Source organism: Oncorhynchus gorbuscha, linkage group LG09, assembly GCF_021184085.1.
Source record: "Oncorhynchus gorbuscha isolate QuinsamMale2020 ecotype Even-year linkage group LG09, OgorEven_v1.0, whole genome shotgun sequence".
Lineage (NCBI taxonomy): Eukaryota > Metazoa > Chordata > Actinopteri > Salmoniformes > Salmonidae > Oncorhynchus > Oncorhynchus gorbuscha.
This window is the reverse complement of record NC_060181.1, coordinates 45304915-45413314: the sequence shown is the minus strand read 5'-3', so window position 1 is coordinate 45413314 and position 108400 is coordinate 45304915. Positions and strand designations below refer to the sequence as shown.

The window sequence follows — 108400 nt, the reverse complement described above, 5'->3', positions numbered from 1 at the left end:
GTTCTTTTGAGGGTGCTTGATAGCGTTTGACAGTGATAACAGCTTGATGGTGCGACGTGGAACAAAATTATAATCCAGCAATAAAAATGACAACGCACTGGGAACTTCGGACACAGGTTGGCCATTCACCGTGCTTTTATGGGATCACTTCAGAGCAATCAAAGTTGTATAAATACTCAGTGAGCGTCTGTCAGTGTTGACTTACCGTAACATCACCACAGAGGATCTCGAAGGTCAGTTATTTACTTAATGTATCTTATTTTTTAATCACCCGATCATTGTTGTTTACCTTTCAAGATAGACAAAATTATACGATTCGTACCTCCGTAAACAAGAAAAGTGTGAATACTACTAATATTCATTGATTCCATGTTGTGTAAGTAGTGCTCGGTTTGTTTTTGTAAACTAAGAAAGTTCCAGTGCATGAATAAGGGCATTTATAAAGTCCTGTATATCATTGTCATAAATCAGTGATTCTGTATATAACACAAATCAGTGATCCTGTATATAATATTGTTATAAAATCACTGAATCAGAGTGGTATATTACTGTTGTATAAACAGATATTCTCCATTGTGTTCACAGGTGTATTGTCAGCAGATCACCATGAAGGTTGTCGCAGTAATCCTGGCTCTAGCAGTCCTCTCAGGTGACCTTTTACTTCTACTGAGTGTGTCCAAAATACCACACTATTCCCTATACAGCCTGGTCAAAAGTAGTACACTAAATACGGAATAGGTTACCATTTGGGATGCCGCCTACCTAAGATAATCAATCATCAGCTCTAGAAAAACATATGTTTTCTGAAACATTACTCAACAGGATAATTGACAGGGGCAATACAAATGACAACTGGTTTTAATCAATCGATTGCTCCATTCTCTTAACTATAGGCTGCCATGCATGGGTGCTACCCATGCAGGATGAGCCCCAAACTCCCTGGGAAAAGACAATTGACCAGTTTAAGGACTACATGGCAGATCTGAACACTAAGGCTGATGAGAAGGTGAAGAACATCAGGTGGTCGTATCTCAGCAGAGAACTGGAGTGAGTTTATTTCTGTGCCAATTTACCTTTACTTTCCTACAGTTGGCCATTAATCCTGGCAAAAACATTTTAAGAAATATGATGAAATATCTCCCTGATGTGCATTTAGCTTCAAGCCTTTTTGCAGATGTCTTCAATACTATTGTGGATAATCATGCTCCCTTCAAAAAGTTAAGGGTTAAAGGTAGATCAAATGCCTGGTACATTCTGGAATTATCATTCAAGTAAGAGATGATGCTTGGGTCAAGGTCAAGCACACAGGTTTAGGCCCGGACTGGCAAGCTTTTAAGCAACTGAGGAATCATTGTGTAAGTCAAATCAGAAAGGCTAAATGATTATGTAACCGCTCTTTCGGATTTTTATGGGAACCTGGCTAAATTCTGTAAAACTGTCAATCCCTGAAGAGTTCTACTTCCTCCTCTGCAACAACAAATTTAATTCAGAAACTGGCCTTATTACAGGACAAAAGGGATGCATATTGTCACCACTTTATTTCAGGAGGCTCTTAGAAGTTATTTCAAAGCCTATTCACAATGATGCTGATAGAGGAAACTTGCTGAATGATCAGAGAAATTATAGTCAAAGCTTTTTTTTTTGCCTATTTACAGAAAAAGAGGTCCTGGATGCTTTGCTAGCAATAGACAACAAGAAATCCACCGGGGTCGAAAAATTGGATCCTGGTCTGCTTAAGTGTGCAGCGCCCATTATTGTTGGCTCAATAACACACATTTTCTATTTATAACATTATCAGGAAATATTACAAAATTATGGAAATCAGCTCTTGTGCTGGTCGGGAATAGTAGTGTTCCTTGTCTAGCTATGATTCTTGAATCCTTGGTAAATGTAGAACTTTGCTCTTTTTTTATCTGAGAAATGTTTTTGAATGTAAATCAATCAGGGTTTATGCCTGAGCATTACACTATTACAGCAACCAATTTAGTTGTTAATGATCTTTAGACGCAAAATGAAATGTGCTGCTTTGTTTTTGGACCCGTTGAAAGATTTTGATACTGTTGATCATGATTATTGAATAAGTTGTCCTCAATAGGCCTAAGCTCTCACACCTGTTCATGGTTATCTTAGTGACAGAACTCAGGCCATCGTGATTGATGGGGTTAAGTCTGAATTTCTTGTACATGAAGGTGTACCACAGGAGACGATTTTGGGACCTGTTCTCCACTATTTATATAAACACCATTGGTCAATCTGTTAAAAATGTTAAACTTCATCTATATGCAGATGATACTATTATGTATGCTATTGCCCCGGCTGTTGATTTGGCTGTGTCAAAACCTAAGTCAGATTTTACAACTATGCAGGAATCCCTTAATGATTTAAAACTTGTGCTAATTACAGACAAAACTAAATACATGTTGTTTTCAGACTTTCGTAAGGATGCTTCAGATGAACTACATGTTGACTCATTAGATGGTTCTCCAATCGGACGTGTTCCCGCATATCAATACTTAGGCATTTGGATTGATATGGATTTGACGTTTAAAAAACATCTAGATGAGTTGAGATTTAGAGTTGTCTTTTTCTACAGAAACAGATATTGCCTTTCTCTAAGCAGTAGGACGCAGATTATTCAGTCAACCTTTTTATCTGTTCTTGATTAAGGTGATATTATCAGCTGCTACTACTTTTAAACATTTGGATGCCATCTTCCATAGTGCCCTTTGTTTTGTTACAAGTGACAGTTTTGATACTAATCACTGCATCCTGTATCAAAAAGTTGGCTGGACTTCGCTAAAGACCTGTAGATCTCTACATTACTCCCTTTTTGTTTACAAGGCCCTACTTCATAAACGTCTGTCTTATATAACTTTGCTATTGAAGTATAGTCACCTGAGTTGTCTGACCCGTTCACAGGATTGGTTAACTCTTGAGGTTCCTAGGGTCTCCACCGAGCTAGGTGAATCTGCTTTTAGTTTTAATGCACCGTATTGCTAGAACAAAATTCTAAATACATTTCATCTTGATGTTCTGGTGCCGTTCGTGCAATTTAAAGTATTGATTGGGGACTGACTTGTGGAGGAATGTATCTGTTTTTCTGGGTGATTTGCAATGTTTTCTTTGTTCTTCCCATTACTGTGTTTTTGTATTTTAATGTGTATACATATACAGTTCATTCAGAAAGTTTTGAGACCCCTTGACTTTTCCCACATTTTGTTATTCTAAATGGATTAAAATGTAACATTTACATAAGTATTCAGACACATTACTCAGTGCTTTGTTGAAGCACATTTGGCAGCGATTGCAGCATCGAATCTTCTTGTGTATGCTACTACAAGCTTGGCACACCTGTATTTGGGGAGTTTCTCCCATTCTTCTCTGCAGATCCTCTCAGCCTGGGGAGAGTTGCTGCACAGCTATTCTCAGGTCTCTCCTGGGCTGTTCGATCGGGTTCAAATCCGGGCTCTGGCTGGGCCACTCAAGGACATTCAGAAACCCGTCCCGAAGCCACTCCTGCGTTGTCTTGGCTGTTTGCTTAGGGTTGTTGTCCTGTTGGAAGGTGAACCTTCAACCAAGTCTGAGGTCCTGAGCGCTCTGGAGCAGGTTTTCATCAAAGGATTTCTCTGCACTTTGCTCCGTTTATCTTGCCCCTCGATTCTGACTAGTCTCCCAGTCCCTGCTGCGGAAAAACATCCCCACAGCATGATGCTGCCACAACCATGCTTCACCTTAGGGATGGTGCCAGGTTTCCTCCAGAAGTAATGATTGGCATTCAGGCCAAATAGTTTAATCTTGGTTTCATCAGACCAGAGAATCTGGTTTCTCATGGTCTGAGAGTCCTTTAGGTGCCTGCCAAACTCCAAACAGGCTGTCATGTGCCTTTTACTGAGGAGTGGCTTCCGTCTGGCCACTACCATAAAGGCCTGATTGGTGGAGTACTGCAGAGATGGTTGTCCTTCTGGAAGGTTGTTCCATCTCCACAGAGGAACTCTAGAGCTCTTTCAGAGTGACCATCAGGTTCTTGGTTTTATATTTTTTCAAATTTTGAGAAACCTGCGCTTGCTTTGTCATTATGGGGTATAGTGTGTAGATTTATGAGGAAAACATTTAATTTCATAAATGTTTGAATAAGGCTATAACGTAACAAAATGTGGAAAAAGTCAAATACTTTCAGAATGCACTGTATTGTTTGGGTATCATGTGTATATTTAGGTTGTATATACAGGGCGCTTTTGTAAAAGAGACGTACATCTCAATATGTCTTCCCTGTTAAAATAAAATATTTTAAAATGTATATTTTCACCCAGTCCAAAGAATAACACTCACCTATTCTGATGTATTTGATAAATGTCCACTGAGTGTACAAAACATTAAGAACACCTTCCTAATATTGAGTTGAGTCAGATTCACCTGGTCAGTATGTCATGGAAAGAGCAGGTGTTTACATTGTTACATTACAAATTAAATAGTAATTTAATAGGATCTATGTGTTAATAAACCTGTCTGTTTTCCCTCCCAGTACCCTGATCACAGATACCATGTCTGAGCTGAATATGTACAGTGATGATATGAAGACCAAACTGGGACCTCTCGCTAAGGACGCCGCTGAACGTCTGGGCAAGGAAGTGCAGCTCCTTGTTAACAAGTTGCAGGCTCACATGACTGAAGCTAAAGACCGTACCACAGTGTACACACTGGAACTCCAGACCATGTTGGAGCAGAATGCCAATGACGTCAGTCACAGGGTCAACACCTATAGCCGCAAGCTGAACAAGCGCCTGAGCAAAGACACCCAGGAGATTTGCAGGTGTGACAGAGAGAAGGCAGGAGCTGTTTGCCAGACTAAATCAATTAAAGTATTCAAGTCTTTAGATTGAAGTTTGATTGAAGATTGAAGTCTTTAGATTTAAAGCATTGTCTTATTGTGTCTAAATGTTGGCTGTTATGTCATAATTCATCATGTATTGTTCACCGATTAAAAAAAAAAAAAACATTCAATACTATTTGTCTGTCACATAAGTAGTCGTGCACATAGAGGGAGGCATTTAACTGCAAACAAGTTCTAATGAAATGGAATGCTTTACCTTACTTTGACCAGTACCTGTCTTTGACATCTCCTTCCTCTTCACTCTTTTTAGCAAAGTGACCACCTATTTCGAGGAGTTGCAGTCTCGAACCACCTCTGGCGTGGAATCCGTGATGGATCGCGTTGAGCCTTACTATGTCCAGATCCGTGAGCGCGCGCTGAGGATAAGATGGCTACCCTCAGCAAGCTGCTGGCGACCCAGGCTGAAAAGGTGAGCACTGTCTGTCTCAGTGAGTAGAGTAAGGTGCTTGCATTGCCAATAATTGTGGGTTCGATTCCCGCTGGGGCTACCCATACAAATAAATGTATGCATGATTGCAAGCGCTTTGGATAAAAGTGTCTGCTACATGGAATATACAGTGGCAAGAAGAAGTATGTGAACCCTTTGGAATTACCTAGATTTCTGCATAAATTTGTCATAACAATAGACAATAGACAAACACAGTGTGCTTAAACTAATAACAAACAAATTATTGTATTTTTCTTGTCTATATTGAATACATCATTTAAAACATTCACAGTGTAGGTTGGAAAAAGTATGTGAACCCCTAGGCTAATGACTTTTCCAAAAGCTAATTGGCGTCAGGAGTCAGCTAACCTGGAGTCCAATCAATGAGACGAGATTGGAGGTGTTGGTTAGAGCTTCCCTGCCCTGTAAAAAATACTCACAAAATTTGAGTTTGCTATTCACAAGAAGCATTGCCTGATGTGAACCATGCCTCTAATGAAAGAGATCTCAGAAGACCTAAGATTAAGAGTCGTTGACTGGAAAGGGTTACAAAAGTATCTCGAAAAGCCTTGATGTTCATCAGTCCACGGTAAGTCAAATTACCTATAAATGGAGAAAGTTCAGCACTGTTGCTACTCTCCCTAGGAGTGGCCGTCCTGCAAAGATGACTACATGAGCACAGTGCAGAATGCTCAATGAGGTTAAGAAGAATCCTAGAGTGTCAGCTAAAAACATACAGAAATCTCTGGAACATGCTAACATCTCTGTTGATAAGTCTACGATACGTTAAACACTAAACAAGAATGGTGTTGATGGGAGAACACCACGGGAGAAGCCACTGCTGTCCAAAAAAAACATTGCTGCACATCTGAAGTTTGCAAAAGAACACATGGATGTTCCACAGCTCTTCTGGCAAAATATTCTGTGGACAGATTAAACTAAAGTTGACTTGTTTGGAAGGAACACCCACAACACTATGTGTGGAGAAAAAAAGCACACCAACATCAAAACCTCATCCCAACTGTAAAGTATGGTGGAGGGAGCATCACGGTTTGGGGCTGCTTTTCTGCCTCAAGGCCTGGACAGCTTGCTATCATCAATGGAACAATCAATTCCCAAGTTTAGCAAGACAATTTGCAGGAGAATGTAAGGCTATTTGTCCACCAATTGAAGCTCAACAGAAGTTGGGTGACGCAACATGACCACGACCCAAAACACAGTAAATCAACAACAGAATTGGCTTCAACAGAAGAAAATACGCCTTCTGGAGTGGCCCAGTCAGAGTCCTGACCTCAACCCGAATAAGATGTTGTGGCATGACCTCGAGAGTGGTTCACACCAGACACCCTAAGAATATTGCTGAACTGAAACCGTTTAAAGACGAATGGTCCAAATTTCCTCCTGACCGTTGTGCATGTCTGAAAACGTTTGGTTGAGGTTATTGCTGCCAAAGGAGGGTCAACCAGTTATTAAATCCAAGGGTCCACATACTTATTCCACCCTACACTGTGAATGTTTACACGGTGTGTTCAATAAAGACATGAAAATGTATAATTGTTTGTGTGTCATTAGTTTAAGATGTCTATTTTTGTGACTAAGATGATCAGATCAAATGTGATGACCAATTTATGCAGAAATCCAGGTAATTCCAAAGGGTTCACATACTTTTTCTTGACACTGTATTATATTACAACTAGCTGCACCTAAATGGCATTTATTATATCAGGTGAAGGACAAGCTTGAGTCCCGGGCTGAGGAGGTCCGCGAGCAGCTGGAGAAGACCACCGAGAACCTCCGCAGCAGCCTCGAGGACAAGACGGAGGAACTGCGCACCTGGTTCAACCCTTACGGCCTCATAATCCGTGATAAGGCTAAGGCCATCATGGAGACCATGTAAATCAACATACCACCATACAGGCTTAGGGTGGCGGTCTAGTTCATGCACTGTCACATATTTCACCCAAGTTAAAAAATTATTTTAAAAAAGGGAAGGGAAGTTGCCTTTCAGAAACCATTTAGTTTCTCACTCCATTCATAAACAAGACATAATGCATATTTGGCTGAGCACAGAGCTTTTCAGACTTGTAACAGGTTTCCAAGATCAACCAAACAAATCTACTTGTGTTAATATCCTCTCTCCCTCATTGTCATCCACCTCTACAAAAGGCACCTTTCCAAGGCCTAGCTGATGAAGTTCACTGAGATGCACACTCTAGCCATTACTGATTAACATCAAAATGTATATTAGCGGTACAGAACAGTTGTGGTAGGGGAATTGTATAAAGGGCTTTGTGAGTAAGTAATAATAAAAAAACATACATTGGTGAAAGTATGTCAATCCAATAAAAACATCTATACTAATCTGTGAATTGTTATTCTTATTTTAATTTTGTTTCTGGTGTCCTTTGACAGCTCTTTGGTCTTGGCCATAGTAGAGTTTGGAGTGTGACTGTTTGAGGTTGTGGACAGGTGTCTTTTATACTGATAACAAGTTCAAACAGGTGTCATTAATACAGGTAACAAGTGGAGGACAGAGGAGCCTCTTAAAGAAGAAGTTACCGGTCTGTGAGAGCCAGAAATCTTGCTTGTTTGTAGGTGACCAAATACTTATTTTCCACCATAATTTGCAAATAAATTCATTAAAGATCCTTCAATGTGATTTTCTGGATATATTTTTCTCTCATTTTGTCTGTCATAGTTGAAGTGTACCTATGATGAAAATTACAGGCCTCTCATCTTTTTAAGTGGGAGAACTTGCACAATTGGTGGCTGCCTAAATACTTTTTTGCCCCACTGTATGACATGATAATCATCATAAGCTACGTTTCCATCCAATTGGCAACAGATTTATGTGAATATTCTCAAATCTGAATTAAAAAACAAGCACATTTTCCCACCAAAGGTGTTTCAATTACAGATATGGAGGACTCGGGGCCCAAAAGCCCGTTTTAGCATGGGCAGCGCCATCGAGGACTTTCACCATCTTGAGGTAGTCAACTGGGTGGGACTTCCTATGGGTTAAGGAAGGATCACATAATTTGTATTCAGACCCTTTACTCAGTACTTTGGTGAAGCAGCCTCAAGTCCCCAGCAAAAGGTGCACCTGTGTAATGACCATACTGTTTAATCATCTCATTGATATGCAACACTTGTCAGGTGGATGGATTCACTTGGCAAAGGAGAAATGCTCACTTACAGGGATGTAAACAAATTTGTGGACAACATTTGACAGAAATAAGCTTTTTGTGAGTATGGATCATTTCAGGGATCTTTTATTTCAGCTCATGAAACCAAAAATAAATAAACCACTTGCTATGTATTGGAAATGTGCATCAACTTCATCACCGTCCATCACTTGACCATGAAGTTATTTAAATCTGCTTATAAACGCAAATGCTTTTCTACATCGCACTGGTAGTACAACATAGCATGTCATCACGTGACTCCCAAGTTTAATTTGACATATTTAATTTGGCTTATTATATAAATATTTGCCCATAAAAAGGAGTTTCCACTGCAACTGTGGGATATATTTTTTAAAGATCCCACCATGTTGAAAGAACAAATTGTCTGTGGCGACACGTCGCGTTTTAATCCCACGTCTTCATTTTTATACGGCATGGCTTTACTTGCATAAAAACTGTGGATGGAAACGCAGTTACTGTGGAGAAACTTCAGCGGAAACAACACACAAGTCAAAGTCAAGATACTTTTATTGTAAGACAACTGTATATAAACACTTTAAAACTTTTGCATTGATAACGAGACAGCTAAAGAATGAAAATGATCAGCACAGAATCAATATAACAAATCCTTTCCATCACATCTTTGTGTTGACAAAATAGCTTTGCTGTACAGTGCTTAAAGATGCAATGAGTAATGTTTACTGAATGTCCAGTGACATCTTTGACATTTCAAAATGACTAATTACAATAGTGTCACAAACCACACTTCACATTTCCAGAAAACAAAGATGGTAAGTAATAACCATTTACCAAACAATTGACTGTTTGGAAAGCAGATCTAACCGTTACCCCAAAAGGACACAACAGAGGGTGTTTTCACATTTGTTCCCTTTCAGCCAATATTTGTGAACTCTGTGCAGTTCGCTTAATTTATTGTACATTGTTAACACTACAGAGAAACTCAAACCCCTCAAAAGAGCCCCCGAAGCGAACCGAACAGAGATTATCTCGAGAGGTGGTCTGAGTTGGGTTCGCTTGAATTCTGTGGTCCGGTTCCCATTTTTAGGTCAATGTAAACACAAAAGTCCCCAGGTTCGCTTGTAACTATTCCCACACAACACACTAGACTACAGCAACACCGTTTCCCCTGCCATAAACCCTTACATTGGTGCCACGAGAGATGATGGAAGAAAACAAATGTGAGCTGTTTTTGGATATTGACTAGCAATTGTCAAGGATGCACAGAAATTCCAAAATGTATGGAGTTTTTAGTTCAGATTATTGGTTTGCAATATGTGCTCTATATGCTAAGAGAGTTTTATAAGCTGTTTATTGATCGTGGGGTTTGACTAGTGTGAGAAGACAACATATTTGGTGAGAATCACAACCTATAAAATCTATTCTAGCTCTTAAAGGGGAAGTAGCCTACATTGGGTGTAAAATGTTCAATTACAGCATTATTTAATCTGCAGTTACTCAATTGCTATTTGTTCTGTTACCAATAATATTTACACGTTAATCTACACGTATCTTCTGATTACAGTTATGTCTCATATTTGAACTAAAAGCAATCTATTCGCTTCCAAACTGTAAGTATGTATATCTAGCTGTCCCATAACACATTGTGATTGAGTGGCTTGTCCTGCATTGAGTGAATGTTGGAAAAAGATGTTGGTTCTTTTCAAAACATAGCAATGTGAATGCAAAAGAGGATTCAGTCCACAAAATAGTATAATATTGGTTATTTTAAAAGAGGTGTGTTACAACATCTACAACGTTAAACATTAAAAAAACATGTACAGTGCATTCTGAAACTATTCAGACCCCTTGACATTTGAGACGTTGTAACGTTACAGCCTTATTCTAAAAGGAATTGTTTTTTCCCCCTCATCAATCTACACAATACCCGATAATGACAAAGCAAAAACAGGTTTAGAAATGTTTGCAAATGTATTAAAAAAAAGGGAATATACCTTATTTACATAAATATTCAAATCCTTTGCTATGAGCCTTGAAATTGATTGGATATGATGTGCACACACCTGTTTATATAAGGTCCCACAGTTGACAGTGCATGTCAGAACAAAAACCAAGCCATGAGGTTGAAGGAATTGTCCGTAGAGCTCCGAGACAGGATTATGTTCGAGGCACAGATCTGGGGAAGGGTAGCAAAACAAAATTCTCCAGCACTACCGAAGAAGTTTGGAACCACCAAGACTCTTCCTAGAGCTAGCCACCCAGCCAAATTGAGCAATCGGGGGAGAAGGGCCTTGGTCAGAGAGGTGACCAAGAACCCGATGATCACTGACAGAGCTCTAGAGTTCCTCTTTCAGAAGGATAACCATCTCTGCAGCACTCAACCAATCAGGCATTTATGGGTGTGGCCAGACAGAAGCCACTCTACAGTGAAAGGCACATGACAGCACGCATGGAATTTGCCAAAAGGCACCTAAAGAATCTCAGACCATGAGAAACAAGATTCTCTGGTCTGATGAAACCGAGATTGAACTATTTGGCCTGAATGCCAAGCGTCACGTCTGGTGGAAACCTGGCACCATCCCTATGGTGAAGCATGGTGGTGGCAGCGACATGCTGTGGGGATGTTTTTTTTAGCAGCAGTGACTGGGAGACTAGTCAGGATCGAGGGAAAGATGAACGGAGTAAAGTACAGAGATCCTTGATGAAAACCTGCTCCAGAGCTCTCAGGACCTCAGACTTTGGCGAAGGTTCACCTTCCAACAGGAAAACTTGTACTTGAGAGGCCTAACCAGAGCCCGGACTTGAACCCTATCGGATTTCTCTGGAGAGATCTGAAAATAGCTGTGCAGCGACGCTCCCCATCCAACTTGACAGAGCTTGAGTGGATCTCTAGAGAAGAATGGGAGAAACTCCCCAAATACAGGTGTGCCAAGCTTGTAGCGTGATACCCAAGAAGACTCAAGGCTGTAATTGCTGCCAAAGGTGCTTCAACAAAACACTGAAAAGGGTCTGAATACTTATGTAAATGTAACATCATTTATTCATTTTTTTGGCTCAAATTTCTAAAAACCTGCTTTTGCTTTGTCATGATGGTGTTTTGTGTGTAGATTGTTTGAGGGGGAAAAAACAATAGAATCCATTTTAGAATAAGGCTGTAATGTAACAAAATGTGGAAAAAGTCAAGGGGTCTGAAAGGGGTACTTTCCAAATGCTCTTCCAAAAAGAGAACAAATAAAACAGGACAGATTGGAGTAACTGTTTAAAAAGTACGACAAGTTCGTAATCTATTCAAAAGGCACATTTTTGTAGTACTGTACAACTTGGGGGTGGGGGGGAGAAAAACGTATTCCCCGGATATATTCAAACAATATAAATAAATTTTAAAAAATTACGGAAAAAAGTTCATGTCAACGTTAAACAAATAATCCACTGAAGGAATGAAACACCTCTCAAATTGGTGATAGTGTGTTCTGTGATTATTTTCACCATGGCATGATTTAACTTCTGGTCCAAAATTGTGTTGTGCCGCGTCATCACAATAAAGTTTTTGTCTTTGGAGATAGGCAATAACAAACTAGCATATTTCATAATGCTTTTAAAACAATTACCTGCACTCCAGATTGCCAAATCAGACAATAGATGACATTGACATACGAGTCTAGAACACATCCAACAGTCTATATTGTCATGACAAAGTATATATTTCATTCAAACTCAAAGTGCACCGTCAGATCAATGTCCTTTAACTACCATCATGTAAAGCGACCTTCGCAGTGCAGACAGGGTCATTGCGTTGCCATAGCAACCTCACTCACAATTTTGAGCAAGACAATCTCCACCAGGTTGAACATGGTGAGATTGTAACTCCTAAAATTAACAGCGCAGTGTGTTTCAGGGATTTTACAGCTGACTAGCTACTTCACATGCTGATATTGATTTTGATATTATCGTGTGTAGCTATGTTTTGTAGCTAGCCAGCAATCCTGTCCAGAGAGAGCTCCAACAGATTCCTACAACAATTATCATATGTTGCTTCCTGCCTTATAACGACAAAATGCAAAAGGCGTTATTTAACAATGTAAATCATAGTAATTAGGGGTTTTGTGTGGATTATTCCTTTTACCATTGCTATAGCTATTAAGACAACTATGGTTAACTCAGAAACAGATATCATACTCTTCAGATGTAAATGACCAATATCATCAAAAGCAATTATATACAATAGTGGAATTGTGAAAATATGTATTGACATTCACTTCACTCCCCTGGCATGATGTATGTAATGCTCATGTAGCTCTGAGACGTCACTAAATGTTACCCAACAATCCGCACACTCAAAGGCATCATATCCCCACTTTTTGCCCCTTGGTATCACAAATGTTGAGGCTCTAAAGAAAGCATCATGATCACCCTTAGACTTGTCTCGTATTTGGGCTGGTGCATTCTGAGGACCTTTATCCAGGGGACAGGGTGAGGGTGGTTCATGTGTCGACATGTGTGTGGTGTCTGTTTGGGGCTTTGGTGTACATTGAGTCGATTCATCAGTAAGAACACATGAGGAGGGATATGAGGGCTGAGGTAAATCGGAATTGCTTGCCTCACAACAATCATCGCTAGGGATGATTTGCCCTTCATGTTCAAGGGACACAGTGTTACAGGGTGTGTCGTAGACTGAGGATAAGCTAATGTTTAGAAGCTCTTGAGGCTCTTCTTCTTCTGTGTCTGAAATAATGACTGATGGCTGTGAGGATATTTTAGGGACGACATAAAGACGATCAGGGTTAGGATACCTATACATGTTCCTTTTCTTTAACGGAGGAATTGGTATTGTCTGAGGGGATAGCAGCGTGACTCTCTGTCTTGGCTTGTTTGAAAGCTTGGAGGTAAGGGATGCAGAAACATAATTAGCTGAACTGCTGCTATATGCTTTTTCCCCCCCAATAAGATGGCAAACCTGATGGGCTTGGAGCAAGTCTGTGGTTGTAAATCTGGCATGACATTTTCCACAACGATATTGAAATAGAAGTGGTTCCAATGGCCCTTCAGGGAGAGGGATAACAGGGCGGGCTTCGTGAGCCTTCAAGTGATTCTGTAAGGCTTGGTTACTAGGAAATGGGAGCATGCAAGGGAGACAGTAGTGCGAGCTGGCACCTCTGTGTAAAAGACGATGTTTCTCCAAGTTTCTGAAACCGGTGAACTCCTTTCCACACGTGTCACATTTCAGGCTTTCACGCGGCTGGTGATTTTCACACAGATGGGTATTTAGGTCTTCTTCAATGACATAGGTTTTGGGACATAATGGACAAGCATATGGTCTCTGTGCTGCATGTTCCTGCATGTGCTCCCTATAGGAGCCAAAGAAGCGAAACTCTAAATTGCACTGATTGCATGAGAAGCTACAGCGTTTTTCTCTGTGTAGTCCCTGATGCAACCAGAGCTTGTTCCACTGGTTAAAGGATTTTCCACATTGTCCACATGAATACCTGTCAAAAGGGGCATGGGTCTGTAAACACGAGCGAACACCTGCAGGCTGTTGAACCACACGTACGGAATTACAGCTCATTACAGAAGGGGAAAATAGAGCAGGACTTGCACGCATGGAGTTTGAGGGAGAAGGATGGGGTCTGGGGTCTGGGGTCTGGCAAGCAGGTTTGGGGTTTTGTGGAAGCACATCTGAGGAATACTCCTCCATAGTTTCCGAAGGTGGCAGAGGCTCAGGCTCCTTACATTGGGGATGCTGGTCATCCAAAGATAACATTTCCTGACTATCATTGTACAGAGAATCAATTTCAGGCTCAGGCGTCTGATTCTGCAGAGACTGGGGTTCGTACCAGACCTGTGACAAGGACGAAATGCATGCCCTCTCCTCTCCACTTGATTTGCAACAAACTTTACAATGAACACATAATTCCGTGACCTGGTCATACCGTTGTCCACAGACCTCACAAAGGTTTTGCCTGTTATTAGTGTGCGTTTGTAGATGAAGAATGTACTGACACCAGTGACGATTAAGTTGTTTGCAAATCTGACATTTAAAGTACATCGGGGTATTAATCTGCCCATCAGTCCTTTGCTCCACCAGGAACCCCTCAATGTCAACCTTGTTTCCATCTCCCTCATATCTAGCCTCAAAACACACTTTGGAGACTTGATGTGTGCGCAAGGATGAGAAGACGCTAAAGGCCTGTCCACATTGGTTACAGAAGAAAGGCATCTCTCCTGAGTGCATATGAGAGTGGGTTTTAAGCTCCCTAAGCAGAACAAAGCCTTTTCCACACACAGAGCAGGCATACGGTTTAACAGGCCAGTGTGTTTTTTCATGTGCATTGAAACTTAAGAACTTGCTAAACATCTTGCCACAGACTTTGCAGGTGAAATGACTCACTCCACTGTGTGTTTGCAGGTGCATCTTCAACGTGGCCTTGCTGAAAAAATATTTGAAACAAGTGGAGCATCTAAGGGTTTTCCTGCCATTAAGAGAGACTGGGGAATCTATATAATCAGCGCAAGATTGGATCTGAATTTCTCTGGCTCTTCTCGTTTTATTAATCAAACTGAACCTCTTGGTGCCCTTCATGTGGATCTTTAAATGATCAATCAAGTCATCTTTGTTTGGAGACTGAGTGACGCAACATGGGCATTGCATGAGTCCATGTTGTTTGTGGATGTTTGAGTGCGAGTTGAGCTTGGAGAGCTGAGCAAAGCTCTTGCCGCACTTCTGGCACCTGTAAGGCTTCTCACCTGTGTGAATGCGCTGGTGAATTGTGTATGCTGATATGTGACGAAATGAGCGACCACAGAAGTGGCATGACATTGGTTTCCTTGTCTTAAAATGTTGCTGAAGTACACTTGAATGCTGTAATTTAGCACGAGCTGTTTTGAGTTGATCTCCACAGTTGATCTCCCTAACATTAACTACATTGTAATCGTTTGTTACTGCTTTCACTTCTTGTGCTCTACATTCTTCTTGTTCAACACTTTCCAATGTGTAATTTTCCATTAACGAATTACAGAGGCTAGTGTTGAGTCCAGTGTTGTCAATGGTAGACTGAATCACAACATCAAGCCTATCCCCGAAGTTCACTTTGGAGAGTGGTCGTTTGGATTTCACTTTTGTAGCCCATCCAGTTTTATTTCTCCTGTGTCTCTTCTTCATGCCAGTCACTTTATGAGGTAATTTTGTGAGATGGGGTGTTAATTGGGTAGATTTAATTTGCTGGATTCCTTGTATCGGCCCTGCATCAACAGAGAACATTGTTTGTGAAGATATGGAGGTTTCAAATTCTTGCCCTGAAATACTGGGGGAAATAATCACAGTTTGTGAGGAGAAAATGTTGCTGGATACATCAATGATCTCCCATATGTCATCTTGCTCTTGTTTAAGAGCAATGTCTTCCATCTTCATTGCCTTGGATGCTTTCGTGTGCCTTATTAAGGTTGACGACGCTGGGTTCAAATTGTGCTTTTTCCCTCCCTTAGAAGTTCCCTTTGATTTACAGCTCTGTGTCTTATTCACAGAAAGTTCCCCGCTAGTGTTTGACTTCTGCTCTCCACATGACAGCCGTTTTGCCATTCTCAAAGTTCTTTTCTTGAATGGCCGACCTTGTTTATTTTTCAGTGCTGTTATGGTGGTCTGAAAATCTTGCCCCACCATCTCTTTTACAACTGATGTGGCCACTGTCGGTTCTTCCGTAATGGTCTTGGATTTTTTCTTACCCTTGTTCTTCATTCTCTGATTCTCCAGTAAGGACGAGTCCACTAATACAGAGCTATCACTAAGATCATCTTTAGGATTTAGGACTTCTATATCTGCATTAACAAAATCAGTACTTCTGGTGTCAACTTTTCGCTTTCTTTGTATTTCTGATATATTGCTGACACACAGAGATGTTTTTTCTGGGGACATATTAATGCATTGCTGTTCACTGGGAACGTTGATGGTAGATGACATTTTTTGCAATCTCTTGGTAAAACGACCACCTTTTTTACGTTTTGGAATCACAGTACTGATTGTGTCTATTGCAATAGACATAGAGCCCCCTGCTTCATCTATAGGTACTTGTAAAATTAATTTGTCATCTGTTAATGCATTGCCATCCTTCACCTGAGATTGGCTGTGTTTACTTTGTGGATTCACTTCGTCTATTTTGAGAATTTTGCCTTTCTTCCCTTTGCCGTCTTCTTTCCCCCTATTTTCTGGTCTTTTTTCTTCCTCAACGAGTTCCTCTTTTACAAATGCTGATAAGAATTTGAGAGACATGTTGTCATCTGTGATATTCTTATCAAGACCTGTGCCTTTTGGTCTCTGAGGTTTTATCGTCTTAGGAGTCCCCATTTTATGTGACCGTTTCTCTATACAGTCAGCACTCACTAATTCAGTAATCTGTCCTTGCACTGCAATTGAGGACACTGTTATTGATACAGGACTGGTAGGGTTATTGGTGAGATCTGATGCAACCGATATAATTACTTGATCTTGCATCGACTCAGTTGTGATATGTGAATTAGATGTGTAGGGCAGTCTGGAATTTCTTCGATTGGATATTGGACGGCTTGATCCAGTCATTTTTTTTCTCACTTTGGAGATTTTATAAGTATCAAGAATATTCTGAACCTGGTCCACATGTGTGAAATTGGTAGGCATTTCAGAGTATCCATATTCCATTCCAAGAGAAAGATTTGAACTTGATGGGGTTGGAGTTATCTTCCCTTTCTTTGATGCCTTTGAAATATACTTTTTTTGTGTGGGTGTGACACATCTACTGTTAGATTCTGACTTGATCTTTGATGCCAGCGAAGAAACTTGGTTGGGATGTTTATCTGAGGTAAGCGTTGCTGCTTGTTCTGATATGGAAACATTGCTGTCCTCTTCTTTCAGATTCTTTTTTGACCCCATACGTGGTTTGCGCTCTGTTTCCATATGTTTTTCCATCACTGATGTCACCGTTTCTTTTTTATGCTTAACTACATTGTTATTGCTTTTCCCATCACACTTTCCTCCTTGCTTTGCATGGATAAGGTGGGGAGGCATTTCAAGACATCCAACTTCTGCACCAAGAGAAGGATTTGAAGTTAGCATAGCTGCTCTTTTAGCGTTTGCTGGGGGTGCTTTTAAAGGGAGGTCTCTTTTCCTGGATGATTTTGACTTATTTGTTGTTGCCATTTCAGGTATGATATGTTCCAATCCTGATTCTGTCTTTGTCTCTGATGCTAGCAAAGAAACATGCTCTAATGCATTGTGGTCATGCTGTTTTAGCTGGCTGTCTGAGATAGTGGATTCTACTTGATCTGGTTTGGAAACACTCCAGTCCTCTTTTTTTAGCTTCTTTCTTGGCCCTTTACGCTGATGTGGTTTGTGGGCTGCTGTTTCCAAATGGTCATCTGTAATTGATATTTCATGCTTTACTACATCATTATTGTTCTTTCCATCACTCTTTCCTCCTTTCTCTGCTTGGTTAAGGTGGGGAGGCATTTCAAGATATCCATCTTCACCTCCAATAGAAGGATCGGAAGTTAGTACAGCTGCTTTCTTATCAGTTTTAGAGAGTTTCCCTTTAAAGCATGCTTTTGACTTATTCTTTGTTGCCGTTTTGGGTACGGCTTGTTTCAAGCCCGATTTTGTCTTTCTTGATGACAGAAAATAAGATTGAGGTAATTTACTATGGTTATGCTGTTCCAACAGGTTATCCAAGGCAGGAAAGGTGGTTGGTTCTAATGGAGCAACATTATCAGTCTCTTCTTTTAACTTTTTTTGTTGATCCTTAGGTTTGAGTGGTTTGTGGAGATCCTCAATCACTGCATCTATAAATGCTTCCACATGTCTCATTTCATCCATTTGTGGGATTTCAGGACTTCTATGTTTCTCTCCAGAGTAGTTTATATCCAGAGTTGACACCTGTGCTTTCTCAACTTTCTGTGGAGGTCTTTTTCTTTCTTGACAAGTAGTGGAATTCTTCTTAACTCTTTTGGATGACGCATGCACTGTGTCAGATGAAGGACCTGAAGTTGGCATAGATGCTTTCTTATGATTTTTCAATAGGCTTTTTGATGTATGTTTCTCTTTCATGCATATTTTCGACTTTTGGGGTAGGGCATTCTTGATTCTGCCCGATTCTGTCTTTATTTCTAATGTCAGCAAAGGCGATTGAGATAATGTACTATGGTTATGTTGTTCAAACAAGTTATCTGAGGAAGGAAAGGTTGAGTATGCTGATGCAGAAACATCACTGACCTCTTTTTTGTGTAGATCCTTGGTCACTGACTCCATCACTGCTTCCATTTGTCTTGTATGATCCACTTCTGGCACATCAGGACGCATATATTCCATTCCAAGTGAAGAATCCAGAGTTGATGCAGAAACATTGCTGGCTTCTTCTTTATTTTTGTTTCTTTGATCCACATGTTCCAGTGGTTGGTGAACATCTTTAATTACCGACTCTATCACTGCTTCCACTTGTCTCATTTGATCCACTTCTGGCACATCGGGACGCATATGTTCCACTACAAGGGAAGGATCCAGAGTTGGCACCTGTGCTTTCTCAACTTTCAGTAAAGGTTTGTTTCTTGCCTTACACATCTTTGGAATATTCTTTGTAACCGTTCTCGGTCTTGGGTATACAGTGTCAGATTCTGTCTCAATCTTTGATGGCAGTAAAGGCGTTTCCTGAGATGCACTGTGATTTTGCACCTGCAACTGGCAATCTGAAACAGGAAGGGCAGTTTGATCAGACAATAGGACAAGTGCCTTTTCTGTAACTTTTTTATGTTGAACCCCACGTTTCCGTGATTTCTGGGAGTGTGGCACAGTAGGTGCTGAAGTCTTGGAATACACGTCATCCCTATTAGTCTGGGTATGTATATCTCCCTGAGGAATTCCATTTGTACACGGTAATTCTGATACACCACGAGTTCTAGGCACCCGTTTGCATTTACTTTTGGATCCAATGTCTTTCTTTGTTTCTTTGTCATTCCCTGTAGAGGCAATCTCAGCAAGGGCCTTGGAATCTAGTGCAAATATTGGAGGATGTGGGACTGCAGTGGTCATGTTTTTGTAAAATGGTGTGTTTTTCTTCAGGGGTTTTCCACCTCTGTGACTTTCCTGTTGAGGGGAAATATCTGCACTACATAGAGGAATGACAGACGACGGTGAGATAAGAGTTGTGTCCTCCAATTTGAGAATGGGTTCAATAAGATCGGATGAAACTGGTAACACTGGTTGGATGGGCGTGTGTGTGAGGATTTGCATCTTTTGAACAGTTTTTGGGGTCGCTTTACACGCTCTGCTGGATTTTCTTGAGGTGCTTGTAGGTGAATTTGATGCCACGGTTCTTGTATCCGTCTTCTTTACTTTTGACTTGGGGGGTTGATAGGCAGGGACCTGCTGGAATTTTGGAACACACTCTTCAATCATGCCACAGTTCTTCATATCATTAGATCCACCTTCCTGTGCTATCGCTAGCAGTTTAGCCATTTTAAACAATGTCTTTTTCTTGAATGGTCGACCAGCTTTCCGCTTCAATTTCAGCACATCCTCAATACTCAACAGGCCTGAGAGAGCTTGAGTTCTCGGAGTCATTTCCCCCTGGTTTCCTACAGCTGATGTGTTAGCAGTGACATATTTGATTTCCCTCCTTATGACACTTGGTGCCCCCTGGTCTTTTTGAGTGATAGACAAGTCAAAGCATCGAGACATCACCCCAGGACTTTTACCACTCCCTTCTGTAAAGTTCTTGGAGGGTTCTCTTTTTTGGTGTTCCTTCAAATTGTTCTTGACATCCAAGATACCAGTGTCTGACAAGAATTTGGGCTCTGTTTTTATATACAAGTATTTAGGCTCCATTTTTATGTCAGATGATTGTAGTGGAGTTGCATCTTGAGAGAGTCCCAAATTACAATTTTCTTGGTGTGTAGCGCTGCTACTCTGTGACTGAGTGGTCAAGAGGCTGCTCAGAGTCATTCTGTTTCTTTTGAACGCTTGAGTCCTTCTATTTCCTGCTTTGGACGTTATTGTTGTATTTTTTCCAGGTATCTTTTGTACTTTCAATGCATCCTCTGTGTTATCATCAAATGAGCAGACAGTTTCGGACAGCACCAATGTGTTTTGTGCCAGAGCTTGTACTATAGGAGAATCTTTCCCCTCTGCGGCAGTGGTCGATTTCAGCGCCGGGACTTCTTCTGCTTTTTGTGTGGTCTTTGATGTTCTCTGTCCTCTGGGAGGTTGGATAAATTCCATAGAAATGTCTTGTCCAGTTATTTGAGATTGAGATATTATGTCATCTGAATGTGAAATAGTAAGGTGGTTTGAAGAATCAGATGTTGAATTGCATCCAAAGCTTGTGGCACTTGAGGTAGTTGGGGGAAATTCTATAATTTCATCCCTTTTCTTCTCATCTGTTTGTTTGCATGAGGGTGTTAGATTATCCTTATTGCGAGTCACCCTGGATATTTCTGTGGCATCTGAATCCCATTCTTGGGCAATTGCTGAAAGTTTAGCCATTTTCACTCGAGTTTTCTTATATGGCTGACCAACTTTTTGCTTTTGTTGCTTTTCCATCACAGGCAAAAGTGAACGAAAGGATATTTTCTCTTTTCCTTTTTTGGTTTCCGAAAGTGGTAACATTTGATGGGATACATCAGCATAGGCTTTCTCATCCACTACCGCTCTTGAATATTGTCCGGGGTCACTTAGAGAAGAGTCTGATAAAGAAGATTGCTTTAACTCAAGGTCTATGGGTGACTGTGTGACAGTTCCCTTTATATGTTTTGACAGATTGCTTGAAAAGGGGGAGAAAGAAACTATAGTACCGATCCCCACTGCAGCAGAATCTCTACCGGTCTTCTTTTTTACATCAAATCCAGAAGCCAAAATACAACTTTCCTGAACATTGGTTAGGCCCACAGGGCATAATCTTTCTAAGAAAGGGGAACACTTATCTTGGATGACTTCTGTTGCTCCCCGTTGAAGAGCTTGAGCCATGATCTTTGAATGACTGTGGATGTCCGAAAAAGGACTAGACTCATCTTCATTCTTCACCTTAAATTCGGCCATATTCTTCTTATATGTTTTGTCAGTCAGGACCTCTTCTCCCCCTTCTGCTCCCTTTTGACAAAAAATGAGAATGGAGTACAAATAAGTGATTATTATTGAGGTTGGAATAAGGTCTATAAAACATTTACATTTCTGCTTTGTAATGTTGTTTTTAAGGATGTCCTACTTTGTGTTCAGTGATTTTCTGACATGAATGGCTTGGTATATTTCTAGTTTCATCTGTTGAGTAGTCTCCTGCTTCATCTATGCTGTCCCAACTCTTCTCCATGTTGTCAAAGGCTTCCAGGAGAACTTGGACAAGAAGTTCATCTGCAACCTTCATATGAGAAACAAACATAAAATACATTGTCCACTATGTTCCAAATAGAGCAATCTTACACAACAACACTTATACAAGTAGCACTTATATCAGTGATATTGTATGCAACAAAAAAAAATGTATGTTGGCAATGGCATCATTATGATTAAAATAGCCTTCTAGGATATATAATTTTGAAAAATATGAAATGTACTTACTGCATATCATATCCAGACGCCTTCAGTTATCTGGGAAAAGACAGGTGCTCCTTGGTTGGCTATGGCTAAAATATAAGAATTAATACATTATATGATATTTGTAAACACACTAACTTTTGTTGTTGAATTTGTGATACATCATTTGATATATTGTAATATTAGTACAGTATAATGTAGTCCAAAGGCCGGCAGAGTCGTTTCATCTTACCATCAAAAGGGAATATATGCAGCCGCTATACACTCGTTTCCCGTGGACCTGTTCGTGGATAAAACATTATCCATTCAGGCTGCAAAGTGGTCAATTTCCTCCTCAACTCAATTTAATGGCGAGAAGGGGGGGACAAAAAAATCTGGGAAAATGTGTACTTTCTTTATGAAACACAATTTTCTACTACCATGCTACAGTGCTAATACTAGTCCCGGATGCTAGCCATAATACTAGTATCACATTCAGATAATCAAGTTGCAGCAGTCTGTTTTTTCACTACTAATCTGATAGTTTCAAAACTGTATTGTGGACAGGGACTAGCATTAGCCACTGTAGCATGGTGTGGAAAGAAAGTATGCATAATTTCCTCGTTTTTTTTCTGCCACCTCGCTATTAAAACTAATTAAGGCGAGAATGTTTCATGTACGAACCTGTCCATGGGGGGATACGAGTGTATAGCAGGCTGCATAGATTCCCATTGGACGGTAAGAAGGAACGACTCAATATCGCCATCTGCCGGACTTTTGGGCTAGACTAAATATAATGAAGCAAACAGTGAGATTTACTATGAACCAAATCCACCCTGCACCATCCTAAATGGTACGGTCCATGAAACACATGCATGCCTGTGACCACAACAAATTGTCCATATTATTGTACACATTGATTTTGTGAGTGCACTGTTTTCAGATTAATATTGTGTAGCTAATTAATTTAGCCTGATGCATAGCCTAGTCGGTGGACTATAGAACATAGCTAGCCGACAGGGTTTGTTTATTCAACTAGCTAGGGTGGGGGTGAAAAAGACTAAACTGCCATCACACCAGATGGTTTATCATTTTAATTTATGTAGTTTAAATGATACAAGCACGTGTCACTCGGCACAGAATCATAACCTCTCTAGCTACTAGTGTAACGTGTAGCCTACTAACTGTAGCTAACACAGGGCTACCATCACCGTACATTCCCACTCTCCCCGTTTCATATGCATGCACGTACCATTAGCTAGAACGTAAACTCGTGAAGTCTCTGATCTGCAAAATTACGAAATCGAGATACATTTAGGAAACAACGTCAAAGACGCCCATTTCGAAAGTAATTTCATTCGATGTTGTTTTCCTCTGAGAACCATCTGAGGACCGGAAGTTGGTGTCTAACCATGCGCGACATAAGCACCGAGTGGGTCCAATAAATGGAGTAAACGTTCCACCAAACTTTTTATTCCTGACCAGCCACGAATACAAGTTTCTATTAAAATGGACTTTTATTCACCATTCTGCTTTTCAAACAATTAAGCTTCACAATCCTATAAAAATAAAGCCCAAATAAATCATATTTAGTTTTTTATTGAGATTAAAAATAAAAAACATCAACAACTAAAACAAATCTTGACATTTCACTTTATTACAGCAAACTTTCAAAATATTTTCTCTGGAACAAAACTCAAATTCACATTATCCTCTAATTAATGTTTGGTGGCATCACATACCTATTTCTAATTACAGAGATAGATGCAGTATGTTTTACAATATGTATGTTTTTATCTGTATAGTTCAACTGCATTGCCAAAAACATTATTACAAAACAAGAACATTGAATTAATCGAAGCAACATAGAATAAGAGCCAGACCAAGTTGAAAACATGAAATTGTAAGAAACTTGTTACAGGAACGTGAAATCATACAAATTATAGATTTTGCTGTGTACCTCAATTACGATTTCTATATTACAAAAACTACAAAGTTGCAATGCAGTATGAACGGATATTGTCATGCACACAATTCATTAAAGAAATGAATAGCAGGCTAGAAGACATGTTTAACATACATGCAATCCTGAACAACATTTACATACAACTTTGCCCAGTCTGTGAAACCAAGCCATCCACTTCAGTTGAAAGCCAAGTAATAAAAAACAAGTAAAAGAGTTGACAGCTGACAGATAACAAAGTCTTAAAAATAACTATGAGTAGTGATGTTTAGTGAATTACAAGGATGATACTAGCTAACAAAAAACCCTCACAGTAGACAATAACTATACATCTTCTGGGAGAAATCTTAGTGATGATTGGATTGGAAGTTCACAGTTACCGTTTTGACACCACAAGGTGAAGTATGCAATGACTCAAGTGAAAGAAAGTGCAACTATGTTTAATGGCGCCGTCCCAAATGGCACCTTATTCCCTTTATAGTGCTCTACTTCTGACAAGGGTCCGTAGGCTCTGGTCAAAGTGGTGCACTTTATAGGGAAGATGGTGCCATGACAGTGACACTAACAAAATCTGTTTCGAAACAAAGATGGCTGGGAAGGAGAAGTTGTTACATTCAAAGCTTTGGCAATTAAAGGGAAATAAAATTACAAGACATTAACATTTAGAAAATTGCAGACCCTCAGGAGAGATAAGGCAACAATTAAAAGTAAGTTATTAATTATTTATTAATTACAGCAAACAAAACACTGATTTAACCCATTTTAGCTTCTTATTTACCTATATGAGTAAATAGACAATTGATTCATACATTCCTAATCTTTCCCACATTGTAACATTTCGGTTGGAGATGAAGAAACATCTCAGTTAAAGCTCAATGAGAATATCATGACCTAAAGGATGAGCATGGAATTAGAAACAGTATCCAAATGGGATAAGTCTGCACAGACCAATACATTAACAACTGTCAATGAAATTGTCTTCACATCATTCGAGCTATGAAAAAAATAATAATACGATTCACGTGGTTTCCACAAACCATCAAAAATAATAGCAACAGCAAATAGACACGTAGGTTAATTGAGAAAACTAAAGAGTTAGGTAAAAGCTATCCCATTAATAAAATGTTAAAAACATGTCCATTCATCCTACAAGATGCTACTGATATTTTGTGTTTCCCGGCAACAAGGTATGTTGTCTTGTTCAGTCTGCTCCACCTAGGTTCCTTTTACTTTAGAACCTTTTTGGTTGAGCCAGGCTTCCTGCCCCTCCTTTTAGAAACAACCCCCACCTTCTTTAGGGCTGCCGCCACCTTACCAGGTTTGCTAGCCTTGTGATGATCACTGTGTGGATTTATTTCCTCTTCAACTGGAGACAAGTCTTCGTCCTCATTTTTCTCTGCATCTTCCTCCTCCTCTGAATCATAAGTTGTATAATCAACTTTCACAGTCTTTCTCCTGCCTCTTCGCCTCTGGGCTTGGATGGCAGCTTCATCTAACACATTTGCTTTACCATTGGTGCAGCGGTAAAGCTTTACTATTGGAGAAACAGTGCACCCCCGTTTGGCTGGGGGTGCACTATTGGAACTATCCTCCTCTGCTGCTCTCTTGGCATTGTTTGCTAGTACGGAGCCTAAGGGGCGGCCCCTCTTTTGCGGGGAACCATCTTTAACGGGTGGCTTGGAAACTTTAGAGGTTGGAGGTGGGTTCTTCTGTAAGTGGGCACCTTTACCTATTATTGCCTTGCGTGGACGGCCTCTTCCCCGTGGCTCGGCAGAGGTGGCTGGGGGATCCATGCAGGGATGGATGCGCGGCCTTCCGAGAGGCTTCGACACTCTTGATCCCTTAGATTGGCTTTTCGGTTTCTTTCTCTTTTCTTCCTCCTCAGTTGATAGCGGGTTCTTCCTCGGCCTACCCCTTTTTTTTGGTTGTTTAACTTTTTGGGGCCGGCCATGCTTCAGAGGTGCAGTTGGCTCTGCTGAAACAGCATTAGGGTCAACCACTTTACGTGGCCTGCCTCGTGGCTGCTTGTCTAGTACCCTCAGTATCTTGGGTGTCTTAGAGCCTGATCCTTTGGGCCTTCCCTTTCCCCTCTTAGGTGGTATGGGGTTGCCATTAGACAATGCTTCACCTAACTCCTCATCACTACCAGTATCAGAGGCAATTATCTGTCCTTTTTCCGACACTGTTGCCCCTTCTTCCGACATTGTTGCCCCTTCTTCCGACATTGTTGCCCCTTCTTCAGACATTGTTGCCCCTTCTTCAGACATTGTTGCCCCCTCTTTCATCTGTTTTCTTGCAGCCTGGCTCCTTTGTTCTGTCCTTCCAGCTCACTTAATTGGAGGGCTAGTGAACTACTTAGGGCTTCCCACTGTAAAACACACATCTCCAGAAAGTTACAAAACAAACAAATGTTGTTTGTGCACCCCCTCATTGCTTCATAAAACTGACCTACATGGGCACGAGAAAGTTTAGCTAACATGTATTGCAAAATGCACAACCTAAACACTGATTTTGTGTTTACTGATTTTTAATTTATGTATATGGTAAGGTGCACAATACTAACAAAATCTGATATGAACGTCTCCATGACATCCCTAATTAAGGTTACTGCATTCAAGCGATTCTGAAATCTAGCTAGCTAGTATCCTGAATCAGTGATTGTTTTGGTTAGTAGTAGTTAGCTAACTTTACCAGCTGTTCGAAGAAACATAATATGAATATTTTAGGACAGGGTTTCCCACACTCGGTCCTGCCCACCCCTGGGTGCACATTTTGTTTTTTCCTAAGCACTAAATAGCTGATTGAAATAATCAAAGTTTGATGATGAATTGGATATTTGAATCAAATGGGTAGTGCTTGCGAAAAAACGTGCACACAGGGGGAGGGAGGGGCCCAGGACCGAGTTTGGGAAACCCTGTTCGAGAAGTAACGTTAACTAGTTAACTAAATGGACTTGAAAATAAACTAGCTAATTGGCTCTACGTAGCATCGCCAGCTATTTCGCTAGGTAGCTACCTAACTAGTTATCTTGACAAAGCCAACTAACTATCTAGCTAGTTAAATAAAGGTTAAATAAAAAATAAAATAAATAAAAGCTAACATGCAGTAGCACGAACGCTTGCGACAGCCATGGATAACAAGCTAGCTAGCTGACGCCGTTAGCTTGCTAGCGAAGCTAGTTTAATGAAAATACCACACTGCGCAGCATACGCCTCACCTTGGTAAAATCCTTGGTTAGATATCGTTTAATCTCATGAAAGTTGACAGATGGTTCATTTGTCCTTGTTGTTGTTTTTTTAGCTAGCTAGCGATGTAAATTTCAAACGGAAGTTGTGGGGGCTGATTTGTAAACCCCTACCACTAAGGGCAAGTGGGACCACTTTTTTCAGTTCCGATCCTTGAAATCAAAAATCTGTTGTCTATGACCTCTTCCTTCACATGCCACTGATGACACTTGTGGTTAGTGCTACACCTAGAGAGTTCGCCATAGTCTTTGATGCTATTCCATCTGGAACTCTCATGTCGTTTAGAGTTGTAACCAGACCTCATTTTCTTGACCTACTCTCGCTTAATCCAGTTGAGTCTCCAATAGGAAAAATATGTTTCTCCTTGCTCCCTCAGAACAACAGGTCTATACGTGCTTTATTTCAAAGGGATATTGTATCCATTCCTTATGTAATATCTGTTGAGGAAAAGTCTGGTTATTATCACACAAATACCTGCTTGTTAACAAGGTCAATTAACAAGGTCAAAGAGGTCTCTTTCAGAATGATCCATAAGTATTACCCTGCAAATCATTACCTGAAGAAACTCAAAAAAAACATTAACTGTACTTTTTGTGTTGAGCATCCAGAAACAGTTTGGCATTTATTATGGCATTGTCTACATGCAAAGAAATTATGGAAAAATATTAGTTTTCTAATTGTTGGTTTTATAATTGTTATATTAGTTTTATAATTGTTCATATTCTTGATTACTTTTGTTTGTTCTTTTTATGGGAGAATGTGCTGCTCGGTTTCCTTAACTATAAAAAGGATACAGAAAAAGAATGTAAATTCACTAGTGAAAAAACACTTCTGTGTTTTTTATAAGGAATTCGAGCAGTACATTAAGACCATTCCACATTCTTCCAATAAGAAAGCTGTTCACCTCTTCAGGATCGGACCCTTTTTTTTAAATTTTCACCTAAAATGACATACCCAAATCTAACTACCTGTAGCTCAGGGTCTGAAGCAAGGATATGTATATTCTTGGTACCATTTGAAAGGAAACACTTTGATGTTTGTGGAAATGTGAAAGGAGTGTAGGAGAATATAACACATTAGATATGGTAAAAGATAATACAAAGGGAAAAATCAACCGTTTTTAAAGTATTTTTTTGTACCATCATCTTTGAAATGCAAGCGAAAAACCATTATGTACAGTTGTGGCCAAACGTTTTGAGAATGACACAAATATTAATTTCCTCAAAGTTTGCTGCTTCAGTGTCTTTAGATATTTTTGTCAGATGTTACTATGGAATACGGAAGTATAGTTACAAGTATTTCAATAAGTGTCAAATACTTTTATTGACAATTACATTACATTTACATTTAAGTCATTTAGCAGACGCTCTTATCCAGAGCGACTTACATGAAGTTGATGCAGAGAGTCAATATTTGCAGTGTTGACCCTTCTTTGTCAAGACCTCTGCAACCCGCTCTGGCATGCTGTCAATTAACTTCTGGGCCACATTAACTTCTGGGCCACATCAATTAACTTCTGGGCCACAACCTCTGCAATCTGCTCTGGCATGCTGCCACAGCCACATGATCAATGCTTGGAGTTTGACAGAATTTGTGGGTTTTTGAGGAGTTTCCTGGCCATGGACCCAAAATATCGATGTTTTGTTCCCCGAGCCACTAAGTTATCACTTTTGATGGCAAGGTGCTCCAACATGCTGCAAAAGGTGTTGTTGTTTTTTTCTTGGAGGATGTGGTGGTACCATTCTTTATTCATGGCTGTTTTCTTAGGCAAAATTGTGAGTGAGCCCACTCCCTTGGCTGAGAAGCAACCCCACACATGAATGGTCTTAGGATGCTTTACTGTTGGCATGACACAGGACTGATGGTAGCGCTCACCTTGTCTTCTCCGGACAAACTTTTTTCCGGCTGACCCAAACAATCGGAAAGGGGATTCATCAGAGAAAATGACTTTACCCCAGTCCTCAGCAGTCCAATCCATGTATCTTTTGCAGAATATCAGTCTGTCCCTGATGTTTCTCCTGGAGAGAAGTGGCTTCTTTGCTGCCCTTCTTGACACCAGGCCATCCTCCAAAATTCTTCGCCTCACTGTGCGTGCAGATGCACTCACACCTGCCTGCTGCCATTCCTGAGCAAGCTCTGTACTGGTGGTGCCCAGATCCCACAGCTGAATCAACTTTAGGAGACGGTCCTGGCGCTTGCTGGACTTTCTTGGGCGCCCTGAAGCCTTCTTCACAACAATTGAACTGCTCTCCTTGAAGTTCTTGATGATCCGATAAATGGTTGATTTAGGTGCAATCTTACTGGCAGCAATTTCCTTGCCTGTGAACCCCTTTTTGTGCAAAGCAATGATGACGGCACATGTTTCCTTGCAGGTAACCATGGTTGACAGAGGAAAAACAATGATTCCAAGCACCACCCTCCTTTTGAAGCTTCCAGTCTGTTATTAAAACTCAATCAGCATGACAGAGTGATCTCCAGCCTTGTCCTCGTCAACACTCACCGCTGTGTTAACGAGAGAATCACTGACATGATGTCAGCTGGTCCTTTTGTGGCTGGGCTGAAATGCAGTGGAAATGTTTTTCTTGGGATTCAGTGGCAAAGAGGGACTTTGCAATTAATTGGCAAAGAGGGACTTTGCAATTAATTGTAATTCATCTGATCACTCTTCATAACATTCCAGAGTATATGCAAATTGCAAAGTATATGCAAATTGCCATCATACAAACTGAGGCAACAGACTTTGTGAAAATTCATATTTTCACAACTGTATTATGGCCACGACTGTATTTTTGCAGCCCAGGTGCAATTTAAATTCTGTCCGCAAGATGGCAGCAGTGTATGTGCAATGTTTCAGAATGATCCAATGAACCATTGCATTTCGGTTCAAAATTTTGTAACAAGACTGCCAAAATGTGCCTTATTTGTTTATTCATAATTTTTCATGTTCAAAACTGTGCACTCTCCTCAAACAATAGCATGTTATTATTTCACTAGCTTGCTCGAGTGGTAGTGATAGTTCTTCTCAGCTGCTGTTAAAGTTCGAGAGCCATAAGCAATGACCCTAAGCTTCCCCTCTTGCTTTTGATAAAGAACTGCTCCCAAGCCTTGGTGTGACGCATCAGTGTGTACAACAAATGGCTGAGTGAAATCAGGGAAACCTAAAACTGGTGGGTGAAGCAAACACTCAATCAGCTGTTCAAGTGCCTGTTGATGCTGGTCAGTCCACAGGATTGGCTTGTTTGAGGGCACCACATGACTTACTTTCTTTGTTTTTGTTTTCCGTGGGTGGTCAGGTAATTTCTCTGAATCTGCTTTCAGGAGGTCATACAGGCAGCTGGCACTCCTAGAAAAGTCTTTGATGTACTGTCTGTAGTACGTGAGTAAACCAAGCATTTTTCTGAGCTGGCCCACAGTCTCTGGTCTGATTTCTTTCAATGCTCTTACTGCTTCAAAATCGGCTGGGTCAACTCGGCTGCCCTCTGCAGACACTATTCTGCCCAAATAACGGACCTGGGGTTTAAAGAGATCACACTTACTTGGTTTGAGTTTAATGCCATACTCTCTGAGACGCTGCAAAACTTTTCGCACATCATTCACATGGCCGTTGAATGTTTTACTGAAGACTAGCGTGTCGTCCAGATAAGGAATGCAGATGTTATCCCGGAGGCCTTCCAAACACTCCTCCATACACCGCTGAAAAGCTGCAGGAGCGTTCATGAGGCCGAATGGCATACGTATGTATCCACTCATAGAGTCCCCACGGTGTCACAAATGCTGTCAGTGGTCTGCTTTCTTCAGAGATGAACCCCTGGTGATACGCTTTCCCCTGATCTAAGAGGGAGAACCAGGAATTACCACCTAAACTGTCCATGATGTCTTGGACCCGAGGGATGGGCTGGCGGTCGGGATGTGTCTTTCTGTTCAGATCTCTGTAATCTATACACAACCGGAGGGTCCCGTCCTTCTTACGAACGCACACGACAGGTGAGGAATATGAAGAGTTTGACTTCCTAACCCAGCCCTGGACTATGAGGTCATAAATGTAACCCTTCATCTCCTGATACAGTGGCCTGGGCACTGACATGTATGTGCGCTTTACTGGTTCAGAGTCCTTTAGAGAAATAGTCATTTTCAATCGTTCAATGCAGCCAATGTCATTGTCTGATCTGGAGAAGGAGTGACACTCTTCTCTAAGCATTTGCCTAACAACCTCTCTCTGTTCTTCGGTTAGGTGAGTTAAATCTACTGGTGGATCCCACTGTTCAGTAGCAGTACATGGGGTTCGAACACTGGTGTGATTCACTGTGGCTGAGGTGACAGTTTTTTCAAAGACTTGGGCAGGTAACACAGTCATAATGGTTTGTACTGTACCGATTATTGTGCGTCCTAGCAGGGCAATGTCGTGGTCAGTGGGGTTAGAGACATCAAGCAGGATAACTGGAAAAACACCTTTACTGACTCTGACTAGTGTGTCAAAGAACTCAAGGTCATCTGGCCACTGCGGGTTCAGGTCTGGCTGGAAAAGCATTGTCATGTCATCTTTGAAAGGCTGGGAAGCTACACTGCACTCAATCTGAATGCTACTGTGTTTTGGTACAGCAACCTTCTCTTTCTTGGTTTTCACTGCGTATTCATCTGTCTGTTCTGCGCTAACAGCCTGTATAAAAGCTCTCACCTTGTTTCTTTTGAGGCTTGGGAAAGCTGTTTTTACTGTACTGTATCGTTTAGTCTTTTCGGTCATTGTCAGGATGTGCTCGATAACATTGAAACCTATGATGGGATGAGATAGGTGACAGCCTTTCATTACCAGCACTGGGATGATCAGTTCCTTTGTTTGGTCAATTTCAGAGGCTAGGCGAAAAGTTGTTTCAATCCATCCCAGGTACGGCATTTCAGTCCCATTTGCTACAGTCAACCTTAGATCATCAGGTGAGTCCAGGATTTCTGAAACATCTCTCAGCCTTGCGTTTGGGAGAGATTCCTCTTTCCATCGTTCATCAATGACCGATACCTGAGATCCTGTGTCCCATAGAGCTTGGAGGTGGTGGCGATCCAGGTGACACTCAATAAGGCACTGTCTGCCGACTAGCGAGGTGACCTTACGGGGGTGGCAACCTTGAGCTAGGGATGGTAAGGAGTGGGCATTTTTCTCTGTGCAGGAAAACCTTTCACTGGGAGAGTCAATTTTCAGGTGAGTGCATTTTTTCTTATGTTTAGTCCAATGTTGGTTTTGACATACTTTGGAACAGTACAGTGTCTCTTTACATGATGAACATTGTTTCAGGTTCTCAAATGACTCCTCTGGCACAATTTGCACATTTCTGGGACTTTTTGGTAGCTACGGTTAACACTCGTCCCTCAGCGGTAACCCGTTTCCGTTTAAAGGGGCCTCCCTTGATGGTCTGGCTCCCCGGATTTTACATCCAGCTTGAAAATGTTCTCCACTCCCACATCGGAAGCAGTGTGTGCAGCGTGCATCTGTTCTGGCCTGCTGGCAGACAAAACACCTCCTTGGAGCTTGAGCAGAGTGGTTGGTATACCGGTTAGGTGCATATTGATGCTGTGCAGGGTCAAGTGCTTGGGACCGACTGTAGTTGCTGTAATACTGCTGCTGGGAAACAAGTGGCTGGGGGTCCCTATCTGGCCTCCTAACTGGGGGTGGGGCATAGGCACAAGGCTGTGACTGAAACATAGGCTGCTGTAATGTCTCCTTAATCTGAGCAATCTCTGCACTGAGACCTTTTAGAGAAGCTACACCTGTCTTAAGTTCAGCTAACTCTGTTAACAGTTCTGCGGGTATCGTAGCTTTGGCTTCCTTCACAGGACACTTTGCAGATGGCATATCCTCTAACTGGACTACACTTACAGTTGTAGCAGGCTGTGGGGCATTAAACCGCTTTTTGTTTCGTCTTTCTCTCTCATTAGCACAAGCAATGTTAAGCTTCTCTAGCAAAAACCTCATCTGATGTTTCGCTCTCTAGCAGGAGAGGCTGCATGTCTATCCTGATACTGTCACTCTGGAGACCCGTAAGGACTGTGTGTAAACACATGCTCTGGACTAGAGCAGGGTCATACTTAAGCCCTGATTCTGACTCCTGGGATGCAAACAGTACTTTTAGCCTCAAATCTAAAACGCGCATCAGGAAGCTTTGAGGGGTCTCCTTGCTATGCTGTGCTTCTGAAGCTAGCTGTTTGTAAAGCTCTGTTGAACTCTTCTCTTGGAGGTGGGAACGCAGGATACATCTAAGTGTGGGAAGAGTTAGCTGGGGTTTACCTTCCAAGTAGCTGCGTAGCTGTGAGCCTGGAGAAATAGCCCTGACTACTGCGTCTACTATTTCTACCTCAGGATATCCTCTGTTAAGTCCATTTTCAATCTGATGGGCAAGGCTGGAAAAAATCAGTTTTTCTTTTTGGCCCGGTTCACCTATCTGACCAGAAATTTTAAACTCTTTGCGCCAGTATGAGCTGGGCTGTGCATTGGGTGAGAGCGGCACGCTCCCCTGAAGATTGGCATGGTGTTGGGGCTGACGCAGAGAATCACTGACTTTGGCTGCAGTAATCTGCTCAGTTCCCGCCCCTTGTTGTGGGGTTACAGTTCTCAGTTCCTCTATTCTGTGATGTGTTCCGGCTGGTTCTCTATCATGGTCAACTTGCCCTGTTTTGTTATCTCTGCCACTGATCATCTCTGTCATTTCGTCTCTAAGTAGCAACAATTCCGACATGCCGCCATCTTCTAACTCTGTGACTTCCTCTCTCTCAAGGAACATCATAATGCGAGTCATTAATGCTATGCGGGATTTGTCTTTAACATCTCTTCTCTGTTCGCCTGATATTTCAAGGAAATCACATATCTCTAGTAATTTGTCTTTAGTCAGGGTGTGTAATTCTCCTACTACCTCTTCCTGTAGTTCTTCCAAGGCGCTTGTCATGTTGACAGAACAGGAGGAACTTTTACTGTGCAGGAGTTGACTCTGAATTAGATGGTCCTTACTGTCTCTGATGGTCGATCAATGGCATCAGTTGACACGTACTTAACCACTAACTTCCAACTTCCCCCAAACAGCAACACTTTCCTCACTGCAGCCTGCCTGAGTTGTTATGTGGAGATTTAGCTGGCTCGGAATTCAGCGACCAGGGTGTGGAAACTGGACATCTGAGCAGCTATCTCAGCGGAGCCTCCAAAAACAGGGGAGAAATAATCACAAGATTGATACGGTGTTGTATTCTCAAGTCAACATTTAGTTCAATGAGAAAAGACCGCAAATTTCCCCAGGAATATGCGTGGAGAACAGAGCAATCGATCTCCAGCTCATAGCTTAAGAGCATTTCGTAGATCACAGATTAACACTTTTAGGCAGCACAAAATAAAGTAATCAATATAACGTTTACACATTACTCTCACAATTCGTACCCTTTGACAGATTTGAACTTTAACACAATTATGACTGTTATCAATCTCTATCAACTAATACTGAATGCATCTTTTTAACCTTAGATGTTTTAAGATCCTCACATAACTTACTAATACTTTTCAATGTATAACAGGCTATGAATATGTCCTTTAACCTGTCACACTAGCAACTGTAAATTGGACAGTGCAGTTAGAGTAACAAAAATGTGTCAGATATGCTTGGGAAATGTTCTTGTTACTTTCAACCTCATGCTAATTGCATTAGCCTATGTTAGATCAACCGTCCCGCAGGGGACCCACCAATCCTGGAGAAGTTAAAACAATCAATATGTGTGCATCTTTTAAGGTCTTTGTATAGTCTCTAATTTGCTGTACCCCCTAGCATATGTTACCATTGTCTGTTTGTATACTTCTTGTATGCATGCTGGTTTTTCTGTAATATATAAAATAATATATAAAAAATAACTTGTGGTTACTCCTTCTATTTAGTTTTTTTAAATGTTCATAATAGCATCATGACCTCAAATTGAGTTCCCATGGGGGACCAGTATGAAAATGTATACACTCACTGCTGTAAATTGCTGCTAAATTACAATAAAATATTTAAAAAATAAACCAATTGAAAGCTGAAGAAAATGCATGCATGCGGTTGCAGTGTCCCCTTGTGGCTACTCTGGAGAAGAGCTGATCTGTCCATCATGGCGAGTGAATATTTTATCCAGTGCCAACAGCAGCCAACCCTGCTAGATCTTGTACAGTACCAACAGCAGCCAACCCTGCTAGATCTACTCGTCTTTGGATAATTACAATTAATAGCTCATCAATTAATTTGTTATTCATTGCTAGATTTACCTTTTTTTCTTGAGACTTGTCTTGAAATTCCAAACTTTTAGATATAAATATAGAGGGACAGGGACATAAACCTGTGTCACTGGTGTGTAAGGTAAACATTGCGCCAATAGGGTAACCCACTTGGAAATTGTAGCGAGGATTGCTACACTGCCCCCTCGGAATGGGAAGGCTCATGCTCATACTACTTCTGACACCAATGTAGCGAACGGAGGGACTGGGCCATGAACGGCAAACAAACACCCTACGGCTCATGCCAATAGGATTAGCCCACTTGTTGGGAATTGCAGGTGGCTCATTAGGGACCTACAGTATGGTTGAGAACTTTTACAGCAACTGGATAAAGTAATGGCATAGGTCTATAACTTTAGAAAAAATGAAAATATACAGTATACTAGACACTACTATGGTTAAACTTTTTAGAAGGCTTGATTTTTGCACGACTTGATACCCTACACCTTTCTTTGGCCAGAATAGAAAGACAGGAACAAGACTGATGGATGGAGGGAGAGAGAGGGTTTATGAGGAGGGAAGGAGATTAAGGGAAAGAATAGTTATTAGGTAATGAGTGATGGAAGCAGCCTGAATAAAAAAAAGATAGGCAAAGTGTGTGTGTGTATGCGGGTAACCCTGTAACGTGCCTCTGTGTGGGGTAGGGAGAGAAGCAGGACTGGCTGTTTAGTGTGGTGCCAGGACAACAACCTCTCCCTCCATGTGAGCAAGACAAAGGAGCTGATCGTGGACTACAGGAAAAGGTGAGCCGAACAGGCGCCCATTAACATTGACGGGGCTGTAGTGCAGCGGGTCGAGAGTTTCAAGTTCCTTGGTGTCCACATCACCAACAAACTATCATGGTCCAAACACATCAAGACAATCGTGAAGAGGGCACTACAACACCTTTTCCCCCTCAGGAGAGGGTACCCAGCTCCTTAAAAAGTTCTACAGCTGCACCATCAGTGGTTACATCACTGCCTGGTATGGCAAGTGCTTGGCATCTGACCGTAAGGCGCTACAGAGGGTAATGCGTACGGCCCAGTACATCCCTGGGGCCACCCAGACTATTTACATTAACACTGCTGCTACTCACTTTTTACTATCTATGCATAGTCACTTTACCTACATGTATAAATTACCTCAAAAACCTGTACCCCTGCACATTGACCCAATACCAACCGGTACCCCCTGTATATAGCCTCGTTATTGTTATTTTATTGTGTTACTTTTTTATTTATTTTATTTTATTTGGCAAATACTTTCTTAACTCTTTCTTGTACTGCATTGTTGGTTAAAGTAAGCATTTCCCTGTAAGGTCTACATCTGTTGTATTTGGCGCATGTGACAATTAAAGTTTGATTTGATTTTGATTTGATAAGAAACGACCCCAGAGAGACTGTATGTTGAACCCTCTTCCCACTAATTACCCCCACCACCTCCCTGCGTTCTTTGCCATGGTTACGAGACAGGTCTGCTGATGTAGGCAGTTAATAAAGCTTTTCAGCAGCAGGGGCAAGCAACAGTGGCAAGCTGGGTGCTAATGTATCTCGGCCTGTATCCCCAGCAAATGGCACAATCAACAATCAATATGCACAACCACTACCAGAGGGCCAGAGAAACAACCAAACTGCCAGCCAGGGTTGGATAATGTAAGGTGATTGAAATATTCTGCTTTGATAAAATATTATGCTGTTTTCAAAAGCTTGCTTCTCGAATTCATTTGTTTCTGGGTTAGTGAAAATAAGAGTAATTAGAGAGTCATTTTCATTTATTTTTGTACAATATATTAGTACAATTTATTGTACAAGAGCTTCCTTTTCATGTCACCTATTTTTGTTTTCAGTAAATTATTTTGATACCTACAGTCAGGAATAAAATGATTGGCGCCCTTGATAGAGATGAGAAAAAAAGACTGAATAAAATATATAATACAAATACTGAGCAATATTGTGTTAAAAAAAATAGGGAAATTATTTTATTTTGTTGCTCAGATAAAGATGTTGGTTATCCAAATGATTTGCACCCCTGTTTTCAATACCTCACCTTGCAAGGATAACGGCACCGAGCCTTTTTCTAAAATGTTTCATGAGATTGGAGAACACATTGGTGTCACGAATATTACCGAAGGTGACTCCCCTTCTTGTTCGGGTGGCGCTCGGCGGTCGTCGTCGCCGGTCTACTAGCTATCGCCAATCCGTTGTTCTGTGTTCGTTTAGTTTTGTCTAATTGGTAGCACCTGTTTCTAGTTTGGTTGTTAGGATAGGGTTATATATAGTCTGTTTAGCCCGCTTCTGTTTCGTGCGGGCTTGTTCGTCTGTTTTGTTGTTTGAGTGTATTTTGTTAGCATTTGGGTTTCACGCTGTCCGTTTATATTTCTGTTCATTTGTGTTTTCACTTTTGTACATGTTATGTTTCCGGGACATTAAAGCGTGTTGTTTTTCCCACATCTTTTGCTCTCTGCGCCTGACTCCACACCTCTTCACTCATTACCGTAACAATTGGGAGGGATCTTAGACCATTCCTCCATACAGAATCGTTCCATATTCTCGATATCCTTTGTCTGCTCTTATGGACTGCCCTCTTGAATTCAAACTACATGTTTTCAATGGGGTTCTCAAGTCCGGAGACTGAGATGGCCATTTCAAAATATAGATTTTGTGGACAATTAACAATTTCTTTGGTGGATAATGATGTGTGCTTAGAGTTATTGTCTTGCTGGAAGATCTACTTGCGGCCAGGTTTGAGCCTCCTTGCAGAGGCAACCAGGTTTTTTGCTAAAATGTCCTGGTACGGGGTAAAGTTCATGATGCCATTGATCTTAACAAGGGCCCCAGGACCAGTGGAAGCCAAATAACCCCATAACATCAAAGATCCACCACCATATTTCACCATATTGCTCAGTATATGTATTATTTATATACAGTCTTTTTGCTAATCTTTATCAAGGGTGCCAATAATTTTTGAACTGACTGTATATCTATTCAGTTATTGCACAACAGGTACGTACATAGGTCCACCATAAATAAAATATATGCATAATGGATATCATGTACATTGTTGATATACATGATTAAGTGACAGTGAATATTACAGTTCCCAATACCAGTAAAATAATTGGAACAACCAAATTAATCACATTTTATGTTACTTTATTGAAATGAAACATGTTTATAGCAACCCATCAAAGTGTTCTGTTTTTATTGATTTGCAACACAAACTCAACAATAACGGACACAAGATGACTATAAAAGTTCTATCTGTCTCTGAAAGGACTTCCATTGTCATATATGTATTCAGCAGCTGGGCAGAAGTCTTGAAAGTCTCAGGTAAAACATATAGTATACAGTGGGGCAAAAAAGTATTTTGTTAGCCACCAATTGTGCAAGTTCTCCTAGAGAAGAGAAGCCTGTCATTTTCATCATAGGTACACTTCAACTATGACAGACAAAATGAGAAAAAAAATCCAGAAAATCACATTGTATGATTTTTAATGAATTAATTTGCAAATTATGGTGGAAAAGATGTCTAGAAATGTACACGTTTTGTGCTCTTGTAGGAAGCAGCCAAATCAAATCAAAGCAAATCAAAATTTATTTGTCACATACACATGGTTAGCAGATGTTAATGCGAGTGTAGCGAAATTCTTGTGCTTCTAGTTCCGACAATGCAGTAATAACCAACAAGTAATCTAACTAACAATTCCAAAACTACTGTCTTATACACAGTGGATAAAGAATATGTACATAAGGATATATGAATGAGTGATGGTACAGGGCAGCATAGGCAAGATACAGTAGATGGTATCGAGTACAGTATATACATATGAGATGAGTATGTAAACAAAGTGGCATAGTTAAAGTGGCTAGTGAAACATGTATTACATAAGGATGCAGTCGATGATATAGAGTACAGTATATACGTATGCATATGAGATGAATAATGTAGGGTAAGTAACATTTGGGTCAGTGTCAATGACAGTGTGTTGGCAGCAGCCACTCAATGTTAGTGGTGGCTGTTTAACAGTCTGATGGCCTTGAGATAGAAGCTGTTTTTCAGTCTCTCGGTCCCAGCTTTGATGCACCTGTACTGACCTCGCCTTCTGGATGATAGCGGGGTGAACAGGCAGTGGCTCGGGTGGTTGATGTCCTTGATGATCTTTATGGCCTTCCTGTAACATCGAGTGGTGTAGGTGTCCTGGAGAGCAGGTAGTTTGCCCCCGGTGATGCGTTGTGCAGACCTCACTACCCTCTGGAGAGCCTTACGGTTGAGGGCGGAGCAGTTGCCGTACCAGCATTCTGACATAGGTATTCCTCTTGTCCAGTTGGGTTAGGGCAGTGTGCAGTGTGGTTGAGATTGCATCGTCTGTGGACCTATTTGGGCGGTAAGCAAATTGGAGTGGGTCTAGGGTGTCAGGTAGGGTGGAGGTGATATGGTCCTTGACTTGTCTCTCAAAGCACTTCATGATGACGGAAGTGAGTGCTACGGGGCGGTAGTCGTTTAGCTCATTTACCTTAGTTTTCTTGGGAACAGGAACAATGGTGGCCCTCTTGAAGCATGTGGGAACAGCAGACTGGTATAGGGATTGATTGAATATGTCCGTAAACACACCGGCCAGCTGGTCTGCGCATGCTCTGAGGGCGCGGCTGGGGATGCCGTCTGGGCCTGCAGCCTTGCGAGGGTTAACACGTTTAAATGTCTTACTCACCTCGGCTGCAGTGAAGGAGAGACCGCATGTTTTCGTTGCAGGCCGTGTCAGTGGCACTGTATTGTCCTCAAAGCGGGCAAAAAAGTTATTTAGTCTGCCTGGGAGCAAGACATCCTGGTCCGTGACTGGGCTGGGTTTCTTCTTGTAGTCCGTGATTGACTGTAGACCCTGCCACATGCCTCTTGTGTCTGAGCTGTTGAATTGAGATTCTACTTTGTCTCTGTACTGACGCTTAGCTTGTTTGATAGCCTTGCGGAGGGAATAGCTGCACTGTTTGTCTTCGGTCATGTTACCAGACACCTTGCCCTGCTTAAAAGCAGTGGTTCGCGCTTTCAGTTTCACGCGAATGCTGCCATCAATCCACGGTTTCTGGTTAGGGAATGTTTTAAACGTTGCTATGGAAACGACATCTTCAACGCACGTTCTAATGAACTCGCACACCGAATCAGCGTATTCGTCAATATTGTTATCTGATGCAATACGAAACATGTCACAGTCCACGTGATGGAAGCAGTCTTGGAGTGTGGAGTCAGCTTGGTCGGACCAGCGTTGGACAGACCTCAGCGTGGGAGCCTCTTGTTTAAGTTTCTGTCTGTAGGCAGGGATCAACAAAATGGAGTCGTGGTCAGCTTTTCCGAAAGGGGGGCGGGGCAGGGCCTTATATGCGTCGCGGAAGTTAGAGTAACAATGATCCAAGGTTTTACCACCCCTGGTTGCGCAATTGATATGCTGATAAAATTTAGGGAGTCTTGTTTTCAGATTAGCTTTGTTAAAATCCCAGCTACAATGAATGCAGCCTCCGGATAAATGGTTTCCAGTTTGCAAAGAGTTAAATAAAGTTTGTACATTTGATTGTGAGGAATTCTAAATCAGGTGAACAGAAGGATTTGAGTTCCTGTATGTTTCTTTCATCACACCATGTCTCGTTAGTCATGAGGCATACGCCCCCGCCACTCTTCTTACCAGAAAGATGTTTGTTTCTGTCGGCGCGATGCGTGGAGAAACCCGTTGGCTGCACCGCCTCGGATAGCGTCTCTCCATGTTTCCGTGAAGCAAAGAACGTTACAGTCTCTGATGTCCCTCTGGAATGCTACCCTTGCTCGGATTTCATCAACCTTGTTGTCAAGAGACTGGACATTGGCAAGAAGAATGCTAGGGAGTGGTGCACGGTGTGCCCGTCTCCGGAGTCTGATCAGAAGTCCGCCTCGTTTCCCTCTTTTTCGGAGTCGTTTTTTGGGGTCGCTGCATGGAATCAATTCCGTTGACCTGTTTGTAAGGCAGAACACAGGATCCGCGTCGCGGAAAACATATTCTTGGTCGTACTGATGGTGAGTTGACGCTGATCTTATATTCAGTAGTTCTTCTCGACTGTATGTAATGAAACCTAAGATGACCTGGGGTACTAATGTAAGAAATAACACGTAAAAAACAAAAAACTGCATAGTTTCCTAGGAACGCGAAGCGAGGCGGCCATCTCTGTCGGCGCCGGAAGTTCTAAGTTCAGTCCCCTATTGCTGACTACACATGATCTATAACTGGGCTAATGACTCACTAACTAGCAAATGATATTAACAAAATGTTCTCTCGCTCTGATCTCAAAAGAAGTGCATCTACTCACAACCGCTCATGCCGTTAACAGTCCAAAGTAAATGGCACAGATCCATAAATGGCAATGATCTATTTGCATATAGGCCTACTGCAGCTCTGATTGGTTACGCCCCACTGGTATGTGTGTAGAGTATGGGCTGAGTCGTGCGTGTCAATGCAATCCTTCTCCTATGCGTTCTGCCAACAACAAAATCTATTGGATAATTAGATTTGCATTGAAAGTGGCTAATATTGCGTTGATTCGATCACAATTGCCACAGTAAAGGGAAACATTGGTGGTGTTACCTAACAGGGAAAACTGTAGAAAGAAAGTTGAGTGAACTTCAATTTCATGCTTCTCTCCATGGGCTGATACTGTATTTGTTGTGCGTGGCATTCCGTGGAGATGCGCTGCAAGAGGGAACGTTGGTCATGACCCTTAGCGTTCTTCTTATTGGACCATATCAGTGGTCAGAGCACAAATCCGGCCAATAGGGAATGCCCCTCCAGTGGTATCCCATTGGTTGCTCATGGCGTCTAAAAAAACAAATACAATTTAACCAGCAACCCCCCACAGTTTGGAGAATAAACAGAGCGCCAGAAATGTGTTAAATACGTAAACGAAAAATAAATAATACCTTTATCATTACAAATGTGGACATAGAGGACAGAGAAAAGCCAACCCTCAATATAATATGGGTCGCCAATCAGCCGTACATTAGGGGGATGATAATCTCATACTCGGCAAAAAATTACATCTGATTTAGAAATGAAAATTAAAGACAAATAAATCACTATTTTAGAAAAAGCCCATAAACAATCTTTACAGGGTAAAGAAGAAAAAAAGGACGGAACTTAAGCAGGAATACGATCTTTTACTTTGAAGAGATCCAACAACTACAGGTTAAACTCAAATAAAGCATGCTGTTTAATGGCAAATCAACCTGGTAAATATCTCGCAGCTCTCACAAAACGAATACATGCTAAATAAATTATCATTTTAAAAGATAAAGATACAAAAGCTCTACTTAGAAACAACGTGATTTTAAAAGATTATCTGAAAATGTATGTAAATCAGAATTGAACAACAGTTGGACAGATCCTATAGCATTCTTAGACTCAACAACTAAGCAATTATCAGCAGACAAACAAATAATACCTAAAAACGGAGATCACCCAAGAATAAATATTAGAAACATTTGCATGGAGAAAAGCACCTAGAATTCTACTCAACATTTTGAGACAAAGTAGCCCCCCTATTTACACAAATGACAGCACACATCACTCAAGTTGGTAGAGCATGGTGCTTGTAAGTGTAACAGTATATAATTTTAAACCGTCCCCTCGCCCATACCTGGGAGCGAACCAGGGACCTTCTGCACACATCAACAACAGTCCTCCCGTTTTGACCTTCCTCCTTTTTTCGCAGCAACCAGTAATCCGGGTCAACAGCATCAATGTAACAGTATAATTTTAAACCGTCCCCTCGCCCATACCCGGGCGGGAACCAGGGACCTTCTGCACACATCAACAACAGTCACCCTTGAAGCATCGTTACCCATCGCTCCACAAAAGCCGCGGCCCTTGCAGAGCAAGGGGAACCACCACTTCAAGATCTCAGAGCAAGTGACGTAACCGATTGAAACGCTATTTAGCGCACACCACTAACTAAGATAGCCGTTTCACATCCGTTACATAAGGCCAGGGTAGTGGGTTCAATTCCCGGGACCACCCAAAACGTAAGCAGCATGCTGTAAGTCGCTTTGGATAAAAGCTTCTGCTAAATGGCATATATTATATTACTCAATTCAGTATTTCCTAGTTCCATGTATCAAACAGTTACTTCAGTTATATTGAAACCAGGAAAATCTGGATAGTCCCTTGCTGATTATAGACCCATACGTTAAATAAATTGTGACAATAAAATAATAACAGAGCTTATATGCAATAGAATGGCAAAAGTCTTACCAAACTTGATACATATTAATAAAACAGGGTTTATAAAAAAATAGACACCTACAAACAAATACAAGAACATGTTTCAGTTTAATACAATACACACAAGATATAGATTCATCGATAATGGCTGTTGATGCCAAAAAGGCTTTTAATCATCTTTAATGGCCTTTTCTATTCAAAACTTTGGAAGCTTTTAACTTTCCAGCTAAAATAATAAATTTCAAATAAATATTATATAAATGTCCTGAAGCAAAAATATACACAAATAATACATTATCTCATTAAATTGCTTTGGAAAGGGTCACAAGACAGTGATGTCCCCCCTCCACCCTCCTGTTTGCACTGGCAATTGAATCGCTTGCAGAAAGAATTTAGACAGGACCTAAACGTAGCAGGTATCAGTATTGGTAACCATGAATATAAGCACATTTTATTTGAAGATTATCTTCTGATATACCTGACCAATACTGAAAGCTCAATGCCCCCTTTTTGCTACAAATATTTTCAGAATACTAAAAAATCTCATGATATAAAATTAAAGTGGAAAATTAACGAAATAATGGCAATAGAAAAAAACCACCCTCAAATCTACAGAAATCAGTGAAATAATTAGGATAATTAATAAGTGACATCCGACAAAACAAATATATATTGAACAATAATATAAATGCAACATGCAACAATTTCAAATATTTTACTGACTTACAGCTTATATAATGTTCACAGATACCTTTAAAAAAGGTAGGGGCGTGGATCAGAAAACCAGTCAGCATCTGGTGTGATCACCATTTACCTCATGCAGCGCGACATATCTCCTTCTCATAGAGTTGATCAGGCTGTTGATTGATTGTGGCCTGTGGAATGTTGTCCCACTCCTCAATGGCTGTGCGAAGTTGCTGGATATCGGCGGGAACTGGAACACGATGTTGAACACGTCGATCCAGAGGGATGCAGGCCATGGAAGGCCAGTATGCAGGCCATGGAAGAACCAGGATATTTTCAGCTTCCAGGATTTGTGTACAGATCCTTGCAAAATGGGGCCGTGCATTATAATGCTAAACATGAGGTGATGGCGGCGGATGAAAGGAACGACAATGGGCCTCAGGATCTTGTCACGGTATCTCTGTGCATTCAAATTGCCATAGATAAAATGCAATTGTGTTCGTTGTCCAAAGCTTATGCCTGCCCATATCATAACCCCACCAGCACCATGGGGCACTCTGTTCACAACGTTGACATCAGCAAACCACTCGCCCACACGACTCCATACACATGGTCTGGGGTTGTGAGGCCAGTTGGACGTACTGCTAAACTCTCTAAAACAAGGTTGGAGGTGACTTATGTGACAAAACTCCAAATTCTAGTGGCCTTTTATTGTCCCCAGCACAACGTGCACTTGTTTAATGATCATGCTGTTTAATCAGCTTCTTGATATGCCACTCGTCAAGTGGATGGATTATCTTGGCAAAGGAGAACTGCTCAATAACAGGGATGTAAATAAATTTGTGCACAAAATATGAGAGAAATAAGCTTTTTGTGCATACAAAACATTTCTGGGATATTTTATTTCAACTCATGAAACATGGGACCAACACTTTACATGTTGCATTTATACTTTTGTTCAGTTTATGAAGATAACTTTATTCTATTACTCAATAATATGAAAGCAGATCAAATTAAAAACAATAATCTTTCCATAAATCTTACAGGCAGAATAAACCTCTTTAGAATGGCATGGCTCCTAAGGTTTTTGTATTTATTTAAGCAATATAAATTACCCCACCGAAGACATTCTCTAAAAAAGTATTCTCGGTCATAACAGAATTTCTATGGTCTAGTAAAATATTGACATTTTCCTAAGTCGGAGGGTGGTTTTAACTTTCCAGTCTTGGAATTGTATCAACTCCCTACTCAAGGCTTTTACTTGTGACATGCAGTTAAATGCACTAAAGAGGAACAATGGGTACATATTGAAGATGTGCATACTCATCCCCAGAATCTTTTTAAGTGTCTATTTTCAAAGGATAAAGCAAAGAACATTAAAAACTTCATAGTTAAGAAAACTATAACAATATGGAAGAAAATTGTTGTACAAAAACCAATATCACTCCCTAAAAACACAACCTTATGGCCAATCCTTTGCTTTCAGCATTCCACGCTAACTTGGTCCACATGGAAAACTAAAGGCATAGACACCGTAAATTACTTGGTAAAAGGAAATACATTTATTTCCATTACAGAATTAAAGTAATTTTGGACTGGCCAATAAAGGACCAGTCAAAAGTTTGGACACACCAACTCATTCAAGGGATTTTCTTTATTTTTCTTATTTTCTACATTGCAGATTAATACTGAAGACATCAAAAATACATCAAAAATAATAATGAAGACATCAAAAATGCCCTCGAAGCCGGTGTTTGAAGGATATATTGGCACGGTTTGCTCGACTTCGTCTCAGGCCTAACAACACCGGTGCCAGCATTTAAATCCAAACACTGGCTTCTCTGGTATTATCACATAAACAACAACTCCTGGACCTCTCCAAAAGTGAGTCACCGAAGGACAATGTCAAAAGAGATTATCTATTGATAATTCTTGTGGTAGAGTCCGCACAGAGCCGACTGTTCAATGCCCCATATATTGAGCATTATTTTAGTGGGGAGAATGTAAAAAAATATATAATAATCTCCCCAATTTCATGATATCCAATTGGTAGTTACAGTCTTGTCCCATCCTGCAACTCCCGTACGGAATCTTGACACACTGCTTGCCGAACCCGGAAGCCACGCGCACTAATGTGTCGTAGGAAACACTGTACAACTGACGACAATGTCAGCGTGCATGTGCCCGGCCCGCCACGGAAGTCACTAGAACGTGATGGGACAAGGACATCCCGGCCGGCCAAACCCTCCCCTAACACTGACGACACTGGGCCAAATGTGCGTCACCTCATGGGTCTCCCGGTCATGGACGGCTGCGACACAGCCCGGGATCTTACCTGGATCTGCAGAAATGCCTCAAGCACTGTCGGGAGGCCACGTGGTGAGAAGTTTATATAAGCATTTCGCTACACTACTCGCATTAACATCTGCTAACCATGTGTATGTGACAAATAAAATTAGATTTGATTTGATTTAATGGTTACATTGAAAAGAACGGATTAATGCGTCAATTGTTGTTTTGTATATCAGTTCATAAACCTGATCCCATGGTATTGGGACATCAAAAATCTGTTCCCAACTATCTTGAATTTTATGCAGAATAGTTAAATGAAACTGATACATTTTACGATTTATACTATTCATTTTAAGCCATGCCTGGTTTTTCATTGGAGGCAGAAAAAAACAATTAATTCCTTTCTCTTTTGAGAAATTGCCTTTCATTTTTGTGGTAGAGCTGTAATGAGTTGGTTATATGCCATACATACCTTTGTTAATTGCTTGTGTGACAACATTTTACCATCCTGATTTACAATGCCATTCATTGAACATGATACCTTCCTTATCCATATTTTCCAAGAAAATTGGTCTTGCCTCTATCTAGTACGTTGAACTTTAGCGATATTATTTGCTAATAGTACACATATGATTATTCTATTAAATAATTTTGTGAGGGAAACCTACTGGAAATGTAAATGCTCAAAACTTGTTTGATATACTATCATTTCACAATAACACATTTTCTTGTAACACAAGTCATATTTTAACACATTAAAAAAGCATTCCACCCGTCTTTGCTTTCACAAACACCTTAAAGGTTGTTTGGAGTGCCTTTTTGGTTTCTAAATACATTGCAAATGCATTGGACACGGGCTATCAAGTCATTTCACATGCAATGGAACATGTTACAATTCTGGTAGGGTAACTGATGCTTTTGGTGATGATACTTCCATGCTTTCTTGCTTGTTCATCTGATGACATCTTCTTGATCCCGATTATATATGTTTTTTTTCATTCACCCAAATTCTGATGAACATGCATGCAGCCTTGTTCCCAAGGACCTCACCTGTGACCTTTAAAGTAATCACAGGTTAAGGGTCTCAGGGACAACGAAACACCCGTAGATATGTCTCTAAATAGATTCATGTGAATCTATTTGAGGATTAAAATACAACACAACAAAGATAATAAGAGTATATATAATATTAGCACGTCACAATCAGAGGCATTGGTTGAATGATGGTGGGAGGTGTATAAAGGTTTTTATTACAAAAAGGGCGAACAAAAGTTAATGGTAAACTTACTTATGACGTCCCCTGAAAGTAAGAGTCAATCTGACACGAGTTTGGATACTATAGTGTTGAGCGTGTTCTTGGGTTGGTGGACGGCTCCACCTCATAATGGCTCATCTCTTAAACTCCAAACTTGCTGGAGATATTACCTGAAAGAGGAAAATAAGACAGGGGTAAGAAATAATTGGGAGGTACTGATACACAGAACTGTTCTAGTGTTTTCATTTGAATCATTCAGGGACACAGGATACGGGACACAAAGATTTTGTATATGCATTTCATTCCTGTCCATCCAATATCTATATACAGAGGGGAGAACAAGTATTTGATACACTGCCATTTTTGCAAGTTTTCCTACTTACAAAGCATGTAGAGGTCTGTAATTTAACTGTGAGAGAAGGAATCTAAAACAAAAATCCAGAAAATCACATTGTATGATTTTTTTGTTATTAATTTGCATTTTATTGTATGACATAAGTATTTGATGCATCAGAAAAGCAGAACTTAATATTTGGTATAGAAACCTTTGTTTGCAATTACAGAGATGATATGTTTCCTCCAGTTCTTGACCATGTTTGCACACACTGCAGCAGGGATTTTGGCTCACTCCTCCATACAGACCTTCTCCAGAAGGTTTCGGGGCTGTCGCTGGGCAATACGGACTTTCAGTTCCCTCCAAAGATTTTTATATTGGTTTCAGGTCTGGAGAATGACTAGGCCACTCCAGGACCTTGAGATGCTTCTTACGGAGCCACTCCTTAGTTGCCCTGGCTGTGTGTTTCGGGTCGTTGTCATGCTGGAAGACCCAGCCACGACCCATCTTCAATCATCTTACTGAGGGAAGGAGGTTGTTGGCCAAGATCTCGCGATACATGGCCCCATCTATCCTCCCCTCAATAAGGTGCAGTCGTCCTGTCCCCTTTGCAGAAAAGCATCCCTAAAGAATGATGTTTCCACCTCCATGCTTCATGGTTAGGATGGTGTTCTTGGGGTTGTACTCATCCTTCTTCTTCCTCCAAACACGGCGAGTGGAGTTTAGACCAAATATCTCAATTTTTGTCTCATCAGACCACATGACCTTCTCCCATTCCTCCTCTGGATCATCCAGATGGTCATTGGCAAACTTCAGACGGGCCTGGACATGCGTGCGCTGCAGGATTTTAATCCATGACGGCGTAGTGTGTTACTAATGGTTTTCTTTGAGACTGGTCCCAGCTCTCTTCAGGTCATTGACTCGGTCCTGCCGTGTAGTTTTGGGCTGATCCCTCACCTTCCTCATGATCATTGATCACCACGAGGTGAGATCTTGCATGGAGCCCCAGACTGAGGGTGATTGACCGTCATCTTGAACTTCTTCCATTTTCTAATAATTGTGCCAACAGTTGTTGCCTTCTCACCAAGCTGCTTGCCTATTGTCCTGTAGCCCATCCCAGCCTTGTGCAGGTCTACACTTTTTTTTCCTGATGTCCTTACACAGTTCTCTGGTCTTGGCCATTGTGGAGAGGTTGGAGTCTGTTTGATTGATAGTGTGGACAGGTGTCTTTTATACAGGTAACGAGTTAAAACAGGTACAGTTAATACAGGTAATGAATGGAGAAGAGGAGGGATTCTTAAATCAAAACTAACAGGTCTGTGAGAGCCGGAATTCTTACCGGTTTGTAGGTGATCAAATACTTATGTCATGCAATAAAATGCTAATTAATTACTTAAAAATCATACAATGTGTCATGTTTTGTCTTATATCATCTTGTCATTTTGCTTTTCCTTCTGTTCGTTTCCCCCTGCTGGTCTTATTAGGTTCGTTCCCTTTTTCTATCCCTCTCTCTCCCCCTCCCTCTCTCTCCTCTCTCTATCGTTCCGTTCCTGCTCCCAGCTGTTCCTATTCCCCTAATCATCATTTAGTCTTCCCACACCTGTTCCCGATCCTTTCCCCTGATTAGAGTCCCTATTTATTCCTTTGTGTTCCGTTCCTGTCCCGTCGGTTCCTTGTTTTGTATTCACCATGCTGTGATTGCGTTTCGCCCTGTCCTGTCGTGTTTTTGCTGTGATTGTGTATCGCCCTGTCCTGTCGTGTTTTTTGCCTTCATCAGATGCTGCGTGTGAGCAGGTGTCTCTGTCGACTACGGCCTGCGCCTACCCGAAGTGACCTGCAGTCTGTGGCCGCTTCTCCAGTTATTTCCCCTCTACAGTCTAGAGGATTTCTGTTATTCCCTGTTTGGACTTAAATAAACTCTGTTTCTGTTAAGTCGCTTTTGGGTCCTCTTTCACCTGCATGACAGAAGGAACCGACCAAGTAATGGACCCAGCGACTTCAGACGCTCGTTACACTGCCGTCGAGATCCAAGGAGCCATGCTCGGCAGACACGAGCAGGAATTGTCTGCTGCTCGCCATGCCGTGGAGAACCTGGCCGCTCAGGTTTCCGACCTCTCTGGACAGTTCCAGAGTCTACGTCTCGTGCCACCTGTTACTTCCTGGCCTGCCGAGCCTCCAGAACCTAGGGTTAATAACCCACCTTGCTACTCCGGGCAGCCCACTGAGTGCCGCTCCTTTCTCACGCAGTGTGAGATTGTGTTCTCTCTCCAACCCAACACATACTCTAGAGAGAGAGCTCGGGTTGCTTACGTCATTTCACTCCTTACTGGCCGGGCTCGAGAATGGGGCACAGCTATCTGGGAGGCAAGGGCTGATTGCTCTAACAAGTTCCAGAACTTTAAAGAGGAGATGATTCGGGTTTTTGACCGTTCAGTTTTTGGTAGGGAGGCTTCTAGGGCCCTGGCTTCCTTATGCCAAGGTGAACGGTCCATAACGGATTATTCTATTGAGTTTCGCACTCTTGCTGCCTCTAGTGAGTGGAACGAGCCGGCGCTGCTCGCTCGTTTTCTGGAGGGACTCCACGCAGTGGTTAAGGATGAGATTCTCTCCCGGGAGGTTCCTTCAGATGTGGACTCTTTGATTGCTCTCGCCATCCGCATAGAACGACGGGTAGATCTTCGTCACCGGGCTCGTGGAAGAGAGCTCGCATCAACGGTGTTTCCCTGCTCCGCATCGCAACCATCTCCCTCCTCTGGCTTTGAGACTGAGCCCATGCAGCTGGGAGGGATTCGCATCTCGACTAAGGAGAGGGAACGGAGGATCACCAACCGCCTGTGCCTCTATTGCGGAGTTGCTGGACATTTTGTTAATTCATGTCCAGTAAGAGGCCAGAGCCCATCAGTAAGCGGAGGGCTACTGGTGAGCGCTACTACTCTGGTCTCTTCATCTAGATCTTGTACTACTATGTCGGTCCATCTACGCTGGACCGGTTCGGGTGCTACATGCAGTGCCTTGATTGACTCTGGGGCTGAGGGTTGTTTCATGGACGAAGCATGGGTTCGGAAACATAACATTCCTTTCAGACCGTTAGACAAGCCTACGCCCATGTTTGCCTTAGATGGTAGTCATCTTCCCAGTATCAGATTTGAGACACTACCTTTAACCCTCACAGTATCTGGTAACCACAGTGAGACTATTTCTTTTTTGATTTTCCGTTCACCGTTTACACCTGTTGTTTTGGGTCATCCCTGGCTAGTATGTCATAATCCTTCTATTAATTGGTCTAGTAATTCTATCCTATCCTGGAACGTTTCTTGTCATGTGAAGTGTTTAATGTCTGCCATCCCTCCCGTTTCTTCTGTCCCTACTTCCCAGGAGGAACCTGGCGATTTGACAGGAGTGCCGGAGGAATATCATGATCTGCGCACGGTCTTCAGTCGGTCCCGAGCCAACTCCCTTCCTCCTCACCGGTCGTATGATTGTAGTATTGATCTCCTTCCGGGGACCACTCCTCCTCGAGGTAGACTATACTCTCTGTCGGCTCCCGAACGTAAGGCTCTCGAGGATTATTTGTCTGTGTCTCTTGACGCCGGTACCATAGTGCCTTCTTCTTCTCCGGCCGGGGCGGGGTTCTTTTTGTTAAGAAGAAGGACGGTACTCTGCGCCCCTGCGTGGATTATCGAGGGCTGAATGACATAACGGTTAAGAATCGTTATCCGCTTCCCCTTATGTCATCAGCCTTCGAGATTCTGCAGGGAGCCAGGTGCTTTACTAAGTTGGACCTTCGTAACGCTTACCATCTCGTGCGCATCAGAGAGGGGGACGAGTGGAAAACGGCGTTTAACACTCCGTTAGGGCATTTTGAGTACCGGGTTCTGCCGTTCGGTCTCGCCAATGCGCCAGCTGTTTTTCAGGCATTAGTTAATGATGTTCTGAGAGACATGCTGAACATTTTTGTTTTTGTCTATCTTGACGATATCCTGATTTTTCTCCGTCACTCGAGATTCATGTTCAGCACGTTCGACGTGTTCTACAGCGCCTTTTAGAGAATTGTCTCTACGTAAAGGCTGAGAAGTGCTCTTTTCATGTCTCCTCCGTTACTTTTCTCGGTTCCGTTATTTCCGCTGAAGGCATTCAGATGGATTCCGCTAAGGTCCAAGCTGTCAGTGATTGGCCCGTTCCAAGGTCACGTGTCGAGTTGCAGCGCTTTTTAGGTTTCGCTAATTTCTATCGGCGTTTCATTCGTAATTTCGGTCAAGTTGCTGCCCCTCTCACAGCTCTTACTTCTGTCAAGACGTGTTTTAAGTGGTCCGGTTCCGCCCAGGGAGCTTTTGATCTTCTAAAAGAACGTTTTACGTCCGCTCCTATCCTCGTTACTCCTGACGTCACTAGACAATTCATTGTCGAGGTTGGCGCTTCAGAGGTAGGCGTGGGAGCCATTCTATCCCAGCGCTTCCAGTCTGACGATACGGTTCATCCTTGCGCTTATTTTTCTCATCGCCTGTCGCCATCTGAGCGCAACTATGATGTGGGTAACCGTGAACTGCTCGCCATCCGCTTAGCCCTAGGCGAATGGCGACAGTGGTTGGAGGGGGCGACCGTTCCTTTTGTCGTTTGGACAGACCATAAGAACCTTGAGTACATCCGTTCTGCCAAACGACTTAATGCCCGTCAAGCTCGTTGGGCGTTGTTTTTCGCTCGTTTCGAGTTTGTGATTTCTTACCGTCCGGGTAGCAAGAACACCAAGCCTGATGCCTTATCCCGTCTGTTTAGTTCTTCTGTGGCTTCTACTGATCTCGAGGGGATTCTTCCTTATGGGCGTGTTGTCGGGTTGACAGTCTGGGGAATTGAAAGACAGGTTAAGCAAGCACTCACGCACACTGCGTCGCCGCGCGCTTGTCCTAGTAACCTCCTTTTCGTTCCTGTTTCCACTCGTCTGGCTGTTCTTCAGTGGGCTCACTCTGCCAAGTTAGCTGGTCATCCCGGTGTTCGAGGCACTCTTGCGTCTATTCGCCAGCGCTTTTGGTGGCCGACTCAGGAGCGTGACACGCGCCGTTTCGTGGCTGCGTGTTCAGACTGCGCGCAGAAGAAGTCTGGTAATTTTTTTCTGCTTCTGCTCCTGGTCTTGCTGGGTCTCAGTCTGTTCCCTGCCATCGCATCTCTCCTGTTCTTGTTCCTGCCCTTGCTGTGTCTCAGTCTGTCCCTAGTTCTCATTTTTTTTTTAGAGTAGTACCCTAGTTTCCCTTTTTATCGTTTTTCGTTACGGTCCTGAGGAGAGGAGTTGGGTTCTTTCTCGGGACGTGCTGGACCGTTTGATCTATGATTTCCTCCGTTGCCGCCAGGGTTCCTCCTCGAGAGCGCCAGGAGGCGCTCGGTGAGTGGGGGTACTGTCATGTTTTGTCTTATATCATCTTGTCATTTTGCTTTTCCTTCTGTTCGTTTCCCCCTGCTGGTCTTATTAGGTTCGTTCCCTTTTTCTATCCCTCTCTCTCCCCCTCCCTCTCTCTCCTCTCTCTATCGTTCCGTTCCTGCTCCCAGCTGTTCCTATTCCCCTAATCATCATTTAGTCTTCCCACACCTGTTCCCGATCCTTTCCCCTGATTAGAGTCCCTATTTATTCCTTTGTGTTCCGTTCCTGTCCCGTCGGTTCCTTGTTTTGTATTCACCATGCTGTGATTGCGTTTCGCCCTGTCCTGTCGTGTTTTTGCTGTGATTGTGTATCGCCCTGTCCTGTCGTGTTTTTTGCCTTCATCAGATGCTGCGTGTGAGCAGGTGTCTCTGTCGACTACGGCCTGCGCCTACCCGAAGCGACCTGCAGTCTGTGGCCGCTTCTCCAGTTATTTCCCCTCTACAGTCTAGAGGATTTCTGTTATTCCCTGTTTGGACTTAAATAAACTCTGTTTCTGTTAAGTCGCTTTTGGGTCCTCTTTCACCTGCATGACACAATGTGATTTTCTGGATTTTTGTTTTAGATTCCGTCTCCCACAGTTGAAGTGTACCTATGATAAAAAATGACAGACCTCTACATGCTTTGTAAGTAGGAAAACCTGCAAAATCGGCAGTGTATCAAATACTTGTTCCCCCCACGTAACAGACAAACAGTTACTGTTGAAAGAGTCTAACAGGCGAATTGTTTAAACTAACCAGACAATTAGTGTTTGAGGAGCATCTGATGAACATACAGTCAAAAAGGCTCCACTCAATGAGTGACTGTCCTCATTGAACTCAGTAAAACAAAACCTAAGTGTATCGGCTACACCGCCATGACGTACATACCGTGTGTACTTGTATGGCGCACATCAAAAGCCAGCTGTAGCAAGAAATGTTTTTAAAAATCTATGCATACATACATGTGCAAAGGAATACAAATAAACCCAACACAACAAAAGTGCATGGAGCATGTACTGCGCTGTCTGTGAAATTAGACCCCTCTTTCCTCTTTTCCCCGTTGGTTTCCCATGTCCCAGTTTTACGAGCTCCTCCTTTCTTGCCAAAGCATGAGAGCACAAGAGGGAGGTGGATGGAGAAAACCAGAGAGAGGGTGAGTATAACAAAAACAAATTGTGAAAAAAAAGAAGAAAAAAAAGAAACTGTGAGAGAAAAATGTAAAGAGGATAAAGGAGGCTAGCCGAAGAGGTCAGATAGATAGCTTTCGATAGATAGGCTTTACAGCCCTGAAAAAAGGAAGACAGTGAAGATGGAGCAGTTTTCGATTATGTCCACTCACCATTTTGGCTCTAGCTGATACTTAAGTGTGTTGCTTACATGAACACACATGACTGTGTGCACATACTGTACATACATACACAAGAGTGAGCCACACACACACACGCAAACATGCACAGTTGCACACACACACACACACTTGATTAGTTATTGATCCATTATCCCCCTGAAAAAAAATGTAATTATTAAATCGGTAAAGGAAATAAAGCACAATAAACCCTAAAACTGCTCCATCTTCACTGTCTTCCTGTTTTCAGGGCTGTAGCCTAGACAGTAAAATTAAAAAGGTGGCCGCTCTACTCCCCCAGCTTTCTCTTTCTTATTCGTCTCTCTCTCTCCTGCTTCTTTTCATCTCCCAGGCTCTGTCCCTGCCGGTTGTGGCTGTCTCCCTGTGCTAAGTCAGATCCCTAATTCTCTGGGCGATTAAAGTCCAAGCAGCCAGGGTGTGAGACAGGTACACAAAGACAATCACATTGATTCCATTACTGCTGCACCTATAGCCATAATTTCCCAACACAATTACCACAAACACCAGCCGGCGCCTCCATCTCTGACCCACTCCCTTGATAAATCTGTGTCACCTACATGCATCCCCCACACACAAACAACACACATATGCAAGCCTACAGTCCCTCTCTTTCTCTGTCGCCTGCTGACTCTCTCACCACTCTGTCCCAGCCTCCCCATCTCTGTCTCTCACTCAATTTCCCCTCATCTCAATATATTTCCTCTTCTTACTCCCCCCTCTCTTTGTCTCTTTCTTTCTCATACTCTCACCCTTTTTTCAGGCGTGACGTCTTGTCTCGCCCATCTTGAAGTCTAAGTGTGTGCACGTGCACATGTGTGGTGTGTGTGCACGCTGCTGTGCTCGTGCATTTGGGAAAGAGAGCAAATGCGTGTGAGAGCTGGAGGGAGGGAGAGTGGAGGACGTAGGCATTAGCGGGAGCAGATAGACACTAATGCCCTGTTTTACATCCAGACATATTTCATTTTGCCGTACGTCATCTTCACAGTCTTGCCCCACTACTGAACAGTCAAGTGTAGCACAGATAGAACAATGGGACACATATTTCACTGGATGTGTAAATGTGAAGCATCCGGTTGGAGTTTCCACTCACTACCAGTGAGAAGAAGCACACTGGCGGGCAGTGGGAGAAGATGGAACAAGATTTTGGCCGACATTCTGCAAATGTTCTCATCAATTTAACATTTGATCTCAATACAGTTTTATGTTCCCAAAGCTAGAATCTGTTAAGAACAGAGTGGACTGAGTTTTTGTCATGTTTTGTCATTTATTATCTTGTCTTGTCCCTGTGCTTCCTTCTATTCGTTTCCCTCTGCTGGTCTTATTAGGTTCTTTCCCTCTTTCTATCCCTCTCTCACTCTCCCGCTCTCTCTTCTCTCTATCGTTCCGTTCCTGCTCCCAGCTGTTCCTATTCCCCTAATCAATCATTTAGTCTTCCCACACCTGTTCCCGATCCTTTTCCCTGATTAGAGTCCCTATTTCTCTCCTTGTTATTCGTTTCTGCCCTGTCGGTTCCTTGTCTAGAATTCACCGTGCTGTGTTTGTGTATCGCCCTGTCGTGTCGTGTTTTCCTCAGATGCTGCGTGGTGAGCAGGTGTCTGAGTCTGTCTGGTTCAAGTGCCTTCCCGAGGCAACCTGCTGTTCACCAGCTGTTCAAGATCGAGTCTCCAGTTTGTCCTCGTCATTTCGAGTGAAAGTTGTGTTTTTTGATTGTATTTACTTTACTGGATTAAAGACTCTGTTTTCGCCAAGTCGCTTTTGGGTCCTCTTTCACCTGCATGACAGTTTTGTAGACTTTACCCTTTGCAAAAGTTGTAAAAAAATTGCTCTGTTTAAAAGGAGTGCAAGGCAAACTGAGTTATTTCACATGCGCTTCACACTTCAATCTCAAATATAAAATATATATTTTTGATTTGTTCAACACCTTTTTTTGGTTACTACATGATTTCATGTGTTATTTCGTAGTTTTGATGTCTTATTCTAAAATGTAGAAAATATCCAAACGTATGACGTAGGTGTATCCAAACGTATGACTGGTACTGTACATCTATCATCATCTCTACATCTGAACAACACTCAGTCCCTCTGCAGCAAATATGTCCCTAAGAATCTACCGCTTATAAATATCTCTTAATATAAATATTTTACAGTTAGAATCCCAACTATAATATGCATACATCTGCCATCTCTTCATAGATAATTTCTATTTGGCAGAGGCACATTTATCTTAACTGCACACATGAACAGGTTCACTGTGAAATGATTTTCATGTTACATTGTTCACTTGTTCTGCACTACACTTGAGTAGCACTTTTAACCAACACAAGTTCAAGATAATTCCATGTGAGACAATTGGTTATCATATCAAGAATGGCTGACAGAAGAAAAGTCAAAAATAATAAAAATGCCCCAACAAGCCCATGAATGGCAGGCACACAGTTCCAAAATAGCAGACAATAGTTGGCATTAGTGCCATGCTGGGTATATTTCTTCTACTGGAGGAGAGACCAAGGCAGTCTTTCTTTGTCAGCGTAAAGAAAAGAGCGGTGGCAGGCACAGATTGCTGATATATGCTCTTTTCCCCTCCTTACTGGAGCACTGCGCAATGCGGATACTGACTGTCTGAGCCACTAGCCAGACACACTGGGGGGACTAAGGGGAGTGGAGGGGGGATATAAGGAGAGGAAGAGGAGAGAGGGGGAGGCGGTACGGTGGGGGAGCTCCCACACGAGCTCCCATGCATTTGGACATTTTGATACTAATGACCGTACATATTGTCACACTTCCTGCAACCACACAGAACAGCAGACTCTTGTGAAGATGGCAGATTTAAGAGATTACAGTATAACAATGCTCACAGTCCATTTTATTCAAAGGCAGTGGCCATATAATCCAGTCTGTGTGACTTTTTTAAATGCAACTTTTATTTAGTTAGGGGAAACCAATTGAGACTAGGGTCTAACTTTCAAATAGTACAAAATTAGCACAAAATTAGCACTCCAACAAAGAAAAAACATTACAACCACAACAATCTCTTAATTCAATCCAAAAAAATGCAACTCTCATTAAGCACATCGAATATTAGAGTCTGTAGCGGTTTCAGGGGTTGTGTGGTGGATGGATGGTATGTGCCTGCGTGGTTTCTGTGTTTTCTGGCTGCCAGGACCATGGACAGCAATGACAAGTATTCCCCAGAGGCAGGACCAGGGACAGATCAGGAGAAACTTCCAGACTGCAGCAGAACAGCCACACCTGTCTCCTGTTGTAATTAGAGACTAAACTGCAAAGAGGTGAAACCACTCAGGGCCTCTACTTAACCGCGCCCTGGGTTTGCTTTCTTTGTCTTTCCTTTGACCCCGGCAGGTGAAGGAGGAGGAGGAGGAGGAGGAGGAGGAGGAGGAGGAGGAGGAGGCGGAGGCGGCGGCGGCGGAGGAGGAGGCTATTGGAGAGACTGAGCATACGGTGGAGAAGGAGGTTTACCGGAATAACCTAACTGAAGATTTCAACACGGAATGAACCCCAAAGGACCTTCCACTGGTGAAGACATATTTACTTATGTTTGAGTTGTGTATATCAGGAACACTGCCGGTAGCTAATAAAGAATAAACTGTGTTAACCCTTCACGTGAACTGGTGGTGTTTGTTTGTAAGTGTAAACCCTGCCTTACCAAGAACACCATGACCTCCACCATTTATAATGGAAGAAGTGTGGAACCACCGAGACGCTTCCTAGAGCTGGCTGCCTGGCCAAACTGAGCAATCAGTGGCGAAGGGCCTTGGTCAGGGAAGGAGATAATAGCGCCAGAGGAGATGGCTGCCGTTTCACGGGCTCCTAACCAATTGTGCTATTTTTGTATATTTTTTTTCACAATGTTTGTTTAACTTATTTTGTACGTAATGTTTCTGCCACTGTCTCTTATGACCGAAAAGAGCTTCTGGATCGGTGTCCCCAAACCGAGACAGGTGTTTCTAATGTGCCTAGAATGACGTAAGTAACAGCCAACTTTCCAGGACATAGACATGTCTTATGGGCAGAAAGCTTAAATTCTGTCCAATTTACAGAAGCTATTACAGTGGAAAAAATACCATGCTAGTGTTTGAGGAGCATGCACAGCAATAACTTTTATCACGACAACTGGTTTGATACCACATCTGAAGGTAAATAATCTAGTTACATTCTATAATCTTGCTCCGATTTGTCATCCTGAGGGTCTCAGAGATAAAATGTAGTATAGTTTTGTTTGTTAAAATTCATTTTTACATTCAAATGTAGGAACTCCTTATTAAAACTTCTTAGGGCTGCAATCCAGTTAATGGGATTGATATGACAACAGCCAGTGAAAGTGTAGGGTGCCAAATTCAAAACAAATCTCCTAATTAAAATTCCTCAAACAGACATATTATACTGTTTTAAAGGTAATCTTGTTAATCCCACCACAGTGTCCAATTTCAAATAGGGTTTACAGCGAACGCACCACAAATGATTGTTAGGACACCACCAAGCCACAGCCATTTTTCCAGCCAAAGATAAGCAGAGAAGAGGAAAATTAATCACTAAACTTTCATGATCTTCATCCGATGACACTCATAGGACTTCATGTTACACAATACATGTATGTTTTGTTTGATAAAGTTCATTTATAAAAAAAAATTAAAGTTTACATTGGAGTTCAGTAGTTCCAAAAACATCCAGTGATTTTTGCATAGCCACATCAATTTTACAGAAATGCTCATCATAAATGTTGAAAATACAAGTGTTACACATGGAATTATAGCTATACCTCTCCTTAATGCAACCGCTGTGTCAGATTTCCAAAAAGCTTTACGGAAAAAGCACACCATGCAATAATCTGGGAACGGCACACAGATTTATTTTTATTTATCCGCCATTTTGGAGTCAACAGAAATAACAAATATTCCCTTACCGTTGATGATCTTCATCAGAATGCACTCACAGGAATCCTAATTCCACAAATGTTTGATTTGTTTTATGTCCATTTATGTCCAAGTAGCTACTTTTGTTAGGGTATTTAGTACACAAATCCAAACGTTTGTGCAGTTCCAGCCAAACGTCGGACGAAAAGTTTAAAAAGTTATATTACAGGTCGTAGAAACATTTCAAACTAAGTATAGAATCAATCTCTAGGATGTTTTTATCATAAATCTTCAATAACGTTCCAACCGGAGAATTCCATTGTCTGTAGAAAAGCCATGGCACTCAGGTCGCTCATGTGAAATGCACATTACCAGGACCTGGCTCTCTGCCAGACCACTGACTCAAAGTGTTCTCATCCGGCCACACATCAGTAAAAGCCTCACGTTTCTAAAGATGGTTGACATCTAGTGGAAGCCCTAGGGAGTGCAACTTGAACCATATCCCACTGTGTATTCGATAGGGTTGAGTTCAAATACTACAAACCTCAGATTTCCCACTTCCTGTTTGGATTTTTTCTCAGGTTTTTGCCTGCCACATGAGTTCTGTTATACTCACAGACATCATTCAAACAGTTTTTAGAAACAAACTTCAGTGTTTTCTATCCAAATGTACTAATAATATGTATATATTAGCAACTGGGACTGAGGAGCAGGCCGTTTACTCTGGGCACGTTACTCATCCAAGCTACTCAATACTGCCCCTGCAGCCATAAGAAGTTTTATCAAGTCAGACGCAAAGGGTTTACTCCAGATACCAGGCCGGGTGCCTTGTTAGAATTCGTTGGCGAGTGTGTAACCCCGCCTCTACCATCTGTCCTATTGGCCAACGTGCAATCATTGGAGGTTTTGCTTGCCTGAGGTAGAATATCTCATGATAAGCTGTAGACCACACTATTTACCAAGATAGTTGATCTATATTTTTTATAGCTGTTTATTTACCACCACAAACCGATGCTGGCACTAACACCGCACTCAACGAGCTGTATAAAGCCATAAGCAAACATGAAAATGCTCATCCAGAGGCAGCGCTCCTAGTGGCCGGGGACTTTAATGCAGGGAAACTTAAATCAGTTTTACCTCATTTCTACCAGCATGTTACATGTGCAACCAGAGGGAAAAAACTCTAGACCACTTTTACTCCACACACAGAGACGTGTACAAAGCACCCTCCATTTGGCAAATCTGACCATAATTCTATCCTCCTGATTCCTGCATGCAAAAACTAAAGCAGGAAATACCAGTGGCTCAATACAGAAGTGGTCAGATGACACAGGACGGTTTTGTTAGCACAGACTGGAATATGTTCTGGAACTCATCTGATAGCATTGAGTATACCACATCAGTCACCAGCTTCATCAATAAGTGTATCAATGACGTTGTCCCCACAGTGACCATACGTGTATATACACCAACCAGAAACCAATGGATTACCAGCAACATCCGCACTGAGCTAAAGAGTAGAGATGCCACTGTTACGGAGCGGGACTCTAATCCGGACGTTTATAAGAAATCCCTCTATGCCCTCAGACGAACCATCAAACAGGCAAAGCATCAGGACAGAGATTGTATCCTACAATACTGGCTCCCACACTCGTCGAGGGTGCGTGCTTAGTCCCTTCTGTACTCCCTGTTCACCCCCTGACTGCATGGCCTAGCACGACTCTAACACCAACATTAAGTTTGCAGATGACACAACGGTGGTAGGCCTGATCATCGACAACGATGAGACAGCCTATAGGGAGAAGGTCAGAGATCTGGCAGTGTGGTGTCAGGACAACAACCTCTCGCTCAACGTGATCAAGAGAAAGGAGATGATAGTGGACAACAGGAAAAGGACAGCCGAGCATGTCCACATTCTCATCGACGAGGCTGTAGTGGAGCAGGTTGAGTGTCAAGTTCCTTGGTGTTCACACCACAAACAAATTATCATGGTCCAAACACACCAAGACAGTCGTGAAGAGGGCACGGCAACGACTATTCCCTCAGGAGACTGAAAAGTTTTGGAATGGGTCCTCGGATCCTCAAAATGTTCTACAGCTGCACCATCGAGAGCATCCTGACTGGTTGCATCACCACCTGGTATGGCAACTTCTCGGCCTCGGACCACAAGGCACTACTGAGGGTAGTGCGTACGGCCCAGTACATCACTGGGGCCAAGCTTCCTGCCATTCAGGACCTCTATACCAGGCGGTGCAGGTGGAAGGCCCCAAAAAATGTATGTTTTATATGTCTATTTCAATCTAATTGACATTGTGAAGACCCCCCCCCCCCCTTAGAGCAATAGAGCATTATAGCATAGACTTGACACTTTCTAAATGCCCCACTCTGTATAAGAACTGTCATGGGTTCTTTAGTCAACTGTTCATACTTACCAGAAGGGAGTTGAGAGAAGGGGTCCATCTTTGACTGATGTATTGGTGACACCGCAGTGAAAGCTAGAAGGTTGTACAGTTATCTCCGGACTGTTTATTATGCGAAACCATACAACCAACTACCTCACACTGCAGAGCCCTCTTAGAGCAGGGTCATCGCTGATGTCTGTCTTTAATGGCCTATCTGTTTCTCTGACCATGTCCCTTTCTTTGAGTATTTTCACTCTAAATACAGTCAGTGGTGGAAAAAGTACTCAAAAATCATACTTGAGTAAAAATAAAGATACCTTAATAGAAAATGACTCAAGTAAAAGTCACCCAGTAAGTTTTAAATATACTTAAGTATCAAAAGTAAATGGAATTGCTAAAATGTACTTAAGTATCAAAAGTAAAAGTATTAATCATTTCAAATTCCTTATATTATACAAACCAGTCAGCACAATTTCTTAATTAAAAAAAATGTACAGATAGTGTTGTAGTGAGCCCATGGCTTACATTAATTTATGTTAAACTAAACATTTTTGTGTTTAGTGAGTCCGCCAGATCAGAGGCAGTAGGGATGCACATGGATGTTCTCTTGATAAGTGCGTGAATTGGACCATTTTCCTGTCAAAATGTAAATGGGAAATGTATGGAGTAAAAAGTACATTATTTTCTTTAGAAGTTTTCAAAAATATAAATAGTAAAGTAAAGTAGAGATACCCCCAAAAAACGACTTAAGTAGTACTTTAAAGTATTTTAATTCAGTACTTTACACCACTGAATACAGTATGTCTTTCACCTGATTGAGCATCCAATTCAATACTTGTTCAAAAGTCAGCCTGAATAAAATGTTTATTTGTGTATTTTCTAAACAGGTTTGTTAACTTATATCCTAACATTGTACAGGGTGGCATGATAGAACTCACAGACTCAAAGTGATCAACAATGCGTTTGGGTTAAGCAATGTATCCACCCAATGCATTTCTGTGGTATTGTCTCCCTCTTGTGGTAAATGACTGAACCTTCAAGATATTCCCTCTACCTCACTCACGGTAATACCTTGGATGAGTCCCAAATGGCACTTTATTACCTTTATAGCACACTACTTTTGACCAGATCTGGCACTATTTATGGCTCTTTAGGGAATAGGGTCCGATTTGGTACGCACTTTCACTGTCTCACAGCCAGGCACTCTATCTGCAGTCTGTCTGACCTACATAAACAATAATGTGGTGCATCTGAAATCTTCACCCCCTTGAATACGGAGAAAACTTCATTATTCTGAAGCAGCCTAGAAAGACTGGGTTCAGTCTCATAATTTTTCTCTCACTTTCTCTTTCGTCAACCACAAAAAGTACATTGGAATGGAAGTATTGTCGCTCTTTGAATTGTTAATCATCACTTTACTCAGGCAAAAGGGTCTGTATTCACTAGAATATCAATTGGTGGAAATAAGAGTGTGATAAAACAACATCCAATATAGTGTGTAGTGATTTGGAAATTATGTTATATGATTTGGAAATGATTATGGTAGATACAGTACCTACTTTTAGCACACTTTCAATCACCACAACATGAAGAACTATTTTATCAGTGGAAATTATGTCTTAATAATCACTTGTAAATAATCACATGGGAGCACCTAAAATGTATGCAGACTGTAAGTCGCTTTGGATAAAAGCGTAAATGGCATATATATATATATTACTATAATCAATATGTACTAATATATTATATTCCTAATATATTATATTCCCTTTTCGCAATCCTTTCAATGATGCAGCACTTGCTCTGATGGTAGATCCTGTATTTATCCGGGTTTTCTTTTCATTCCTAAAATATATGAGTAATCATGGGTTACAGATACAGAACTACACCTCAATATTCATGACATTTATGAGTGCCATTAATCAATCTATCTCACTCCACAACATACAATGCCTTCGTAAAGTATTTTTTCTGCATTTTGTTACGTTACAGCCAGGGTTGGGTTACATGTAAGGGATTACAAAAAGACAGTAACTGTAATCCGTTACATTACCAGAATAATATTGTAATCAGATTACAGAAACTTTTGAAAAACTAGATGATTTACTTTGAGGATTACTTTTAAATTCGGGAAAGGATGTTTGCAAAAAAAAATATCTTTGACACTCTGTTTTCTCAATGACATGAAAATCAGCATTGAAAAAAGGTGCAAATTTAAATTGGTTCCACCTGAGCGTGTCTGACCACAAGTTAGAGACCACTATGATGACACACCAAATGTGTTAGATGGATTGTGGGAAAAGAGCAGGAATAGGCTTTTGTAGGCTACAGTCCAAGCTATGTCTTCCAATAGTGCGACTGCTATGGCATCCAAAGATTACCCAACTTGAATAAACGCTTGGAGGTAAAGATGAGACCGTGGGTGTAGTCTACGGGGATGATGTGAATCACACTGCTGCTCTTTCATTTAGCTATTCGGGCCTAATGGATTGTGGTTGTTGTGGATGGCTGTTGAGCAATCCAAATGTGTATTTAAAACCAATAATAGTTGAATTCAAAAAGTTTAAGCTGTCTATCAATCATTGTTTTTGAAACCAGTGGACAGTCAGTGAAAAATGCGCTCTTGCAAAAGCTGCATAGTGTGGATCCCAGCCTTTGAAATAAAAGTGGGTATTTTATTGCTCAATCTAATTCATGCTGCTAAAAAAAAAAATCCATAGGCCTAATGGACACATGCTCAAACTCGCATCCTTTTTGATAGACTTAAAGGGTCATTCTGTCGTTGCTACATCCATTTTTGGACTTGATATATATTAATGTAAATATATAATTTAATCATTAATACATGTAGTAGAAAGCGATGGGTTTAGAAGAAGCATACACAACCAACCCATGAAGTAATATTTAACATTGATTTATCCTGCAATAAATGTCATTCTATTGATGAAACACATTTTTGTCTTCTTCTAATGCCTCTTAAGGGGAAAGTAATCTAAAGTAACTGAATGTAATCAGATTATGTTACTGAGTACCAAAAGTAATCCAAAAAGATACGTTACTGACTTCAATTTTGGATAGGTAACTAGTAACTGTTACTGTTATTCAGAAAGTAACCTACCCAACCCTGGTTACAACCTTATTCTAAAATGGATTGAATAAAAACAACAATTCCTTAGCAATCTACAGACAAACCCCCATAATGACAAAGCGAAAATAGGTTTTTAGAAATTTGTGCACAAATGTATAAAAAAAAACAACAGAAAACCTTATTTAAATAGCTATTCAGACCACTTGCTATGCGATGGACCTTGTGAAGATGCTGGAGGAAACAGATACTGTCATGTATTGTATTGTCATGTCTTGTCCCTGTGCTTTCTCTTCTCTTCGTTTCCCCCTGCTGGTCTTATTAGGTTTCTTTCTCTCTCTCTATTCCTCTTTCTCTCTATCGTTCCATTCCTGCTCCCAGCTGTTCCTCATTCTGCTAACGACCTCGTTTACTCTTTCACACCTGTCCCCTATTTTGCCCTCTGATTAAGTCTCTATTTCTCTCTCTGTTTCTGCTTCTGTCCTTGTCGGATTCTTGTTTGCTGTTTGCTTTGCTTTTGTTCCGTCCAGTTGTATTCTGCCTCGTCATCAGATACTACGTGTGAGCAGGTGTCTCTATCCTCTACGGCCTGCGCCTACCCGAAGGGACCTGCAGTCTGTTGCCGCTAGCCCTGCAACTCTCCTCAACAACTAGAAGGGGGACTCTCCTGTTAAACTAGAGGATTTGTGTTTTCCCTGTTTGGACTTCCCCTGTAATGATTGAGGATTTATGTTTTCCCTGTTTGGACATTAAAAGACTCTGTTTCCGCTTTTGGGTCCTCACTCACCTGCATAACAGATACAAAAGTATCTATATCCACAGTAAAACAAGTCCAATATCGATCAGCAAGGAAGAAGCCACTGCTCCAAAACCATTAAAAAAGCCATTAAAAAAGCCCGACTAGTTTGCAACTGCACATGGGGACAAAGATCGTACTTTTTGGAGAAATGTCCACTGGTCTGATGAAACAAAAATAGAACTGTTTGGCCATAATGACCATCGTTGTGTTTGGAGGAAAAAGGGGGAGGCTTGCAAGCCAAAGAACACCATCCCAACTGTGAAGCAAGCAGGTGGCAGCATCTTGTGGGGGTGCTTTCCTACAGGAGGGACTGGTGCACTTCACAAAATAGATGGCAACATGAGGAGGAAAATTATGTGGATATATTGAAGCAACATCTCAAGACATCAGTCTGGAATTTAAAGCTTGGTCGCAAATGGGTCTTCCAAATAGACAATGATCCCAAGCATACTTCCAAAGTTGTGGGAAAATGGCTTAAGGACAGCAAAGTCAAGGCATTGGAGTGGCCATCACAAAGCCCTGACCTCAATCCCATCGAAAATTTGTGGGCAGAACTGAAAAAGACAGAAGAAAAAAAAGAGACAGAAGCTTCTAAAGCCACAACACCATTTTCGAGAATTTTCCAAATTATGTAATATTTGTATATATATATATATATTTGTGTATATATATATATATATTTTGTGTATATATATATATATATTTGTGTATATATATATATATATATTTGTGTATATATATATATATATTTGTGTATATATATATATATATATACAAATGTTGAACCCCCTATGCAGTGATTACAGCCTTGAGTCTTCTTGGTTATGATGCTATAAGCTTGGCACACCTATATTTTGGAAATGTTCTCCCATTCTTCTCTGCAGATCCTCTCAAGCTCTGCCAGGTTGGATGGGGAGCGTCACTGTACATGTATTTTCAGGTCTCTCAAGAGCTGTTCGACCAGGTTTAAGTCCAGGCTCTGACTGGGCCACTCAAGGACATTCAGAGGCCACTCCTGCGTTGTGCTTAGGGTCGTTGTCCTGTTGGAAGGTGTTGAACCTTCGCCCGCAGTCTGAGGTCCTGAGCACTCTGGAGCAGGTTTTCATCAAGGATCTCTCTGTACTTTGCTCCGATCATCTTTCCCTTGATCCTGACTAGTCTCCCAGTCCCTGCCGCTGAAAAACATCCCCAGAGCATAATGCTGCCACCACAATGCTTTACAGTAGGGATGGTGCCAGGTTTCCTCCAGACGTGACGCTTGGCATTCAGGCCACAGAGTTCAATCTTGGTTTCATCAGACCAGAGAATCTTGTTTCTCATGGTATGAGAGTCCTTTAGCTGACTTTTGCTGAGCCTTTATGCATGTGCCTTTTGCTGAGGAGCAGCTTCCATCTGGCCACTCCACCATAAAGTTGTCCTTCTGGAAAGTTCTCCCAACTCCACAGAGGAACTCTGGAGCTCTGTCAGTGACCACCGGGTTCTTGGTCTCCTGGAGGTCACTTTGTTCTAGTGCAGAATTGTTTTGGTACCCTTTCCCAGATCTGTGCCTTACAAGAGTGTGCAAAGTTGTCATCATCTGGCTATTTTGTGGCTATTTCAGTGGCTATTTTGAAGAATCTCAAATATCAAATATATTTTTTATTTGTTTAACACTTTTTGTGGTTACTACACAAATCCATGTGTTATTTCATAGTTTTGATGTCTTCACTATTATTCTACAATCTAGAAAACAATAAAAATAAAGAAAAACCCTTGAATGAGTAGGTGTGTCCAAACTTTTGACTGGTTATTTATATCAGGTGGGAAAGACCAACTATTATTTCCCTCAATAGATTTAGTGCGAATTTCAAGTGTGAGCAGTGGAGACATGACAGATCGTAAACATTTTTTTTAAAACTCATGTTGAATGGCATCCAACTGTAAACCCCATTTGCCACTTTCGTTCTCCTTCGCTCTACCCCACCCTCATGTCTACCCTTCATTCACTTTCATTGGCCGGCTTAAGTGCCTCTTGTTAGTCCATTTCTGTCTGAGAAATCAATTCAACTCTTTATTTTTTAGGGACAATCTCTCTTTTCATACAATCTCCCTTTTTCATCCCCCTTGATTCCACTCCTCCCCTTTCAATCTCTCTCACTGTCTAATTCGCAGTCGAATCACGCGTGTATGCGGCATGGCTGTGCCAATGCCAGCTCTCTGCCCGTCTGCTTGTGTGTGTTTGTGTGCCAACATAAGCCTGATGGAAAGCCCTCATGTTGGATGGCAGAGTCTATGAACCCCAGTTGGTTTGGGGTCGGGTAAAGCTATTGTAGGTTACCATTCAAACCACTTGATTTGACCCAAAAATCACTGAGAGGGTCGGAGGTTCGGAACATATAGAGATCCACTGTCAAGAAAAAAAGTGATACAGAATATTTATAAAAAATGAATTAGAAATTCCTCAGTATATTCAGGAAGTGACAATACATGCACCTATCAAGCTATCTGGAAATCTGTGACTTTACACCAAACTCCAGAGTTGGTCTTGTTAAGGTGAGAGAGGGAAGCACATCTGTCGACGGAAGACAAATTTGGTACTGCACAGTTGACTGACGGTTGATCACACTTTCCAGCTGTTTTACAGTGGGTGGCTCCCTCCCAGTCCATCTCTATAACTTGCCGTGTCTACGTCCCAAATTGCACATAATTTCCTACTGTATATAGGGCACAACTTTTGACCAGGGCCCATTGTAGTGCACTATGCAGGGAATAGGGTGCCATTTGGGACACAAAGGTGTCCCACTGGATATTCACTGAAGATAGAAGGACATTAGCCCATTGCTGACTTCTGGTAGTTAAAAATTTGTTTTATCCATTAAGGGAAAAAAGGAGAAACAAAAGTAACAAAAGGTTGTTTGTTGAAAGAATAAGCTTTAACATCTGTTTCTGTAGTCAAAAGTTGAGAGATTGACAAAGTCTTAAATTAGATGCAGCTTTTAGGAATGAAGAGAATAAACTTTAACGTAACCAGGGAAAGAACGCAAAAACAAAAGCTTTTACATTGATATGCTTCTGACTAGACTGACTGGAGAGAGACACTAGATCGATATGACAGCTGCATTGGTATCAAATGTGCCTGTCTGTCACCGTCTTCACAGACATCTTTGCAATTACTGATATTATTTTCTCTGGATACAAAGCTAAAAATAATCAGCTCAGGTGACAGATACACCTTTGACACACTTCAAAAGTGAAACGTCTTAAGACGGTCTCCTCTGTGATATGAGTGACAGACAGCCAAGCTACTGTGTGTGGCTCGATCTCCCACTATTATCATTGTCATTGTCTCCTCCCCTAACTGGAAAACCGGATTAAGTTGGACAGCAAGTCGACGTGACAGGCATTACATCACCAGAGCTGAGGCAGGTAGGAGTATAAACTGTGTGTACTGTGTGGATATGTGGTAATTATTTTCCCTTTTATTTTCATAATTTTTATGAGAGTGTGGTTATGTGACTGTTAGACGTTGGGGAGTGTGTTATACTCCTCTCCGGAGTCACATTCAGACCTTGGGTCTGGTTTCCTGTATGGGAGAGCAAGGCTCAGACCACCCCACAGACAAACATTCCCTCTTCAGCCAGATAACAACTTAATTTAATGCCAGGGTAAGTATCTGCTACTCCCAGACCATAAATTATTAGCTTTCTCAAGATGATATGAGATGCTGTAGTAGCTATCCTTCACAAACCCCCTTTTATCTCTCCCCATACCTTATTTACAAATGCAGCAAATAAAATGTTACCATGGGAACACTGAGATTGCCTGGCAACCTCAATTGCTTGGCAAGATGCCCAATGGTTGCTAGGGCACTGTTGTCAGTTGCTATGGGTAGTGTGCCAATCCTGAGAGTGCGTGCATGCGCGTGTGTATGCAACGTTTGTGTTTGTGTAGCCTATGCAAGTCAATGTATTTGTACCCCATTCTAATGAAGCCCATGGAAAAAGTTGATATAGCCCATTATTTCATGGTTAATGTAAAGTAGATATTCTCTACTGTACTTCATACTGTCCACCATCTATATGAAATTGCTACTGGTTGAAGTGTTCGTGAGTGGAATGAGATTTGAAGTTGCTAGAACATTCACATATGCGCTACTCTGAGTGCAGAAATTATTAGGAACACCTTCCTAATATTGAGTTGCACCCCCTTTTGCCCTCAGAACAGCCTCAATTCATCGGCATGGACTCTACAAGGTGTCGAAAGCGTTCCACAGGGATACTGGCCCATTATTAACGCCAATGCTTCCCACAGTTGTGTCAAGTTGGTTGGTAGTGGATCTCTACTCCGAATAGCTAGTTCCATCTCATCCCACAGATGCTCAGTTGGATTGAGATATGGTGACTGGGCAGACCACTGAAGTAAGCTGTATTCACTCTCATGTTTGTGGAACCATTCCTGGAAAATCGTAGCCTTGTGGCATTATCCTGCAAAAAAAATCAATTCACAGATGGATACACTGCTGCCATGAAGGGATGCACCAGATTGGCAATGATGGTCAGCTATCCTGTTGGCATTCAAACGTTGCTCCACTTTTATCAAGAGACCCAATGTGTGCAATGAAAACACACCCAACACCATCACACCACCACCAGCCTGCAATGTTGATACCCATCGGCATGGACGGTGTATTCACGTGGTTTTCTCCATACCCTAGTCCCATCAGAGTGAAACAGCAGGAACAGGGATTCATCAGCCCAGAAAATGTTTCTCCAGTTCTCCAGTGTCCAGTGTTTTCTTTCTTTAGCCCACTGCAACCACAGTTTCTTGTTTTTTTGCTGAAAGAAGTGCAACTCTTTAAGGTCGTCGGCTGCCATTCCCCCATTCGTGTCAAGGTACGACGAGTTGTGCATTCTTTTATGGGTCTTTGGGCACCAATGTTGTACTGGAATATCAGCTGACTAACTGTAGTCCGTCTGTTGTTCCGCACAATTCGTGTCAGCCTCCTTTGTCCTCTTTCACCAATTACCTGTTTTCAACCACAGGCCTGCCGTTGGCTGGATGTCCTTTGGATGGTGGACCATTCTTGATACACATGGGAAACTAGATCATTTAAAAAAACAGCAGCGTTGCAGTTCTTGACACACTGAAACCGGTGTGCATGGCACCTACCATACCTCGTTCAAAGGCACTTAAAAGTTGTGTCTTGCCCATTCATCCTCTAAAAGGCACACACACATACACAATCCATGTCTCAATTATCTCAAGGCTTAAAAATCTGTATTTAACCTACCTCTTCATCTACACTGATTGAAGTGGATTTAAAATGTGACATCTATATATATATTTTTAATTTCACCTTTATTTAACCATGTAGACCAGTTGAGAACAAGTTCTCATTTACAACTGCGACCTGGCCAAGATAAAGCAAAGCAGTGAAACAAAAACAACACAGAGTTACACATAAACAAACGTACAGTCAATAACACAATAGAAAGATCTATGTAGAGTGTACGGGATCATAAGGGATCAAAGCTTTCTTCTGGATTCACCTGGTCATTCTATGTCATGGAAAGACCAGGTGTTTCTAATGTTTTGTACACTCAGTATATATATATATAGTTCTAAAATTGATTACATTTAGTTTTTTAATCATTAATCTACACACACCTTTGGCACAAATTACAGCCTCAAGTCTTCTTAGGTATGATGCTACAAGCTTGGCACACCTGTATTTGGGGAGTTTCTCCAATTCTTCTCTGCAGATCCTCTCAAGCTCCATCAGGTTGGGTGGGGAGCGTCACTGTACATCTATTTTCAAGTCTCTCCAGAGATGTTCGATCAGGTTTAAGTCCAGGCTACTCAAGTACATTCAGAGACTTGTCCCGAAGCCACTCCTACATTGTCTTGGCTGTGTGCTTAGGGTCGTTGTCTTGTTGGAAGATCTGAGGTCCTGAGCGTTCTGGAGCAGGTTTTCATCTAAATCAAATCAATTCAAATTGTATTTGTCACATGCTCCATATACAACCTTACAGTGAAATGCTTATTTACAAGCCCTTAACCAATAATATAAGAAATCCTCCTATGCCCTCCGACGAACCATCAAACCAGCAAAGCTTCAATACAGGACTAAGATCGAGTCGTACTACACCGACTCGGACGCTCATCGGATGTGGCAGGGCTTGCAAACCATGACAAACTACAAAGGGAAGCACTACCAGACGAGCTAAACTACTTCTATGCTTGCGTCGAGGAAAATAACAGTGGAACATGCATGAGAGCACCAGGTGTACCGGAAGACAGTGTGATCACGCTCTCCGCAGCCGATGTGAGTAAGACCTTTAGACAAGTCAATATTCACAAGGCCGCGGGGCCAGATGGATTACCAGGACGTGTACTGTGAGCATGCGCTGACCAACTAGCAAGTGTCTTCAATTACATTTTCAACCTCTCCCTGTCTGAGTCTGTAATACCAACATGTTTCAAGCAGACCACCATAGTCCCTGTGCCCAAGAACACTAAGATAAACTGCCTAAATGACCACCGACCCGTAGCTCTCACGTCTGTAGCCATGAAGTGCTTTGAAAGGTTGGTCATGGCTCACATCAACATCATCATCCCAGAAACCCTAGACCCACTCCAATTTGCATACCGCCCAAACAGATCCACAGATGATCCATTCTCATCGACGGGGCTGCAGTGGAGCAGGTTGAGAGCTTCAAGTTCCTTGGTGTTCACATTAACAACAAACTAACATGGTCCAAGCACACCAAAAGACAGTCGTGAAGCGGGCACGACAAAACCTATTCCCCCTCAGGGGAATGAAATTATTTGGCAAAAGGTTCTACAGCTGCACCATCGAGAGCATCCTGACGGGTTGCATCACTGCCTGGTATGGCAACCGCTCGGCCACCGACCGCAAGGCACAACAGAGGGTAGTGCGAACGGCCCAGTACATCACTGGGGCCAAGCTTCCTGCCATCCAGGACCTCTATACCAGGCGGTGTCAGAGGAAGGTCCTAACAATTGTCCAGCCATCCTAGTCATAGACTGTTCTCTCTGCTACCACATGGCAAGTGGTACTGGAGCGCCAAATCAAGGTCCAAAAGGCTTCAAAACAGCTTCTAACCCCAAGCCATAAGACTCCTGAACATCTAGTCAAATGGCTACCCAGAATATTCACATTGCCCCCCCCCCTCTCCACACCACTGCCACTCTCTGTTGTCATCTATGCATAGTCACTTTAATAACTCTACATACATGTACATGCTACCTCAACTAACCAGTGCCCCCGCACATTGACTCTGTACCGGCAACCCCCCGTATATATTGTTATTTTTTACTGCTGCCATTTAATTACTTGTTACTTTTATCTCTTATTCTTCACCATATTTTTTAAAACTGCACTGTTGGTGTAAGGTCTGTTGTAGTCGGTGCATGTGAATAATAACATTTGATTTGAATGGCATTCAGGCCAAAAGAGAATCTTGTTTCTCATGGTCAGAGAGTCTTTAGGTGCCTTTTGGCAAACTCCAAGTGGGCTGTCATGTGCATTTCACTGAGGAGTGGCTTCAGTTTGGCCACTCTACCACAAAGGCCATAAAGGCCTGATTAGTGGAGTGCTGCATAGATGGTTGTCCTTCTGGAAGGTTGTCCCATTTCCACAGAGGAACTATGGAGCTCTGACAGAGAGACAATTGGGTTCTTGGTCATGTCCCTGACCCATACCCTTTTCCCCCGATTGCTCAGTTTGGCCGGGTGGCCAGCTCTAGGAAGAGTCTTGGTGGTTCCAAACTTCTTCCTTTTAAGAATGATGGAGGCCACTGTGTTCTTGGGGACCATCAATGCTGCAGCAATGTTTTGGCATCCTTCCTCAGATCTGTGCCTCGACACAATCCTTTCTCGGAGCCCTACGGACAATTAATTCAACCTCATGGCTTGGTTTTGCTCTGACATGCACTGTCAACTGTGGGATCTTATATAGACAGGTGTGTGCCTTTCCAAATCATGTCCAATCAATTGAATTTACCACAGATGGACTCCAATCAAGTTGTTGAAACATCTCAAGGATGATAAATGGAAACAGAATGCACCTGAGCTCAATTTTGAGTCTCATAGCAAAAGTGTTGAAAACGTATGTAAATAAGGTATTTCTGTTTATAACTTTTTATACATTTGCAAAAACCTGTTTTTCGCTTTGTCATTATGGGGTATTGTGTGTAGATTGATAAGGGGGAAAAAAGATTTAATCAACTTTAGAATAAAGCTGTAACGTAACAAAATGTGGAAAAAGTCAAGGGGTCTGAATACTTTCCGAAACCACTGTATATACAGTAGCAGTCAAAGGTTTGGACACACCTACTCATTCCGGGGTTTTCCTTTATTTTTACTATTTTCTACATTGTAGAATAATACTGGGTCTTCCTGTCCGGTGGCAGTCCTCATCAGAGCCAGCTACATCATAGCGCTTTATGGTTCTTGCGACTGCACTTGAAGAAACTTTCAAAGTTCTTGACATTTTCCGGATTGATTGACTTTCATGTCTTAAAGTAATGATGGACTGTCGTTTCTATTTGCTTATTTGAGCTTTTATCAAATATGGCTATCTTCTTTATACCACCCCTACCTTGTCACAACACAACTGATTGGCTCAAACACATTAAAAAGGAAAGAAATTCCATAAAATAAATTTTAACAAGGCACATCGGTTAATTGAAATGCATTCCAGGTGACCACCTCATGAAGCTGGTTGAGAGAATGCCAAGAGTGTGCAAAACTGTCATCAAGACAAAGGGTGGCTACTTTGAAGAATCTAAAATCGAAAATATATTTTGATTTGTTTAACACTTTTATGGTTACTACATGATTCCATATATGTTATTTAATAGTTTTGATATCTTCACTATTATTCTACAATTTAGAAAATAGTAAAAATAAAGAAAAACCCTTGAATGTGTCATGTATTGTATTGTCATGTCTTGTCCCTGTGCTTTCTCTTCTCTTCGTTTCCCCCTGCTGGTCGTATTAGGTTTCTTTCTCTCTCTTTATCCCTCTCTCTCTCTATCGTTCCGTTCCTGCTTCCAGCTGTTCCTCATTCTCCTAACGACCTTGTTTACTCTTTCACACCTGTCCCCTATTTTGCCCTCTGATTAAGTCTCTATTTCTCTCTCTGTTTCTGCTTCTGTCCTTGTCGGATTCTTGTTTGCGTTGCCTTTGTTCCGTCCTGTTGTATTCTGCCTCGTCATCAGATACTGCGTGTGAGCAGGTGTCTCTTCCGCTACGGCCCGCGCCTACCCGAAGGGACCTGCAGTCTGTTGCCGCTCGCCCTGCAACTCTCCTCAACAACTAGAAGGGGGACTCTCCTGTTAAAATAGAGGATTTGTGTTTTCCCTGTTTGGACTTCCCCTGTAATGATTGAGGATTTATGTTTTCCCTGTCTGGACATTAAAAGACTCTGTTTCTGTTATATCGCTTTTGGGTCCTCACTCATCTGCATAACAGAATGAGTAGGTGTGTCCAAACTTTTGACTGGTAATGTATATGACATGCCAGCAACAAACACTGACACTACACATCCAAGTATATCGAACCAAATTATGAAAAACAAGAATTGTACTTCTGAATTCTGTAAAGTCCGTGTGGAAGAGGTGAATTTTTTTATGTTGTTGTCTATCAACAATAACAAGCCACCAGAGTCTGGCAATCTGGATAGAAATTTACTGAGGATAATAGCAGACGATATTGCCACTCCTATTTGCCACATCTTACACAAATGACTGATGATTGGCTGAGAGAAATTCTCAGCCAACCAAACTCTTGAATGAGTAGGCGTGTCCAAACCTTTGACTTGTACTGTGTGTGTGTATATATATATATATATATACTATATATATATACACACACACACTACCGTTCAAAAGTTTGGGGTCACTTAAAAATATCCTTGTTTTTGAAAGAAAAGCAAATGTTTTGTCCAATAAAATAACATTAAATTGATCAGAAATACATGGTAGATATTGTTAATGTTGTAAATGACTATTGTAGCTGGAAACGGCAGATTTTTTATGGAATATCTACATAGACGTACAGAGGCCCATTATCAACAACCATCACTCCTGTGTTCCAATGGCACGTTGTGTTAGCTAGTCCAAGTTTATAATTTTAAAAGACTAATTGATCATTAAAAAAAACTTTTGCATCTATGTTAGCACAGCTGAAAACTGTTGTTGTGATTAAAGAAGCAATAAAACTGGCCTTTAGACTAGTTGAGTATCTGGAGCATCAGCATTTGTGGGTTCGATTATAGAATCAAAATGGCCAGAAACAAAGTTGCTTCTGAAACTTGTCAGTCTATTCTTGTTCTGAGAAATGAAGGCTATTCCATGAGAGAAATGTCCAAGAAACTGAAGATCTGGTACAACGCTCTGTACTACTCCCTTCACAGAACAGCGCAAACTGGCTCCAACCAGAATATAAAGAGGAGTGGGAGGCCCTGGTGCACAACTGAGCAAGAGGACAAGTACATTAGAGTGTCTAGTTTGAGAAACAGACACCTCACAAGTCCTCAACTGGCAGCTTCCACCCCACTGGGCCAGGCTCAGACAATCAGAATGAGTTCCCCCCCCCCAGTGTATATGTATATGTACATGTTTCTGTGTGCGTGTGTGTGTGTGTGTGTGTGTGTGTGTGTGTGTGTGTGTGTGTGTGTGTGTGTGTGTGTGTGTGTGTGTGTGTGTGTGTGTGTGTGTGTGTGTGTGTGTGTGTGTGTGTGTGTGTGTGTGTGTGTGTGTGTGTGTGTGTGTGTGTGAGAGAGAGCGAGAGAGATATACAGAGGATAGATACAGAAATAAGTAGTATTTGGGAGAGAGATAGGGAAAGAGAAAAAGAGGGTGAGGGTGAGAGCGAGAGAGGGAGAAAGAGAGACAGAGAGATTTGAGGCGGATTTACCTCACTGAGGCTGAACTGAAATTCTTCCCATAGTTCCTCCTTAGTGGGGAGTTCCCACAGACTCAAGACAAGAGTAGACCACAGCATTCCCTAAACAACAAAGCATAGGCTGACCTTGTCCAGTGCTATTTCTGATGGAAACATAGAGCATTGCATAATTTAAGATAAACATTTGTGAATAAATCATGGAAAAAGCCAAAATGACTGAGAGCAGAGTAATTGAACCAAAAACACAGTAACTCATAGCCTTAAGTCGGGAAACAGAGTGTATCCACACTATTATCTGTGAAGATAATGAAAGGGAAAGTGGAAGAGTGAAATTATTATAATGCTTTGTGCTATTGACAAAGATTGAATAGAACATGATATACAAAGCCATGAATATATGTTTAAAGAAAACCGTGATGAATAATGAATTAATAATGATGAACAACACCATTCACCATCATAAATGAAATAGTAGTGAGCCAAACAAATGCAATAATTATGATATCTCAACACAATAACACTCACATAGATGGAGTTGTGCGTGAGTTTGTGTGTGTTACACACACACACTGGGTGTATCTAAGTGTATGCATGCACTTAGTATGAGATAGAGCAAGTGTTGCCTGCAGTGCATCTTATCTAACATCCCCAGAGGAAGTCCCCCCCCCCCATCCCTTTGAATTAAAACCATGGCTGGAGATTTCTGATTGAGCACAGCATGCCCTTAAAGGAGGTCAAAGGCCAGGCTAAACAGTCTGGTGTCATGGCAACTTGATGCCATCAACCAGAGATTGCAAGGGGGGATGCCCGGGGAGGTCAGACCACCTGTCAGGGGGTCATTATCAGAGACACATCATTCTGGCTCTGAATCAGCAACAAGGAAGTTGAGCTTAAAATATTGATGCTTCTTCAAATGTACACTCAACAAAAATATAAGCGCAACATGTAAACACGTTTCATGAGCTGAAATAAAAGATCCCAGAAATTTTCCAGATGCACAAAAACCTTATTTCTCAAAACAAATTCAAAAAAATTGCAAAAATTTGTTTACATCCTTGTTAGTGAGCAGCATGATAATTACAGAGGTGCACCTTGTGCTGGGAACAATAAAAGACCACTCTAAACTGTGAAGTTTTGTCACACAACAAAATTCCACAGATGTCTCATGTTTTGAGGAAGTGTGCAATTCGCATGCTGGCGACTACAGGAATGTCCACCAGAGTTGTTGCCAGATAATTTAATGTTAATTTCTCTACCATAAGCTGCCTCCTGAAGATTCCAGAGGCCAATTGTCGTACCATTCATCCGGCGCCATCACCTCATGTTTCAGCACCATAATGCATGGTCCCATGTTGCAAGGATCTGTGTACAATTCCTGGAAGCTGAAAATGTCCGACTTCGTCCATGGTCTGGATATTCACCAGAAATGTCACCCATTGCTATGCCCGCTTCGAGGCAAGTAACACGGAAACATGCATTAAAGCATCAGCTGTTCCGGACGACCGTGTGATCACGCTCTCCGCAGCCAATGTGAGTAAGACCATCAAACAGGTCAACATTAACAAGGTCACAGGGCCAGACGGATTGCTAGGACGTATACTCCGAGCATGCGCTGACCATCTGGCAAGTGTCTTCAATGACATTTTCAACCTCTCCCTGTCTGAGTCTGTAATACCAACATGTTTCAAGCAGACCACAATAGTTTCTGTGGCCAAGAACACTAAGGTAACCTACCAAAATGACTACCGACCCGTCTGTATCCATGAAATGCTTTGAAAGGCTGGTCATGGCTCACATCAACACCATCATCCCAGGAACCCTAGACCCACTCCAATTTATATACCGCACCAACAGATGCACAGGTGATGCAATCTCAATTGCACTCCACAGCCCTTCCCACCTGGACAAAAGGAACACCTATGTGAGAATGCTATTCATTGACTACAGCTCAGTGTTCAACACCATAGTGCCCTCAAAGCTCATCACTAAGCTAAGGACCCGGGGACTAAACACCTCTCTCTGCAACTGCATCCTGGACATCCTGATGGGCAGCCCCCAGGTGGTAAAGGTAGGTAACAACACATCCGCCACGCTGATCCTCAACACGGGGACCCCTCAGGGGTGCGTGCTCAGCCCCCTCCTGTACTCCTTGTTCACTCATGACTGCATGGCCAGGCACGACTCCAACACAATCATCAAGTTTGCTGATGACACAACGACGAGACAGCCTATAGGGAGGAGGTCAGAGACCTGACCGTGTGGTGCCAGGACCAAAACCTATACCTCAACGTGATCAAGACAAAGGAGATGATTGTGGACAACAGGAAAAGGAGGACCGAGCACGCCCCCATTTTCAATGACAGGGCTGTAGTGGAGCAGATTGAGAGCTTCAAGTTCCTTGGTGTCCACATCACCAACAAACTAATATGGTCCAAGCTAGAGGTCGACCGATTAATCAAGTTTTCATAACAATCGGAAATCGGTATTTTTGGGCACCGATTATTTTTAAAATTTTTATTATATATTTTTTTCTATACCTAGGCAAGTCAGTTAAGAACACATTCTTATTTTCAATAACGGCCTAGGAACGGTGGGTGAACTGCCTCGTTCAGGGCCAGAACGACAGATTTTCACCTTGTCAGCTCGGGGGACCCAATCTTGCAACCTTACAGTCAACTAGTCCAACACAATAACGACCTGCCTCTCTCTCGTTGCACTCCACAAGGAGACTGCCTGTTACGCAAATGCAGTAAGCCAAGGTAAGTTGCTAGCTAGCATTAAACTTAGCTTATAAATAGCAATCAATCATAATCACTAGTTAACTACACATGGTTGATGATATTACTAGACCGCAAGGAACAACAGAGGATAGCGCGTATGGCCCAGTACAACACCGGGGTCAAGCCTCCTGCCATCCAGGACCTCTATACCAGGCGGTGTCAGAGGAAGGCCCTAAAAATGGTTGAAGACTTCAGCCACCCTAGTCATAGACTGTTCTCTCTGCTACCACATGGCAAGCGAGCCGCAGTGCCAAGTCTAGGTCCAAGAGGCTCCTAAATAGCTTCTACCCCAAGCCATAAGACTCCTAAACGGCTAATCAAATGGCTACCCAGACTATTTGCATTGCCCCCCCCCCCCTCCATGGAACACTGCTGCTACCCTCTGTTATTATCTATGCATAGTCACATTAATAACTCTACCTACATGTACATATTACCTCAATTACCTCGACTCCGGTGCCCCCGCACATTGACATTGACTCTGTAACGGGACCCTTGTATATAGCCCCGCTATTGTTTTATACTGCTGCTCTTTAAGTATTTGTTATTCTTATCTCTTACTTTTCATTAAAAACGGCATTGTTGGTTGAGGGCTTGTAAGTAAGCACTTCACTATAAGGTCTACCTACACCTACACCTGTTGCATTCGGCACGTGACAAATAAAATTTGATTTTGATTTGATTGAGCCTGTTAGGGATGCTCTGGATCGACGTGTACGACAGCAAGGTCCAGTTCCCGCCAATATCCAGCAACTTCGAACGGCCATTGAAGAGGAGTGGGACAACATTCCACAGGCCACAATCAACAGCCTGATCAACTCGCACTACATGAGGCAAATGGTGGTCACACCAGACACTGACTGGTTTTCTGATCCACGCTCTTACCTTTTTTGTAAAGGTATCTGTGACTAACTGTATTCCCAGTCATGTGAATATTGATTCCCTTATACAGGATGAACTGTAACTCAGTAAAATCTTTGAAATAGTTGCATGTTGTGTTTATATCTGTCTGGATACACAGTGAGTTTTCACTTGTGTTCTTCATACATTTCCATGCATACTAGACATCCTTCTATGAATAAATGCTATTTGTGTGGTGCCAATGTTGAAAAAAACTACACCAATGACAATGCAACACTAAACAACGTAAAGCCCCATTAAAAAGACCCTTCAAAAACAACAACACTGAAAAATAGTGTTACCTGCAGGGCCTGACTCTGTTTTCAATACAGCTCTTAAGTGTTGGATCAATATGGAATCTAGGCTCCATTCTGTGTCATTAGCTTGTCTGATTGTTGTGGAGAGATCTCTCTAAGCCTCAATGTCTTCAACCTCTAAAACCTGTGAGTGTGACTGCAGAAAATGAGGTTCTGTGTGTGTGCATCCCTACCTGCATGCATGTGTGACAGAGAGAGATACACACATATTTACTGGAATAGCACAGAGTGACTATTTATGCACGGAAAGTGGTATTGCCTTTCAATACAATTCCAATTGAGACCTGTCTTCACAACATGTATGCATATATGATGTTCACGTATGTCCTATGTGAGTGGGTGTGTGTGTGCTTGTTTAATGTGCCAGAGGGTAGTGTCGGATCAATACGAAACAAATGAATCCAGATCAATATGAAGTGAAGTGAGAGAGAGTGAAGGAAGGAGAAGGTGAGAGAGAGAAAAGGGAGGAGGGGGACGAAGTGGGAGGTGGTGGGTTGGACAGGGGATTGCCTGTTAGTACTAGTGCACTGGCTAACTGTACACAAGGTAGAAACCAGTCATCTCTACAGCACAACATGAGTGGTTAGACTCTAGAAGTCAATGACAGTGAAGAAAGAGGGCCAAAGAGATTAGAGGAGAGTAGAGAGATACTGGAGACTAACTCAACCTTCCTACATTGTTATTGATATTCTGTTAAAGCAGTGACTCAGACTTGAGATCCCAGGACTGAGAGATACGAGTGGGAATTGGACATGCATCTCCTTCTCTTCTCTTCCTTATTGTTTCTCCTCTTTCTTGTTGTTATAGTTCTACCATCATGAAAGCATTACTTTGCAAACTAACCAAGCACCAAGTGGCATTCTAGCAATTAAGAGACAGGCAACATCCCAAAAGGCACTCTATTTCCTACATATTGCACTACTTTTGACCAGAGCTGTATGAGTAGTGCACTATAAAGGGAATATGAAGCCATGGTCTGGAGGGGGAGCAGGGTATGACTGCGTGGCACCAATCCTTAACTGCTGAACCCCAGTCATTGACATCTGGCTGTCTGATAGAGGCAGACATGCTGCAGCTGAGGGCCAAGTGAACTCTGACCCTCAACCTGTCACCCCACAGCCTAAAGCACATGTCTTTAAAAAAATAAGCATATATAGTAAATCATAAGTATCATACACTATACATATCTACATTATATATCTATTCATACTAACAATTTTCTTTTCAGACTGGGATTTTCTTTCTATCGTGACAAATATTTACATTTTTCAGCCAATGTCTTCACACATCACAAAAGTGAAAACAGGATTACTTGGGGTTTCTTCATCGCCTCATCGCTCAGTGGCGAGATCAAAGTTCAGAGGGACATTTAGGAGTCTAGACCAGATGAGACTTCTTTGATGTGAAAGAAGTAGCGAAAACAAACACCTAGCTACTGAGTGGTATTGTACCTGCTCTCCATCTCACTCAAGGTTCCTCAGCACTTGAGACACATTTGAATTAGAAAAGCTTCAGCATACAAATCTCCCTCCTGGTTTTGACCCTTGTCTGTCCTGACTCTGAGCCCGCCCGCCTGCCGACCTGTACCTTTGCCCCCCTCTGGATTTTACCGACCTCTACCGTACCCTGACACTGAGCCTGCTTGCCACCTGATACTGTTGCCCCACCTCTGGATTTCTGACCCCTGCCTGCCTTGACCTATGTGTTGCCTGTCCCTGTTGTAACATTAAACTATTGTTTATTCAACATGGTCTGCATCAGGGTCTTACCTTCATACCTGATAGTTGAACCCCCTTTGCTGCTATAACAGCCTCCACTCCTTCTGGGAAGGCTTTCCACTAGACGTTGGAACATTTCTGCGGAGACTTGCTTACATTCAGCCCCAAGAGCATTAGTGAGGTCGGGCACTGTTGGGCGATTAGGCCTGGCTCGCAGTTGGCGTTCCAATTCATCCCGATGGGGTTAAGGTCAGGGCTCTGTGCAGGGTCTTACCCAAACTATTGCCACAAAGCTGAAAGCACAGAATCGTCTAGAATGTCATTGTATGCTGTAGCGTTAAGATTTCCCTTCACTAGAACTAAGGGGCCTAGCTCGAACCATGAAAAACGGCCCCAGACCATTGTTCCTCCTCCACCAAAATGGCACTGCACATAGTGATCTTAGGCTTGTGTTCGGCAGTTTGGCCATGAAAACCCATTTCATGAAGCTCCCTACGAACAATTATTGTGCTGACGTTGCTTCCAGAGGCAGTTTGGAACTTGGTAGTGAGTGTTGCAGCCGAGGACAGGTGATTTTTAAGCGCTACGTGCTTCAGTACTCGGCGCTCCCGTTCTGTGTGGTTTACCACTTCGCGGCCGAACCAACGTTTCCACTTCCCAATAACAGCACTTACAGTTGACTGGGCAGTTCTAGCAGGGAAGAAATGTGATGAACTGACTTGTTGGAAAGGTGTCATTCCTATGTCGATGGCACGCTGAAAGTCACTGAGCTCTTCAGTACACACCATTCTACTGCCAATGTTTGGCTATGGAGATTGCATGGCTGTGTGCTCTATTTTGTACACCTGTTAGAAATGGGTGTGGCTGAAATAGCAGAATCCACAAATTTGAATGCGAGTCCACATACTCTTGGCCATGGAGTGTACTTACGGCTCTATTTTAACAAACCTAATGCAATGGTACATCTTAGTACTGGAGGTAGAGCTGTAGGTTTGGGGATGTGTCAAATATTTGTTTCTATTTTCACAACAACAATTATGGACGCAGTAGCTGGCGGTGGCGCAAAAGGCCTGTGTTTTGATAAATAAATCAATTGGAGGTGTGACGAGGGCTTGGCCCCTCGCTGGTCAATCAACACGTTTCATGGCTTAATACAGCATGCTGTTGTCTCAAGTTTTGTAGGTTATTGACAGTCTTTGCGTTGTCATCTCCAATTCGGTTGGGGACACAATATTCTCATCCTAGTCCACTGTGGATTGATACTACAGTTTGCTCAATATGTTTGGAGTGTTCACAGTCAACATTGTAGAAATTCTCTTGGTTGTTGGTGCAGTGGGGGGGTTCTTGGGGGTGGGGAATGGAATTGATTGAAATATTTATTTTTCTTCTTGAGGGAGACTGTGGGAGGGGTCTCGAATGTTTGAGGGACAACTATTTGGGAACTGTGGGGGGATCTTGGAGGATTGGGTTCACGTTCTTTGGCCTGGTGGGAGATCTGTCAATGTGCCCTTGAGCAGGGCATTGACCCTGGATGCTTCTGTGTGTCGCTCTGAATAGGAGGCTGTTGGATGACTGGTATGGTGTAGCTGTTGAGCGGCTTCAGTGCAAGTATATTGTATGTTTCGGATATTCAATTTTTAAAAACAATCTAATTGGCTTCAATGACTATAGGCCTACATGTCTGTACGAATCGCACTTCTCCTCAAATACAATACAATTTACTGGAGCCAAGTATTTTTATGTGTGAAGTAAATTATCAATTAGCAAGACATAGCCAAGGCCTATAGGACTGAATAATTTGAATATGTTTGGTAACCAGACGAGGTATAATTTGAAAATGGGATGGATACAAGCTCAATGGAGTTTACATTGCATGTAGGCATATGTGAATTGTAAAAAATGCAAACGCACGACAGCAGATGCCTCAAGATTAGACCATTTAGAAACATTTTATGGATAGGCTGCTTGGCTAATGAATGGCCATGATAAGAAACACAACCAACACATTGCTGTTGAAACAGCTTTCATTATAAACTCAGCAAAAAAAGAAACATCTTGTCAATGTCAGCCACGTTTATTTTCAGCAAACTTAACGTGTAAATATTTGTATGAACATAACAAGATTCAACAATTGAGACATAAAATGAACAAGAAATGGAATAATGTTTCCTTGAACAAAGTGGGGGTCTTGCTGTGAGATGTTACCCCACTCTTCCACCAAGGCACCTGCAAGTTCCCTGACATTTCTGGGGGGAATGGCCCTAGCCCTCACCCTCCAATCCAACAGGTCCCAGACGTGCTCAATGGGATTGAGATCCGAGCTCTTCGCTGGCCATGGCAGAACACTGACATTCCTGTCTTGCAGGAAATCATGCACAGAACAAGCAGTATGGCTGGTGGCATTGTCATGCTGTAGGGTTGTTGCCGGTGATGTCTGGTGAGGACCTGCCTTACAACAGGTGTAGGCCCTCAGTCCAGCCTCTCTCAGCCTATTGTGGACAGTCTGAGAATGCCTAAGGTACATTCACACAGATGGGACCCTGGGCATCTTTCTTTTTGTGTTTTTCAGAGTTAGTAGAAAGGCCTCTTTTGTGTCCTACGTTTTCATAACTGTGACCTTAATTGCCTACCGTCTGTAAGCTGTTAGTTTCTTAGCGACTGTTCCACAGGTGCATGTTCATTAACTGTTTATGGTTCATTAAACTTGGGAAGCATGGGAAACAGTGTTAAAACCCTTTACAATGAAGATCTGTGAAGTTATTTGGATTTTAACTAATTGTATTTTAATGACAGGGTTCTGAAAAGGGGACTTTATTTTTTTGCTGAGTTTAGCAGGCCTAGGGTGAGGGTAGCTTACTGAGGGTTTGTTTTTTAATCACATGAAACGGAGAACAAGCAAATGTTACAGGAAAATAACAAATATTTCTAATTAGGGTCACCTCCATCAGCTCATCTCACATTCCATGACGGGTATATTGACATGTAGCCTACATGGAGGGTGTTTTACACACACCCAAAATAATAACAGGAGCTGGCTAAAATAATATACAGAAATGTAATTTTTTCTGCTCCCAAACTTGATCTTGCAAGGTAGCTTTGGTGATTATGATTTATTTCAAAGCGGTCTTAAGAGCCAAACCTTTTAAAATCATATCAAATCCAATTGTATTTGTTGCATACACATGTTTAGCAGATGTTATTGTGGGTGTAGCAAAATGCTTGTGCTCCTAGCTCCAGCAGTGCAGTAATATCTAACAATTCCCAACGATACACAATGATCTAAAAGTAAAAGACTTAAGAAATATATAAATATTAGGACAAGCAAAGTTAGAGTCCGCAGTATAAACATACAGCACCAGTCAAAAGTTTGGACATAACTAATCATGGAGGAGGTGTGATGGTGTGGGGGTGCTTTGCTGGTGACACGGTCTGTGATTTATTTAGAATTCAAATCACACTTAACCTCTTCAACCTATGGGGGCACTATGTCATTATTGGATTAAAAAACGTGCCCGTTTTAAGTGCAATATTTTGTCACGAAAAGATGCGACTATGCATATAATTGCCAGCTTTGGAAAGAAAACACTCTGACGTTTTCAAAACTGCAAAGATATTATCTGTGACTGCCCCAGAACTGATCTTACAGGCGAAACCAAGATACAACTTCAAACAGGAAATGAGCAGGATTTTTGACGCTCTGTTTTACTATCGTCTCCTTATAAGGCTGTGAATATGCTGTGAACGAGCTTATGCGCTCTGTTTGTAGGCACATCATTGGAAGATTGACCATAAGAGACTGCATTTACCTGATGTCCCGCCCGGTGTCTTGTGTCAAAATTATTGCGTAATCTGTAGGTCCATGCGCGTTCCATTTCTTCAGAAGAGAAAGTCAACTGCCACGAAGGATTTATCTTCGATAGATACGTGAAAAACACCTTGAGGATTGATTCTAAACATCGGTTTGCCATGTTTCTGTAAATGATATTATGGAGTTAATTTGGAAAAAAGTTAGCGTTTTAATGACTTAATATATATATATTTTCTTCTTTTCTTTTTTTTCTTACCCAAACGTGATGAACAAAACGGAGCGATTTGTCAACACAAATAATATTTTTTTTGTAAAAACGGAACATTTGCTATCTAACTGAGAGTCTCCTCATTGAAAACATCTGAAGTTCTTCAAAGGTAAATTATTTTATTTGAATCCTTTTCTGGTTTTTGTGAAAATGTTGCATGCTGAAAGCCAGGCATAATCCTATGCTAGGCTATCAATACTGTTACACAAATGCTTGTTTAGCTATGGTTCAAAAGCATATTTTGAAAATCTGAGATGACAGTGTTGTAAACAAAAGGCTAAGCTTGAGAGCAAATAGATTAATTTCATTTCATTTGCGATTTTCATGAATAGTTAACGTTGTGTTATGCTAATGAGCTTGCGGATAGATTTACACAATCCTGGATACAGGTTTTTTTCGTAGCTAAACGTGACGCAGAAAACAGAGCGATTTGTCCTAAACAAATAATCTTTCAGGAAAAACTGAACATTTGCTATCTGAGAGTCTCCTGATTGAAAACATCCGAAGTTCTTCAAAGGTAAATTATTTTATTTGAATGCTTTTCTGTTTTTTGTGAAAATGTTGCCTGCTGAATGCTAACGCTAAATGCTACGCTAAATGCTATGCTAGCTATCAATACTGTTACACAAATGCTTATTTTGCAATGGTTGAGAAGCATATTTTGAAAATCTGAGATGACAGTGTTGTTAACAAAAGGCTAAGCTTGAGAGCAAATAGATTAATTTCATTTCATTTGCGATGAGTTGGACCGCAGAGTGAAGGAAAAGCAGTAAACAAGTGCTCAGCATACGTGGGAACTCCTTCAAGACTGTTGTAAAAGCATTCCAGGTGAAGCTGGTTGAGAGAATGCCAAGAGTGTGCAAAGCTGTCATCAAGGCAAAAGGTGGCTACTTTGAAGAATCTTAAATCTAAAATATATTTAGATTTGTTTAACACTTTTTGGTTACTACATGATTCCATATGTGCTATTTCATAGTGTTGATGTCTTCACTATTATTCTACAATGTAGAAAATAGTAAAAATAAAGAAAAACCCTTGAATGAGTAGGTGTGTCCAAACTTTTGACTGGTAATGTATATGACATGCCAGCAACAAACACTGACACTACACATGCAAGTATATCGAACCAAATTATGAAAACCAAGAATTGTACTTCTGAATTCTGTAAAGTCCGTGTGGAAGAGGTGAATTTTTTGTTATTGTTGTCTATCAACAATAACAAGCCACCAGAGTCTGGCAATCTGGATATAAATTTACTGAGGATAATAGCAGACGATATTGCCACTCCTATTTGCCACATCTTACACAAATGACTGATGATTGGCTGAGAGAAATGGATGATAAAATGATTGTGGGGGCTGTCTTGTTTGACTTCAGTGCAGCTTTTGACATTATCAATAATAGTCTGCTGCTGGAAAAACTTATGTGTTATGGCTTTACACCCCCTGCTTTTATGTGGATAAAGAGTTACTTGTCTAACAGAACACAGAGGGTGTTCTTTAATGGAAGCCTATCAAGTATAATTCCGTTAGAATCAGGAATTCCCCAGAGTAGCTGTTTAGGCTCCTTGCTTTCTTAATTTTTTTTACTAATGACACACCACTGACTTTGAGTAAAGCCAGAGTGTCTGTGTATGCGGATGAATCAACACTATACGCATGAACTACTACAACGACTGAAATGACTGCAACACTCAACAAAGAGCTGCAGTTAGTTTCAGAGTAGGTGTCAAGGAATTAATATTTCCTAAATATTTCTAAAACTAAAAGCATTGTATTTCGACCAAAAACACTCACTAAACCTCAACTAAATATTGTAATACATAATGTGTAAATTGAGCAATTTGAGTTGACTAAACTGCTTGGAGTAACTGTCATGGTCAAAACATATTGATGCAGTAGTAGCTAAGATGGGGAGAAGTCTGTTCATAATAAAGAAATGCTCTGCCTTCTTAACAACACTATCAACAAGGCAGGTCCCACAGGTCCTAGTTTTGTCGCATCACAAAAAAGGAAAATTGCAATTGGCTCAGAACAGGGACACACGGCTGGCCCTTGGATGTACACAGAGAGCTAATATTAATAATATGCATGTCCATCTCTCCTGATTGAAAGTGGAGGAGAGATTGTCTTCATCATTACTTTTATTTATGAGAGGTATTGACATGTTGAATGCACCGAGCTGTCTGTCTAAACTACTGGCACACAGCTCGGACACCCATGTATACCCCACAAGACATGCCACAAGAGGTCTCTTCACAGTCCCCAAGTCCAGAACAGACTATGGGAGGCACAGTACTACATAGAGCCATGACTACATGGAACTCTATTCCACATCAAGTAACTGACGCAAGCAGTCGAATTTGATTTTAAAAAATGATTAAAAAACACCTTATGGAACAGTGGGGACTGTGAAGCAACACAAACATCGGCACATATACACACACACAACCCTAATTACACACAGATTTAGTACTGTAGATATGTGGTAGTGGTGGAGTAGGGGCCTGAGGGCACACAGTGTGTTGTGAAATCTGTGAACGTATTGTAATGTTTTACAAATTGTATAAACTGCCTTAATTTTGCTGGACCCCAGGAAGAGTTGCAGCTGCTTTGGCAGCAGCTAATGAGGATCCATAATAAATACAAATACAAATAGTGTGATGGGATGTATAGACATTATAGACATTATGGACAATACAGTATGTGAATAGAATATTTAGTATATCTGTAGGATACGTAGGATAGCATATTATATATACAGCAATAGTTGAATAGGATGGCATTGACTAGAATACAGTATCATCTAAGCAGCAGCACCTAAGGTGCAGGTTTGAGAAACCGGATGTAGCCGGCTAGTGACAGTGACTAAGTTCAGGGCAGGGTCCTGGGTGGATGCCGGCAAGTGATGGCTATTTAACAGTCTGATGGCCTTGAGATAGAAGCGGTTTTCCAGTCTCTTTAGTCCCAGCTTTGACGCACTTGTACTGACCTCACATTCTGGATGATAGCGAGGTGAACAGGCCATGGTGGTTGATGTCCTTGATGATCTTTTTGGGTGCTGTAGGTCCTGGAGGGCAGGCAGTGTGACCCCGGTGATGCGTTGGTCAGACCGCACCACACTCTGGAGAGCCCTGCAGTTGCGGCCGGTGCAGTTTCCGTACCAGGCGGTGATACAGCCCGACAGGATGCTCTCAATGGTGCATTTGTCCAAGTTTGTGAGTGTCTAAGGGGCCAAGCCAAATTTCTTCAGCCTCCTGAGGTTGAAGATGCGTTGTTTTACCTTCTTCACCACGCTGTCTGTGTGGGTGGACCATTTCAGATTGCCAGTGATGTTTACGCTGAGGAACTTGAAGCTTTTCACCTTTTCCACTGTGGCCCTGTTGATATGGATTGGGCATGCTCCCTCTGCTGTCTCCTTGTAGTCCCCGATTAAACTCTTGGGGCCCCTGTGTTGAGGATCAGAGTAGTGGAGGTGTTGTTTCCTACCTTCATCACCTGGAGGTGGCCCGTCAGGAAGTCCAGAACCAAGTTGCACAGGGTGGGGTTCAGACCCAGGGCCCCAAGCTTATTGATGAGCTTGGAGGGTAGTATGATGTTGAAGGCTGAGCTCTAGTCGAGGATGCTCTCGATTGTGCATCTGTAAAAGTTTGTCTGGGTTTTGGGTGACAGGCCAAATTTCTTCAGCCTCCTGAGGTTGAAGAGGCGCTGTTACGCCTTCTTCACCACACTGTCTGTGTGGGTGGACCATTTCAGCTTGTCTGTGATGTGTATGCCTAGGAACTTAAAACTTTCCACCTTCTCAGTGATCTGATCCCTTCGATGTGGATAGAGGGGTGCTCCCTCTGCGGTTTCCTGAAGTCCACAATCATCTCCTTTGTTTTGTTGACGTTGAGTGAGAGATTGTTTTCCTGACACCACACTCCGAGTGCCCTCACATCCTCTCTGTAGGCTGTCTCACTGTTGTTGGTACTGATGTTGTTTCGTCTGCAAACTTGATTGAGTTGGGGGCTGAGCACACACCCTTGTGGGGCCCCAGTGTTGAGGGTCAGTGAAGTGCATATGTTGTTTCCTACCTTCACCACCTGGGGGCGGCCCATCAGAAAGTCCAGGACCCAGTTGCACAGGGAGGGGTTGAGACCCAAGGCCACCAGCTTGATGATGAGCTTGGAGGGCACTATGGTGTTGAATGCTGAGCAGCAGTCAATGAACAGCCTTCTTACATAGGTATTCTATTTGCCCAGACGGGATAGGGCAGTGTGCAGTGTGATGGCGATTGCGTTATCTGTGTACCTGTTGGGGCGGTATGCATACGGGTGGGTCTAGGGTGCCGGTGATATGATTGATCCTTGACTAGCCTCTCAAAGCACTTCAGGATGAAAGAAGTGAGTGCTACGGGGCAGTAGTCATTTAGTTCAGATATCTTTGCCTTCTTGGGTACAGGGACAATGTTAGCCATCTTTAAGCATATGGGAGAACAGACTGGGATAGGGAGCGATTAAATATGTCCGTAAACACACCAGCCAGCTGGTCTGTGCATGCTCTGGGGACGCAGCTAGGGATGCCATCTGGGCCAGCAGCCTTGCAATGGTTAACAAGTTTTAATGTTTTACTCACGTCTGCCACTAAGAAGGGGGGGGTGAAGTCTTTGTTAGCAAGCCGCGATGGTGGCACTGTATTATCCTCAAAGCTGGCAAAGAATGTGTTTAGTTTGTCCGGAGGCGTGACGTCGGTATCCGTGACGTGGCTGTTTATGTAGTCCGTGATTTCCTGTAGACCCACATACGTCTCGTGTCTGAGCTGTTGAATTACGACTCCACCTTGTCCCTGTACCGGCATTTTGCTTGTTTGATTACCTTGCGGAGGGAATAACTTCACTGTTTATATTAAGCCATATTCCCAGATGCCTTTCCATGCACTAAGAACATGTCAATTTTTAAAGGAACTGGTTGACTTATACACAGAAGATATACACAGAAGTATATATTTTTAAAGCTGCATATTTAGCTAAAAGAAATCCAGGTTAGCAGGCAATATTAACCAGGTGAAATTGTGTCACTTCTCTTGCGTTCATTGCACGCAGAGTCAGGGTATATGCAACAGTCTGGGCCGCCTGGCTCATTGCAAACTAATTTGCCAGAATTTTATGTAATTATGACATAACATTGAAGGAATATTTAGACTGATGGATGACACCTATTGGATGTTCTTATAGGCACTTTAGTTTTGCCAGTGTAACAGTATAGCTTTCGTACCTCTCCTCGCTCCTACCTGGGCTCAGTGTCAAAGGTTAATGAAATACAAATGGTATTGAGAGAAATAGTCCTATAATTCCTATAATAACTACAACCTAAAACTTCCTACCTGGGAATATTGAAGACTCATGTTAAAAGGAACCACCAGCTTTCATATGTTCTCATGTTCTGAGCAAGGAACTTAAACGTTAGCTTTCTTACATGGCACATATTGCACTTTTACTTTTACTTTCTCCAACACTTTGTTTTTGCATTATTTAAACCAAATTGAACATGTTTCATTATTTATTTGAGGCTAAATTGGTTTTATTGATGTATTATATTAAGTTAAAATAAGTGTTCATTCAGTATTGTTGTAATTGTCATTATTAAAAATACATTGTAAAAATCGGCCGATTAATCGGCATCGGGTTTTTTGTTGGTCCTCCAATAATCGGTATCGGTGTTGAAAAAATCATAATCGGTCGATCTCTAATCACTGTAGATCATATTATTTTGTTATTAAGCTTTTGTGGGAGAACAACCTTAATTCAATTGTTCTAATGGTAAATCAATGGGTCGATCGGTTCAGAGCTCAAAATGGCTGACCAAGTGATCCTCCTCACTGCTGGATGTTTTGAGGAAAAACGTGACCGATAGGGCACTTCTATTCACATTCACATGACTTCCCTGAAGGATAAGTGAAGTATGATGGATGATTTGTGTTAGTTCATTTTCATTGAAAATTAAAATATCTCCTTACCTTTCAGGTCTTGGGCTATATGGAATGGGAGTGGCTATGTTGGGTGCGTAGGTCAGATCTGAAAAAGAGAAACAAACATCCTGACTATAAGTTAAGGTTCACCATTTTTTGTAATGTCTTTTGTTATTTTAAAAACGTCCCATTCTAATGATGTATGCTTCTACACCTGAAGAAAGGTAGCCTCTGTCTTCTCTATATTTGTCTTTGCTTGTCTGTAAGGCTGCCTGTTGTTTTTACAGTACATCCACCTGTCTGTTCCCAGTATGTCTATGTTATATATGAATGTCCACTTCAAATCAAATGTTATTTGTCACATGTGCCAAATACAACCTTACAGTGAAATGTTTACTTTACAAGCCCTTAACCAACAATGCTTTAGGAAATTAATAAAAAGAGTGTTAAGTAAAAAATAGAAAATAAAGTAACAAATAATTAAACTGCAGCAGTAAAATAACTAGGGATGCACGATATATTTGTGAACATATCGGAATCCGCCGATATTAGCTACAAATTCCAACATCGGTATCAGCCGATGTCTAATTTAACGCCCCGATGTGCAAAACCTATATGACGTAGGTACATGACGTAATGACACCACGTAAAATTTGGCGCTATACCTGCAACACAGCATTCCTAAACTAGCCCACAATGTAATTTGAAAGAGTAACAACAGCGAGACAACTCAAAAGCGAAATCCATTAAAGGCAAGATAATGGAATTCCTTACCCTTGACAATCAATTGTTCTCTGTCGTGGGTGATGTTGGCTTTCGCCGACTGGTCGAGCACCGTACAAACTACCAAGTGCGCTGTTTTTCAGATGTTGCCCTACCGGAGTTACACAATAATAGTGTCACTGCTATTAGCTTCACGACATACAGTGGGGCAAAAAAGTATTTAGTCAGCCACCAATTGTTCAAGTTCTCCCACTTAAAAAGATGAGATAGGCCTGTAATTTTCATCATAGGTACACTTCAACTATGATAGACAAAACGAGAAAAACAAATCCAGAAAATCACATTGTAGGATAAATACCCGTTGTTGGCAATGACAGAGGTCAAACGTTTTTTGTAAGTCTTCACATGGTTTTCACACACTGTTGCTGGTATTTTGGCCCATTCCTCCATGCAGATCTCCTCTAGAGCAGTGATGTTTTGGGGCTGTTGCTGGGCAACACGGACTTTCAACTCCCTCCAAAGATGTTCTATGGGGTTGAGATCTGGAGACTGGCTAGGCCACTCCAGGACCTTGAAATGCTTCTTACGAAGCCACTCCTTCGTTTCCCGGGCAGTGTGTTTGGGATCAACGTTTCATCTTCAATGCCCTTGCTGATGGAAGGTTTTCACTCAAAATCTCACGATACATGGCCCCATTCATTCTTTCCTTTACACGGATCAGTCATCCTGGTCCCTTTGCAGAAAAACAGCCCCAAAGCATGATGTTTCCACCCCCATGCTTCACAGTAGGTATGGTGTTCTTTGGATGCAACTCAGCATTCTTTGTCCTCCAAACACGAAGAGTTAAGTTTTTACCAAAAAGTTATATTTTGGTTTCATCTGACCATATGACATTCTCCCAATCTTCTTCTGGATCATCAAAATGCTCTCTAGCAGACTTCAGACGGGCCTGGACATGTACTGGCTTAAGCAGAGGGACACGTCTGGCACTGCAGGATTTGAGTCCCTGGCGGCGTAGTGAGTTACTGATGGTAGGCTTTGGTACTTTGGTCCCAGCTCTCTGCAGGTCATTCACTAGGTCCCCCCGTGTGGTTCTGGGATTTTTGCTCACCGTTCTTGTGATCATTTTGACCCCACGGGGTGAGATCTTGCCTGGAGCCCCAGATCGAGGGAGATTATCAGTGGTCTTGTATGTCTTCCATTTCCTAATAATTGCTCCCACAGTTGATTTCTTCAAACCAAGCTGCTTACCTATTGCAGATTCAGTCTTCCCAGGCTGGTGCAGGTCTACAATTTTGTTTCTGGTGTCCTTTGACAGCTCTTTGGTCTTGGCCATAGTGGAGTTTGGAGTGTGACTGTTTGAGGTTGTGGACAGGTGTCTTTTATACTGATAACAAGTTCAAACAGGTGACATTAATACAGGTAACGAGTGGAGGACAGAGGAGCCTCTTAAAGAAGAAGTTACAGGTCTGTGAGAGCCAGATATCTTGCTTGTTTGTAGGTGACCAAATACTTATTTTCCACCATCATTTGCAAATAAATTCATTAAAAATCCTACAATGTGAATTTCTTTCTCATTTTGTCTGTAATAGTTGAAGTGTACCTATAATGAAAATTACAGGCCTCTCTCATCTTTTTAAGTGGGCGAACTTGCACAATTGGTGGCTGACTATAAATACTTTTTTGCCCCACTGTACATACTATGGAACGCCGTTTGGGTCTTTGCCTGTCAAAAAAGATACAGTAGTCAAAGCTGTACAAAAAAATTATGCAAACAAGCAAACACCGGCCACTAACGATGTGTTTACAATACCACGTTGGTAATAAAGCATAATTTGTTAGACCACAACTTCTGGGGTAGCTAGCTTTAGCTAGCTAGCACCAATACAACCAGCCTGAAAACAATGACCAGTAGAACCTGCAGTCATTTTCATTATTCTTAGCAATGATTTAGGAATCCATGTGAGTAGGTATTAGCTAGGTTGCTACTTGTTGGTCGCCTATTGAAATTGAAGTTCAGTTCATGAAAATAAATAGCTAGCCAGCTACTTAACCCTGTTGCCCAAAGCTAAAGTTATAAGCAGCCAGCTAGCTTCATCTGGCTAGTGAGGCTCGATCGCCCCGGGTTATGTGTTGTGAAGCTAGCCACAATAAGGATTAGGCACAATAGTGGAATTTGCAGTTTGCCTTCAAAACAGTATGTCATTGACAGTAATGCAAATTAATACAAATAGTAGAATTATGCCATTTTTATTTTGAAGGCTAACCGCAAAGTCCACTATTGTGGCTAATCCTTATTGTGGCTAGCTTCACATAGATGGGTCTGGCCACCATTAATCAAATAAGAAATAGGGTTATTGAGGCCTCCCGGGTGGCACAGTGGTTGTAGCGATGAGAGAAGATAGTAGCACCAAACAGTTGGATACCACGAAATTGGGGAAAAACGGGGTAAAAATATATATATATATTTTTTAAAAATTGGGTTATTTTAGATGACACCTAGATTGTTGTTTTGCTATGTTTTTGGGGGAAGAACAGTATTTGCATGTTTGTTTCAGTGTTACTTGCCTCGAAGCGAGCATAGAAGTAATTTAGCTCGTCTGGTAGGCTCGTGTCACTGGACAGCTTGCGGCTGTGCTTCCCTTTGTAGTCTGTAATATTGCAAGCCCTGCCACATCCGACGAGCTTCAGACACGATTCAATCTTAGTCCTGTATTGACGCTTTGCCTGTTTGATGGTTCATCGGAGGGCATAGCGGGATTTCTTGAAAGCTTCCGGGTTACAGTCCCGCTCCTTGAAAGCGGCAGCTCTACCCTTTAGCTCAGTGGGGATGTTGTTTGTAATCGATGGCTTGTGGTTGGGGAATGTACAATATATATCATCAATGACCAGTGTATGATATATCAACAGATTTCTGTGGGTGAAAATTAACATTCAACCCCTATATATCTCAATGATTCAACCCCATCCACACACACACCCTGCCTGCCTGCCTGCCTTCGAAGTCCTGAGGTCTGCATTGATCCGGTTAATGTATGTGGTTGAATATCATGTTTTATGAATGAGCAACACAACAGACTCACAGACAGAAGAATTTAACCTGTAGAGAGGAACCTTTAGATGCTAAAACAATGTTACACATCGATGGTATACTTATTCCCTATATAGTGCAATACTTTTGACCAGAGCCCCCATATAACTCTGGTCAAAAGTAGTGCACTATAATAGGGTTCCATTTGAGACTAACCCTAGCTATCGGCTTGTATGTATTCCCAGAACATGTTGGAAATATCACATGAACTGCTGGGGGGATGCCATATTCATTCAGTGTACTATATTTGTTCAAATTCTCCATTTCAGCATAATATGATGATGTGTGATTTCCAAATGTTTAAATGGGGTAGATTTTAATGAACTAAGCAAGTCTGTTAAGAACAAACTCTTATTTTACAATGATGGCCTGCCTCGGCCAAACCTTCCCCAAACACGGACGACGCTGGGCTAATTGTGTGCCGCCCTACGGGACACCGATCACTGCCAGTTGTGGTACAGCCCATGATCGAACCTGGGTCTGTAGTGACACCTCTAGCACACATTTACTACATGATATCCCTCAAGCAGTTCGTATAAAAATACCACTCAAAATCCATAATGAACATAAATGAGAACTTACAGTTACTACTGAGTCTATAACAAAGACAAAGTAAAGGCAGAGTATACAAAGGGTGCACAGGTGTCCTTGACGCATAGCGGCTGATTACTATTTAACAAAAGTAACAAAGCCAGTCAAACTGGTAAAGAAACTCTCAAACTGCCTGTAATAAGGTCACTCCATACACACAGCTCATGACACAGTACTGTGCAACAATGTTCGAAAACGGGGTTTACCATAAAATATCGGGAATATAGTCCAGCATTCAGCGCACTGTTCAGCTCAATTCAATCCAAAGCGTTTGAGAGCTTATTTCCAGTAGATCTAACAAACAGGTAGGGCTGTTCTGATGCTGCGGATGGTCATTTGTAACCAACCAAACTTGCTAACTGCCTGGTACTCAGCACTCTAGTGTCCCTCTAATCACTCTGACATCAATGAAATTGTCATTGAAAATCAAATCAAACATTCCATGAGAGCCCATGAGCTCATGTTGCGCAACATTTCTTTAGGCTATGTAATTGCTTGAGAAAACAAAGTTGAGGGCCTCTATTAAAAAGAAGAGGATCCCGCCAGCTTTCTATAGGCTGGGCCTATATTTATTTCTCAACTTTCCTAATATTAAGCACATTGCTTTGCTTTACAACAGGAGTACAGCATACTTGGCTGGCATGAAATTTAATCATGGGAAATCGTCCTCCATTCACAATTGAAGTGCGTAGATGACACATGTATAATTGTTCCCCTGCCCCTGTTCCGAGACAGGTGCATGATAATGGTACATTCTAAATCAAAACTAATTTCACACATACAGTATATTATTTAGTAGGCTATATGTAAAGACAAGATTAAATTAAGAACAGTCAGATGGGTGACAATATTAGCCTATCACGTGTGAATGATGTCCAGTGTGTGCAGAAAGGCATAAACAGCACACCCCTTCTTTTTGCAACTTTTTCAAATCATAGTCGTACACCTCATGTAGCCTAGCCCATAGGCCTATATTTTTTGATAAGGTGGCCAAATAACTTCTTAAAATTAAGCACATTATTCTGCTTTACAAATGGTGTAGAGCCTAACTGGCATACAAGTTTCAAGTTTGGGGAAGATCATTTTCACCATAAAAATGTACCTTTATGCATAATCGCATTTGTGGTCACTTTTGAGAACAGTGTTTTCCCGCTAATTGATTGCATTTGGGAACATTTGCGCTTATAGCCTACTGCCGTGTGCGCATTGCTGCACTTATAATGTGAAGAATTAGCCTAATAGTTTATCAACATCTTAAGCTAAACGTTCTGATCTGTTGCATCAGCCTCATTAAACGTGTTTTTCGATGCGAGTGGTTGTATTAATTTGGGATCTATTGTATACCACAACTGTCCAAGAGTATGTTTGGAATATTTATTTCTCGCACAGAAGGACAAGTTGACCAATAGAATAGGTCAACTTGTGTACTATAAAGTGTGGTAGATTGACATAGGCTTGTGTGTTTTCTGTTTGTTAGGCCTACTCATCTTGTTGGCTGACGAAAAGTAAATGTGGACATTTCTAACATCTTCAATATGAGCCTCAGAATTCCATAATAAATAAGCATTGAGATTTCTGAGAGCCATGTGAGTGAGAGCTGCTTCAGAGCAAGGCTGCTGGGATAAGGGAATTACAATTATTATATTCAGCCCAAGGACACAATGGCCACTTTGGTCGCAAAAGGCAATAGATTTTTAAGGGGGAATTATGGCCACACAAGGGGGATGCAACTAGGAAATTTGAGGCCTGGTGAGAATATTATTAAGTGCTTGTCAAATTGTGAATGAGAGACTGATGAAGTGTGTGCAGCCTGCACAAGAAACAAAGCAAAGCTCGTGCCTTTCATGCAACTGTTTTCAAATCATCATTAGAGTGAATCACGCACCCTTAGAAAGTATAAAAAATCTAAACATATAGCCCAACGTTTGTATCACAACTAAAAGTTGCATAAATATCTCTAAATTAAGCAAATTGGAGGACCTATTTCTTTGTTAACCACTCAACACAGAATAGCCCTCGGAAATCATTTGGAAAAAATGTCATTTCTATTTTATTCAGCTATGTTCAATTGTATTATTCATACAATAAAATAATATCAAATAATGCCACGGAATTCTAAGCAAATGTTGTCTGCTAAATTAACTAGTGTAGCCAACAGCCATATGACATAGCCAGATCAGGGATCAACATCACAGTATGCTATTCTGTTCTTCTGAAATAGACTACATTTTCTTCATATTACGTTTTGTTTAGAACTGTCTAAAATAAATAATGGGTTTATTGTGATGTTGTAGGCCATATTAAATAGATTTATTAGACCTACATGTTCCAAAGGCCTGCATCAGTGGCTTGAAGGCTATGCGTGGAAAGCAGGAGATGATAAACGTGTTTATGTTAATTAATGGTAAATTACCGTGAGACCAGCAGTTATTTGCCTGACAATCACTGGCTAACAGAATTTCATGACCGCCACAGCCGCCACTATGTACAGGCATACTCGCAATCGAACACAACAGATAGACACACACACACATAGGGGCCCCTGCAAATATGTATGTACACCAGTCGCAACTATAGATACCGTAGCACAATCTCAGCCATAGATGCACACCATGCACAAACGCACATATTGAGATACAGAGAAAGCAGGGAGATAGTTAGTACCTATATAAATCAACCACAGAGTAGGGAGGCAGATAACACAGGGGAGGGAAGAGAGAAAGGAAGAGGGAGAAATAAATATGGCTGATCATGGAGATGGAGAGAAGGTGGGTTTACATACTGGTACTGGACATGCAATACTGGACACACAATACCGTACATATGGACAGATTAGCAGCTGAGGTAGCGCAGATTTGGGCCTTTATCTAGCAACAATAACATAACAATCACATACGTAGTGTGATTCGCCAGCGCCTCACAAGTCATTGCATTAATATAAACAACATAATGCTTAGGCTTGGGCGATATACCGTTTATTTCTTGAGACTCTAAGCCATTGAGTAAATATTGAAGAAAATATTGAATTTGGCCTTTACTGCTATAGCCCATAGAAACAAATTGATTAGTTGCATAAATAAATAGCAAAAAAACACAGTAAAAAAATAAATCATAAGGAATACAGTTTTGAAGTGTCTGTCCTATATTCAGGAAATAAACAAAAGTATTCAGACCTCTTCCCCTTTTCCACATTTTGTTACGTTACAGCCTTGTTTTAAAATTGATTAAATAAATCAAAATCCTGAGCAACCTACACACAATACCCCATAATGACAAAGTGAAAACAGGCTTTTAGAAATTTTTGCAAATTTATTAGACATAAAAACAGAAATACCTTATTTACATAAGTATTCAGACCCTATGCTATGAGACTCGAAATTGAGCTCAGGTCCATCCTGTTTCCATTGATCATCCTTGAGATACAACTTGATTGGAGTCCACCTGTGGTAAATTCAATTGATTGGACATGATTTGGAAAGGCACGCACCTGTCTATATAAGGTCCCACAGTTGTCAGAGCAAAAATCAAGCCATGAGGTCGAAGTAATTGTCTGTAGAGCTCCGAGACAGGATTGTGTCGAGTCACAGATCTGGGGAAGGGTACCAGCATGTTTTGCAGCATTGATGGTCCCCAAGAAGTTTGGAAACACCAAGACTCTCCCTAGAGCTGGCCGCCAGGCCAAACTGAGCAATAGTAGCAGAAGGCGCTTTGGTCAGGGAGGTCACTCTGACAGAGCTCCATAGTTACTCTGTGGAGATGTATTTTATTTTAACTCTATTTAACTAAGCAAGTCAGTTAAGAACAAATTCTTATTTTCAATGACGGCCTAGGAACAGTGGGTTAACTGCCTTGTTCAGGGGCAGAACGACATAATTTTACCTTGTCAGCTCTGGGATTCGATCTTGCAACCTTTCGGTTACTCGTCCAAAGCTCTAACCACTAGGCTCCCTGCCGCCCCAAGATGGGAGAACCTTCCAGAAGGACAACCATATCTGCAGCACTCCACCAATCAGGCCTTTATGGTAAAGTGGCCAGACGGAAGCCACTCCTCAGTAAAAGGCACATGACAACCCGCTTGGAGTTTGCCAAAAGGCCAAAGGTGCTTCACAAAGTACTGAGTAAAATGTCTGAATACTTATGTAAATATAATATTTTGGTTGATACATTTGCAAAAATGTCTAAAAAACAGTTTTTGCTTTATCATTATGGGGTATTGTGTGTAGATTGATGAGATTTAAAAAATATATAAAAAAAATAAGGCTGTAACGTAACAAAATGTGGAAAAAGGGATGGGTCTGAATACTTTCCAAATGCACTGTATTTCAGTCCAAGTCAAGCACTGCCCATACCAAGCCTCTCTCTTTACCAGTAAATATCCCCACATCAAACAAGTCATCCCAAAAATGCAGGAAAGATAATCGAACAAACTTTTAAAAACCATTTCTATCACTTTCAGTGTTTTGGAACCAGCAGTTCATTTACTCAGATTGATGACATCAGACCACATGATGATTTGTGGATATTGTCTTTAGTTACAGGAGGACAGACAGATCAAGGGGTACCCAGATGAATGGATGGAAGATGGGACAGGAAAGGGGAAAAAGATGAGCGTATAACGGAAAGAGAGAAATGGCAACCCTATACTTCTAACTTCCAATACCATTGCCATATATTGTAATACTAAAATAATACAACCTGGTTCTCACCAGCCATGCTGCCATGCCCTTCATGTCTCTCTTAAAGTTGAATTATAACACACATATTTTCGATACACACGTTGATATATAACATGAAACGTGATTGGCCCAACCCCACGCATGCACAGGGGGTCACATAAGAGTGACTGGGCCCTCAGAACTGGATGCTCTGAATGCAGCCCCCTCCAAAATCCTAATCTAAATGTGACCAAGGGTAATCCTACAGGGAGAGGCACCGAGGATAGCATATGAGATATGAACCCACGTAACAGAACAGCAGAGGGGGGAGAGTAAGAGAGAGAGGGAGTGCGAGAGCGAGAGAGGGGATAGGATGGGGGATTAGGATCTTAGGTAACATGTTTTTCAAGCAAAAAGTAAAAAGTTGAAAAATAGAGCAAGGCGTGAGGAGGGCGGGAGAAAGGAGAATCTAGGAGAAAGAAAGCAATAAAGGATGAGTATATGAAGAGGAAAAGGATTACGAACAGACACACAGAGGCAAGAGAGAGATGGAAGGAATTATAAAACATTTGGACAAGTGAAAGCACAAAAATATAAAAGTGAACAGAAAGTACCAGCACAGGTTTAGGAGATAAATCCAGTTCTGTTTCTTTTTCTCTTTTTCCCTCCTTTTCCTGCAATTTTGAAGAGTCCTATCCAGACATCCCTCCCTTCTTCTGTCCCCCTACGGGTCCCCCTTCTGTTCTCGCCCTAAAATGTTTCTTGGTAATGCCGGTATTCTCTCTCCTACCTCTCTTGCTCTCCCACAGAACATGCTCTCCATTTTCTCACTCTTTATTTTTGCTGTCCCCTTTCATCTGTGCATTCCGCAAGCATTCTCTTCTTTTCTTCATCCCCTCTTCCAGAATGGGTATGTGAAGAAATTTGTCGAAGTGGACTGAATACAAAATGAAAGTTAGCGAGCAATTATTATTATTTTTTTAGAAAGAGCAAAAATAATAGGGAGGCGTAAATGCACAAATCAATTAGTAGCATGCAGTCTGATGCATGAACAATCCAGGGCCTATGTTTTCAGGAGCACTCTCTCTGCAGAGTAAGGGTGAAGTGGGTCTAGTCTACATGAGGGAAAAACCCAAAGCAAGCAAATAAAAAAAGAACAAAAAAAACAAAGCCCTGGGTTTGCTGCGGTCTCAGGCGAAAGTGGATAGTAGACGCGCGTGAGGGAAGGAGTCAGCCCGGGTGTGTGTGTGTGCCTATGTGTAAAAAGGTGGGAGGAGAGAAGGGAAAGCTCGCACGACTGGGGGTTCATTAAATATCCAGGAGGGAGGGATAGAGGAAGAGGAGTGTGTCGGTGGGGAGAGAGGGAAGGGGAGGGGGCTACTGGAATATTTTCTTTCTCACTCTCCCAGTGTTCGATTTTTGGACTTGCATTTTTACCCTCATTCCAGGGTTAATACATTTTCTTTCAGCTTTGTGTCCTGCCTCTTTTTGCCTTCCATTTTCCTTGCTTACTTTCTGCTCTCTCTCTGTTTTATTCAGGCCATTCTCTACACATGCACTTGAACCCTAAATCCCGCCATACCCTCCCCTTTCCCTCTTTCTCGCGCTTGCTCTCTCTGTCTCTGCCTGTCTCGCTCTCTCCTAGACAGAGGATTGAAATAGTGCTTGCAGGCTAAAAGCGAGCGAGTGAGAGGGAGGGAGGGAGGGAAAAGGAGAGGGGGACCAAAAAGGGGAGAGAGATGTAGAGAGGGGGAAGGGAAGATGCTTAGAAGGTCTGATTCAGAGCTGAGGGTGGCTGTGTGTGTGTGTGTGTGTGTGTGTGTGTGTGTGTGTGTGTGTGTGTGTGTGTGTGTGTGTGTGTGTGTGTGTGTGTGTGTGTGTGTGTGTGTGTGTGTGTGTGTGTGTGTGTGTGTGTGTGTGTGTGTGTGTGTGTGTGTGTGTGTCTGACTTATCATATTTGTTACTTAATGCTTTCGGTCTTCAAATGCTATTTCATGTTTGGTACACTCGTAAGTCTGAGGCAATGGCAAATAAAGATGAAACATGATCCTATTATGATGGAGGAAAACATCAAAATATTTAAAAACCACAGCAGCAAACTTCAGGGACCTCAAGACATTTTCATGAAAAGCTGCAATATCTGAACACTATGAACATGAACACACATTCAAGATTTCCCTTAACAGCACAGACAGTGACAATAACTTTTATTTTTGGGCAATTTTCCTGCATTATATTTACCATGCATTGTGTACTACTCTGAAATAATAATATAATTACAATGAAATGAAGGGGTATCTGGGAAAAATAATGTATTATGAATAACTTGTTACCATACTATTACTAAATTAGTAGCACTTCATGATGTGCTACCCATTTAACAATGTGCATTGTCCTATTGCAAAACCTTTTCTATGACCTAGAAAATCCAAACCAGTTTATGCCATACTGACAAAGCATGAGGCTTTTCCATTTCATGTTTATGTTTGTGGGCTCACAGCTACTGAGCGACATCTGGCACCACAAGTCCTTTCACTCCCTATCTGCATCCCAAATGGCACCCTATTCCTATAGTGCACTACTTTTAACTATAGCTTTGATCAATAGTAGTACACCATATCATTTATGGGGAATAGGGTGACATTTTGGATGCAACCCCATCTCTCATCTGATGTAAAATGTCAATACACCAGCTAAGTTGCCTGAAAGCATTGATCTAAGGTCAGTTTGTTTATATAGGGTACCTTTGTAGGTGGTCGGTAAACTTGCTGATCCTCCATCTACTGTAGGTGTAGGCTATCTTCTCCCTGAGGCCACTGCACCACACTTCATGTATAGGAATGGTCGCTGGGGAAAGAAACATGTGGACATAAAATGAACAAGGCTGCCCTCTGCTGGTATAGCAGTGTGTGTGGTCTCACCTGGTGTCCACACTAGGGGGCTAAAGACATGAATACCACCGGAAGCTTGATGATGACTTGATCATTTAAATCAGCTGTGTAGTGCTAAGGCAAAAACTAAAATGTGCACAGGTGTTTGGAGCATTCCGATATGCAACAGCTGGTGAGGTGTCAGGTTCGCCTCTGTACTTAAAAGGGTGATTATTCCAACTCACTGTGAAATGCTGCAGATCTGCCCACAGACGAGATAGGAACACATATCCCACACAGAAGAAGTGGATAGAATTTGACAGGTCAAGGTATCCTTCTTCCTCCAAAACTGTGCATGTGAGACAGGTTCCATGTACAACAAGACAGACAGAGGAAGAGCGAAAAAGAACACAGAAGAGTGCCTTACCTCCCTTAACTTACCTCATTTGCACACACTGTATATAGACTTTTTCTATTGTTATTGACTGTATGTTTGTTTATTCCATGTGTAACTCTGTGTTGTTGTTTGTGTCGCACTGCTTTGCTTTATCTTGGCCAGGTTGCAGTTGTAAATGAGAACTTGTTCTGAACTACTACCTGGTTAAATAAAGGTGAAATAAAACGTTTACCTCTGGTTATGGACACTTTTGCCAGCAATATAGCTTCCATGGCCTGTTCCTCGGACAATGCAATATCTACATTTTCGACCACTTGATCAGCCCGCACTCTGAAAGTAAAGACAAAAGCTTATTTTTTGTAGATATGAAAACAATAACTGAGATATGACCGTTCAATCTACAGCAGATGCCATTTTCAGGATACGCCAATACAGCACAGAAAGCTTAACACCAGACTGGTATTGTGGTTGTTCATTAGGTGATGGGAAATATGCAGTTTGTATACAAAATAATATACTTACCTGTTGTATCTTGAAAAAAAGCATTGGAAATAAAAGTGAAATGTTTAACCTATTAACCTGCTTCACTATTTACGTATTACCAGTTGATGAAGAACAATTCCAATTTCATACATCATTGAAAACGTGTCTAGGAATAAGAATTAAAAATGTTAACATAACTTCTTAGATTTGATGGAGACATTATACAGCTTAGTACTTTATCAATGTATATCCATGTGGACGAGAGACAGGGGAGCAGGAACAGCTGGATCATTCTGGCAATGATACCCGCACCATCTACACGCTGCAAAGACTCCATAACTCTTCTCCATTGTACACGATGACCCGTTACTCTGAGACGTCCTTTGACCATTCTAAAGCCCGCATGGGGGCATCCTTGCCTTAATGGCGCTGACTTTCTGGTCTAACTCTTCATCTCACATATCAGATTAGCATTCCCCGACAGAGAGTGTTCTTTCATCCTTCTGTAAACAAAGCTAACCGTTACACTGTCATGAAATATGATTATATATCGACTATGAAACAAATACGACATGGCCTGCTTATGAGTTGCCATGAAAGAAAGTTAGATCAATTCAACTGAAAATGGCGAGAACAGTCGTTCGTAGCTAAATGCTTTTGGTTAGCATGATAATAATAGGAATAATAATTGCATTATTTATCACTCTACGGTATGTATGTATCTATGTAATATAGTACAATGTTAAGAACCGACACTGAATCGTAGGCGCGAACTACTAGCTATGTAAAAGTTGGACGGAAGAACGCCCAGTGCTGCTTACCTGAGATACCATCATCAAACAAGTCTTTATTCGTGGGTGTCCGCTATGACTTCCTTTGTGTGAGAAAGAAAGGATGAACAGTATTCGTTGTAGCCAAACTGACACTCAAAAAAATGGTGGTTGATAGCGAAATTAAGTTCTGTTTTCAAATACATGTTTTGTTCTCGAAATATTTTTTGATGAATAAAATGCATAGTTTTGCGCTCTATTACAAAATATTTGGTTGCAAAACATTTTTTGTTTTAATTTAATGCCTCGTATTTGCTTTCAGAACAATTATTTTTGATTGAAAAATAATAATTGCTTTCAGAAAAATTATTTTTGACTTGACAATAAAAACGTTTTTCTCTCGTCAAAAAGACATCCATTTGTTGCAAGTTGTGGAGGGGGGCTAATAGCTGAACAATAGACTATTCAACCTTTACTAAAGAATAGTCTAATAGCCGAGCTATGTGTGTGAAAAAAACGTACTACCACAGGCCAGATTTACCTTAACGGCCAAGGGGGAGTTAGAGCACTGATTATGCTTTTGGGTCCCTATGCACTACTGTCTCTAACTGACAATGAATGGGCAATATAAACCAAAATAAGAAACTGATAATTGTGCACGACTTCAAATGAAACAAGCAGGGAGCAGGTTTCGAACACTCAACCTTATATCCCAAAGTCCAGCGCGCTATCGACAGTGCACCAAAAGCGTGCTCAAGCCGCAGAGTCGATAGAGCGTGTTCTCGCGGTAGCTTGCTAGTCAATGAAATAAAGTGATGACGTTTTCAAATAAATGACCTTAGCGTTATATTGGCTGACGATTTGTTAGCTACGCTGTCCTTACGAAGCACATAGCATATCATTACAGCAGTATGTACCCGTATGTTACCTATCTACCCAACGTTAGTAGTTGTACATCAAACTTGACAGTATATTAACTATAGGCTATCTAACTACCCAAAGTTGATTGACTTGCTTATTCCTGTCATTCTTAGTGCTCAGCTAGCTGCTACTGTAGCGGGTCATTTTTGTGAGCGCTAACTGCAACCAGACGTCGGCCTAGAGGTTTAGGGGAAGAGAGGGAGCACTGAAAGCACATGCTGCTGAGAGAGAGAGAGAGAGAGAGAGAGAGAGAGAGAGAGAGAGAGAGAGAGAGAGAGAGAGAGAGAGAGAGAGCACACACTTTGTGTTCAGTGTTGACGAGTTAAGGAGACACTTTTTAATCAACGTGTGCACATGTTCATGGTATGTGTGCTTTCCTATTTTGTGTGGAAGGAGCACACCTATTGCTCTCCCCTATCTTGCAGGAGCCTGGTTTTAATGTGGTGGACTACTGCAGTCATCTGCATAACCGAGAGTAGTAATGGTGGGACTTTATCATCATGAAGGGTAGCGGTAGTACTGTCCCTGTTAAACTGAGCAGAAGACGACTTAAGGCGCTTTGGACGAAGTCGATAAGCACGGAGGTAAAATGTCGGCTTTCAAGAAAAGGTTTGAAGGATTTTGTTTGAATTAATTTGTTTGTCTCAAGTACGATGCATTAATAATTCTAACTGGCTAGTTCACTTTTCATGGGCCAACATATATTTATGTTGTATAGCATCTTCTAGCTGCTTCTAGTGCCAATGCCGTCCTTAGACCAGGCAACTCAGACCACGGGCCAGGTGAAGTCCGGAGTGTTCCAGAAACATAGTTCTGCAATCTGCATAGAATATTTACAATGCCTGGAGAAAATAGGGAACATCTCAATAACCCCCCCCAAAAAAACTGCTTCCAAAACAGGCCTGTTTTAGTCATAAAAATGCATCTGCAGCGCTTTGACAGAGTTATTTTAATGACATTCTGGTGGTACTGTGGTCAGATTCACACAGTGTGGAGGGAGAGAGAGAGCTCTGCCACTGAGGGTGAATATCATTGACTATGCAAGGCTCTGTTTATTATAATAATAATAATACATTATTT

The 108400-nt window shown here is 41.7% G+C and overlaps 2 protein-coding genes, 1 long non-coding RNA gene and 1 pseudogene across 5 annotated transcripts; 1 reads left to right on the top strand and 3 right to left on the bottom strand.

The window, feature by feature from the left end:
* Positions 1–284: 284 nt before the first annotated feature.
* On the top strand, positions 285–7679 carry LOC124043702 (annotated as a pseudogene). The gene is made up of 6 exons (XR_006840372.1): positions 285–376; positions 586–649; positions 894–1047; positions 4523–4810; positions 5142–5300; positions 7045–7679. The product of XR_006840372.1 is annotated as an apolipoprotein Eb-like (transcript).
* Positions 7680–11550: 3871 nt separating this feature from the next.
* Positions 11551–23389, bottom strand: LOC124043701. Its single transcript, XM_046362565.1, has 4 exons — positions 23254–23389; positions 22047–22111; positions 21697–21846; positions 11551–21581 (listed from the first exon to the last, which is right to left on the bottom strand). Exons 3-4 carry the CDS (start codon positions 21796–21798, stop codon positions 12735–12737), a joined length of 8949 nt encoding a protein of 2982 aa, XP_046218521.1. The 5' UTR covers positions 21799–21846; positions 22047–22111; positions 23254–23389; the 3' UTR covers positions 11551–12734.
* Positions 23390–23584: 195 nt separating this feature from the next.
* On the bottom strand, positions 23585–27385 carry LOC124042842 (basic salivary proline-rich protein 4-like). Its single transcript, XM_046360969.1, has 2 exons — positions 27182–27385; positions 23585–26332 (listed from the first exon to the last, which is right to left on the bottom strand). The coding sequence occupies exon 2, from the start codon at positions 26247–26249 to the stop codon at positions 25191–25193; it is 1059 nt and encodes a 352-aa protein (XP_046216925.1). The 5' UTR covers positions 26250–26332; positions 27182–27385; the 3' UTR covers positions 23585–25190.
* A 17832-nt stretch (positions 27386–45217) lies between these two features.
* Positions 45218–106457, bottom strand: LOC124043700. Of its 2 annotated transcripts, XR_006840370.1 has the most exons (5): positions 105379–106457; positions 104624–104726; positions 92868–92925; positions 47958–48094; positions 45218–47726 (listed from the first exon to the last, which is right to left on the bottom strand). It is a non-coding gene; the product is annotated as an uncharacterized LOC124043700 (long non-coding RNA). The 2 variants fall into 2 exon arrangements; XR_006840371.1 differs by lacking the exons at positions 45218–47726; positions 47958–48094 and adding an exon at positions 91109–91726.
* Positions 106458–108400: the final 1943 nt, after the last annotated feature.

What these genes read in the sequence shown, in the direction of transcription:
- LOC124042842 (XM_046360969.1), bottom strand. Translation starts at nt 26,249, where the DNA reads ATGAAAGAGGGGGCAACAATGTCTGAAGAAGGGGCAACAATGTCTGAA.
- LOC124043701 (XM_046362565.1), bottom strand. Translation starts at nt 21,798, where the DNA reads ATGGAGAAGAGTTGGGACAGCATAGATGAAGCAGGAGACTACTCAACA. An exon ending in AGAAAATCACTGAACACAAA is followed by an intron (nt 21,582 to 21,696) that starts GTAGGACATCCT and finishes TTTTGTCAAAAG; the next exon opens with GGAGCAGAAGGGGGAGAAGA.